The 117,049-nt window shown below is 35.0% G+C and overlaps 3 protein-coding genes across 5 annotated transcripts; 2 read left to right on the top strand and 1 right to left on the bottom strand.

Moving 5' to 3' along the window:
* Nucleotides 1-2,033: 2,033 nt before the first annotated feature.
* On the top strand, nt 2,034-14,369 carry LOC128990035 (proteasome inhibitor PI31 subunit). Of its 2 annotated transcripts, none has more exons than XM_054412250.1 (5): nt 2,034-2,605; nt 5,694-5,843; nt 7,595-7,845; nt 10,679-10,828; nt 14,162-14,369. In XM_054412250.1, exons 1-5 carry the CDS (start codon nt 2,462-2,464, stop codon nt 14,313-14,315), a joined length of 849 nt encoding a protein of 282 aa, XP_054268225.1. In that variant the 5' UTR covers nt 2,034-2,461; the 3' UTR covers nt 14,316-14,369. The 2 variants fall into 2 exon arrangements, with proteins under 2 accessions (XP_054268225.1, XP_054268226.1); XM_054412251.1 differs by having other exon boundaries at nt 2,038-2,605; nt 14,183-14,369.
* A 3,846-nt stretch (nt 14,370-18,215) lies between these two features.
* Nucleotides 18,216-69,923, bottom strand: LOC128990335 (PRL-1 phosphatase). 2 transcript variants are annotated; one of them, XM_054412674.1, is made up of 5 exons: nt 69,773-69,923; nt 33,411-34,036; nt 26,781-26,912; nt 22,044-22,210; nt 18,216-19,275 (listed from the first exon to the last, which is right to left on the bottom strand). In XM_054412674.1, the coding sequence occupies exons 2-5, from the start codon at nt 33,537-33,539 to the stop codon at nt 19,164-19,166; spliced, it is 540 nt and encodes a 179-aa protein (XP_054268649.1). In that variant the 5' UTR covers nt 33,540-34,036; nt 69,773-69,923; the 3' UTR covers nt 18,216-19,163. The 2 variants fall into 2 exon arrangements, with proteins under 2 accessions (XP_054268649.1, XP_054268648.1); XM_054412673.1 differs by lacking the exon at nt 69,773-69,923 and adding an exon at nt 52,205-52,383.
* An 18,821-nt stretch (nt 69,924-88,744) lies between these two features.
* Nucleotides 88,745-93,179, top strand: LOC128988563 (flap endonuclease 1-like). The gene is made up of 2 exons (XM_054409956.1): nt 88,745-89,329; nt 93,126-93,179. Exons 1-2 carry the CDS (start codon nt 88,745-88,747, stop codon nt 93,177-93,179), a joined length of 639 nt encoding a protein of 212 aa, XP_054265931.1.
* Nucleotides 93,180-117,049: the final 23,870 nt, after the last annotated feature.

The raw sequence follows: 117,049 nt of genomic DNA, 5'->3' as shown, positions 1-117,049 counted from the left end.
GGCTTGCAGTGTAGAGTGTGTATTTTGTACTATATCTATAAAATTTTTTTTTTTTTTCATTCATTGCTAAGCCATGAAACATGATTGCTCCGCTCATCTGGCTTCACTGCTATGAAAGCAACCCTAGTTATAACAGGAGTGACGGCAGGGCAAAAACGCCAACATAAAGCCGGATTTACACTATGTAGCAAAACCTGCTATATAACTTTTGCTATAACAATGCTGTATAACTTTTGCTATACAAAATGTTACAGACTATTTTGTGATTCCGGTGCCCGTGTAATATGTAATATGCATTGACTATTGGATACAGAAGTCATTCCATCAGTTGGACTTGGTAAAAAACATCGTGTAATCGGCAGAAATCAGTATAATTTATATCAGAGCAATCTGTCGGTGGCTCACATCAACTAAGACAAATTTGATTAAAAGACCAGGAGACAACTTTAACTTTAACGTGGGGATGGAATGTCTCGAAGAGACATTGTTCGAGGCAGCTATCACGGTGGTCGGAAGTCAGAAGCTGAAGCGATCCATAATTAAAACGTGAAATAAGAGATTAACATGGTGTTCCGCTCCGCTTCTAGGAAAACAACAACATTAAATTACCTAAGACAAGTGAAGTCCGCTCTCCGCTCCCCACCTCCGCGCGCCTAGGAAAACCTGGCTTTAGTCTAAGATCTTCGTGACGTTCCAATCTAGTGAGCTGAAACCCTACTGGACTGAGGCTGTTTTAAGCCTTCGTCCTCTTCAGCCGGACCCATTAGTGGGTCGCCGGAATTTTATCCCCCTGGAATTTTACCCCCTGGGCAAAGCTGACGTCACTATGACGTAGTAACATGGGCGCTCAAAAGTTTGTTCGCGGGCGGAATTTTACCCCCGCGGATTTGGAAGTCTAATGAAAATAGACAGAGCATGATTATTTAGATTAGAAATAAAAACCGGAATTTTACCGCCTGTCCATCTGACTAGCGTTCAGACAACTGAAGATGTACGGGCCGGATTTTTACCCCCGGATTTTTACCCCCGGATTTTTACCCCCCGGAATTTTGGGGCCTTTTTCATAATAAAGTACAAACTAATATTATTAGTAAATCAGCTGATAGCCCAATGCAAATCTAATGGAAATTACAAGTTACAAGTAGTAACTTGTAACTTGTAGTTTATTATGAAATGGGCCCCTGGCCGGATATAGAAATTATTAAGATTGATTAATTTTCGTATTTCTATTTTTATTTCATTGTAAACATTTTATTATTAAGTAGCCTATCTTTATTTATTTATCTTGCAATCTCAACTAAGTAAACAGAATTCGCTGTTTAATTTTGATCATATAAACCAACAGTTGGCTTCAATGATCGAATCCTGATACTCGAATCTCAAAATTAAAATTAAATCCTGTTTGATTAGTTTATGTTACAAATAAATTAAGATACGATACTTAACAATAAAATGTTTGCTATTACATTAAAACTGAATGAAGAGAATTAACCATCCCCACTAATTTATATATATATGGCCAGAGGGTAAAATTCCGGGGGTAAAAATCCGGGGGGTAAAAATCCGGGGGTAAAATCTGGAACGTACATTTTGAGTTGACCTCATGAAGGGGGTAAAAGTCCGGGGGTAAAATTCCGGCCCGTACACTCTAGGGTTTTATTTATAATTTGATGTGTTCTGATTAAATTCACAACCGTGGAAATATCCGTTTAATTCCGCGTTTAATCCATCGAACTGGAATTTTACCCCCCGGTGACGTCGCGTTTGCCCAGGGGGTAAAATTCCAGGGGGATAAAAATCCGCTACCCCGGATCGGTCTATCACTCACTCTAGTCGGTCAGTCAGTACAATGTCTGTCAGTAGTTGCAGTTCTGTTCAGTTCAGTAGAATCCTCCTAGTTCAGTAGTCACTAAGTTAGTCCAGTCATTCACTTCACTTCACTACTACTAGGACTAGGCCCTCGCTCGCTTCCGCTTGTTGTTGTCATTGTCATAATGTCATGTCAAGTCATGGTCATGTCAGTTGAGTTAGTTGTGTAATGATTTGGTTTTGTTGTTATCATTGAATTAAACGTTTCAAGATTTTTTACGATAATGGTTGCTGTTTAGATTGACAATACTGAGCACAATTTAAAAAGTCTTGGGTAGTAATTACTGTGACAGTATAATATATTAATTTTGATCGAGGTACACTTATAGGCCTAATTAAATATATTTTGGACTAGCCTAGTTTCCAAAATTTTTTAATTACCGGGTTTAAAGAATCACAGGCCTATAACTTATAGTTTATCGGCCTTTTTAAAAAATGTTATGAATATAGAACATAAGTTACATAGGCCTACCTGATTACCAAACATACAATAGTTTAGTTCATCTCACTATTACAATAAGGAAGTTAAGTTGAGTAAGGTAAGCAATTAGAACACTGGAACAACCCTAAGACATTTTTTTCATTAAAAAAAATGGCTTCAGAATTTGTTGTTGGTTGGGAACTTATGTTTCACTCTGTATCAGAAGACGTAAAGACTAAAGAAGACATTTTGATTACATTGATACATTGGGTGTTGATAAAATCGAGATTTCGCTGTATTGGACTGGGTGACGATGTAAGTATTTTGTCAGTAAAAAATCGATAGGCCTAACCTGATTCCCGTACTATAGGACAGGCGGACGTACAGTTTCTTAACTGGGCTACATATCCTAATATCGATTGAAACTATCAAATTTAAAATATTGATTAATAATTAATATTTTAAATATTATAAATATAATCTTTAATGAAACCGTCATAACCTACCCTAACTAACCAAACTTGCTGATAATGAAAAAATCGCATGAAGGTACACTAATCGAATCGATAGTTTCAATTGATATTAGCATAGCCCAGTTAAGAAACTGTAACTGGACGAGCTAACCAGCTAGTAATTTTTTTAAATCTTAAAACATCGTTTTGTTCTGTATAGGTTAAACTTGAGAATCCAAATATCTAAGTTAAACCGTTTTTAATTGAAGATAAGTGAATTGGTTTTATACGTAGAGCATACTAAGATAATGAACTTGAAAAGTCACTAAGCGAGGAATAGGCTATAATTATTTTTGGGTTAGGAACAAACTTCCAGCGAGAAAAGTCAATCTCAGTCCTTCCGCATTAAGTATGTTACCATTAAAACACACTTCCAAAATTAAAATTTGTCTCAAGAGACGATCGTTACAAATTATCATTGACAGGCAATTTTTCTCGCTCACCTCACAATACTTTAGGTTCAATTAGTGCACAAACTAGCGCATTAAAAATTCCATTTATCTGCTCTACTCAATTTTTAAGATACCGTACCTAAACCTAATCCTATTTTACACTAGGCCCTAAATACTAAAACAATCTATTCTCTAATTAAGATATTACATTTTTTTAGTAGGTATCATGCTACAAACAGTACAGTGCGTTTTGAGTGATTTAACGTGAACGACAAAGTTGTATCGCTCGCCACTTCATGATGAATAATAAACAACCCGTTGGTTTTATTGAGAATTTTCAGACTAACTTGGGCCTAATAATTATTGAAATAGAACTGTTAATAAACAGTGTTCTCGCTCAAAGTGTGTTCTTATAAAAAAAAAATTTACTCGATTAGCTACTCTTTTAATTCACAAGTTTATAAACCTTATAATTTTTCACTTGTAAAAAATAATATTAAATATTACTAAAACATTTTTTGACCATGTCGGACTCGGTTGTTAATGCAGATTACATATAGCCTACGGTACCTTAAGTTTGATACGAGCAATTGATTTGTTTATGTAGGGAATCATGTTAAATAGCAGTATGTATACATATGGGACCGGCGCGCTGGTCCAACCCATGGAGTCCGCGTGGTGACATCCTGCAGTAGAACCACTTTCTCGTAGACTTGAGTCAGCCCCTAAATGTTGCTCATATTTTGTGTGTGTTTTCATTCTGCGTTTGCCCGGCCCGTGATAAAGTGCTTGTTGTATGGTTTTAGCTGGTGACCAAGCCATGTAGCTTAATCTTTCAATGATCATGTACAATTTTTATAACTATCTCACATGTTTTGATTCAAAAGCTCATACAAAGGAAAATTTAGTATTTTATTTAAGCTTATGAAAGTTTAAATTTACAATTTTACCAAATTTGTTTGCGGGATAGTCATAACAGTTTACTCCCATGAAAAGTTTACTGCGGGTGCCTTTATCTACTGTTTTGGAATAATTATGATAATTTAAATATATTTCTTTAGTTGGCTATTTCCGGTACTTTTGTTGTTTAAAATAAAATGTTTGCGTAATGAAACAAATTAAAATGTAAGTTAACTTGCTAATGTTATCTTGATACCTTGAAGAAAGCAGCCGTTGACCAGTAGACTGGAATGGGCCTTGTCGTTAAAAACTCAAAATGCACACACATGCAAAAAATAAAAACTTTTACTTGGCTTGGCGAAGTGGCTGGTTTTGTTTCCTACTTTCCATGAATTCAAAGAATTCCTCCACAGAGTAAAATGCCTGCTCTATAAAAAGTTTATAGTTATAAAAAGTTTATAGTTGTGCTCATGTACATCACTCCTCACCTCAAGCTCATGTCCTCGCTCTTTGCACCACAACAGGCAAGCTGACATATAAAGACAGGGGACAGTCATCACTCCTAACCGTTTAACAGTGGCCTGTACAGTGTTCCTGCTGACTCCATACTCCTGAGATTGTTCTGATAGTCTCTTTTTGACTAGCGAAAACTTCATCCCTTCTGGCTGCATGTCCCCATAGGAGGATCCCATAAGCAATTATGCTGTGGAAAAAGGCAAAATAGGCATACATCACACAGTCAGGAGTTACGCTGTCTTGTAGTCGCCTTAAAAAAAAAATTACTTTGTTGAGTCTCTTCAAAACTACTTCAACATGGTCCTTCCAATCTAACTCAGGGCCCAAGTGGAAACCCAATAATTTAGCCACACCTTGGTCTTCATTTTTCTTTAAAGAGAAAAACACACGTTGCGTCTTCGCCTCGTTAAGTGCCAACCCGTTAGCCTGAAACCAGACCTTGGCTTCATTGTATGACAACTCAGTATGTTCCCTCGCTGAGCCAAAATCCGCTCCCTTGGACATGATGGTTGTGTCATCAGCATAGATAATGGTTCTGCCCGGGATGCAGCAATCAAGGTCATTGATTATAACTAAAAACAGTAATGGTCCCAGCATAGACCCCTGGGGGACACCTATATATACCCTCTCTAAACCAGACTCCCTGCCATCCGCCACTACCAGCTGCCTTCTGTTCTTAAGGAAGCTTGCCACCAACCTATTAGCCTGATCAGATACCCCCAGACTTTCCATCTTTCTCAACACAAGTTGATGGCTGACACAGTCATATGCTTTCGACAGGTCACAAAAAACCGCTTCCACAACCTCATTATTGTCCATTGCGTCCATTACAAAGGTACGGAACTGGCATACTGCATCCACGGTTGATCTTCCACTTCTGTAATCAAACTGTTGGCTACTTTTTGAAATAAGAAGGCAAAATATGATTTTGTAAGTAGGTAGGACCAAGCCTCTTTAATTTTTATAACTAAACTAACATAGGTTTATATGCAGGACTTAATCTTAAAATTCCAAGGAATAGATCTAGTCATGTATACTAACCATAAGCAAAACCTACTACCTTTTCATATTTGGTTATTCCAGAGCACATTCACTGTCGATGAACCTGGTAGCGAGCTACTTCCTAAAGGATGGAATACCAAAAGTACTTATGCCATAAAATACACCCTGGACAGTCAGCTGTTCATCCTTCGTGGTTTGCTTGTGGATGAAGAGTTTATCCTCAATTTGGTTGTAAGTTAATATGTCCTACTATTTTTTGTTACATTTTACCATAGACTAACCAACACAAGTAGACTTCTCATCCCATTGTAAATTTTGAAGCACGTTTTTCGTGTCTAGTTCATGTACGTGACACAAAGGCGCTAGTGTCGACGAAACTTTGTTTCCATTATTTTAGGGTTAATTTCTTGATTTGTGCTTTACTGTTTGGTTATATAACTAGGGGACAAGTTATTGTTTATGGTTAGATCGTATTATTTGGTTAAACAAGGTTTAAAATGGCTGTAATAACGGGAAACAAATTGTAAACAAAACACGACCTCTACATAAACCGTACAGAACTAACAATAAAATTGTCTTCAGCTGTTCCATAAGGATGAGAAATCTACTAAAGGGAGTATGTTTTATCTATGATTTTACCTAGCATCTTTTTACATATTGTAGGCCTATTTACATTGTAAGTTAATGGTCAACTTTTTGTTAGGGGATGATTTTTGTTTTTGTTGATTTTGTTAGGGGAAAAGTGTTCTTGGCATTTGATTTGATTTGATTTGATTTGGCATTTTTACATAAAACCAGCCAGTTTTGAGTAATTTAAGTTTAAAAATATTAAATGGCCGCCATTTTTGAAATTTTAGGTTGAATCGAGATGATCTTTTTTTCTAACACGGGTCTCTTCAATCTTACATACCAAGTTTGATAAAGATTGGTTGAAAATATTAAAAGATAATAATTATGTAAAAAATACAAAATGGCGGATATCTAGTTAACAAAGCGAATTTTGGAAAAAATTTTATTCTTGATTTTCTTTTCATTTTTACTGAAGGAATCACTAGGCAAAATATGTCCCCACCTTTTTTGAACACCCTGTATAGATTTATATATGTGTCCGTAAACGTGATAACTTGAGTCATTTTTGTCCAAGTTTGATGAAATTTAGGTTTGCAGATACAGGGAAGATAATGAGGTGGGTTTTGTTTATGTTGATTGCTTAGTATGAAATAAACAAAATTGCCAAATTTGATAAAAAATATATTCATAAACAGGCAAACTACAACAGTTAATATTCTCCATAAGAATGACATGGAAATTTTATACAACAACGCTTTGATTTACAAAATTATTTTTTTTTAAGCTTTACAAAATGGACTGGAAAAAATTAAGAATTTTTATGTTTTTACGGTAAAAAATGGGGAAAAACAATTTTTACCCCATAAACCCCTTTTCCATTAGTCCGATTAAGCTGGTTTGCAAACTCGATCAAATCAATGTAGGCATATTATAACTTATAAACATTGACTTCTGCTTATAAATATTGTTCATCTCATTTAATGTTGTTTTGCAAGGGCTGTACACAGTAACTTAGTCTATTTGAAATACTTGCCAAAAACTAATTATTAACTAATAACTACACTACAGTCGGGACCACGTAAGTTTGCAGTTGGTGGCAGCCAATCACAAGACAAGGCTAGTGCGACATTGCCACATCACCTGTTGACAACACTAATTAAAATATACTAAGCAATATTTTCAAATCAGCTGGTATTATTAGATTTGGCAACACCGCACGGTTCTCATTGGTTCATTCAAAACCATATGGTTAATAGGCTCCTCCCTCAACTGCAAACTTACGTGGTCCCGACTTTAAGTTATTCCAGAAACCAACAACCAATTTAATGCATTACATTCACAGACTGTTTAAATATCCATATTATTTTTTGTAGAAACATGTTACCAATAACAATAACAAAATTATTTTTCAGAGAGTTGCTGATAAGAATGTCTCAACACTGACACTACGTCACAACGACGTGGTGAAAGCCACTCAGGGGTCGTTGGAAATGCTCGTTCCTACACATACTGAGCTGTTTAACACAATGAAAAATGAGATGATAGTTCCACTAATTAAGACGTCGAGCAAGGAAGCAACAACACAGACGGCAAATGTACGAGTGTCCAACCAATCTCCTAATTTACTGGGTAGATCACCATCAGCCGATATTGAATCCCAAAGGTGAGATGTCTAATTTGTATAGAGGGATTGTACTTGTGATTTGTTAGTTAGGTTATTTGCTAATTCATGTAATGAATGTATCAAATGACACAGGAGGGTTTTAGCGAATTTCCCTATAGGCCTATTACCGTAGGTGGAACAGGGAGACCTAGACCTGGGACCGATTTACTTTTTAATTTTTCAAAAATCTGCCTATAGCGTATAATGCAAATATAATATACTCGGATATAGATGAACAAAAATACTTAATAGGCCTACCTAAGACCTTAAGAGGCCGCCAACCTCTTAAAACAAAAAATAAATAAATAAATAAAATAAATTCTCAACCTGATTTACTTCTATAATCGTTGTTTAGTTTTATATGTGTTGTATATAATTAAATATATTCATTTAAATGGAGGAGTAATATAGAGATAGGAGTGGTTTTATATCAAGGCCACCAAAATTACCCTCGGAAGTCCGGCAAAAAAACCTTGCACCGGCCCAGACTCTACTACCAATAGTATGAATAAAATCTCTAATTTGTTACTAATTAATAAAAAATAATGAGATACATTTTGCAGTATGTCATACAGTCCGAATATAAAGTGTAGTTGGCCTATATTTTTCAAACCTACAATGACAACGACATGTATTTTTAATTTACAAAGTTTAGTAACGCATTGATTTAATATTGTTTCAATGATGGTGGGGGTTTATCTTTTATAATACTGTAACCAGATGTTTTGCATTAGGCCTAAATAAATTACAAAATTAATAAACTTAGCAGTAAATCTATATTTATAAAAGAGTAAGTTTGTATAATGTATATATATTTGAACGTTATGGACTCTGAAACCGCTCGACAGATTGTAATGAAACTTTCAGGCATTATTCAAGGATGGTTTGTGTGAAGTTTGGTGCAGATCCGTCAAAAGAGCTCCGCCCCAGGGAAAATGTTTATAAAAACCCATTGAATTTGTATCGTTTATTTCCCAAAAAATAATGTCTGGGAAACGAAAGTAGCCAGTTAATATTTTAAGTTAGTGCTTTTAGTGGATTACTAAAAGTTTATCTACATACAGCAGATCTATGGAATAATAATTATTCTCTTAAGCGTTCTCTTCCCGAGGCGAAGCACGGGTATGGTGGCAAGTATAGTATAAGGGATCTTACATCATTAAAAATTGGAACGGGTTATTTATGTACTGATATTGTAAGTTTTATCCTACTTAAATTACATCCCAAGGGTATGACCAAAAAATCTAATAAAATAAATAATAGCCTGATTTAAAAATTTAATCTGAATGAGTATATTTTACAGGCACTGTCTAAAAAATATAATTAATTGTGATTCATGCAAAATAAAAAGGTACAATGTAATAAAAGCAGGCTCAGACGACTGTTACCTACTCATCCTCTACTGAGTTACCAGGGTTGCCAGTCGAGCCATATATATATCTTGTTCTGCTAATGACAAATATAGAGGAATTCAGAGAAGGTGAAACCCTAATGTTATTCTGGAATCTAGACTGATTTCTTAATGAATCAAAGCAAGGTTACTGCTTCATAATTACTAACTGTCCTCCTATGGTTGTTCAATTTAACATGTTTACTGCTCAGGGATTCTTCACTTGTGTTTTATTTTGTACAATTTTCAATAATTCTTGGTAAGTTTCTTATAAATCATTGCAATTAGGTTTTGAGTTGAAGTTTTTCATGAAATTAAGATTCCAAGCTTGGAGTTTTGAATGTTTTGATTATACTACTGAAGTTCATCTTTAGGTCTAGACCAGGGTTGCCACCTTAGGTCAGAAAAAAATCGGGACATTGCCCCCCTCCCTCCCGGATTAACATAGGCTTAAATATGGGCATAAGGAACCAAAATGGGGACTGTCCCAGCAAAATCGGGACGGGTGGCAACCCTGGTCTAGACTAGGCTACTGTAAAACAACTTTAAGTATAACTGTCAAAATTGTTATTCCTCATCCTAATAGGGGTTTCTCACAATCTTACTTAGTATATAAAACACTCACATGTAAGAAATAATATTTAAATTTGTATTTTCATATAATTTATTGTTGTCTCTAATTTTAGTTTGAATTCCTTATCAGTAACTATTGATCACTAACCATTCATTAGGTATTTTTAGCATTGGGAGTAAACTACCCTTTAAAAGGGTGTGGATAATATAATACCTATGACACTGTGGGTATCTTAAATAATTGATTGATTGATTCATTGAGGGGGGATACCAGTGTCTAGGTTGTATATTTCAGAAATCTGGCAAACCTAACTTTAATGTGGTTTTGTAATTTATTTATACTTTGGCAACAAAGTAAATTTTTGATAAAATTCACAGAAATTGTGATAGAATTGTTTTAACCACTATTACTAAAGCTTTGTAGATTAAAACAATAATCTTGTTTGTCTATGAAAAAACCGGTCACAGTCTTATTAACAGAAAATTTTGCTAGTACAGCTGGTGCCAGGTGATCAGACACCATTAAACCAAGGCTGCGATAAACTATGTGATTGGCCAAAAACTGTATACACTGAAATTTGAGTTGTGTTGAGACGGAAGCCTTGTTTCTTACAGGTCCATTTGTGTTTCCTTATACTAATTAGTGTGTAGAATATAGATATTGCCCCCCTCTCCGTAATTTCTTTTCTCAGTTCAACTTATGTAGGCCCAACACAGAAAAGCCTAGTAATGAGAAAAAGGGTTTTACTCAACGTTAATCACACTTGCGTGTAAAAACTGTGAGCGAGATTTTATAAACTAAATAAAAATAATTTCAAATTCAAGTAAAGAGTCAGTTGTTATATGATATTTCAATATATATTGTGTTAGGTCAAGGTATGCAGATCCATTTGGAGTAGGCAGCTCTGATGTCAATCCCTTTGCTCCGCCCGGACATGGGAACATCTTTGATCCGTTCAACAGAGATCCATTGAGGCCTTTCCCTGACCCTGGCCAAGGAATACCAGGAGGATTGCCAAGGTACTTGTGTCTGCTTAATGACATCTCAAAAGGAAATGAAGTATTTATTTTATGGTTTATTAAGTCATACAAATTTTGGATGATTATCTGGAAATTTTAGACTTATTCAGACTTCCTGTAGGTTATTAGTACCTAGCCCTGTAATTCTTTCAGATAATTTTAAGAGATAGAATTAAATTCTGCAGACTTGGGATTCAATTTATTTGAATTTTAGAGTAGATCACCTGCTCATGATTCACACAATTCTACATACATAAATCCCTTTGCTCATCGCACAATGCTCAATTGTTTGAGTATCTGTTTGGGGTATGGTTCTAACTTTCGAATCAGTTGACAGTTTTGGGCTCAGATGCGTTTGTTCGATTACGTGCCGGAAGCGACCTTGCCAGAAGCGACCCTGGTTGTAGTGTGAGTGCCACTAGCGACCCATTGTTTGATAATGGATTTAACAATGTTTTTACAATTTTGTACACATCGGTGTAAATGGCTTATAAACTAATCCTATTCTTGTTATAGTAATATGTACCACCTGGAAGAGCCCAATATTCGTCTAAAGAACTATTTTAGCATCTCTATAGTTTCCAGCTAGTAGCATAGACTCAAGTTATGTGTGGTAACTTAATCAAATAATTTTTCTTGAATTTTTATCATTTTATAAGAGCCAATATAATCAATTAACTTATCTTTTCTTTATTTTTAAATTTATTATCTAAATATGTAAATATAAGATGGTGGATGTGTGTTTGTATACTACTTAATCGCACGGGAACCACTCAAAAGATCTAAATAAATCTTCACTTGGAGGTAGTTTATAAAATAAAATCAAAATAATGTTTATTTCAGTTTAAAATACTATGTTACAATACTTTGTCAGTACAGATTTTATAGCTATGTAATAATATACTGACATAGTCATTAAATATGAAATACCTCTCACATAGGCTACTGCCTGTGCGTGAGAAATTTCCTCTATCGGTAAATAAATATTATAAGTTGAAAAAAACATGACAGCTAGGTAATCATTTGTTTGAAAGAAAAAAATAAATAATAACTACAATCAAAAATAAAGGTATACAAAATACCGGGAAGACAGTTTTATTATTTGGATAGTTAGTGCAACTTGGACTAATAGAATCCAGACAAAATTCAAAAAGCAGAAACCATTCGAATCGTCAAACTTTGGATGTTTGCTACTAGCCCGTTTGGAGATAGTGGCTCCTTAGAATTCAATGAAGTAAAGGTTTAACAATTGTTAACATATTATGTTTGGATTAGGGTTTGAAATAGATACTTTGGACTCTTTCTTCAACGTCCCGTCCGTTGCAAAGCATAACTACAACAGCTTGTTTTCATTTAAATTTTTCTTATTTCATTACGATATTAAATGGCCCTTCCATGTTTATAAATAACTAGGTGAAACCCGTCGAAATCCACGGTTACTTTCAAGGCTTACGTTAATTCATCTAACTGCAATAAATTGGGTGAAATATAGGCCTACATATTATGAGCATTTAGCATTGTTTAAAGAGTAATAAGTGTAAAAACACTTATGATATTAATTGTGTTAGTTGCCAAATTTGGTTGATCATTCAATGATTAAAATATTTCCTATACTGTACGTCATCGGAGTTATTATTAGTATGTTAAATGGTATCTCTTCCTTTGGAAGAACCTTTAAAAAAAAGAACCTTCCGGCAGGAGTATTTTGTTATGGATTTAATGTGATAGCAAATCGCTTTAATGGTTTTATAGTGAAATTCTGTTTGGTTTTTGTTAAGAATATAAGTTGAATCGGCGTTAATTCATTACTCGCCTCCCGCTCCAAATCCTTGGGTCGCTAGCACGGTAGAAAATTGGTGGGTCGCCTCCGGCACGGGTCGCTTCTGGCACGACACCGTTTGTTCCAACAGCTAATTATGCCTGGTTGGTGTTAAGTAGTGTTAACAAGTTCAGGGGTTTTAACAAAAATCTAAATAAAAATGCTTGAAGTGTTGAAAAATACAAAATAAAAAATATCCTATCAAACAATCTTGTCACAATGTTTGTCTAGCAATATTCGGTTCATACATGTTTAATTTATACCTTAAGCAGGAAACCCACTGGTCCGACACGTCACCTTCCGTCAAGTTTCCGACACCTTCCGTCAAAATTACTTGCATGACTTTAAATGGACAGTAACCCACTAGTCAGACACGACACCTTCCGATCCGACACGTCACGACAACATTGCTCTCTGGGGCATTCTTGTCGGATGTCGGATCCGTCATTTCTCCACTCTGCGTGCACCAGGCCTAGATTTAGTCAATGTCTAGCTTTGTGTGTGATCACAATATGTGGAACAGATATGGAACATGTGATCACAAGTGTGTGATGTTTTTGTACAATTATTGGTTATGGAGAAAATTAAAAAAATGGTTATTTTAAAATTCCCATATTATTATTATGGTGAATATTGTAGTTTGCTTTCTGATGGATATATTTTGTTCAAACTTATTTTATTTTTATTTACTTTATTTTATACTAAGTTATTAATATTTTACTAAAAACCACACTTTTTACGCTCCCTGTAGCCAGCAAGCCTGTATACTCATAAAACCTAATGTTAATTAATACATTTAATTGAAAATCAATTCAGGTAAATAGAAATTCGCTTAGTCGGCAGGTTTGCTGCGGCGGGGGTATTATTGTTTATGTTTTGAATTGTACTTTTTGCTAATTTCCCTAATTAATTAAAGTAAAGTAAAGTAAATTTTAAAAGTAATTGTAAAGTAAAGTAATTGTAACCACTAACCGGAATTACCAAGGTGGGTCTAGGAAGGTCCTTGACCATTGTAATCTCTCATACTAACAGAGATTGTCATAAATGTTATGGATCTTTTTATTATATGCTCTTGTCTCCCTAACTACTGCTTGTGAACAGTATGTGATCACATGCTCCATCGCAACTGGCACTGTTGGAGTGGTGGCGTATTTCTCGTCGGAGGCCTACTTTCGGAGCCCGTCGGACAAATGGGTTAATGCCTTAAAATTGCGGAAGGCGTCGGTAGGTGTCGGAGACTTGACGGAGGGTGTCGTGTCGGAGAGCGTCGGACTAGTGGGTTTACTGCTATATTGTTTAGCATGACTGTAGTACAGTACACTATATTTTGGTATAGACTATTTTTAGATTGTACATGGTTTTGGTCCCAAAGTGTCTCATTGAGAGAGAGTGTATTGTATGGTATAAGATGGCCTACTAAATAAAACTAAAGCTTAGTGGAGAACACATTTTGCTGACATGTGATGGTGGTTCATTTGATTTGTTAAAATACTAAATCTTAACACATTTTATAGTTATTTGGTGCCTCTTTGCAGAGGGGCTGTGCCTCCTGGAGCAAGGTTTGATCCGTTTGCACCCCCGGACTTACTGCCTCGTCCCTCCAGACCGAGGTTTCCACCAGACTCCGATCATCTACCACCCCCAGGGTATGACGACATGTTCATGTAATAATCTTTCATGCAAACCTTGTAAACTATTGTATTAAATATTTTTACGAAATTGGCCTGGTAGAAAGATTTATTTACTAATCACACCTAATTTCTACGTGCACCCCTATAGCAGTAAGTTTAGATAATTGCTAGATTAGATTATACTTGGGGCCCCATACAGCGCAATGGACCACAGTAATTTTTTCATTATATCAAAGAAACTAAAAAAAGTAAAGTTGAATTGTACAACTATATGCTCTACTATTAGTTTAGTGTGACCACAACTCCATTATTTATTTATTAAAATTAACGTTTGGTATGACAAAAATTTTCTTTTAAAATCATGGTTTGTTGCAGTTATTCACATTAAATAATTTTCCTTCAATGTAAAACTGTGAGGATAGATAGAGCATCATTGTACGTGGGATTTTTATTTCATCCAAATTTGGTTTAAGGAGGTTTTCCTGGTTGATGGACAATAGCCATTGCATCTAAGTATTTACTTTACTATGCAATATGCATTGGAAAACAACTATGGATTGTAAAAACTGCAATAACAAGATTTTGTTAATAGTACCTGCCAACCAATGCACCTTTGTTTGTAGCTTGAACTCTTCATAGGGTCAAGATCAGTGTAGTGTGCTGCTAAATTCTCTGGAATTTCATTTTTGGCTGTGTAGCTTATAACAAATGGAGGATCTTCGAGACAGCCATCATCAGATCTGAACACTGCAGTCGTTTGCATTTGGTAAATTATAATGCCTTTTGTAACTGTTCCTGTCTGTATTTATAACCCTACAGACTTTGGTTGATCTTCATGTGATTCACTTAACTTCTCCCATTCTTTTGGAAGCTTGGGCATAAGGATTTGCCCAAGTACCTTGTAAGGTCTCTCATCAAAGTCAATAGTATATTACGTTACTAGTCCTGAAAATAAGTGTTTACCGGACGAGTCCGGTACACACATTTTGGACGAGTGACGTACGATAGTTTACGCCATACTACTAAATCTGTACAAATCCTAATATTTCCACCAACTAAGGACTAAAAATCACTAGTCATTGAGAGGTTATGTTTTTGTTTATAACCCCTCATTGCCACCTAAATACTAAATACAGTACAATCAGCTGATTGGTGTCCGGTAAAACTCATTGCAGCACAGTAGTACGCAATGAAACCCCATTTGAATAAGCTAGCGGCAAACAGCTGTTTTCTGGACTAAATACTTGCGTGGGAAGTTCGTCAAAATAATGTAGTGTGGCGTAAAGTTCTTTTCAACATGATGACAGGTCAACAAGTACCACGGGTGGTACATGGTTTAATTATAATAATTATTATCTTATTTTGTTACTGAAACTGTACATGTAGTGTACAGTTGATAGTGTACAGTTGATAAATAAGTAATTATATCTAATTATTCCTATAAACACACTTTGTTGTTTTTTTTGTAGTCCATGGTAATTATTGTACACAAATTTACTTTTGACTGAAATTTCAATTGTGCGCCACCAGTGGCCACGTCGGAGCGAACATGTTAACTACAATATATGTAAGGTTACATTATCTTGATCGTCAAGTGATCCATTTAAGTCCAAAAATAGGATTACGCGCGTTGCGACGTCAAAACGTCATTGTCAAATCGCACAAAAACTTTCTAAACCATATGGTCACGTCACAGCCTTTCCGACACACAAAATACACATTACCGGTACAAAAATACATTTAAAAGTAGGCCTACTAACTAATTCGTGGTAAACGCGACGAATCTGCTCACACGCCGAGACTCGACAATGACACTTTGACTTTGAAACGCGCGTAATCCTATTTTTGGACTTACATGGATCACTTGGCGATCAAGGTAATGTAACCTTATATATATTTTATCGTCAGTGATTCAATCAGAAAAACAAAATACAACATGATGTTAACTACAGCTACAAAAAGCTATTCACGATAACATGTGCCCTTTCAAGGGCTGTAGGACGGTAACTAGATTTTCTGGATTTTTCCCAGCCTTGTAACCAACTCAAATCGATTTTTCGTGGCCCGTACACACCCATTTTTAAGTATAGAATTAAAATCCCACAATCCACTATTCAATCCCTAGTCCCAAGTATTGCGACCAACATATTTCAATTCTCACATTCAGTGCTACCTCCGACTGTTGTTCTAGCTCAGTGATATAAACAACTTAGCACTTCTATGGTAACTAATCCTTAGTTAAGTGGTCCTAAGTTTGTAATCAAATTCAACTTAGTTGAACTGAGAAATCGAAAGATTGTGCTGATTAAATTAATGATTTCTGTTGAATATGACTATTAAACTGATTGTTAGACTAGTTAAGCTGAACAGGTAGGTCGACTTATTGAAGCTATAATATCTCTTATGTCTGGTGAACTACCTTCAGTAACTAAAAATAAGTTATAAAATAGAATTTTAGACTGTCTCAATCTATGACTAGCTAATTCACTATGTTCATTTTTGATAAGGCTGGCATCAGCTGGTCTATTAACTTAAACATGCCATTGGCTTTTGGATACTGAAGTAGACATAGTTGAGTGAGTCACTCGAAGAGTGTGATAATGTCAAAATTGAATTTTCTCCCTGCACTTTTTTGCTACTATAGGTAGGTGGTGTGACATCAAATTAGTGTACTGAGTTGTGTACTTTCAGTTTGGAAAAAAACTTTAGAATCTCTGGGCAGCGGAAGCTGTACCTCTTGCATCTTACATCGGCGCTCCTCTTCACAGTCGTGGAGACCGGAGAGTTGTCAATTTCTTGGAGGGAGTTTGTTGTATTTATGTGTGGGTGTTATATGTGGGTGTGTGTGTGTGTTTTATTTATTTTAGAAGTGTGTTACTTTGTTGTGGTCCTTGTAGAATTCCTTTAAGTTGTAGTACCGGTATGGCCTGTTCAGGAGGTATATTTTAAGGCTAGTGATGAGTTTTTTTTTTGTTTCGTTTATCGATTTTATGTTTTGAGGAAGAGAGTTATAGAGAGTTGTTCCCATGTATGTAGGGGTTTTACTTGTTCTGTGTTAGTTTTGGTTGAGATTTTTCCCTGACCTAATATTGTACCTTATATTGTATTGATGACATTCTTGTCTGGTTTGTGGAGGATCTGATTTGATGGCGATGATTGTGTCAAGGATGTATTGGGAAGTTAGAGTAAGGATATTGGATAAATAGTGGCTTGCAGTGTTCTTCATTTTCGACCCTTGAGATAATTCGGACAGTATTTTTTCTGATGATTTTTTGTAGTCTTAACCTCTGCTCTTTGAACAATCTGTCAAATTAAAGTATTTACAACTACTTCAATTGATATATTTACATTCATCCAAAATGTAAACAAACATTTAGAAGCCCATAGGGCATAGCCCTAGGGAAATATGAAAATAAAATGAATATTAAATCATGATTTAATATTTCATTGTCATCCTTTTGTGAGCTATGTTTTTAGTTACAAGTCTAGCTCATCGGGAAGTTCGTTTAAAATCTATTGCAAAATTTGTACCTAACAAACAAGAAAGCGAGCTAATAAAAACTTTTTTAAATTGCTCTAATCTGAAGAAGTTGGAGATTGCTGTAAATACAAATTTTTAAATGCACATACTGAGTTATAATATCAGGAAATATTATAACTCAATATTCAGGAGGAATATTCGATAATTCACTGATGGTCATTGCTTTGTTGGCTTGGAAAGAATATGCAGTTAAATCTGTTCCAATTGAGTTGATCCACAAATTTGTTCTTATACTACTATTTCAAGATTGTGCAATCCTGAATGCAAATTGTGTCTAGCTTAGTTTGGGATGACAGCACCATTGATAAATTAATTAAGAAATTGAAACTGTTTCATTAAAATAACATGCCATGACGTAAACCAAGGACTGAAGAAAGGAGATTTACTAACAGACAGTGGTGTTTTACCTTTTTTATTGAATTATTTTTTTTTACATTTATAATTCCAGTGTAGTATTTGGTTTTCTAAATTGTTGGATCATTCATGCATACATCACACATTTTACAAGCATCCTCACAGAAGGTTGAATTAAGTTAAATAATGGATTTAAATGGGTTTTTACAATGTGAGAAAAATTGTTGTTGGAAACAATGTGATTACAAAAATAAAATTACTGAATCCCAATTTTACTTATTGGACTTATCTTAGAAAAATTAGCTTTTCAGGCTCCAGTGGTGGGTATGGACAGACCAACACAATATTGCGTCAATACAATCAACACTACAGCCTATCTTAACGAAATCCTCGCAATGTTAACTCAACAGAATACAATTAAAATTTCAAAACGCTCTTAACAATATATAAATCTAGAGTACTATCTCGGACTAAACGATAAATCATAATTAAAGCGAACTACGATTGGCGAGCTAACTCGACAGTACAGAAGGGAATCTTTCCAGTAACGTTTCATGATTCGTGCCACCGTTCATACCATCCACTCGACGGTCTTGGCAGTGTTGAGGAAAATACGTCTGAAAATAGAGTCTGGAAAATAAATAGTAAGGCGATTTACAATGGTGATAGACAGACTGTAACAGTTTAACGTGACAACAACTATTACGTGAAGCGGGGTTACGCTAAGTGTAAACTAACATGACGGTAAACTAAATGCAGCTGACCACTGCCAACGTCTAACAATGGTAATCGTCCACCATAACTGGAAAATATCGCTTTAAATACTATAACACAAAATACTTTTGTACGAATACGCGTGTACAGCTTAATGATGAAACGAATGAAAGACTGAACATACAAACCGAGGTGTCACTAAGATATTAGTTGTTAACACTGTAAACTTGCAGAATATTGTAATTCGAGTTAAACTATAAAACAGAACGCAGGAGTTTACTGCAGACAACAGGAGTTCTTGTGGCCGTTCTTCATCTTGAGCCGAGACTTTGGCCTGTATTTCTCCAGGAATGCCAACTGCTTGGCATTAATTGCTCCTCTACGTTTCCTGCAAACAGATTCAAACTGTTATGATTTTTATTTTATGCAAGGTTATAAATGGTCACATTTAATAATCAATTCACATTTAATTTAAGATTAGCAAGCAGTTTGGTATGTGCCCTTCAAAGTGTTCTCTTGGCACGGTCTGAAGGTGCTATGATTATCAGGGAATCATTTGTCGGGCAATGTATGGAGAAATACAACCATTGCTCTCTTTTGGTGCAATTTTTAAATTTACTTTTTGGTTACTCATGTCAGTAATCAAACATCTAAATATCTGTAATCTGTACAGATGTTTATCCAAATCTTTAGAGCAGTCCTAGATGAAACCTTATATCCGATTTTTAATAGCCTGCCCAATCTAGATACAACAGTCACTGATATTAACCAGATATCAACCATATATCAAAATTAAATCAGATCGTAGAAAAGTAAAAATTAAAGAACAAAAGTTTCTTCTACACATCTTACATCTGTTATAATGTTACTGTTACACTTCTTACAATGTTTAACAAAAACGGTGTCATGCAATCACTTGGCTTATCTAGGCTATAATTAATTCTTTTTGTTACATGAGAATCATGTTTGTTGTGGCAAAAAATGGACAAAGAACTATTGTGCTGTGTATGTCAACAAACTGTTCTTGTTTGACAAAGGTGCCAAAAGTTTTCAGCACAAGTGCAAACTTTTCAAGTTATCTTTAACTGCTCATTTTTGTTGAACAAAAAAATTATAACTACAGTTTACAATAAGCTAACCATTTAGTTTAGCTTCATTAAAAAATCTGTAAATAAGACAGAAATCAGCAATTCTCATCAACACACCGAGACTCAATTCAACTAAATCCTCGGATGTCTAGTTGTATCCATAAGGAGTAGGTCTACTAAGCTTAGGTACTATTCAAGCTGACTTGATATCATTAAGCTTACGATAAAATGTTTACTTAATAAATAAAAGAAGCCTAAGCTATACAATGTAACTTGAGGGCAAACCTCGACAAAGGACTAGTCTACTACATGTACATTGTACAGAACCAGCTCTACCAGTTTGGATATGAATTATATATCATATATGAGCGTGGGCCTTGTACATTCTCCCGGGAAATTCCACCCTTGTTTGTCATAGTTACGGCAAAATCCTGTACGTTCCAAACATGAACACTGGCTGGTGTTGCAATAAGAAAATATAGTTTGTATTTTATATGATTGCTTACGTTTCAAACAGGTACATTACACAGAATTAGCATATGATGATTAGAATCCATTAGGTAAAAAAAAGTATTGAGGTAGAATCTGAGAAATGACATAGTCCCTTATGAGTTTGATCAAATACAGATTTTTTTTACGCTATAAACGCAGATATAAACGCTTCACAGATATTATTTAGTGGCTTAAGGATTTTTCACTAATATTATTTCACTGGTACACATTAAAATGTTTGATTTAAGGCACATATTTGAAATTCTATAGTTTTTTACGGTCATGTTATTATTTATTATGGACATTGAAATACTTGTTTGAGTGGTATACATAAATATATATACTACTAGTGTTAACTAGTTTTCATGTTTTGGTAATCTTAACTGGTTGAACTTCAATTGTATCTTCACTTTCAACTCAAAACATGATTATAGTCTGCAATACAAAATAAAGATAAAAGTATAAACTTGAGATAACTGTGCTGTAAAGATAAATTTAAAGATTGATACTGTAACACCAACAAAGATATACAAGCTCAAACAATATTTATTGAACGTTTTGGTTGTTTTGCAAAACCACGAATACTAAATATGACTTTAATCAAACAATGACATATCAAAGAGCGACAATTGTGGTTGAGAAAGCTAGTAATTAGAATCAACCTCAAATTTGCGGCTAAGTCAAACCACATCAGTTTAGGCTACAGTTGATGACAAAAGCTGTTTAGATTAATTATTTTCAATAGTTAAAATTAGTTTACAATTAAATGCTTTTACATCAATGGGAAGTTGGCACCGGGGGTAGGAATATAAGTTTTATTACTTACAAGAATAAATTTTAAAGGCATAAAAAATTGGAAAAAAGGATATATAGGGGACATTTTTTTAAAATTGGATTTTGTCTGAAGATGGGTGGCGCATTTGCAAAAACACTTTTGATAGCAACTAGTTTGGAAATCACCACATTATATCGTTTAATGGAGTTGGTCCATAGAAGATAGTCATAAATTTAAATCATACACACTACACAGTTTAACTTCGACCACTTGGATTGATGGATCAATTGGGACCGGACCACATCCAGTTAATCAAAAATCTAAAAAATTAGATTTTGAGTGAGGGCCAAAATCTAATCTTTCATATTTTAAACTTAACTTGAAAACGTTTTGAGGTACTGTCAAGTTATTTGGGAATATTTTTAGAATCTGGGACAGTTTACTGAATTGAGAGATCTTGCGACACTGAATCATTCATATTATGAATGTATGGCAATCATTAACCCTCATCATGTTCTTACATTACATGTCAGTAATTTGGTCTAATTGAGTGGTGAGTAGTTGACTCAGCCGGTACCTAGACTCATGGTGGACTAAGTCAGTTATGTCTTGGGTTCACGTTCGCCGCCACTAATATTTATTGGTATAGTTTATTCACGTACTGTACCAACTCACTTCTCGGTTTGATTGATATGTTTTACACACAATCCGGGAGGTTCATGTGGACAGGCAAAACAAAGTGCAAAAGAGGTTGCCAACTTCAAAAAAAAAAAATTAAAGTTCAAAGCATCGTATACTCACTGTCTAATAAGTTCGACAGCATCTTCATACTTCATCCCTAATTCGATGAGGGCCAGTGCTACCAACACTGGTGCTCGTCCGAGACCAGCGACACAGTGAACTGCAACACAGGCCTCCGGGTCTTCTCTGAACCTCTTCTTGAGCAGCTCAAACCACTCGTCCACCACCTGCGACAAACATGGCAGTCAAAACATGACAAGTAGACAAACAAGAAGCTCGTTAATTTTATTCAGTTCTGTAATACTTTGTAAATAGTAAAAGTTGTCTGTAAACTAAGGTCTCCAACGAGCGCCAGTCACAGAAAGCAACCTATAGTTAAAATATTACAACAGCACAGTATTTTTACTTCTCTGACTATCCCAGCCAGTTCCGCCTCCTATCACCACTTAAGTTACAGACAATCATAGTGCTTTTGTAGTTTAAGAGTCCTTGGAGGCTAGTGGCCATCTTGGATAATTTCAAACAGATACTGGAGAGTTAATTATCATTCAAAAATTGTTTTCAAACACCAAAGTGATTATAATGTAAATATCTAGAATGCTCTGAGATTAGAAATGTTCTTTGTTACTTTGAATGTATTTCCAAGGGAGTCCATGGAAGCCAACGGCTATCTTGGATTTGCCCGCCATTACAGCAATGTTAATTTTGTTATTTTCAAACAGCCGCTAAAGAGTTATTTACCACCTCAAAATATTTTTTTTGTAATATCAAAGTGATTGTAATTTAATTATCTAGTATATTGTGAGAATATAAATTTGCTTTGTAGTTGCTCCAAGGACTCTTAAGCTGGGGTGTCATATAGGAAAGTACTTAATCCAAAATGAGTATAAGTAAAATAAGTATTTAATATGAGCAAAGAATTATTTGTAATGAAGTGAGATGCCTTTTTGTTACTGACTAAGACCAGGTGGTTCTTTAGCCAAGATCATTCAATAAAAGCCCAATTGTCAAGAGCAAATATGTCCAGTTTCAACCATCAACGCCTGTACACTCCCAATTAACCGAGGTTGTTGGGGACGAGACTACCTCGGTTACCAAGAATCTCGGATAACACGGAGGTTGCATAGATTTTGAGGTTAGGGTTACGGTACCTTATTATGAAGAATACTTGTAAAATAGATCTTTAAGCAACACATAGCAAATGAAAAAAGATAACATGTAATTTTGATGCAACCTTTTTTCCAAAAAGGCTAACGTATTAATTCACAAATTAAAATGAACTTTATTTATAGTATGTACAAAACATACAATAAATAGTGTCAAGCTTATAATTACTATGTACAAATACTTAACCTAAACAAAAAATACAGAAAATAAAACTATCTACAGCTGTATACATTCATAAAAAGTTCATCTATTGAGTAGATGGGTTTTTCTATCAAAAATTCTTTAAGTTTTTGTCTAAACTTTTTTTTATTCTTAATATCTTTTATTTCATTTGGTATTATCTTTAAAAACTTTACACCAGCATATGAGGGCTTATTTTTATACATTTCTAAGTTGTGTTTCGGTAGAACTATATTTTTTTTGTTTCTAGTGTTGTATTGATGGGTTTCACAATGTGTTTTAAATTTTTCCTGGTTATTTTTTACATGTACGATACATTCCAGTACGTACAAACTAAACACAGTTAATAGTTTTAAATTGACAAAATGTTGCTTTACAGACTCATTATAATCTAGATTTAACACGTTCATTAATGCAATAGTACGAAATTTTTCATTCACATGGACCAGCGACACATATGCGACGTCCGGTTCCCACCCATAGACTGCCGTCGCATATATGCGTCAGGGTTCTAATGTTATTAAAATGCTTATATCTTTGTAACGGTCTATTTGAAGGCACTGAATTCCCTGCAGTGGTCTACAGAGATGTCTGACGCACAACTGCGTCGTTTGGTCTGTTCCTTGCTTTGCTGTAAACGATCCACGCACGGGCGCTTAGTCTATGTGGACGGACAAATGCAAGGTTAAAAGAGGCCGCCAACCTCTTTATTAAAAAAAAAAAAAACCACCTCTGAATGCGTAAAATATGTGTGCAGACTGTCAGTCCGCCGGACTACATGTAGCGGCACTAGCATTTCTCCTGCGCATTGGTACATCCCTCCAATCACTTGGGTGAGTCCATTCCGTACTACTTGTTGTAATTGGAGTTGTCTGATCATTTTTTGTACCGTGTTTGTTTCTTTGGTTGGCTGTTTAGTGAAAATGTTTCATACAGAGAAGTTTGTATGCGAGGTTGGACAAATAACAAAATTGTCTGGGTACATTCCATGGGTATTAAACATAACTTGAAACTGCCATGTTACCAAACGGCTTGATAATATAGGGTGTGACCACCAACACCTCGCATGACATTTCTTCTTACAAACAGCTTGCAGCAACAGCATACCATCTAGACATAGCCTATTGGAACGGCCTGAGTGTCACCAGTCACATTGTGTGAGGACAGACAGCGGCGTTTTATACGCTCGGGTAGTCCGGCCATCACATTTCTCACAGTTTGCCTCACATTCCTGCCCAATACTTGAGGTATACCACCAATACTTCCAGAAAAAAATTCTTATGTGGATACATACATAGGGTCGGTCAGTCAGTGTTATTGAACTATTCAACCACTTGATAGAATTCATGTTCGAATGAACATAATAAACTGGGGAGTACCTACAAACCAGTACTGACTTGGGAAGTATTAAAAGCCACAAACTTGAAATTGGAAATTACTATTTGTAATTAAAACAAATTCTGAAAGGTAAAATAAAAAGTCACGCCTAGTATGAGGATCTGCTGCATTTACTGAATAAGGTGAGCTCGCCATTTGAAGTAATAAGAGTCAGACAAAAGCAGCCCTATAAGTCTGGTACTTGTAGTGATGCAGGTTTGATGACAGCTTGGGATAGTCCTCACACTTCTCAATCAATAAAAGGCGAAAGAAGTTGTGTCAAGGAGTAGTATTAAAGCAATTTGGGAGTTTAAAATTTGAAATAAATATCATATTTGCTATTTAATTTATATGGGCATTGCGATACCTAATGAAACATACATTTTGAGTCAGGTTTTAGTAAATTACTACACTGCCCTGACAGACCATGGTTTGTGGTTTCAGATCAATCAGATTAAAAAGAAGAAAGGGCAAGTAAAGTTTGAACTTCTTTCCTCCAAAACCAGCTAATTTTTTTTCAGCAATATCACTCAATAAAGAAAAGAAAAATAAACCACCCATTCATGGTTCATTGTTTGGTTTATCAAAAGCATACCACACCCGTTTTTAAACTGCCACAAGTGCTTACAGTATAACTTTTTATAAGATTAAGGGGATACGCCACTATCTCCAACTTTTTTTTTATTATTTTATTTTTGTCAACCTAGTTAGTATATTTTGTTTATACTAGACTTAGTTAGAAGATTTAGGTACAAAAATATTGAATTTATAACTTATTTACTAAATTTATATGCGTTTTTAGTTTTTTTCACCAAAATTTTTAAGAATTCGTTATTGAGAATAACTTTTCAACTACTGATCAGAATGACATATTCTATTTATTTCCTGATTCAGGATGAAATAATGAGTAATTCTGTGTATAATCGTTATGGTAACTAAAAAAACCAAATTTTTAGGACACCTTTTATTCAAAATATAAAAAAGCTGAAAAAAATATTTAAAATTTTTGCGTAAACATAAATATTTTTAGTAAATGTAATGCTATAGGGCTTACTATACACACAATCCTTTATTACTATATAAAGAAGGTCTGGTGAAAATTTGAATACTATAAGTATAGTACTAACGGAGTTATTCAAACTTTTATACAATAATAACCTAAAAAACACGGTATTGAGATAATCGCAGGTGATGTAACAGGTGGTTGGCAGGAGAAAAATTCCCATAACTACACTAATTTATTATTTTATATTATATATAAAAATAGCAAAGTACTTATTTTGTTTTACATAAATGTACCCTACTTTATACCTTCATAATACATAATTATGATACACAATTAAAAGTGTACATATCAGGAACAAAAAAAAATAGTTCAAAATTTTGTTAAATTGCTGGTTGCGGCGTTTTATATTTTATTTTTTTTTATACTAGAAGGAGTTGTCAGATTGGCAAACAATTTTAGCTAAATGTTCACATTTAAATGACCTATCTAAAAATGCAACTTTTGGAAAATGTAAAAAAAATTTAAAATATGGCCTACAGATAGTGGCGTATCCCCTTAAGTTAGCAAGCTTCTGATTAAAAGGAAATCACTCTATCCAGTTGGATAGCCAGCTGATTATGCAAATATTAGTCAGGAGATTGAGGTCTAGCAATTTTAACTACAATTTCTTGATAGAGGGTGTCTAGTGAAATAAAATCAGTAGGAGAATGACAACATTTTATAGGAAATTTCACTAGATTGTAGATTTTCTACACTATTAACCATATTGAGATGTTTGAGGGACTTTTTGAAAGTTAAAATGACTCCAGCTGTGTTTGATTGTTGATAATTTATTATTCATCACATTAACAGCTGATAGTCTTAGTTAGTGACAAAGCTATTTGAGCCTTCCACCTGAAGAAACCAACAAACAACAGAATTTTTTTTTTTATCAATTATCAATTATTTAAGATGGGGACGCCAAATGGCAAGTCAATAACACCATCTAGGCATCTACAGTAGATGGAAGAATTCAAGAGCAATCCCTCTTTACAAATTGCTGAGCGCTAGTAGCAATATGAACTTACCTCAGAAGGTGGGGAAGTACCATCATCATAAGCTAAGTCTGTCACGTTGATGCCTACAGTCTTGAGCTCTTCAACTTTGTAGGTCGGCTCACAAACCCTCACTACGTCTCGTACTTTGTGCTTCTTCAGTTCCTGAAACAACCACAATCACCATCAATAAAATAAATGCCATGTGGACTTTTAATTGAAAGTAGGAAGTACAAATTAAAGTTATCAATGTAATGTTCCTTAACATTGTGGTCATTTAGATTATTTGTTTAAAGTTTTAATACTTTTATGTGAAATGACAACCAAAAAAGAAGGTAGGTATTTTAAGCCATGTTTGAATGGAGATGAGTATAGGATGAGTGGTCTTAATTTGCCCACAGATTCAGTTTCGATGTAAACTGTAGCCTATCAGAAATCAGAAACATAATAAGGATACTTTAGAAGTCAAAAGAAAAGGATTTGGTAAAACGCTCAATATGTAAATAAATACAAGCAATCTACTTTGTAAATCACACAAAGTCTAACATGAAGTAAACAATAGCGAATAGACATTCAACAGTTATAAAGTTCCACAAACATAATCTCAAGTAGATCATATCAAACTAATAATTAAATGGATTTTTGGAGTTTAATAGATAAGTAGATAATGAAAAAGCTTATGACTGGAAAACAAGATTTAAAGATTAAATACTACCGCCGTTGACTAAGTAAATTTCCATTTGCCTGAATTTATTTTAAATTAAATCTATTAAATTATCATTTAGGTTAAACGATTACCTAGGTTTGGTAAAATATTAATAGCTTAGTATAAGATAAATAAAGTTTGATCAAAATATATCCATAGACAAGCAAACTAGATTATTTTACAATATTTTCCATAAGAATGGGAATTTTTAAATTAAAATTTTTTTTAATTTTCTCCGTAACCAATAACCGGACAAAACACTTTGATATACTAAATTATTTGTTTTTAAGCTTTTAAAAAGGTCTGGAGAGAAATTGGGAAATTTACGTTTTGAAGAAAAAAGTGAGAAAATTACCCATTTTCACACCCCCCCCCCCTTTTAAACCCCGTTTCCATGGTCCGATCATACTGGTTCGCAAACTCATTCAAGTTTACCACTCTTACACCTTTAACACGTTCGCTACTGCAATAGTACAAAATTTGTTATGTAATGAGAGAAGTACCATTGAATACACACCATTGAATAAACACTTGTAAGGGATTAAGATGAAATCTCTAGTACATTTTTATCAGACACTGATTGCTGAGAGTTGTTGAGGTCTTGCAGAGATTGGATGGGTAGCAGGAGACCGAGACACATTGACACGGTAACCCACAAACCCCGTCAGTGAAAGTGGCCTCAGCCTCAATGTGATCTTTGTTGTAACTACTGACACACTGCGCTCCTCACCAGATCATGACCAGCTTCTCACAGTCAAAACTAATATTAAACTGTCTTTGACCAAAGAGTACGATTTTTAGTTTCGCTGCCAAATCGTTACTTGGGACTGGAGTGGTTGGCAACAGGGAGAGCTCAAACAGATGGGCAGCTCATGTCTTGTGCACTTCACAGACGGGAGAAAAAAATATGGGCGATCAGGGTTGGAGATGCATGGTACCAAATCCACCATTTATTTAAACCTGGGTAGCACAGTAACAGTATTTCAGTCAGAGGTCCTAGTAATTGAATGCTGTGCAAAATCCCTCCTGAACAACCTGAGAAAAGGAAAAAAATACTGTTCCTCTCAGATAGCCAAGCCGCCATCAAGGTGCTGCAGTTGTATGTGACAGAGTCACAACACTAAAGGGATGCGAAGACTCCAGCAAGACAAAATCAAGCAAAGGTTGTTTGGCTTCTAGTGCACTCAGGTTATGGAAGGGAATGAAAAAGCTGATGGCCTAGCCAAGAAAGGTTAGGAAGAACAGTTTTCAGGGCCAGAACCCTAATGTGGTGTCCCCATCAGCTTTGGGGAAACCTAACTCAAGGACAGGGGAAAGGTCCAGAAGGCTTTGCCTGGAGCACCAACCCAGGTTTAAGGACTTAAAAAATACTGATGGACCCCTCAAGGAAAGAATGGCATACTAAGAAAGGGGGATATTATAATGCTAGTAGGACCCAGCCTAGTAAGAAGAGGTAGTACTGTACTACCCCCTAAACCCCCCACACCAAAGCACTGCAATTGATCATAAAGGATGAGTTTTTAAATTTTGAACAATTTTAAAGGACCTTTAAATTACTCAACATATTCTAGACAGTACATATCCACAGGTTTTTGAAACTTTCAGTTTTGCTTTTTACAATTGAATATTTTTAGAAAAAGAAGAAGGTAATTTTGTCTGAGTTTTTACATCCATTACAGGATCAGTGATCAAAGGAGGTTGTTCAGATATTTTATCTGAGTACTAATTGACTATGTTATCTTATCTAATGACCTCTCCACTACTATGACCCTAATGCCTGAGCACACTGTAGCTGTCAAGTTGGTCCCATGCTCAGTAAAGATCTTGATATTTAGTACCTATATACATAGAATAATATTTTAAGACAGAATATGAGGGCACTATATCAAAAACTAATACATGACATATTATTTCCCAGTTTAAAAACTGTTCAAACACTTTTCACAGATACAGTCTTTTAGATTTTACTGACCACTTCAGTCAAATTTAATTTTAAATACCGGTACGCCTGTCGCAGATAAACTTTAGACTAAGCGTATTTCTATTTTCCTGACTAGATATCCACTAAAATATTCCTTAAAAGTGTCAGATTTATTTCTTCTTTAAATAACATTTATTTTAATGAGCACTTAAGTTTTCAGCTACATAGGTAATTAGGTGTTTTTTTTTTTTGAAATAGTATGAAATAAACAAAATTGTGAAATATCATATATCCATAAACTAGCTAACTACAGCAGTTTATTTATTCGCCATAAGAGTTACATAGGAATTTTACACTTTTTTATCCCATAAGCCCCAGTTCCCATGTCTAATCATGCTGGTTCGCAAACTCGTTAAATCAATGTAGGTTTACACATTTGTACGGATCATTTTTTCAAGTTATCGTGCTAACGAACACATATATATAAATTTGAACGGAGGGTGTCTGTTGCCTCTTGGTTGAGGGTCACTCTTACCATGTTTTGTCTTGGGACCTCAAAACAAAAATGTAAATTGGTCTCGGGTCTAGGTCTTACCATAAGACCTATGGTTATAGCTTATTCCCTATGTGGAAAATTTGCTAAAAGAGGATAAGTTAACAAAACATTATCAAAGAGTAAAACGATAGCTTGATGTATATTGATGTTCAATCTGATTGTTTTACAATATTTTATTTGGTTAAAGCAGCTTTAGAAACAGCAAAACATTTGATAGTTTTGCAGCGGTTACTAGAAATTGGTGATTTTATACTAAGCAGTGTACCTGGCGCATGGACTCGTGCGCAATCTAGAAATAAGAGAAGAAGGATTTAATAACTTCTTGATCAGCATTGTACGTGTTATTAAATTTACGGAAAGTAAATAAAGATACGTCTTATAACACTTTTAACATATATTTACGCTTATACTGTTACTCACAAGACGGTAAATATACAAAAGATGGTAAGTGGTGATCGATTTCGATTGGACACTCCAATCATCATCAGACACAATAGGCGAATGGGATTTTGTATATTTAACGTCTTGTGAGTAACAGTATAAGCGTAAATATATGTTTTAAGTGTTATAAGACGTATCTTTATTTACTTTCCGTAAGAAGGATTTGTATTGACCTTTTTTATTTGGCGTTTTCAGGTTTCTTGGTTTTGTTGCTAAATGTGAGGATGGTAAAGGTCGCAGTTTATGTGCCATTTTTGCAGTTTATTTATTGTGAAAGTCAGTAAAATATTAATCGATATAAAAAAATATTAAAGATTAATCGACGATAACCTAAATGATAAACCAAAGCCCCTCGTTCCCACCACCACCCCTGGCTTAAGTCTGGGACTTGTTTGCCAGGCCAATTCCCCGTGAAGATCTTTCTCACGCTTCAGCCACTTTCAATCCTCGTCCAGACACATTATGTGTCCAAAAGCCTAACAGCACGACTCCCTTCCCCATACTGCCCTGAGCGATAGGGATCATTGGGATTCGCTCTAATCTTTCCTCTCTCCTTCATGGGGAAGTTTTCACTAATTTTCTTAGTTTTTGTTTGTTTCTTTTTCAATTTAGAAGCCTGTATGTATCCCTGGTTTTTCGTATTTCCCTAGCACTTTCCTAAACGTCAATTGCTTCCTTGTCCCTAATCAAGTTTTATTTTCTCATCTCTAGACCTTTCCTATCCAAGACTTCTTCCTGTTCTCTCCTATTTGCCTCTTGAAGTGAACAATTCATAAATACGTGACTCACGGTCTTTATTTCTCTGCATATACAGTACATACTTCCTCTCCCATCAGGTGAAATCTCCACAAATTCGCCATTTCCATGTCCTGTGACAAACATGTGTTTTATAATGGCCTATTTCCAGTCTCTTGTTCAGCACACAAATCTTTTACATACAATAACCCCGCTCTCTGTTCATCCTTTTACAATATAAGAACCAAGTTTGTAGATCGGGTAGCTTGAACAATGTTGGAAGTTTGCAGGAAGACAAGCTCATTACAAACTGCTCTTGTCAATAAGTTTCCATTTTACCTTATGTTATTTTCCTACTGACTACTAAGAGTTTGTTGTTCCTACAGAATTTGTTTGTTATGTTGTTATGTTTTATACGGTAACATCGACAATATAGAGAAAGGAATTGAATAATCTGTTAACGACTAGGTCTGTTGTTAGTTCTTACAAGTATAAATGTAGGGGTGGTTGGCGATTAGTTACATGTAGAGAGTGGAACTTCTTGAAAGGAGGCCAAGGTTCAAATCCTCCGATCACAAATAGTTTTTTACTGCGTGTTTAATCCATTTGCTGTGAGCTATTCACCCTATATCTTATTTATTATTTTTCTACATAGATGTTTTGTGTTTTGTGATTGGTTATATATTGCATTTTGTATCATGAATTGACTGTTTCCAGTGTTTATATTTGACTGCTATTCCAACTTAGGTTGGGTTTGTGTATTGTTAGTAGTAAGTTTTAATTAAGTTTTTTTTTTACCTAAAGACAGGGTCAGATTTCAGGTCTTGTAACTTTGTGCACTGTATTTTACCATTGTGATGGGAGATGTCCGCAATAAACCTTTAAACAACCCTGTTTGTTTAATATAGTGACTTGGTTAACCAGAACACAGCTCCTAAAGTTGTAGATCGACCTTTAACAAAACATAGATCTCTCAGACCAAGAGACATCTTTGTTTTTGAGAACTCCCTTGACTCTTGACTAAATGTCACGCAAAAAAATATATGTAAAAACTGGATTGGCCTATACCGTTGGAAATCTGTAATATGCTTGGATTATGTTATATAATTAGGAGCATTTTGTTGAATTTCAGAAAATATGAGATGATTAACTAATAACTAATGAGTGTGGTATCTAATTAACGAGTAATGAAATGAGCTGTACAAACAATTTTTGTTTGGAGTAGAATCTGTTGTTTAACCAGGAGGATGTTGTTAAGCAATATATACCATATGCATAGCTCTAATGACAATGTTAATTTATTTCCCTGATCTGACAGCTCTGTAAACAATTCTATACTTTAACAGACCAAGACAAATAAGATAACCTCTAAGCTGAGTTGCATTCAAAGGTCATTTAAATAGTGAAAGAGGAAATGTGAACCAATGTTATCCAAGGTTATTCACTGATAACAGAATACTGATAGGGGATTTTTGTTTAAAGGAGGTAAATTAAAACAATGTTACTTTTAATAAAAAATCATGCAGTACAAAATATGTTTTGAATAAAAAAAAAACCACATTACTTGATTGATTAAAAAATAATCTCTTTCACAATCTAGGGAAAACAGAAATACACATTTCAACAAAACTTTACCTGTAAGATTTTTTATTTTTATCATAGGCTACTAATTTCATCATAAATATCCAATGAAGTAACCACCCAGCCGTTTCTTACCATGGGCATTAAATAATAATGATCCTGACTAATGAAACCGCTGATAGTCAGTAACAAAGCTACGCAGGTCATCACACACCATTCTACACTCATCCTTCACTCATATTTGGGTTAAAATACGCACCTAGGTGGCGTCTCCATCTCAATGATTGATAACTATAAAAAGTCTGTACTAACCAAAACCATTGAGGAATTTTTTATTCTCTCATACAATAAATATTTAAAATTTTAAAAGTCAGTTTCAAAATAGAACAGAGCCATCGGGTTTGAAAACGGGAAGTTATTTACAAGGGTGGTAAGATTTAGGGTTGCCATTTTATTTATTTCATACTAAGCTTGATTCATACTAAGCTATCAATTTTTCAATAAAAAAACAAACCTCAATATATTCCCTGTACAGTCAGCAAACCCAAGTAGGTAGGCTACTCATTAAAATAAATTTTATTTAAAAAAGAAATAAATCTGACAATTTTAAGGAAATATTTGAGTAGAAATCCAGTCAGGTAAATGGAAATTCGTTTAGTCTGCAGGTTTGCTATGGCAGGGGTATTTGTGTTACATGTAATATTTTTGATTAGTTAGTGTTACCTGGATGTAGTTCTGGATGGTCTGATCCGTTGGCCTGTCCGTGATGAGGAACTTCATGTTCTTGTACTCTATCTCACAGGGAGGAGGTCGGATATCTTTCTGCCTCATGTTTTCGATGACTATACTCATTCCGCACAATAAAAACTCGTATACGCTTTTGTGTGATGTAAGGTTTCACTTGAAAAATATACTTTCAATTCAGATCTACCGTACAAAATCTACGGATACAAAACACAAACTCGGCAAAATAAATACACAGCTCGGATTCACATTCACACTGAGAACGTACATGAACACAGAGAGACGCAGTTCGTCCACGGCTAGAGAGAAAAATTATATCGCCTAGGTAATGTTTACCAAGTCGCACCGAATGCCATCAAGTTGATGAGCCGGAAATAAAACACTCCCTTGTCTCTTCTCACTCTTCACCCCATTCACACGGCCTCCAAGGGCAGAATTTTCTTCCCGGGTCGCTCACCAGATGACGGTCGGTGCTAGAATGTGGCCTCTCGTCCTCGTCTGGGCTCACTCTTCACTCACTAGACTGTTTATTTGTGCTGAGCCTGGCAATACTCGGCACTATCCAGGTGAAACTCCATCAATGGCAGCCAAGGCTCTCCAAGGTACTGCAAACAAACCAAGAATCTGTTAGACAATGGTTTATACAGGGTCAAGTTTGGATCTACTGTATAAGCTTGGACTTTGCTGAAGGTCCAGTAGATCAATGGTCTCCCCAGCCAGGAGAAAGCACCAGACTAAAGAGTAGAAATCCCGTAACAAGTCAGTTAAGCCATGCAGCTCATCAGTTGTCACCTGTCTGTGGCAGAGTTGTATGAAACATGGTGAGGATGGATGGATGAACATGGATGAGATGGTTCGATCCTTAGTCAAATCTCAAATAAGGCATTTGGCTACTTTTCACTTCTACTGCCGAGTGTGTCCTCTAAAAGTTCTTAAATACATTGGATTACACAATTGTGTTCATAAAATGAGGGGAGAGCGAGAGTATAAGAGACTAAGAGTAACAAAAAAGTAATAATTAATAAAAAATCCCTTGATCTTAAATGGTTGTCAAGAATGTGATGCTCTTTTAGATCACAGGTTTCACATCTTTCTTCTCTATAAAGTTCTAGCAAGTAGTAGCCTATGGTATTTTTCCATCCAACCCACGGAAAGGGTCAAATTTATTCTTGGGGTAGACTTACCGTAGGTAATAAATGGATTCTTGAATCAGAAGCCCTCATGATTAAAATTGGAAACTAAAGTGGGTACAGTATTAGTTGTACATCAATTAATAAACCTAAACTAACGTACCGGTAAATCAAAATAAACAGTAAATGTAATAAAGATCTATCTTAACAGAAAGTTAAGAGTTGCTATGCCAATGAAGCTTGCTCTGCATGTGTTATACCATAGACTAACCAACACAAGTAGACTTCTCATCCCATTGTAAATTTTGAAGCTCGTTTTTCATGTCTAGTTCATGTACGCCACACTTGTGTCGACGAAATTTTGTTTCTATTATTTTAGGGTTAATTTCTTTATTTGTGCTTTACTGTTTGGTTAAATAACTAGGAGACAATTTATTGTTTACGATTAGATCGTATTATTTGGTTAAACGAGGTTTTAAATGACTGTATTAACGGGAAACAAATTGTAAACAAAACACAACCTCTACATAAACCGTGCAGAACTAACAATAAAATTGTCTTCAGCTGTTCCATTAGGATGAGAAATCTACTAAGGGAGTATGTTTTATCTATGGTTATACACAGATCAACCAATCCTCCAAGGAATGCAGTCGTAGGAATGCAGCACTCATTGAGTACAGTATAGGCCTTAAAGCCTCTTGACCTACAGCCAAAAGACTCATCATCTTTCTGTACCTATATAACCTTAGTTTATACTTTCGTTATAAATACTACTTCAAACACACTGGAACAAATTTTCCCATTTGGTCTTTCTACAATTGTCAGTTTATACCAGTTTAGATTTTAAAAAGAAGCTGTGATCTATCTGTTTACAGTAAAGTACTTTCGTTAATGCTTAACCGAAGAAGTTACCCAACTCTTAGGGCACTCCAGTTGATGTCTTGTACATAAAGGTTGTATCAAATAATATGTTGGTGTACTGCAAACACTTATTTTAAAAGCACAGCATAAAAAAATTTACTAAAAGTGCCGGCACTAAGTTTTTATACTTTGTTATACATTGTTACAATATAAATATAGAGTTAAGCAGGATGAATAACACAATTCTCATAAAATCAATTATAAACAAAAATAATAATAGATAACAAGTTTTGTTTATTTACAATTTCATCATGTGTTTCACACTTGTTGTGTAACACTGATTAATGAAATTGAGATCAAAGTTTCTGGCAGGAAATTACTGTTATCTGTTATGGTCAAATGGTATCTGCTTTTGGACCAATGAGGGACACCATTGATTATGAACATTAAGATATAACAGATGTAACAGCTTGCTAGCTGCTAAAAAAACACATTGGACCATCCATTTTGCATGTACAGTATTGCTAAATGTCTGGATCTTATTCTTTTGATCTTAACTTGGATCTTAACTTATCAGAATAAAATCAAAACTATTTAAATTTTGCTACCGATGTGTATTTGTTGTATAATTTGTTATGATTAAAAAGTTATGTTTAATTAATTAAGCCATGCGTTGAAATGATTTTGTTAAAAAATTATTTTTTTTCTTTTGGTTTTGATTTAAAATGGAATTGTAATCTCTTTACTGCTGAGTCTGCTATCAGCATGAGAACTACAAATCAGCATTCAACATGGCATGACATAACCAACAGTATTGACAGTTTTCAATGTCAACCTTGTATATCAGATTGTCAGAGTATCTGTCTCAGCCAAGTCTGGCAGACCTTTGTCTCATCTGTCTACTGCTGAGTCTGCTATCAGCTTGAGAACTACAAATCAGCATTCAACATGGCATGACATAACCAACAGTATTGACAGTTTTCAATGTCAACCTTGTATATCAGATTGTCAGAGTATATCTGTCTCAGCCAAGTCTGGCAGACCTTTGTCTCATCTGTCTACTGCTGAGTCTGCTATCAGCTTGAGAACTACAAATCAGCATTCAACATGGCATGACATAACCAACAGTATTGACAGTTTCAATGTCAACCTTGTATCTCAGATTGTCAGAGTATATCTGTCTCAGCCAAGTCTGGCAGACCTTTGTCTCATCTGTCTACTGCTGAGTCTGCTATCAGCATGAGAACTACAAATCAGCATTCAACATGGCATGACATAACCAACAGTATTGACAGTTTCAATGTCAACCTTGTATATCAGATTGTCAGAGTATATCTGTCTCAGCCAAGTCTGGCAGACCTTTGTCTCATCTGTCTACTGCTGAGTCTGCTATCAGCTTGAGAACTACAAATCAGCATTCAACATGGCATGACATAACCAACAGTATTGACAGTTTCAATGTCAACCTTGTATATCAGATTGTCAGAGTATATCTGTCTCAGCCAAGTCTGGCAGACCTTTGTCTCATCTGTCTACTGCTGAGTCTGCTATCAGCATGAGAACTACAAATCAGCATTCAACATGGCATGACATAACCAACAGTATTGACAGTTTCAATGTCAACCTTGTATATCAGATTGTCAGAGTATATCTGTCTCAGCCAAGTCTGGCAGACCTTTGTCTCATCTGTCTACTGCTGAGTCTGCTATCAGCTTGAGAACTACAAATCAGCATTCAACATGGCATGACATAACCAACAGTATTGACAGTTTCAATGTCAACCTTGTATATCAGATTGTCAGAGTATATCTGTCTCAGCCAAGTCTGGCAGACCTTTGTCTCATCTGTCTACTGCTGAGTCTGCTATCAGCATGAGAACTACAAATCAGCATTCAACATGGCATGACATAACCAACAGTATTGACAGTTTCAATGTCAACCTTGTATATCAGATTGTCAGAGTATATCTGTCTCAGCCAAGTCTGGCAGACCTTTGTCTCATCTGTCTACTGCTGAGTCTGCTATCAGCATGAGAACTACAAATCAGCATTCAACATGGCATGACATAACCAACAGTATTGACAGTTTCAATGTCAACCTTGTATATCAGATTGTCAGAGTATATCTGTCTCAGCCAAGTCTGGCAGACCTTTGTCTCATCTGTCTACTGCTGAGTCTGCTATCAGCTTGAGAACTACAAATCAGCATTCAACATGGCATGACATAACCAACAGTATTGACAGTTTCAATGTCAACCTTGTATATCAGATTGTCAGAGTATCTGTCTCAGCCAAGTCTGGCAGACCTTTGTCTCATCTGTCTACTGCTGAGTCTGCTATCAGCTTGAGAACTACAAATCAGCATTCAACATGGCATGACATAACCAACAGTATTGACAGTTTCAATGTCAACCTTGTATATCAGATTGTCAGAGTATATCTGTCTCAGCCAAGTCTGGCAGACCTTTGTCTCATCTGTCTACTGCTGAGTCTGCTATCAGCTTGAGAACTACAAATCAGCATTCAACATGGCATGACATAACCAACAGTATTGACAGTTTCAATGTCAACCTTGTATATCAGATTGTCAGAGTATATCTGTCTCAGCCAAGTCTGGCAGACCTTTGTCTCATCTGTCTACTGCTGAGTCTGCTATCAGCTTGAGAACTACAAATCAGCATTCAACATGGCATGACATAACCAACAGTATTGACAGTTTCAATGTCAACCTTGTATATCAGATTGTCAGAGTATATCTGTCTCAGCCAAGTCTGGCAGACCTTTGTCTCATCTGTCTACTGCTGAGTCTGCTATCAGCATGAGAACTACAAATCAGCATTCAACATGGCATGACATAACCAACAGTATTGACAGTTTCAATGTCAACCTTGTATATCAGATTGTCAGAGTATATCTGTCTCAGCCAAGTCTGGCAGACCTTTGTCTCATCTGTCTACTGCTGAGTCTGCTATCAGCATGAGAACTACAAATCAGCATTCAACATGGCATGACATAACCAACAGTATTGACAGTTTCAATGTCAACCTTGTATATCAGATTGTCAGAGTATATCTGTCTCAGCCAAGTCTGGCAGACCTTTGTCTCATCTGTCTACTGCTGAGTCTGCTATCAGCATGAGAACTACAAATCAGCATTCAACATGGCATGACATAACCAACAGTATTGACAGTTTCAATGTCAACCTTGTATATCAGATTGTTAGAGTATATCTGTCTCAGCCAAGTCTGGCAGACCTTTGTCTCATCTGTCTACTGCTGAGTCTGCTATCAGCTTGAGAACTACAAATCAGCATTCAACATGGCATGACATAACCACAGCTGATCTGGCTAATCAGCATAATCCGATGACTATGGATTAAGCCTACATAAGCGGGACGCATAAAAAGGAAATTTAGTTATTTCCAATATGCAAGACTGTTTTTCTAGACGAAATTTGGCTTTATTCTTTTCCTACAGTTACCTAACAATGTACATGTTCTCTCACTGATTTGAGAAAGCAAAGTGCCCAATTCGCTCATCAACATGCAGACAAGGTCGTATGCGCGCGAATACGTTGGCAGCACTGGCTGTAAATCAGCTGGTCAGCTGTTGTACTGTTGTATTTGTTACTTCACATTAAATGTCATATTAAAAGTTCACTTCTGTGTAAAAATATGCTACGTTTCTTTACCAATTTATTTTTTTGTGTTAACTGTAGGAAAAATATAATGTGCAACTCGAGTGCAAAGTGCAATTGCCTCACTCGAGAAACCATTCCTCACTCTCGAGTAAGTATTTCTCTCGAGTGAGTCAATTGCTCCCTTTGCTCACTAGTTGCACAAATAACTATTTCCTTATTGATAGTCTACGTTTTTTTATTGTATTTATTTATTTTTTATTTATGGATTTCTCACTTTAGGATTTAAAGGATGTATATTTTTGTTTATTTACCATCCAAGCATTTGTTTATGGCACCATGATTAACAACATCAAACTAATTAAGTTGCAATGTCACAACAGTACATAAAAACGCGGCGGTAAGGTATTGTGCAGCTTCTAATGCACGATTGTGACGTTAATGCTTTGAAATGCCGCGGAAAGATACTGGACAGCTCTAAAAACAAAGAAGCTTTAACCCGAGGACCTTGGAAAGGACAGACACCGGGTCACCGACTGACCGTGACAGCAGGGTCACCAAACTGGCGGGAACATTGAGCTCTCAGCTGATCGCGCGCCACTGCCACTGCTAACCAGATATCGTCGCCTCCTACACTGTGTACAATAACAAGTACAATCTACTGCCAATCTGGTTTCTACTTGAATGCAAATTGAATCATCTTGAACTGGAACAGTTCGGATTTCATTAGCGTTCTGGATTTATCCTTGGCAAATTGTTTTTATGTTCTTGGATCCTTGAAAGAAAACGTTGGAAAGAAGTTCTATTTTGATATATTTTTCGATTATATTATTCGGCTTGTTTATGAACATATTTTGATCAAATATGGAAAATACATTAATTTCTTACTAAACTACACACATTTTACACACAACATTTTACAACAAAAAATAATTTTTTACCCTCCCTTTTGCAGCAAACCTTAATACTCGTTAAACTAACTCTATTTAAATGGGGAATAAATGTGATATTTTTAAGGAGGCATTTTAGTGTAAATCCAATCAGGCAAATGGAAATTCACTTAGTCTTCAGGTTTGCTGCGGCGGTAGTATTTCATTTTGAGGTCTCCATAGGCCAAAAACACTATTCGTCCAAATTTTTATTTATATACTGAAATGTATAACTAATTTTTTTTATGTTCAACAAGGCCAATATATAATAATTTGTTTTATCCACAAGCGCTTTCGGAAACTAGGTTTCCATCGTCAGGCTGTGTTTAAACTGGTACAAAAATTAAATATTTACTTTACAGTTTTTTCGTTTTTTCGATGGGCCATATATGTAAAACGAGGTATAAATCACAAACCTTATTAATAATACCCAAAATTACAAAATAAAAATGGGCCATCACATCAACCATTATACTTAATCAAAGCAAATACATCATATTAATCAAAGGTGAGCATCCAACAAACGCTAACTATAATCGCAACCATTCGAAGACAATCACAGCAGATCTAAGTAAAACCATAGACTAAGCATGTTTTATCTAGGCTATGGTAAAACCAAGATAAAACATACTCATGTCGGTTTTATTAGCAGTTGCAGTAAGAAACCTCAGTTGCACATGAGACTTATCAGCTGTTGTAAGAAACCTCAGTTGCACATGAGACTTATCAGCTGTTGTAAGAAACCTCAGTTGCACATGAGACTTATCAGCTGTTGTGCAATATTGCGTCTGCTCGAGTGTATAAATAAAGCCGACCTCATTCGCAATTAACGATAAAGAATGACGTGCAAGTAACTTACAGAGTAAACAATGGGTAAAACAAATATTTGCTAAACAATCGTGAGCGTCAGTCAAAATACAACTGATAAGATTGATAAGCATGATTTACTCTTAACTGCATCTTTAAAACACGTATACGGATATTTATAGACATACAATGTGGATGCGATACTCCCTGGTGTGGATTAACGTCCACACTAGTGAGTACTACGACTATCCGCGGTACTATTCTGATAATTAGACCAATTCGTTAACACCAAGGTAAAAATGTGGTTCGGATTCCACCAAGTAAAATTATAAAAATTGCTCTTGTGAACGCAAATTAACTATGAAATATTAAACTCTACTCTACATCCCCTGATATCCTCCTAACGACAACTCTCGCACTAAAGATCGTCATAATAAACGTAATCGCCAGCAAGGGACCTTTCTTGCTATTCCGCATATGTTATCGAACATTTAGCTGTATCCAAAGACAAAATTAGTTTAAACTCAGCAAGACGGACTGCAAGGATCGTCAAGACAGCTAGGAGTGGCGATGGCGCCGACAAGCAACTTCTATTTATATCAAAAGTGAACTATTACAAGCCTGGCTCAGGCAGTGTCTGACTCTTGCTTACTGCAATTGTACCACCCAGGCAAGCATAGCAAACGCATTTAGGACTTAAATTGATCTTGTTAATTTGCTCCTTCTTCAGAATTGTCCACATTTTTGTTTTCGTCAAAATTTTCGAGTTTGAGTTTTGAGTGGATATATATTCGTTTTGGGCCCCCTGGACCCAAAAAAGTGGTTTTCGAAGTGATGTCTGTGAGAGTGTGTGTGTGTGTCTGCATGTGTACAGAGCTATAGACTACCTGTGTGGTCTGATTTTATTAAAATTTGGTATGTATGTACTATATCGATTTTGATTAACATTTAGTATGTTGTAGCCCTTTAAATTCAGAAAAAATGGTACAGCTCCCATTTCTGTAAACATTACCATTCAAAAGTAATTGTAATTAATGTTATTTTCCCATAAAACCCATAAAATAAGAGAAAATAGTATTTTTTTCAAAGGCCGGGTTTAATTCAAATTACAGTATTATGATATAATCGTTATAATGCTTAACAACATAGTGCAACCCCCAATTACTGTAAAAATTGTGGTTCAAAAGTTATTGTAGCTTATATGTTATTTTCTTCTAAAACGGAAAAAAAATTATTTCAAAAAAGAGTTTGATTTAACTTCATCTGTTATGGTCCTTATAATTCTAAACAAAATAGCTGGTGAAACCCCCCCCCCCCCACCCCATTACTGTAAAAATTACGGTTCAAAAGCTAATGAAATGAAACTTTTGTGATTTTACCCATTAGTTACTCTCATCGCTTATGATAAAGGTTGTTGACAAGCTAATGGGAGAAAGTATGTGTCAGATTGCTGATGCCGTTTACTAAATGTAAAATCCAATTCGGAAATGTAGCCGAGCCGCGCCGCCGGTTCGATTCTGAGATAAGTCAGTGACATTTTGATGGTTCGAAACTGAACCGAGCCGTCCTTGATCTTCCAGGGCGTTTAATAAACAGAACCAACTGCTTCAAGTAAAAAAAAAAACAAGCTTTGGTGTAATTTATCATATTTACACATCCTTCCTCCATCTTTGCGTGTCGACGTTATATAACCTACATCTAACCCAATCTAACATATTAATAATAAGAATCTCCCTCAGTCACTATCAACTGTCAAATGGGTGGAAACCGTGTGGTCCCGCTATCTCCGCGTTCCGCCACCTCCGAACCCAAATCTGTCCCACCACCTCCGAATTCTTGAGTGACCCGCTGAGTTGCCCGGTGGGCGCCTAGCTTTAATCCCGTCACTGCCTGCGTTGTTAGCTGTCATTGCATCCACGGCTGCGAAGCCCCGTGGATGGAAGATTTAATGAAAATTTAACCCGTGGGCTAGGATAGGTTAGGTCAGGTTAGGTTAGGTTAGGTTAAGTTAGGTTAGGTTAGGTTTGGACGGAAAGTCTTAACGCAGGAAGTAACCGAGGATTATAGGGGTCACTCTGAAATTCGGAGGTAGCGGTACACGGAGGTGGCGGGATGAGGAGATAGCGGGAGGTAACCGTGGAAACTAGGGGTTTTTACTGATACTGAGAAGCAATTCAAGATTACCAACAGAGATGTGTATTTGTAAAATAATATTGTGGGTTTCTCAGCTGGCATTGAAATAGTTCCAAAAGTCTTAATTAAGATTTGGCACAATTTCACATGTGGGGAATTCATCTATTTTCATCCCAGGGACTAATATACCCTGTACACTTCATTCCACTTGAAATGCGGCGCATTAAGCATTTACTCGTATAGCTCACTAGCAGAGTACCCGTCCTTCGTACGGGGTTGCATATGAGTATAAAATGTTTATTGCAGTTATGGGAGAGGACACGGTTTAAGAAAATTTGGTTCTTTTAATTAAAATGCAGTATGCTAAGCCATGTTCTACCACTACACCAAAACCATTAAAAATTAAAGTTCTCATTGTGTACGACAGCTTTTTGTTGCTAGTTGGCTCAAATTAGCTGTTGTCATGAATACAAAAAAATAATAGTGCTGCACCCTGTTGGTAAAATATCTTCTTTGAGAAGTGGTTGAATTATCTAGATCTATCGTTTCATTTTCATTAGCACAGTACTTCACAAGGTCAAACACATCAAGTTGTGGTTTTTACATTTAACGTACTCATGGTACCTAACGACAAACAACTAATGACTAAACAACTGTGTGTATATCGTCCTACTTAATTTAAGTTTGACAGATATTCAGGTATGACCCATTGGCTATCTCATCGTGACGTCCCAACAGAATGCTAGTTTACGCTATACACTATTTTATATACAACTATCTGGCCCGACAGACGTCGTCCTGTCCTAATGTGGTTTTATGTCAAATGCTCGTTCATTTTCAAGATGAGCTCGTTCGCATGGCTCAATCACGTCCTGGTTGAAGTTCGTTCGCTACGCTCACTCACTTTTAGGGTGGAGCTCGTTCGCTGCGCTCACTTGCCTTCAGGTTAGCTCGTTCGCTACGCTAACTCGCCACCATAATTTTTGGTTGGAAATTAGCTGTTGTCATAAATTATAAAAATAATAGTGCTGCACCCTGTTGGTAAACCTATTAACTTTTTAATGACAGGATCAAATTGTTTAGTTGAACCAGCTGTTAAGATTCTATAATTACATTTAAATATGTTTACTCATAAGGTTAACATGGCAAACTCCAGAGCCACTGGGGCGGAGCCCTTTTGGCGGATCTGCACCAAACTTCACACAAACCATCCTTGAATAATGCTTAATAATGCCTGAAAGTTTCATTACAATCTATCGAGCGGTTTCGGAGTCCATAAAGGACAAACAAACAAACAAACATACATACATACATTGGATTTTATATATAGGCTAATGATAAAAACAATTTGACTAATACAGAAATAATTGGACACATTTCATTGTTTTAGAATTGTCAGAAGCTATAGAAGTTCCCGGATTTGTTACAGCCCGACTCCCCTGTCTGATTGGCAGGGTGGCTGTGTTCCCTTGCCACCTGGCCTGGCTCACCTGAGTCCAAGGTCACCCTTGTCCTGAAACATGTCTGTTGTGGAGGTAGCGACTAGAGACCAGTGTTTCCAATTGTGCATTTGTCATCTCGAAATAAGGTTATTTTTTTGTTGTTTTGGAAATGTGATAGGGTACTAAATTTGTTATAGCCTACAGAACTAATCCTTTTGATGTTTATTTCTGAGAATCTGTTCAAAAGCAATCCTGTGCTAGTATTTTGTTAAGGCGTTTTTAAAATCTACAAAGCGTAATGTTAAAAGGTCATGAGTCAGTTTTCGGGTGAATGGAATAAATAGGTACTTTTGACGTTTGGAAAGAAGTGTTGACTTCCATGTCACATTTTGATATCAAATATTTAAAAAAATGATAAGACAAATAATGAAACTTCAGGTCGAATTTTACACGAGTCGTGGAAAGGGTCATGGATGACAACGAAGACCTTACAACAACAAAACAACGGATAGGAATAACTGATCGGAGATTAAATATATGCAACAAAGAAGGTTGTGTGTAAACATTCATCGCGTTGACGTATCAATTTACAAATAGACGAATTTCCATCCTATTGTAAAAACTCTGTTGTGAGTGCTGATTCCAGAGAGCGAGCACAGAATATAAACTTTGCGACTAGAATTCTCTTCATTGTTGGGTAAAATGCCACAACGGACAAATGGATTAGGCTACTTATTTCGAGTAACTGGCGTGAATAGTGTTGTCCAGTTAAATAGTTTAAAGCTCGCTCGATAGTCAATCCTGAGAAAAGTGTGTAGCTTTTTGGATGGTTCGAAACTGGACCCAGCTGTCCTGGATCATTCTCCAGGTTAACGGGCAAGCTGCATAAGGTACCACACTCCATTCCACTCATATTTGGGTTAAAATACGCACATAGGTGGAGTCCCCATCTCAAATTATGATCAAGTTCGAGCAACAAGAAATACAAACTAACATAAAAAGCCCTTGGGCATAATCTAATACCTTAAAATTGTTGTCAACTGATCAAGGAAATCTAAAAAAAGGAAAGTATTTCATGTGTTTTTTACCAAGATGAACTAAGCCTGCGTTCACCTCCATTGAGCTTACAGATCAAATCGAGTCAAATGAATATTCCAAATTTAAAATCCTTTAAATGTCTACTGTTATCATAATACTACCGTACCGTAGTGTATTTATGTTTCATCCCCCACCAGCCAATACAAATATTTTCCACACCCATATATTCTTCATACATGTCAACAAAGTACACAATAAGCCGGGGAAAGTTAGCACTGTTCAGCAAAGATAAGGGCATGATTTATATGTAGGATGGTTACATAGATTACGTCTAGTACAAGTTAATATTGGAGTTGGTAGCGTTGGGAAGAATGAAGCTCCCATGGACTCCCCTCCCTCCAAAAAAACTTCCCACGCCACGACTTGTCTGCGTCTTGTCTCTTTTTAGCAAGCTTTTGTTCGACACCCGCACACTTTGTGAACCTCCATTCATTATTTCCCATTCATTATTTGTGACAGTTCTAGTTTAGAGGTACTTCAAAATCTCCGTGATTAAACATAAGTTATTGGTATTAATGTAAATTAATTTAAAAAAATGTTATAAGGTGTTATCAACTCCTCAGGATCAAACCAAAAACTTTCAGATTTGATTGCGAGCAGTATAAACCGCACACATACGCTGACAATTATGTGTGTATAAAGACCACAACACAAACATTCAAACACAAATTACAACAATACCCTAAATTACTATCAAACAAAAACATCGCAAACATTTGACAAACAATTAAATAATTGCAATAATTTTAAAAACCCCGTAAAGGCTTACAAGATTAACACTCAATAGAACTTGATTCCGAGAGTTACCGGAGGATTAAAGTCTAGTCGTATTCAGATCGCAAACATTGGTATTTGAAACGTTTCGATAGTCAATAAACAGAAATCTACGTCGCTTCGTACCAGTTGCACGAACGTCACTGTGACGTCAGTAGCGGTGACCTTACTGTGACTTTGGTCGTATCTGTGACAACCGCGAACCGCCAACAATGATGGCTGACAACACACGAACAGCTGTCTGCCCGTGGCTAGGAGAAACTAGAACAAAATGATTGACGCTTGTGGAACACTGTGTTACAAGAATGTGTCACAGTGTTGCAAAGCGATATAAAGTAGCAAATTATAGTCGATCGTTGTTATTTTACACTAGCCATTCCATTCCTTCCCTTTCCTTTAAAAATTTCGGAACAATTAAATATTATTTCTCACAGCTTTCTTTTGATACAAACTAAGTACAGTTTTCTCGGAAAACCAACATTAAGTTTACCTTCCTTACTTAACCAACAGTAACTTAGACATTCTTCCCTTCGAAATTTATAAAGCAGGATATTGTGGAGTCACGAATGGTACCGCCACTTAGGCTAATATAATCTAGTCTAGCCAAGATGAGTGCCTGAACCCCTGAAGTGTTATACATTCAGTAGTAAATGAGATCATGAACTACGCTGGGTTACCTCTTGATTTGCTTGTTATATTCCAAGTTAATACTTGTGTGAGCAAACAAATTTAACCAACATAACAAGTTAGAGCCGGCCAACCTCTTATCAAAACACTAAATACATAATAATTTACAATACCAATACATGTCAACGTCTAAGCCTTCACAACACGTCTTACGACGAACAGTTAACTTTTAGTATCCAGATCAATGAGAAACCACAATCTATAATTTATCGAACATTCAAAGTCAAACAAGATTCCCCACATAACGATGTCCATAAATTATAAGAATTCCCTAAATCCCCGTAAATTCCCTGAGGTGGCCACGTGCGGATGTATTGATCGTGGACGTCGCGGCGCTTCTCTCGCACGCACACGCACAGACGCCGCCCCCACTCTACCCCCCCCCCCTGTAGACGCCTTCACCAGCTCTCCCACGCACAGACCTCCTCTAATTATAGGACCATACTTGACAACACCTATGCTGAATAATGTGCGGCCTTTTACGAGTGTAAAACAATATACTCATTTTGGTACTAAACATAAATTACTAAAAGGTTGTTAAGTACAATTACGGTTCGGTGGATTTATGAGGATTAAGTAACACTTTAAGGTTTTTAACTACGTTAATAGTTTTCCTTACGACCGTTTTATAAAGTAGCCATTTCAGTTCAGTTTTTAGAATTGAAAAGTTTCACATAACAGCATTGATTATTTTAATAACATCATAGTTTTACTCATAACAACACGGGTAACGGACCAATGAGGTTTAACGATTGAGAGAGAAGAAGTAAAGCTGTAATGATTCGAAAATCAACTAATCAGCTGTTCAGGCCAATTTAAATTCTGAGTGGTACAATTCAGGGTACAATTTGTGTTTGGTGCAATGTTTCGTAGCATCATTGGCAGTGGCAATGAGATGTTATATACGAAAACATAACTTCTCTTAGTTATGAGAAGTTATGAGTAGCGATTTTAAGTAATTAAAACATTGTCGTAGGTAAAGTAGTGTACGCAATCGATGCGTAAACTACTATTGTGACAATGTAGACTTTTCACTGGTTCAATTTGTTGAGGAATACAAACTGTAACTACTTTAGCTGGAAAACTTAAAACACCACTAGTCCCGATACCCTACTAGTAGAATAAAACATTAATAGGCCTAATCCAACAATTAATTTAGTGAATTTGATTGTTTTTGCACATAAATCACCTTAAATAAATAAAAAATTAAAACGTATTTCTAAATTCGTTGCAGAAAACGTTTCTATTATACATCTATTTTCCACAAAAGTACAACCACCGTCCATCAAACAAAATACCTTAACCAAACCACAGACAATAGGTCTATAGTCTGTGACCAAACTAACGAACATTTCATAGAGTACAAAATGAAAGAACAACGTATAAAATGCATTTTTAATCAAACGCGCGCCGCCGAAAACGTTTCGGTTCCTTACGTAAGGGATGAGGGATGTTTATGGAGGGGTTGGACCCGAGGTCATTGACCGCGGAGGGATTTACTCCCTATGTAACCCCGACAGAAACCCAGCAAACATCATAAACGGCATAGAGGAAAGTCAACTTTATTGTATTTCTCTTCATCCTGAATGTTACGAGAGAGTAACTAGAAAAGAGGTATTCGGCGATGGGAAATTCCAATTTGATGACGTTTGTTAGTTAGCTGAGAAAATTGTTAAAGCACAAACAAGAGTGGTCATTTTTGTTTAATGCTAATAGGTGGATTACATGTATAGGCCTATTTCAAAATTCCTCTACGTTAAAAAATGCCAGAATACTGACAATCTGTCTGCACAGCTGATACGGACAAATGGTCATATCGATCAAGTGGCTTGACTGCCATAAATATCCAAGCCGCACAACTGACAATACGAGCAAATGGATTGCCACGGGCTACTATGACTGTCTTCAATCATAGACAGTATTCATAAATTACGCCGAAAAATATTATACTACATACTTCATTCACACAGCCACGTACTGTACTTCGCATTTCAAGCTGAATAAAAGGATTAAGTGTAGAATGGGAAGAGGCTATCTGTCTAGCATTGCTTATTGTCTATACGACCAGCTGTTTTGGTTACACCCATTGGTAGGACTGTGGTCCATTTTTTTATACTCAGGATAAAACTATGATCTTCTAATTATTATTCCAACACAATATCCACCCAACTAACCAACTCTTCTGTAAATCAATCAACTACAAGTTATACGTAAACCCCCATCCCTTTACTCACACTATTCGAATATCCCCTAATCTTGAACAGATCCTTGAGTATAGACGGATCAATAACTGTGGCGTGGGTCCATAGAGTAATAACTTTCAGCAATATAAACTGAGAACAAAGAGAGTCTGATAAGAAAACCGATACAAATGATAAGATAAGCTTTGTTGCGTAACTGGTGACGTGGATGGAGGCCATGTTACCTTGGGTTGAACCATTGGTAGGTTAGGTTGTATATGTTAAACAGTCAGTTAGCACGTTGCAAGGTAATATGCAAGTTTTATGTTAATTGCGCAAAGGCTAAGTACGTGACTTACATTGGATACTAAAGTTTCAAAGATAAAATAAATGTGAACTATTTAATTAATAAATTTTCATCCTGATTAACCAAGAAAGTTCGATCAACCCTTAATGTTACTGAGATGGGAGTATATTTTTGACCGTATTATAATTCTAACCACGAATGCCGTGGGCCTACTTGAACAGAACAGGTATAGCCATGTATCATAAACATAAACAAATGCCGTTTTTGGCCCGAATCCTAATATCATTTAACATGGTTTAGACAGTTCCATTTAAGCAATACTTTCGGGCCAATAACATAATTTGTTTATGTTTCTATGATCCATACCGGGCATGTTCTATATTCGGTATTCTAGCGCTTTACTTTCGAATAAACTACATGATAAAATACGTTTTACATAGCATTAATGGTAGAGATTCCATATATAAAGGCTACATTGACCCCTTTCAAAATAGTTGGTTTCAGTAGGCTACAAAGAAATATGTGGTAACGGCACTCTATAAATGTTCGATAACTAGATTTATTCGATATTCATCCGCAACAGAAAGATCATAAACACAATAATTATGTCAGCAGTCAGCCTATCCCACCGCCTAGCTGGTATAAAAATAGCCGTCAATCTAGAACAGCTGATTGTAATATGATTTTAGCTCCTGATGAACTTACTGACTGTACACTCAACTCGGTGAATCATCAAGTTACGACGTTAATGTTTCATCAACTCCCTTATTCCATTGTGAAAGGAAAACACATTTTTTTAGCCCTGAACAAACCTAAGCAACTATGTTGCACGTCATCGTAAATTAAACCACTACTTTTTCTAAAAAAAATTGACTAATTTCATTAATTTTTGACTGGTCAAATCTCAACTAAGTAAAACTGTTATAAATCGACTTGACTGGCATTAGATATTGTGTGTTTAACTTCGAAATCACTTATTTATTTACCTCTGCTTGAAATAAACGACAGGTAAGTTAGACCAAACCGCATTTATAATTCAAATTCTCAATACTGTATTTACGTACGGAAAACGACGTTGGTTAATTTCTCAAATGCTATAGGCTACAGAAAAGAAAACTTACTTTTTACACTGTAACCTAAACAGGATGTAAAGTAATCCAAACCGAATAAAAATAAGTGCTTATTAGCTTACAACGTTGGGTTTGTTGCCAAGCCACTGTTGCTACCCGGCATTTCCGTCGTAGACGCTTGTCGTCCACGGCCTTCAAAATATGGTCAATCTCTTAACTCTTCGCGATTGTGTAAAGATACGACAAAGACAACGGAACCTTACTCACTTATCTTATCCAAATCGTTATGAAAACAAAGGAACTACCTTAAAGCAGTGATTTAGTGTAGCAAAAGGCATGTTGCCACAAATGTAGGTATCTACAACTAACTAAGCGATTTAAAAATAAATACGGTACACAAATAAAAGGAAAAGGGCCTACCTAGTTCCCCTTTTGTATAAGCTATATAGGTCATAGGTGCCCTTTCTAATCATTGAGTGTAAGGTGTAAAACAATTAATTGCAACCAAAGCTACCAGTCATGGGGGTAATTATCTTAAAGTTTATATACCTACAAAAACGTAAAATTTAACTTAGCATTGAGTTAAGTTTAAGCGTCGCTCGAGGGCGATGCCGGGGCAAGATGTCACGAAACTAGGTCAGACGACAAGGCGTTTGATCTAATTCTGTCAGAATGTGAAACCCAAATGATGGCTACGAATCTAACTTATTTTAATTTTTTATAACTACTAAACTAAATCTAAAAATTGCTAGATTAGCCAATTGTAGGCCTACATCCAATACAAAAATCTAACTGCAATGCAGACCAATCTAATTAATATACAGTTTTTCCTTTGCTTTGCACAAATAAAATAAGGGTTGATTTGAATCCCTTACATTTGTTAAAGTTAACTTATTTGAAGCTCACATTTAATGGACAATCTGGGAGAAATAATACAAACTGCCACTTTGGAACAAACATAACTTAAATCTCTCAAAGCTAAAAGTTACAATGATACTGCAATGATAGGCATCAGTAAAGAATAAAACTCGAGCAGCCCAAATTTCGACATAGTTTGGTTCTGTTCCTGTCACATTTAAATTTAAATGCAAACAGGTGTTTGTAGTAGGGCGGAAACAGCTGATCAATATACTGTTCGACTAGCCTGCTAGCCCAGTTGTGCTTGAACCCGGAACTCCTATTTTGATAGCAACTTACTGAACAAGGCTGTCCGCACCCTAACCTAAAAAGTAGGATTTTTAATTGAAGCTGGTGCTGAACCTGTACATTTGCATGAATATAATTACTTAGTTAAACACAAAATGCTATGTTTATACAGTGTTACTAAACATATCTCAGTGGTTAAGGAGATAGCCAGGTCTATCGACGTGTCATATCACTGAAGGTTTTAGTTTAGTACAGTAATTTGTATAGGCCTACAGACTCAAAACCCACAAAGACCTCGGAGTTTACTCTAGCCATTTCTAGCTGACTAACCCCCCTGCATATAACTTGCAACCTGGCCTAATTCTGATTACTGTGTGACTAAAATTGCAAATTGAAGTCGTCAACATACACGAACTGAGCCTAGGCCTACTCGATTTACTTCACCCAAAGAGAACTACAATAATATTCATCCACCCCTACTTAGGAGTAACCCTATCGTATCGTAAGGGCAAGCTCAAATCGCGAAATTGGCAATCTATCTCCCACTCCCTTACTAAGTTTTAGTTTTGATTACCTGGTAACCGGTGGCTGTCAGTTCAAGCCTTTTAACCGATGATCGAATCACCATGGAAATCCAGTGGATGTCGTTGGAGTTGGGGACACAAGAACACATAACACGCGAACGTCACTGTATGAACGGCACGACTCGACTGAACGGAACGAACGAGAACAACCCGACAATGAACGAATACTCGCTCCGGCGCTCACTCTAGCGGGAGGAGTGGGAACGCCCACCCCTCCCCACACTACGTCACTGTTGCCAACAGAGCAACAACACTCAAGACACAAACATAACCTCACCCTCACCCACAAGAAACGTTAAAAGGATTTTTTTGTTATTTATCCTTTCTTATCTGAAAATATATATTTTCTTACAGAAAGTAATCAAAATCATTTATCAATATGCGAACATCATACGCTCACTTTATCCTCACCTACCACCTAGAAACTGAACACCACACCACCCATTTATTTGGTTACCATTAAAGACGAATACGAAAAATGCGTATAGGGCGAAGCCCGAAGTGAAATCGCCATTCGCCATTCGTTTCTCAGCTAGATCATAAGCTTGTTTATCGCTAATAACACCTAAATCGTAAAAGTCGATTAAGTAGGACGGGTGAAAAAGGCTTGTTACAGATAAACCCCTTTATATTATGTTAATAATTAAGGAATTTCTCTGTAACATCATTTTTTGCTCACCCTACTTAACAGATTTTACGATTTAGGTGTAATTTTTAAGCTTATGATCTAGCAGAGCTACGAATGGGAAAAGGCAATCCCACTTATTAAAAAACACTACTAACTGCCGTCTTCAAATTTTCTTTTAAATATAAGTGATGCTGACAATCTTTCTTTGAAGCGTTTTTTAATGATAATTGTATTCCACAACTGATCCTTTAGACGGATGCTTATAATCCCAGTTAGATAATAAACAATTAGATAATAATACTATAATATTATAAATGTGAAAGTTTGTGTGTTTGTTTGTTTATTTGTTTGTTTGTTTGTTTGAAGTTCAATCACGTTCTACTAATCGGATTGGCCTGAAATTTGGTACGTTGATAGCTCACATTCCCGATTAACATATAGACATATTCTTATCTCAAAAATCCTTTCGGGCTCCGCCCAGTGGCTCTGGAGTTTCCAATGTTAACCTTATGAGAATTCATATTTAAAAGGGATTGAAGGATTTTGTCAGCTGTTTCAATTACACAATTTGTTCTATGATATTCAATATTATTAAAAGTTATAAGGTTCGCCGACAGGGTGTAGCACTATTATTTGATTTTTAATTCAACATAGCTAATTTGAACCAAACCGCAACAAAAGGCTGTGATGCACAATAAGAACTGTTACAGTAGGATTGTTTAAAATTAAGTTTATGTTTTTAATATATAAATAATGTTTTGATATTGTGCGGATATTCGAAAATTTACTTTTTTATTGTTTAGGTGTAGTGGTAGAACATTATTGCTATGGTATATGTGTTATACTATAGCTTCCGTAAATTAAAAGAATCAAATTTTATCAAACCGTGTCCTCTTCCAATGCAAACACAAAGCATGAGTATAACTGCAATAAGCATTTTATACTTATACGCAAACCCCGTACGAAGGACGGGTATTCTGCTAGTAAACAATATAGGAAACAGTTTATGATTCAATTGCTTAGTATAGGCTACTTATAGTGATAGTAATCTGATTAAAGTACAGTAGGTAAATGATTGTCTCTAAAAAAAACATCTACAATCAGCCAACTTAATTTATTGCCAATTTGTAGTTTTATTCACTTAATAACTATTGTTTCAAACAAAGATATCATTTTTGAAAAGTAATTTATTCGTTTACGGTTTACACAGTGGTGGTCTCAGGGGGGGGGGGTTGGAGAGATACACCCCCCCCCCCCCCCGAAATATTTTATATTTTAATACCTAACATAAATACTATTACCTTGAGCATATTTAGAGCTATAATACGTATAAAAATACGTTTTTAGGTTTTAAATTCCACATTTTTTCCGGGAGGGAACCCCCGGACCCCCTTTTTTCTGGGAGATATTCCATACCCCGACCCCCGGTCGTCATTCCCTCCGAAATTAAATCCTGGGACCGCTACTGCGTTTATACAATTAATTTTATTCGTTTGGCCTCGGAAACCAGTTATGATCATTGTAAAACGTACGGACGACCCATTGTATAACCCATTCCCCTATTTAATTTTAAGACTATTGACTAGGCCTATACTATTTCCTCTTATGTCTTGCAACACAAAGTTGAGCCAAGTTTTCCGACATGCCATTCATTGATAAGACCAGTTAACTAGTTTACGACGCCACGTGTATTTACTACAGCAACTACCTTGGTATTAGTAGTACGTTTTCTGTGATTACGGCGGGAGGAAGGGAATTCTGCCTTCTTGGTGTAGGACACATCATGGACTCATTTGAAACAATGCATTGGAGATTTTCAAATATATGCGGTATAATATTTTATTTTGCTTTAAATTGATCAAAATCAGAATTCAAGGAAAATTTCTTCAATGACACGATGCTGTATTATAATAATTTACATAATTTAACCAAGATAACTAAAATTCACAATATTTAATCCCCAAACCAAAACATATAATTAAAAATACCATTGTAATACAGGGTGAGGCAATGAGAACTCTACAATTTGTTTTACCTGTCACGTGTTAATTGTTGCAACAATGAATGATCAGCTGTGCTTAAAACATCAATTAAACTATGCCATTTTAGTAAATATTATGCCTGAGGCTATTAACACTGAGATTTTGATGTGGAAACCTATTTATAAAATAGTGGTTCTTGAGCAAAAACCCAGAGATGGTTTGGACCGTATTCCATCCTTGGTCAACATGGCGCTGTTCCAGATTGGAAAACAATGTTGAACTGGGTAAAATTATTTAGGATAATCGCTTAAACAAAAAAAATAATCGGTGGGTGCCGCAAAACTCTTTGTACACCAGCAAATGTTAAAAGAATATGAGTCCAAGTAACTCAAAGTCCGAAGAGATTTGCCAGGAAGCTTTTGTTGTTGAAAGCTTTACGTTGGCTAATTTTTTGGGAGGGGGGGGGGGTTGTTCTAATAAGCTACTTGACGTTCTAGGTTTTTCAAAGTCACCCCACAGATCTGCTTGAAACGGAGCTAAGAATGGTCCAAAAACTAAAGTGATTCCAGAAGAAGTGCTGGAAGAGTATTTGATGGAGTTTCAAGTGGATAAAAAGGAATGTTAAGTAGGACAATGAGTCACTTGTAGGATTTTGTTCTCAAGAAATGGAAAAATGACTTTGTTAAGTTAAAATGGCAAAAGATAAGCTGATGTGTTTTGGTGTGCTATTTATATCCATAGGGTAAATATTATTGAGTTTGTACTGTTTATAAATTGGGGTGCTTTCATTGCCCCACCCTGTATTATATATCTAGTTGGTAAAACGAGTGTTAAATATAACCTTGACTTATATTTCCACTTTTGGAAGCATAAAAAGGCGATTGGCTATAAAAAATGTTGATAGATGAAAGATTTTTATTGGACAATTCATGATCACGCCCAACAAATGAACCCTCCTAATTACAATAATCACTTGGGTTGTGCATTGTCCTGAGTAAGTTGTGACTGGATCATTCTATAGTAGCAATATATCTTTGTTTATAATCAAGCTTATTACTGCAGAGTCAATATCTTGAGCAGGGTCCCTGTTGTGTATGACTAAATATTCAGGACACAGAGTAAATAAAGTTACGACAGGGTTCGATCCTCTATGTTAATACATTGGAAACACACCTCGATGTATAAGTTACATAACCTAATGAAAAATGTATGCTTCTGTCTGGCTCTGGCATATGTAGAGTACGTTTCGACGTTTACATATATCTTATCACCAATTTCAAACCATGCCAACCAAATAAAGTAATGTATCTATGAAATATCACTTGTACTCTGCCAATATAACCTAATAGTAGAGAGCACAGGAACACACTTTGAAATTAACCCAATGAGAGAAAACAATTTTAGTGGTATTGGTCATGAACAGATTTAAGATTTGGTGAAAAGAGTGAGGAGCTTACTTCAAGTATATACACGTTTCTGTCAGTGCAATAGTAATTTTTATTTAAATCCCCTCATGAAAAACTTGGGAAATTCAAAATGGCCTTCGTACCTTTTACTACCACAATCAACTTACCAGCTGTAAATAACTTCTGCTATCACATGGTTTACAATGTAAACCGATCAGCTGATTAGCGAATGCACGATAAACAGCTGGTCTTGTACTTGAGGCACTGCCACCGCGATAACGACTGACCATGGTGCTCATGTAGGTTCGAGATATTTAATTGATCTTGATTAGGCAACGAGGTGAGTTCAATTTTTAATAGAGGCAGAGGTCACTTGAAGTACATACGCACAATACAGGTTTGCAGTTCACATTTGGGTTTGAAATTGTAGTAAGGTCAAAAGAAACTACCTAAATGATGAAGTAAATAGATTTATTTTAAATTTAATTTAAGGAAGTGTTGAAAATAGCTCTGCAATAGTACAATGCATGTCAGATTAATAATTTATTTGTTAAAAATTACGATAAAATCTATGTAATAAAACTATTCCAGAGTCAATTATAAAGGGTTAGAAAATAGAGAAATTCCATGGGAGTTTTTTATATAGCAAAATGACTGAAATATTCTCACAGACCTTTGCTTCAGTTGCATTTCAGATTCTTGTGTGAGTTATTGAGCATCTGAATTTTTTACTGTGTTTTGAGATTTGTGCATGTAAATTGCACATTGCTATGGGCAAATAGGAATTGGTCATAAAACTAAAGAACATTACCGGGAAATACGTGCCATTACCACATTAAAATTACAGTCATAACTACATTTAATTTGCTAAACACTACGTTCTTATCGTTTCCATGTGCTATATCAACATAATATTATGGTGTATACTGTGTCCTTAACTTTGTGTATGTATAACTTTTTGTTGGGGGTTAAACTTTAAGTGTGCACTCTTGCCCAGGGTTGCCACCTTTGGTTAGGGAAAAATCGGGACATGGCCTCCCTCCCCCCGGATTATCATAGGCTTAAATACGGGCAGAAGGAACTGAAATCGGGACTGTCCCGGCAGAATCGGGACGGGTGGCAACCCTGCTCTTGCCCCAAGCTCCTTATGTGCTTGGAAAAAGTACTTTCATACATATAATTTGATGAGAAAGGTTTGAATTTTGTAACGGATTTAGTGAAAAAGGTAATAAGCCGTTTCCAGAATTTTTGTCACCCTGTATATAATACATGAAGGCGATTTCTACGAAACACTACTCATCCGCTAATTGAGCGGAGCGAAGCGAAGCGAGCGAAGCTCTTATACTACACTCCTGCTTTTGTTTTACAAATACTCCTCCTGAACGACTGAAGCGATCTGCACCAAATTTAGCACAATCATAGTATTCAACCATGGGAAGGTATAAATCTGAAATGGTACAAATCGGACCACAGGGGTTTTCTCTACGTTAATTTAAATTTTTGGAAATTTAACATGGGCCTTATGGGTTAATTGGTTGCCATGACATTATTTGCGAGATAACAATAAAAAGGTAAACAAGAGTCACAACATGTGTTAGTCAAGGAATCATCTAAATAGCACATTAGAAATACCGTACAGAGAAAAAGGGAATATCAATCATATTAATATCATTGAGCATAATTTCCTACAAAATGAATAAGCAATAATATTATGGTCGCCGGAATAAAGCCGATGCACCATTGATTTGTATTTGAGTTTGGATACTGCAAGTAAAATATTCGTTTAGGAGAACCCAAGGTATCATTGACTTGGATACTGCAAGTAGATTTCTCATTTATGTGAATCAAATGAAGCATTGCTTTGGACATTCCATTTAAGTGAACCAGGCGTACCATTGACTTTGGATACTGCAAATAGGCATTTTATTTCAGCGAACCAAATATATCATTGATATTGAATACTGCAAGTAGACATTAAAGATAACCAGATGAAACATTGACTTTGGTTCCTGCAAGTATACAATTCATTTACGTGAACCAGACTTATAATTGACTTTGAATAGGTACTTCCAATAGACATTCCATTTTTGTGAAGCAGATACAACATTGACATTAGATACTGCAAGTTTTTAATCTCATTTACGAGAAACAGATGTAGTATTGACTTTAGAAAAGTATTGGATTAATACGCTAGCTCCGCTCAATATTGCAAGCAGACAACTGCATTGTATACCTAGTAGTGAGAGGATTTTTACAAAAGATGTGTCAAAATTAAATATTTTTGTGTAGACGTCCCCTTGCACCAATTCCTGAAATAAAAGTCCTCGGGCTTTACCCCACAGGCCATCAAAATCCCAATGTATTTCTTATGAAGAAGACATTTTGTTTACTTAAACAGACGAACATTATGTATTAGTTGCATACTAAACCAGCTGTTCATAGTAAACAGATGATACACACAAGAGCGTTCGTTTTCAGAATTAGTCCCTTTTCAGTTTCGACAACTGGAGTGGAGTGATTGATTACATTATGAGTTGACTCTTAAGTCATCGTAAATTATGACTGTTATTCGTTTTGAAATAACTCCCGTAATACTTTGAAATTTTTCGAGCAACAGGTGCACTAATCTGTCGATGACTCACGTCAACTACATTCATTTTTATGTAAAAACTGGCAAGAACATAGGAATGGAATATCTAAAAGGTTTAACAGCTTTAAAAATAATTTTTTTATGAGAGGCCTTTTGCGCTAATTATAACTTTTTTTGTTATTTATTTACGCCATTTTATATCTTACTCAACAGAATTATGTCACTTCTAAACAGATTGTAAATATTTGATTTTGAACCAAAATCATATACAACCATAAAAATATTATTTCAACACAAATTACTCTAGAGTCTAGAATGCTTTTTCGGACCACTATCCCTTTTTCCATCCAAATATTTAAAACCCCAATCAACAAACTATCAGTTTAAGTTGTTAACAAAGTTGTTTATCTACCAACTTGTTTAACAGATAAGTGATGTTGACAACGCAGTCCTCAGTATCACAAAAACAGCACAAAAAATCTCTAAAGGAACCTACAAAACAATAAACAAAGATAACTCTGATTTCTAAGTGTACACGATAATAGTACTGTGTACTGAATGCTAAACCAACAATAAAGCTCAAAACTGGGTCCAAAGATCGGTTTAAAAAAGGCAGTGAGTGACAAAAATAAACATAACAACGTCAACTACAAATCTTTGGCTTGAGTTGCCACCAATTTAACTATTTGCCATATTGAACAACATTTTGTTCTTGTTTTCGAGAAATTCAAGTATTATACTGGATTAGATTGGTTATATAAATACAACGGGTGAAAGAATTTGAACAAAATATTTTTTCAAAATCTTATCTCTAGAACTGGAAACAACCCAATACATAGGTCAAGTCTGATCTCCAGCGATTTAGTGTATTCAAGAAAACCACAGTTTTAGAAGTCCAGGCTTCCACCAGGCCAATTTTAAGAACGAAGTGTTCTGTTCATATATATATATGACGCCATATTTTTTTCATATTCATCGTTGGCTTATGGAACACGTATGAACATGAGTAATTAGACCTTCTCAATTGTTTGTCCTTTTACCTACGAAAGTTTTTTAAAGTCTCTGTTTCAGTACAGTTCTTAGAATTGAAAAGTATCTCATAACAGCATTGTTTAATTTCATAACAGCATAGTTTTTCTCATAACAACACGGGTAACGGACCAATGAGGTTCAAGGATTGAGAGAGGAGAAGCAACATTGTAATGACTCGAAATTCAACTAATCAGCTGTTCTGGCCAATTTAATTGTTGATTGGTGCAATTAGTATTGCATACAATGTTGCGTTGCATAACTGTCAGTGGCAATTAGAGGTTATAAACAAAAACATAACCTCTCTTAGAAATTATGAGTAGTGATTTTTTGTAATTAAAACACCGTCGTAGGTAAAGTAGTATACGCAACTCGCGTAAATAGTGTTAACGACACTCGTAGAAGTTTTTAGGGCACTCGCCAAGGCTCGTACCTTAAATTTTCTACTCGTGTCGTTAACACTATCTTTACGCAATCGTTGCGTAAACTACTTTTAGTACGTACATTGCAAGTAGGCTTCTCATCCCTAATCTAAAGCCTTTTTTTGATGTGCGTGCCATGTCTGTTCATGTTTTAAGTGCTCTTAGCTATAGAGTACTTGAACACTCTATTAAAACCAATCGGCTACGAATCGCAAAGGACTTTCTATACGACCATTGTCAAAGCATTGTTCGATATTATTCTAATTACGTTCGACAAATGTTATTCAACGCCCTTTGTCAAGCCATTACACAATCGACTCTTCTGGCTTCATTGGTGTTTACTTTACATTGCGACTAGCAGTGAATTGACTTGGCTAACCCTTCATTGACTTTGGACATCGAAAATGAGACTTTTCATCCTATTGCAAAATGTACAGTATGCTTCGACGAGTGTTTCATCTTTGAGATCACTGATTCTAACAGAATGTTTCGCTTTCATTTTAGGGTAAAATCTATTGCGTGTCATTCACTATTTGGTTATATCAGAGAACAAACAAGGTTATCGAACACACATAATTCTACTTGGTTAACATAGTTTCAATCGTGGTAACTTAAACACAAAATAAATAGTGGCGTGTTAAAAGTCAAAACACACTATAAATATACCTGGTGAAAATATACCTATATATTATTTTTAACTGATCCTTAAGTAATCTATCAGGAATTATTTTTTATTACTATTGTATCTATAAGTATAATAAAAGAGGATGTTTGTATATATATATATTTGGCAGTGATAAACTCAGACACCGCTGAACCGACCGACACGAAACTAGGTACATACGTGTAGAATTTCATGGAATAGGTTTATACACCATCAATTTCGTGATCCGTCCAATCGGCTCCACCCCAGTGGCTCTGGAGTTTCCCATGTTAACCTTATGAGAAATGGAATTAATGAATCTTAACAGCTGTTTCAATTAAACAAGTTGGTTCTGTTCTATGATGTTCAATAGCATTAAATTTACAAGGATAACCAACAGGGTGCAGCACTATTATTTCTTTTACATTTATGACAACAGCTAATTTGCAACCAAAAGGTGAGTGAGCATAGCGAACGAGCTCCAACCTAAAGGTGAGTGAGCGTAGCGAACGAACTTCAACCAGGACGTGATTGAGCCATGCGAACGAGATCATCTTGAAAATTAAGAAGTTAATCAAAGGCAAGACAACGTCTGCCGGGTTCAGCTAGTATTATATAGTGTCTATTAGTAATAAAACCTATAGCTATTAATCTAGACATTGGCGTACATTCTATGTTACCATACTGTTTTTCTAGAGAACTGTTAGAGGTTGGTATATTATTTTACGAAAAAAGATGACAATAAATTCAATTCTTACACTGTGAATCAGCACGGTTGCTGTTTATATATTTTGTTTATTTATAAGTAAGACAACAAATTCTATAGAAAGATTATGGAATAAAAAATGTAGGAGAAAGTTTTAGGAAACAAATCAATGTTTGACATACTGCCACTTATATAGTAACTAGTAAAGGTATTAGTATTAGCATTGACTATACCGTAAAACAGTAACTAAAGGGATTTACGTTGAAGAAGGGATAGTTAGTTTTATCAGTCTTCTATTGGTAGCCCTGACAGCAAGGATGTTCCGGTGACGCACGCAACTGCTATGACGTCATCTTCGGTAATGTTTCACTTGCCTTATGACCTGACCTACCTGACTACGTAAATAATGTGTATAAATGCTGGATTGTTGAAACCCTATAGATTGAAACCGTGACTAGTAATGTTATGACTGTTTCTCTTAGATTGCTTGTATACAGTATACATATTATCAATGTGGCCAGCATTTGTAATAATGATGATTGTGCTATGTTTGAAAAACGATAACGATTTATTTTGTGGTGTAAATCGGTTTTAGCGAATTTCCCTACAGGGCCTAATGGCCGCCTCATATTCCAGCTCCCAAAATGTCATACAAATTATTTTTCTCTCTCAATGAAGGGGGAGCCACTTAACGCTCAACATGGGACATTGACATACCCAACCCACGTAGCAAATAATCAGTCAATTTTTTGTGACAATGACACACTCATTATGTGTATTTTAAGTAAAATACGAATCTTCAAGTAAAGTGATTATAGAAAGCTGTGAGATGCCTCGAGTTGTTACTTTCAGGATAGTTTATTAAAAGCACGATGGTCAAGGGCTACTTGATATAGTTCCGAACTATAGAAAAGCTTCAGATTTGTTTCAATATCAAACCAGTAATATCCTGATTAAAAGGCAAACTCAGCTACCCAGATATCATAGAAGAAAATTCAAACTAGTCTGAAAAAGAAAAACACAATTCACATTTTAAGAGGTCAAAGTTGAAGCCAGATTAATAACTTACCTCAGTTATTGCAGATTTCAGGATGTTAGATTGCTTTTAGTTTCCCGTTCAAGTTTCTCTCTCAGAAAATGAAGTAAAATGTGAGTATTTACTCTGAGGTAAAAAGTTATATAGTGAATTGGACATAATACAATTATATTTGGGTTGCAATGGAGAAGAACTGTTTTACTAACGTACGAGAGCTCGTCCCGTGGTCAAAAACTTACAAAATCACAGACAATATAATACTCTAATGTTCATTCTGTTTATTATGTCTAAGGTTTATTCCATTGTCTGTGCCAAAAGTATGTATTGTCCAAACTTATCTAATTTAACCCCACGCTGTAAATAAAACATGCGATTAGAATTTCTTCCGTCTAACCTTTTGGTACAACGCGCGTGTAAATCAGCCCAGTAATATGATCAGGCTAGTTGTCATAAATTTTCCAAAAGCTTTTTAATATATAAGATTCACTAAAGGAATCTTTTCAGGCACATGGGAAACATTTCATTTAACACTACCTGCATGTAAATCTGTCCAATAGATCTCCAGATCTCACTCTTATTAGAATTACAATTTTACCCCATGTTAAATTGTCAATAGATTTTATAATTTCTGTTTTTATAACAATTTAGTCAAGTAATATCTGCAATCGAAGCAAAATGGAAAAACATAGAGACAATTACATTTGGTACCAAACGCGTGCAATTCGGTCCAGTAGTATGGTCAGGCTAGCTGTCGTAAGCTTTAAAATGTTGTCCCATGTTAAATCTCCATAAGAAAAGTCTCCATAAGTATTTTTATATAATAACTTCCTAGAGGTCGCCCCGTGGTTGAAAACCCAACCAAAACTATTTAATGTACAGACTTCTCTATTTTCCCAACACACTAAATAAAACATGTGATTGGAATATCTTCCATTTGTTTTGATTTTCTGTTTATATTTTGTTGTTATTTCTTCATCACCATGGCAACCCATAAGACCCATGTTATTTTTTAAAGATTTCAAATTCATTTTCCGTGCTTATTTGTGAGCCTAATTAAATTTATAAAGGGATTTTGCACATCTACACGTAACTAACTATCTTTGATTGGGTACCAACCACGTGTAATGGTCCAGTGGTATGGTCAGGCTAGCTGTCATAGTTTTGCAAAAGTTTTTTAGTATATAAGATTCAGTTGAGTCAAATTGTATTCTGCTAAGTCAAGATTTATTTTCTCTGACCTCTTTAGTAGGTGAATGCCACTATTGTATAAATTACAGTTGGAGTATTTTTTCCTTTGTTAAAGTAATTGTTTTGTTGAGCCAAATCGTCTTATTTTGCCAAGACAAAATTGATTTTCGCTTGCCAAACTATTCGCATGTTATTTAGAACTCCTATGAATATGACGTTCTTACCTCATAATACCTCATAAGTTCATAGTTTTCCACTACCATCCTACCCACGTACAAATATTTGTTGCATTTAGTGGAAAATAATCGTTAATGTAGAGTAAGTCATTGTCTCAATAATCATCCGATCGCTTTTATAGATGGGCCCCTGACCAGCGGCGGCGGCGCACAGTACTGTATCATCAAATAGCTAAAACACAGACAGTATACGCCCACAGATCTGTAGTCTATGTGGACGGGCAAATGCAAGGTTAAAAGAGGTCACCAACCTCTTAAAAAAATGAAAAAAAGTATAATACTGTAATACCGGAGTCTGTGTCTAAACGCTGTGATTATTTAGAAACATTGATGGTTTAGAAATACCTGAATGTTTAGAGCGAGTACCGTGGAGGGTAGTGGCTGTGGACGTATTTTTGATCTGAGTGTGGGGTCTTTGTAGTATTTGCCTTTTTGTTGTTTTTTAGATTTAACTGAAAGCATAAACAGAATATATAAAGGCATATTATTTTTTAAATATTTTTCATTTATTTCTTGTGTATCTTTCTCTTTTTTAAAACAAAATTACAATTTTCTCCCCTAATTATATTTTGTGATACAATATATTTCAGATTTTTAATATAAATCTGCTATGCACAGTAGTTAGAGCTTTCTATGGGTAAATTATTTGTTCCTGAAGAAGGCTAATGCCGAAATATAGAACTTTTTAAAAAGTGTGTGATAAGTTTATTTTGGATATAGGTCTATTTATTAATTTACAAAATTCCTTTGGTTCGAGTGCCGGTTCGAATGGTATATTATGCTTTAACTTTATATTATTTGATAACACATTATTAGGGGCATTAACAAACATTATAGGAGAAAACACACAAAATAATAGAGAAATTAATGTTAATGATGAATGAATGACATGTAATATTACAAATCACTGTTTTACTGTGAGGATGATGGACTCCATCCTCAACCTAGGTATAATATTACAACAGGAATAAATAACAGTAGCAATAGGAGAAAGGTCGAATGACATTATGTCGTACAATGTTGGCAAGGGCATAAAATGTCCTGACTAAGGATACGAGGCTCCGCCAGTCACGAGGGCTCGAGGACATGTCAAGGTCATTGCTGATATCAATTCACCTTGATATAATGATAAGCTGACAACTTGGTTCAACATATTTGGGTTTACCCTCAAATCATATCAGTACAGCATCATAAGCTAAATATTCTTTGTTATCCACGTCTAGTAGATTATTTTAGATGAAAAATTCACGTATTGAGGGGGAGGGTTGTTCGAAATAGGGTGTATTAGGTTCATTATTTGTTGGCCAAGGTCTACTAGAAGAATAAACGTAACAGCAGATAGAAAATGATTTACTTTTAATTTCAACGTGACCAATGGTGATTTTTTAGAATGTGAAATAGAAATGTATTTGGGTTATACCATTGACTATAAGAATATTGTCATTAGTTGGTGACCATCTCAACAGATTGCACCACGTTTTTTTGGCTTCAAAATTTTACATTACATTGGAAGTATATTCGGTGTATAGTCAATGGTTATACAAAACTGGGCCCAACTAGAAACAGCTGATATTTGCTCGCAAGGAATTGGTCATCTAATTACATTCTAAAGTCACCTTGCATTCGTGTTCAGCTTAATAAACGTGCCCAAGAGTGCTTCGCTGTCTAAAGAACCGATTGATGAATCTGAAACTGGTCTAGATTTGTGTGAAATAGGAATGTAGAGGAAACGGTTTAAATAGACCAAAGATGCATACAGAATAGTTACAAATGTAACTGTTGTTTAATCTAATTTGTATTGTTCAATCAATATTAAGCCAATTGACAATTAATTATAAACACGCTTGCTTTATTTTAGTACCAAGGTCCTGGAGCCGATGAAGGTTAAAAGTTCCCCGAACAGCTGACTAATGATATTTACATCTAAACATCAGCTGTGAGCTGATCATTATGTTCCACATCAATCAACAACTGCGATGCGCAAAACAACTTGTTGTACTATAACTTTACCACTTTACATTTGCGATTTTCATACTACCTTTATACTACATTTCATCACTAGGACCTACAGTGATGTTTTCAGACACAAGTTTCCGTATTGGCACGTGCAATGAACCATATTTTTGCCATGCAGCACCGTTCTCTAATCAAATTAACTGATAAAATGGAATTTCCACAAGGCCCGAAGAAGAATTTCGTCACTTTTCATAGTTTTGTTCGAAGCTATAATTTTGAGTATTTTGTTTAAAAGCATCATGCTATCTTGGATGACAGAAAATCTGCTGCGCAAAACTTTGAATATCATAAATAAAAACTAGAAGTACAGGCTAATAAATAAAGATTTTGAATCTGGGTTGATTACTGACTTTTGTTATTACAGTAACACTTATCTTGCGTTATTGTGAATTAATACAAATATTGATACTTACACATGCAAAAAAAGAATTTCTATCATAAGACCACCAACATAGCTTACTTCCCATGAAATGGAAATTAAAAAAGTTAAAATATGAATTCAAGGTAATTTCACAAAAAGTGATAATAGTACGTTATCTTGTAACGGTATAGAGAACAGAACTTACTTAACAATACAATCAAAGACAAGTTTATTAAGAAGATGAAACACCCTAATCAGCAGGTTTGTTTTCGTAGGATAATCAGAAAATAAAACTAACTGTTGATTTTCTTTGTGTGTTTTGAAAGAAGAGAGATGGAAAGGATGATTGCTAGTCCGGAAAAACCTCCGGTTACTTCATTACATCTCTGATTGAGGTATCTTTTTGTTTCGGAATTTTTTCTTGAAACTGAAGCTGTCAAGCGGAAAATATTCTAGATTTATTTCCTAACACATTTGTTGATAGGTTTTAAATCACAATCAAATAATTTTAATGAGTGAATTCGTTTCCAAGAATTTCTCAAAGAGATTTTTTTTGTTACAGAATAATCTACTATTTTTGAAACTTATTCAGGGTGTAACTAGTAAATGAATAAGCTTCATTAATTGTTGAACCCAATGATAAATTTTTTTAGCATTTTATCCTACATAACATCATACATTTTGAGATAAAAATTAATAGATAGTTTAGGCTAAATTGTACCGGGGAGTTATTACAGTAATAGTTTTAGGCATGTTTTGTTTTACTTCGTTACGAGTACTAATTTGAAATACAAAAATAACTCTATGTGAATATGTAAAGCAAATAAAATTAAATTATGTATTCAACAAAGATTTACCTTAGATATTAAAAGACAACCTATGAAGTTTTGAGATAATTTTAAAGACTGTTGTTAAGCTAACTTGTTTCTTATTGTTGCGCCTATCACCCATATTGTCAATACAAACAGTTTTTCTTTCTTTTTATTTCCTACTAGCTAATAATGATATATGATTATAAACGGATCAAGGAATACTTTTAACCAAACATGCCCCTTTTCACAAATCTATTTTTTTTTGAGTTTTGTTTATCTTGGTTCTGGTACGTTCAATGAAGGGTCGAATACACCACGAATTACGACGCAACTTTCAACTTTCTCCCATTTACTTCAACAATATATGATCTGTTTTCCAGCACATCTTACAAACAAACAGCTTTTATAATTCAATTAAAACTACTGGCATAGAACCAAGCAGGAGTAAATACAGTACTCCAATCATCATTTCAAAGGCAAGACACTTACAGTACTTGAAATCTTAGTTGCATAATTTGTCAAAAAAGTAGTTCAGTTTGTGTCCAAGATTTTAACAGCAAAATATATAATGAAATATTTTCAGCAAAATAACACATGAATTAAGTAGTATCCAAACTTCCTTTATGGACACCATTTAGTATAACTACCGTCGTCATCAAAATCTAGCCACTTTCAACATTTAATTTTTGTCCAAAACCTCTTTATAACATTTGGTCAAAAACAATAGTGTATATATTTTGTCCACCAAAGCTTTCTTGTTCAAATTTCGTGGAATATCGTATATTTACACCTCTCTTTCATTGGAATTTTTTAACCCAAACACACTACTCTATATCAACTAACAAAAGTCATCAAGCCATGCCCTTGGTAAATCCTTTGTAAATTAATACTTTAATACTTTTCAATGAAATGGCGACCATACAAAGTAGGTATTTTAAGCCAAACATGAATGGAGATGAGTGTAGGATGAGTGGCGCGATCTTGTAGTCTTGTTAGTGACTAAGGCCGACATATTCCTTAGACACAGCTGTTAATAGCCCATACAGCTGATGGCAACTAAGGGACCTACAGTTTATAGTGGAATCCGAACCACATTTTTACCTTAGTATTAACGAATTGGTCTAATTATCAGGATAGTACTGCGGATAGTCGTTGTACTCACTAGTGCGGACGTTAATCCACACCAGGGAGTATCGCATCCACAGTGCATGCCTATAAATATCCACAATTCGTGACCTCCTTAGTAGTTGGATTACAGGACGTCGCCACCGTCCCAGTCTTTGTAAAATTTTGCTAGCTGAGTAATTGTAGTACTTTAATACTTTTACTTTACTACTTTTCATTAAAATGGTGACCATACAAAGTAGGTATTTAAGCCAAGTATGAATGGAGATGAGTGTAGGATGAGTAGTTGGCTATAAGGACATTTATCATTCCAAGGCTATTTATCATGTTAATCAGGAATGTTCTTGACTCGATCTTGAGTAAAGTCAGTAGCTTTTTGATGATTTAAAATTAGACCAGACTGGCCTTAATCTTAGGACTGATTAAACAAAGATCTTCGTTGTGTTCAAGGGATGTCAGGGGTAAATATCCTCACCATGTTAAGTTTACAGTCCTTTGAGGTACCTACATTTTCTCAATAACTAGAAGAGGTAATTGGATAAAACTGTTTGAGTTTTTTCTCTATAAACAAATCTTTCATGACTTAAAAATGTTTCACATATTTTTTTTATTTTTCACAAAATACCTTAAATTTCAAGAATGTACGAGTATTTACAGCTAGTAAATATGTTAAAGATGTACCCATGATCATTTTCTATGGACTGAAGCCGTATTTATAAGAAAACAAAGGCAAAACAGAACTAAAATATATGATATATGCTACATAGGGCTATAGTTTGAGATATGTTAATTTTGTGGGAAAACCTAGTTTTCATTCAAAATTTCTGTCTACGTTGAACCACACGCTGATGAGTGACACACGCTGATGATTGACACACGCTGATGATTGACACACGCTGATGATTGACACACGCTGATGATTGACACACGCTGATGATTGACACACGCTGATGATTGACACACGCTGATGATTGACACACGCTGATGAGTGACACACGTAGGTATTTTCTAACGTGAAATAAATCAATCACAAAGAAGACCGTAACTATAGTAAACATTAAACGAAACTAGGATCTTAAAACGTCAGAAATTCATTATGTTTTCTTCTAAATGTTCGTAGAAAAAACAAATACGAAAATAATTGCTTTTTTTTCAAAATTGACCTCTGCCTAAAAAGGAATAAAGGGATTATAACATACCCAACCTTTGAGCTATGATATTTCAGTCAACAATACGTCTTAAGACAACAAACCAAAATGCGCTCCAGAATAGCCGAGAGTAAATATTAAACCAAGACTTGGCAGGGGACTTGGCTCTATTAATAAACTTGTCCTAAACCTACTATTGTTGCGCATCAAGTAACCTACTCACTACTCACCTATCTCAGTCGCTGTGGTACTCACTAAATCACTATATCACTGTCCTTGTCTCACTCACTGTTCACACACTGATAATCACTATAAATCACTGGCGAAGAACGTCTGGAATTTCCGGAGGTTGTTTTTGCCGGAAGAATTATGATGTGCTCTCTGAAACATCAAGCGAGATTGGGTTAGTTAAGTTTTAGGAAGTTGTTTTGGCTGTGGAACAAGTCAAAACATGTTTTACCTTAGATTCCATACCAACCAATTACTATTAGGACATATCTGGCGTATTAATTACTCCAATATGAAACAGGATGAGTGTAGAAAGGAGCGAGACTATTATCAATTACTAAGCCCAAACTGTTTCTTTAGACAGGATCATTTATTAACAGCAAGCTCTTGTGTTTAGTATTAAACCATTACACCATTCCCCCAACTATTAAACCATTAAACCATTTACCTACGACCGTTTTTTAAAGTAGCCGTTTCAGTACAGTTCCTTAGAATTGAAAAGTATCTCATAACAGCATTGTTTACTTTCATAACAGCATAGTTTTACTCATAACAACACGGGTAACGGACCAATGAGGTTCAAGGATTGAGAGAGGAGAAGCAAAATTTGTAATGATTCGAAATTCAACTAATCAGCTGTTCAGGCCAATTTAATTGTTGAGTGGTACAATTAGTATTTGAGGTATTTGATACAATGTTTCGTTGCATCACTGTCAGTGGTAATTAGAGGTTATAAACAAAAACATAACCTTTCTTAGAAGTTGTGAGTAGCTTTGTTTAGACCATCGTAGGTAAAGTAGTGTACGGAACTCGCGTAAATAGTGTTAACGACACTCGTAGAAGTTTTTAAGGCACTCGCCAAGGTTCGTACCTTAAATTTTCTACTCGTGTCGTTATCACTATCTTTGCACAATCGTTTCGTAAACTACTATAAGCACTTGGAATTTTCTAAGAGTTTGTGTTGTTGGATTGCATTATTTAATAACACATTTAAATAATTCTCCATTAACGTTGGACTTCGGTTCGAGCGTTCACATAACACACGAGCTTGATGTAGTTTCAAAGTATTTGCGTATTCCAATAATGAACTGAACCAATATCGAGAAAATATTACAAGCACTTAAAAGTGGTATGAGGAATTTGAAACCTAAACTATTTTTTTAATAGTGTAATTTAATAGATTTAAATTTTTAGGATATCTTTTAACAATGCTTAAATAATAAATAATCTACTATTGTCAAAACTGATAATACATGATTTACACAATGTAAACAGCTGGTTTATCATGCAAATAAAAAAAATATTTGTAACTTTAATTTAAATACTGAACAGTGGCTATGAACCATAGATTAAAACCCCTTTCTTACAGATTGTTAGTCCATACGCGTCCTAGTGAATTAGATTTCAAGGTACATTTTCTTTAGGCCTACTTAGAATGCTTTGAAATTTAACATTTATATCTCGTTATTTCACTGTCATTGTAAAGTAAAACTAGTGTTACAAAATAAAATGCATTTGTATAAAGTTTTTTGGACTCTGATTTGACAAAAACATAAAGAGTACACATTCAAATTGGTTATAAATAAGAGCATAAAATTATTTGGTTGGCATCAGCACATTCAGAAATAATTGTGATGATACATAAAATAAAACAAAACAGGGTATAAGTTTAACAATGGGATGAGAAGATGATTCGCAATATCTTAAGTCATTGTATGAATCTACCAACATTAAATGTAAATATGAGTTTCATACCTTGATTATTGTAGAACAAAACAAATAATAAGAAATTTAAATCCAGTACATTGAACTTATCAAATAGTTTTTACATTTATTTACGACAAAGATTCATCCCTTTCTATTATAAATATACTAATAATACATTTTTAAAACTTTCACCATCATTATTACATACACACTGAGAAAATAGACACGAATTAGATATTTTTTTACATTTCTTACTTGAATATGGAAGAGGTATTAATGTTATACTGAGTGAGAATCCTTGTTAAATAAACAAGTAATATGTTTACTTAATGGGGCCTTATTATAATCCCAATGTCCAAGGACAGAATAAGTAAGTTCATACAAGTTACCAGTTGTGTGAATCTGCGAGAGGTACTTTCTACACGTGTTTTATACGTTCTCTGCAATCAATGCGCACTTTTTAACTGCTTCAGAAACTGTTTCGACACATCAATCGCTCTATGAATCATGTGATTGTTTGTTTATGGATGCCAAGCTGGTGTTTAGGCTGCAGTGTTGTGTAAAGGTCAACTTGCCATGTTGATAATGATATTATCTAACTCGAACTTAATGGCGTAGCTTGGATTTGTTTTGGTCGTTTGTTTTGGATTGTTTCACTGATTTGAGTTGTAAACGATTTTGTGATTTTTCAACGAATTGAATGTACTGTATTACCTTGTGCATTTGTCGTAGTTATATGAGACCGATTCGTTTGAACACGTTGTAATGTGTATTTAGTGCCAAAATACACAAAAATATGTAGTAAAAAAAATTTTTACTTTTGCAAAATCAAAATGACACATACATTTGAAATAAACACTTAACACAAAAATACTGTTCCGATAATGCAACAAAATGAATACTTGGTAAAAAACCTTTCTACATGCATGGACTGCAACTAATCGGACTAAAACAGTTTAAAACAATAGATCCACATAACAAGCTCAAGAAGCAAAAACCAGCAAACTGAGTTGACAAATGTGACAATTAGACAACAATCGCCAAACAAAAAACAATGCAGTACCTTAGTTATCAAACCGTGGTCATAGAGTTTCAAACTATAACTGAGACACTGGCCCGGCGCCACATGACAAGGTGACCGAGCCAGCTGGCGAACACGACAAATCAGCTGATTTTGACAGCTCAAAACCACACGTTTCGGGAATGACTAACAGATGACGTTGTGCATTTTCTGTTTTGGTGTGTTTTCCCAAAACGAGATTGCGAAGGTCAAGGGGTGCGTCTCGGCGCGCCGCGGCGTCGTGTGGGTGGATTGTTGTTGCCAACACTTCATTCTGACTGCGCAGTAATGTCACAACAACTTAGATTGAGAAAGTATTTCGTAATGTTTGGGTTGGATTCATCGTACCTCGTGCTCGTTCGAGAATCAAACTAATTGCTGAGATTTCGTCGCCCAGTGGCTATGGGTGGTGCCGGCATTTTTTTTATGATTCACATTTTAAATGTATCGGAATTTAAAAAAATACATAATGTTAATATTTTGGACTATTGAGCTATAATTTTGTCCCAAGAGGTTGTGAAGGGAGCCTTGGCCTGTTACAATGTTCTACAATACGTAATTAAGGGAGATTATATGGACTATTTACAAGCAAATATAATCGAAAACATGTATTAAAAGATACATAGAAATGTGTGATTTTCACTTAATTGTATGCAAACATTTCCGGGGGGGGGACCATCGAACCCCCTTTTTGATTGGGGGTTTCCATACCCCCAGACCCCCCGGAAAGTCAGGCGCCACTGTCGCCCAGTGGAAATTCCTTAAAATATGCTCTGATTTGAGGTGGCGATTGTCGAACGTTCCAAGAAATGCATCTAGCAGATGCGAGGTTAATATAACGTAGATCTACGACTGTCTAGTTTTTTGTGGCATTCCTTTCCCTTACCTTGAACCCGACGTCTGGTCACGGGGTGGGGACGGGGAGGTAGAGGTCGATGTATTGAGGATTCCTGTCCTTTGTTCATCAAATTAAATTCTATCTGATCGGAAAAATATAAGGCAGGTTCTTGCCTAATACATCTGTAAAACAAAGTTTAAGGTTTCAGAAAACATCCAAAATGGGAATGGAAATGGTCCATCGAATAATTTTATTTAGGAATAAAGATAGCATAAAGATTATTTTATAGGCAAACTAAAAAAAATTCTATTAGAATATCCACATTTATTCATTACATGAAGTAAATTTGCACTAAAATATTAAATAAATTTGCTTTATTGCCAGGGCTCTGTTATGCCTTTTAACTGTAAAACCTTAAAGTATTTTTATACTAAATGTATTTCTGATGACTAATCCAGTTCTAAATGCTATTGTCTTAAGTTTCCTTTTATAATCCAGATACACAATTTGGAAACAAAAGAGCTATCATATAAACGTTCAATTTTGCTAAGGGAATAATTTGTTGAACCCGTCAAGGAGATTTGAAACAAGCATATAAGAAATTCTTTTGTAAAGTAGCAGCACTATGAAATTTGCTGTATGAAGTTTCAGGGGATGGTTAAACAATCATCATGACTGAATTTCAAAGTTCCAGCTCAGAATCGTCCTAATTCTGTAGCTCTAGTTTTTGAGACAAATCAGTATACTGTGCAATTGGCGTAACACTTTGGTAGGGCGAGTATAGTATGGACAAATTGAATATGTATAAGGAATTATTCAATAGTATAACGAAGTTCCAAGAATTACCAATCATTATAAAATAGTTTTATAATTCCCTTCATATAAATATTTACCTTAACAGCAATGTTGTCACTGTTGGTTATAGCTCGAGACTCCCCTCCTGGTACTGTATGTCGGGAATCACCAATAACGTATAACTATGTCCTTGCTTCGTGTCTCTGTGATCATATTTAATGGATATAATCGGTGGAAAACCTAAGCAAATATATTTTCTCGTTTGTCATCGCCCAGTTTTAAAATTAAGGCTATTCTACATTCAAAGAGTAAAACAAGGATTTTAATGCAATTCTCTAAGTCCAATAGCAAGGAAGGTAACAAAGAAGGCTTGTTCTGTTTTTATTTAATTTGACCTATTTAAATTGGCGAACTCGTTAAAAGCAAAGACCCAGAAGTAGGACAAAGTTTAGCGCCCGGGGAGACCAACTATCCTCGCCTTTATCCTAGAAAACGTCGATTACTTCAATATGAGTTCAACTTGCTAGTATAATACCTTTAAAATCTGTGGGTATATAATAACCCGACAATTTATGAATGATTTTTTGCTATTCTTCTTAGTAAAATAATACGGTTTCCATGTAATTGGTTGCCGCAAATACAAATTTCATGCACTGGTTTTATTATTGAGTTTTGAAACTAAAAATTGTTTTCAATACAAAATAATGTACATTGAAATTTAAAGTGAATTAAATTTGAGTAATAAACAAACTAAGCATCTATATATATAAAAGGCAAAGCCCTCACTTACTGACTCACTCACTCATCACTAATTCTCTTACTTCCCATTTACCTAGGAGGCTGAAATTTGGTACACTGATTCTTTAGGCATTAAATAGGAAAACTAAGCTGTTTTTATTCTGATCGGACTCTCGGGCTCCGCCCCAGTGGCTCTGGAGTTTCCCATGTTAACCTTATGAGTACTCATATTTAAATGGAATTAATGAATCTTAACAGCTGTTTCAATTAAACAAGTTGGTTCGGTTCTATAATGTTCAATAGCATTAAAGTTACAAGGATTACCAACAGGATGCAGCACTATTATTTCTTTTACATTTATGACAACAGCTAATTTGCAACCAAAAGGTGAGTGAGCGTAGCGAACGAACTTCAACCTGGAGGCGAGTTAGCGTAGCGAACGAGCTAACCTGAAGGCAAGTGAGCGCAGCGAACGAGCTCCAACCTAAAAGTGAGTGAGCGTAGCGAACGAACTTCAACCAGGACGTGATTGAGCCATGCGAACGAGCTCACTTATAAAGTTAAACGGGGCAAAGCCCGCGGGTACAGCTAGTTTGTGTACAAAGGAAATACCTAGGATTGCTTTTATAACAGTGAAAGCCAGTTGAGCGGAGCGATCACGTTTCATGGTTTTTAACAAAGCATGAAATGCCTATAGATATAATACAAAATACAACTATTGCATCAATTAATTTAGCTTATTAGTTTCGCTCAGAACTATCAACATCTATAACAAGTTGCATTAGTAAATATGTGGACATTACATACATATCCTTTGTATCAGTATTTTTCCTGCGTTTGCTTGCCAATGTCATCTGGTGAACCCACAGTTCTGGTTGAACCCGACCTTGAACCTAAACCAATCGAAATTTTCCCAATCTTGGCCAGAATTTGCAGTTAAGGCAGAAATAATCCTGCATCGATCCATACGATGCCACTTTAGAGTATTTTAATATTTATACTATATGTAAATTCAATGTATTTGAAAACTGATATGTCCTTTATTAGAAGATAAATTTCACTTGTAGACTTATTAAACCCTCATAGCTAAAATCGTACGTATTCAAATTACAGCAGGCCTAGTTAAAATGAAATAAAATTTCCTTCTTTGTTTAACCAAACCTAAATATTTATTTCAGATATAATTTTCATTCTACTTATTCTAAGGGTGGTTTCTTATTTAGGTTAGTACGGTATTTTAAAATGTTTGTTTCTGTTATCCGAACATAAATAAAAATATTTGTTTAACAATCTTAAGTATTCATTATAAGATAGTTGTCAAAGCAATCGGAAACAACGCAGTGACTAAGACTCAACAACGGAAAATAATGACAGACATTTAATTACAAAACTAATTGAAACTATTCCAAGAACCCGAAGCAGTTTAACATCAAGACAGAGTATGATTTTGTGAGCTGTCCCTTAACATTTATTCTCACTAAATACCAATTCTTATTGTTAGATTTTTTTATATTTGATTTGTTTTATTTCATTTTGCAGAGTATAATTCTTAGATTCAAGAGGTAACTCAATTTAAGAGGTAATTCAAGAGGTCCATGATGCTTTCGAGATGTTGCTGCAGCGTGGGTCCGTGAGTTTCTGCGGTTATATAGATTTTTACGCCACACTACATTATTTTGACGAACTTCCCACGCAAGGATTTAGTCCAGAAAACAGCTGTTTGCCGCCAGCTTATTCAAATGGGGTTTCATTGCGTACTACTGTACTGCAATGAGTTTTACCGGACACCAATCAGCTGATTATACACTGTATTTAGATGGCAGTGAGTGGTTATAAACAAAAACATAACCTCTCTTAGAGGTTATGACTAGTGATTTTTAGACCTTTAGTTGGTGGAAATATATAAGGATTTGTACGGATTTAGTAGTATGGCGTAAACTATCGTACGTTAACTCGTCCAAAATGTGTGTACCGGACTCGTATGGTAATCCCGTACTCGACTTCGTCTCGCACGGGAACGACTACACTCGTCCGGTAAACACTTATTTTCAGGACTAGTAACGTAATATACTATTTCCTTTCAATTTTATATTGTACTAGCTGTAACCCGCGGGCTTTGCCCCGTTTAACTTCTAAATTTTCAAGATGATCTCGTTCGCATGGCTCAATCACATCCTGGTTGAAGTTCGTTCGCTACGCTCACTTGCCTTCAGGTTAGCTCGTTCACTACGCTAACTCGCCTCCAGGTTGAAGTTCGTTCGCTACGCTCACTCACCTTTTGGTTGCAAATTAGCTGTTGTCATAAATGTAAAAGAAATAATAGTGCTGCACCCTGTTGGTAATCCTTGTAACTTTAATGCTATTGAACATCATAGAACAGAACCAACTTGTTTAATTGAAACAGCTGTTAAGATTCATTAATTCCATTTCTCATAAGGTTAACATGGGAAACTCCAGAGCCACTGGGGCGGAGCCGATTGGACGGATCACGAAATTGATGGTGTATAAACCTATTCCATGAAATTCTACACGTATGTACCAAGTTTCGTGGCCATCGGTCCAGCGGTGTCTGAGTTTATCACTGCCAAACAAACAAACAAATATATATACAAACATCCTCTTTTTTACTTATAGATAAGGGTATACATTTTAAGTTGCTAAGTTGTATTCAATGAATTGACGTAGCTAATGCAAATAGTATTTGATAATTTGGTAAATAAATTACTTATTGACTAAAATTAAGATAATATAGGTGCGGCTAAAAGAACCTGAATCTCAACGTCCCACCTTCAAATCCTGGGAATAATCTTTAACTATTATTTATTAGAATATAATATATTTCTGTTGCTCTAGGGAGTTGATGGGCGCTGGATCGGCAATTCAGCTACAGCATTGGAATAACAATGGATTTGCTCAACGTGTGTCATAAGTGGTAATTTATGTTATGAAGCTGTACGTACAAGTAACACTATTTACAACCAATAAATGTCAAATGCTCACACGACATGTCTTAATAAGCGGAACAGTCTCGGTAGTGTTAATTAGAGGTTAGTATCTACAGTACATACCAAATATGTACCATCAAAATCGAACCACAGGTTGTTGTATGTAGCATCCATGTAGGATCTGTACACATCCACACATACAGACACAAACACACGCACAGACATCACTTTAAAACCCGCTTTTTTGTGTTCAGAGAGACCCAAAGCAAATATATCCACAAAAATCTCGAACTCGAAAATTTTTATGAAAACAATACTTACTGCATGTGCACTGTGCAGTATAGAGGGAGAAACTAAAAGGGATAGATATCACTCGTTGTTATGACTTAAAACTTAAATCTTTTAGTTTTGTGACTATCGTTTATTGTTTTAAGCTTTTGTCTCAAATTTTTGCGTTTTAAAAAATATGTGGTCTTTTAAAAAAATCCATATTTCTATTTTTCAATTTTCCAATAATGTTTTTTACTATTGAACTTAGATTTAAAAGTTAGGGCCGGTTGCTGAGCTCCGGATCTATAAGTTCTGGACTTATTGAGTCCAGGACTCAAATAAGCTCTCGGATCTAAATCGTCTTGCTGAGTGGCGGATCTATCTCTGAAACTCCAGGATCTATAAGTCCTGGACCTATTTGAGTCCAGAACTTAAAGCAATAAAAATTGAGGGAATCGTAGAGTATTTGGCGTTGTGATGTTGGCAGTGGGTGATAGCCGGCCGTGCCGTGCCGTCTGCTCCCCACCTCGTAAACTAGAGATTAGTAAAATTTTAATGTTAACTGTTATTATAATCATTACTATCCTACATTACCATTCTTGTTTGGTTTAGGTGTATTTAAAAATATGTGTATGATAAGGTCGTGTTGCAAACTTCTGAGCTAAAAGTCAAAACAACTTGTTTGTTGTTTTTGAATTGCTTTTATATTCAACATTTTTAAATGGTTCTTTTTTTAAATTTATTTTTAATATTATGGGATAAATTAAAATTTTTAAACGACAATCCTTATCAAGTAGCACATAATTTTAAGGAGTTTTAATAAAGGAAATTAATTAATGCCACAAATTTGAATTTGACACGACAAATAAAAAAAAAGTTATGGTAAGAAATGTTAGACGTTAATTTAACTTGAACTTTAGATTCCTTCACGTTTATTTTTTCATGACTATATTTTTAAATAACCTTCAGTTCACGTGAGGGTGATCTCACGTTCATCACCCCACCCCAAATACGGGTTGCCGGTGGTGTTTTTATTTTTTAATACCAGCCCCTATTTGGCATTTCAAATTCAAATATATATTTAAAGTCAAGTTAAAATGTGCATTACATTACCCTGGTCACGTGTACTGAAGAGTATTTGAAAATTTAAAGTCATGAAAAAGATAATAAAAGTGATGGAATTAATTAACATCTAACACATTTCTTGCCACAACTTTTAAAAAAATTTTCGTATCAAAGTCGAATTTGCAGCATTAATTTCCTTTTTTAAAGTGCTTTTCTTTTCTTAAAGTTAAAACAGTGTGCTACTTGATACGGGTTGCATTTAAGAAAACTTAAGTTACCCCTAGCAACCCCTATTTGGGGGTGGGGGGTGAATTTCAAAATACCACCAAAAGATACTTTTCATTGCCCTAGTAACGTGTATCGAAGCTCGTTTGAATATATGCAGCCGTTCAAAAATTAACCAGGGGAGTATTATAGGATATATTATAGCATATTACCTTTGGTACCTTATGGATAACTCTACAAGCAGTAGACTCTGACACAATGGAGAAGATCTCCAGTTTCCCTGTAAAAAGTCACGTCAGGAAAAAAAATTCGGAATGCTGTGTGGAGCTTTTTTATTATAAACCCTTATTCCTGGAGACAGTAAACGTAATATATTTTGAAAGATGAAATCATCCTGAAACTCTTCTTCAGATAACACGAGCAATGGGTTAAGTGCACGACCAAGATGTCTTGTCTTGGTCTACGTTGTAGTGCTTTAAAAATGGCAAAAATCCAAATTATTTTATGATAATGATGCGCACAAACCGACTTCAAAACCAAAACTGGGGCGTTTATACTCTGTTAAGTCTAGGATCTAGTTTTAAATCCTGCCCCTGGCGAGGATCTAAAATCGTAGTGTTTTATGTTCTGGACTTAACGGATTTTGCTAGATCCTTGTCTCAGCAAGAGACGAGAATCTAAATTAAGTTCTGGACTTATAGGTCTTTGACTCAGCAAGTCAATTTTTAAACTCCAGAGTCTAACCAGCCAAATAAACTCCGGAGTCTAATAAGTTCTGGACTTCGCTAACGCCCTATCTCAGCAAGCCATTTCGTAGACTCCAGAGTCTAAAGCCGGTTTAAGTCTAGAACTTAGCTAAATCCCGAGCTCAGCAACCGGCCCTTTGTCAGTAACATAATTATTCTGCACCATATATTGTTACCAATAAGTTCAATGTACCTAGCTAATGCAGTACGTAACCACCATGAAACTTTGCGAGAGGAAAAAAATCATTAATGAATAATTCTATTTTAAAACGTTTTTATTAGCTCGCTTTCTTGTCCGGTACAAATTTTGCAATCAATTTTATACTAACTTCCCGATGAGCTAGAGACTTGAAACTTGAAACATAGCTCACAAATGGATAACAATGCAATATTATATAATATAATTTTCATATTTTCCTTGGGCTACGCCCCATGGGCTTGTTTTCATTAACTCGCTTTCTAGCAAATTTTAATATTTCCCGTTGAGCTAGAGACTTGAAATTTGATACATAGCTCACAAATGGAAGACAATGCAATATTATTTCATTTAATTTTCATATTTCCCTTGGGCTACGCCCCATGGGCTTGTTTTTATTAGCTCGCTTTCCTAAAAATTTTGATATCAATTTCAAACGAAGTTCCCGATGAGCTAGAGACTTGAAATTTGAAACATAGCTCACAAATGGATGACAATGCAATATTGTGTCATTTAGTTTTCATATTTCCATTGGGCTACGCCCCATGGGCTTCCAAATTTTCCATGTTTACATTTTTAAAGAATGTAAATTAATATATCAGTTAATTTAGTCAGCTGTAAATACTTAAATTTGACAGTTCAAAGAGGTATAGAGGTACAGGTTTTCCAAGAGATTCTTTATACAAACATTTCAAAATACGTAAAAACGGTACGAACGTGGGGTGCATGCAATTGATAGTAATACATTATTTTAATAGGTGAAGGTAATTGTAAGTTATATATTGCATGCACCCCACGTTTTTCGTTTTAAATCTTACAAGTATTTATACTCTCCACACATTTATAAATTATTTTCTACTTTTTAGTGTGTTTAAAAACGTTTTGTGTTAAAAAAGCTTTTTATTTATAAATTATTAGTTGTACCTTCTCAAAATTTGGCGAACTTCCAAATGAGGATCGAAACTACAAACAATGTTGGGTCTTAACCGTCTTAACTGGTGTCGGGTGGTGTAACTGGGATCTTTATGTGTCTGGTGAATAACCAAATTGCCTCAGTCACCTAGATTTTGTAGCAGTGGCAGTATTTTGTAGTAATCTACCATGGCTGTGCTCCGAATGATTCTTTAATATATCCATACTCATTACGTATTATTAATCATGCAATACCACCCAGTTTGGTTGTTCTCTAGTGGTCGCAGCCAGTGTAGTGGAGCGTCCAAGTCCAAGTCCAAGTCTATATGACTGTGGCGACTAGCGCCACGTCTGGTGAAGTGCCTGCTCGCTAGGAGCATATACTTCTGGTCTGCTGTGGGTCCAAGCCCTGGTAGCTCAGCTACCTGTAAATTTTAACGTCGTTCTTGGGGGTTACTCGTCGATCTGGGGGCGGAGCTGTGGAACATCCTCAGCAACCAGGTCTCTGATGTGTTCCCACGGAGAAACATCCGCCGTCTCTTCAAGTCTCGCTCGGAGGCCGTCGACGTAGTCTCGGAGAGTCGGTACTGCCGCAGAGTCCCTGATGACGGAGTTCCAGGGTGAATCTGTCGCCTGCCGAAGAGCCTTGCTCTGGACGACGAGCAGCCTCCGTCTAGCGGTTCTGCAGGTGAGGTGGTACCATGCAGGGGCTGCGTACGTGAGGACAGGCCGAAGCAGGGCCGTGTAGAGACGAACTCTTGCAGCCGTTGACAACTTCCTTGACCGGAGCAGCGGGCGGATGGCGCCAAGACGCTTCCTGGCGAGGTCGCAGACCCTCTCGACGTGGGGAGTCAGGGTGAGTCGCTGATCCAGCAGGATGCCGAGGTACTTCACCCGGCGCTTCCATGGGATGTCGAGTCGGCCCCGTCTAGGTGGAGGTGTTGACCATCGTCCTGCCTCCTCGACCTCGTGAAGTATTTGTTTTGCCTGTCAACAGGAGGTCCCTGGTTAAATCTTTCGAACGCCAATGTATCTTTAGCAACACGATAATGGCGTGAAGCGAAGTTCGGAACCACTATGAATCTGTTGGTCAATATAGTTTTGGTTGAATTTGCAAACCGCGATAAATACAGATAAATACAGTAGTCTATTTTATTTGGATATTATCCTACTGATTGATCTGAAATCTATTTTGATGTGATGTTTTTGTGACATGTGTCAAGTCCAATCATGTTTCAGTTCCCATATCTAATACATGACTCACTCATTTTGGTTCAATTTACAAACAGTGCTCTCAATCTAATTAGTCTAAGTATTGTTTAGTTTTACTTAATTCAGTATTTTTACGAGTAAACTATTTTTACCAGTATTTTTTCCATTACATAAAAACTAGCTGGGCGAGGTGTAAAGGATTAAGGTATAAGGAAGGTAGACTTAAAGCCATTTTCATGATCAAAACAGTTAATAACATGTGACATTGATATGAACGTCACAATATAACTTATAGATTTACGATTCCACTGAAATTGCCACTATTTTTACACGATACCCGGAAAGTTTTGGATGTAATATAAAACAACAAAATAGAATATGTATCCTTCGTACAGCCCTTCATGAGTTTGTGGTGTTTGCCATAACGGTTGTCTATAAATAGCTTTGCAGTGAGTGACATGCATTTCGGTACGATATTTTGGTATTTTATAGGTAAACTAGCTGTACCCGCGGGCTTTGCCCCGTTTAACTTCACAAGTGAGCTCGTTCGCATGGCTCAATCACGTCCTGGTTGAAGTTCGTTCGCTACGCTCACTCACCTTTCGGTTGGAGCTCGTTCGCTCCGCTCACTTGCCTTCAGGTTAGCTCGTTCGCTACGCTAACTCGCTTCCAGGTTGAAGTTCGTTCGCTACGCTCACTCACCTTTTGGTTGCAAATTGGCTGTAGTCATAAATTTAAAAAAATAATAGTGCTGCACCCTGTTGGTAATCCTTGTAACTTTAATGCTATTGAACATCATAAAACAGAACCAACTTGTTTAATTGAAACAGCTGTTAAGAAATTCCTTTTAAATATGTAAAATCATTAGGTTAACATGGGAAACTCCAGAGCCACTGGGGCGGAGCCCGAAAGCCCGATCAGAATAAAAACTACTTAGTTTCCCTATTTAATGCCCAAAGAATCGGTGTACCGAATTTCAGCCTCCTAGGTAAATGGGAAGTGGGAGAATTAGTGATGAGTGAGTGAGTGAGTGAGTGAGTGAGTCAGTCAGTCAGTGAGGGCTTTGCCTTTTATATATTTAGATTGTAAATTTGGAATTTGCCCAAATAATGCTATTGAAGCGTTAATTAAATTTGCGCAATCGGAAAAACTACCATTATCACAACTGTTTGCGCATTTGGCTTAATCCAGCTTGAGCTGAAAACACATATTCGATAATAAACTTGTAAAATCTAACTTTCCCCGGTCAGGGTTATGTTATTCAAAGATTACTATGAATTTGGGTAATTTCAAGCGCATTCTCAAAAATACCTATCTTTAAACGAGTTAAAAACAAATGTTACTAAGTCCAACGATTCTTCTTCATTTTTGTCACACATACTTTAGGCAATATAGTAAAATAAATAAATTATTATAAATAAAAGCGATAAATAAAACGAAGAAGGAAAGCTGTATTATTTATGTTTGACTTAGCTAATGCAATGTATTGTCAACTTAGCTGAATAAAATGATTTGATTTGATTTGAATAAAACAGCTAAGTAGCCTAATACTCTTAACACCTTAGGTAAATGTTTTTTTTACCTATTTTACCTGTTTTTTTTGCTATTTTTAAATACTGTATTACATATTTTAGGAATGTAAAAAATGTATTTATGTTAAATATATTGTGTGTATTATGTTTGGTATTTTAGGCATGTTAGTGTATAATGTAAATAGTAGTTATTTTTTCATATATTTGTTCAAAATATTTCAGAAAGAAACTGTGATTTGACGATACCAAAAATACCGATTACTCACCAGGGTGGTGAAATGTTGCGAGATCGATCGTGAAATGACGTCACATATGACGTCAGATGCGCAACAGCTTAACCTTTGACAATTCCAGCGTTCCAGCGAGCGTCTACAATCTGAAACTGTGGAATTCAACTAAATAACTGATTGACGAACTAGTTCAACAATTATTTTTAACATCACGTAACTTATTGTAATGTTACAAAATTATTGTAAAGTAGAGATCGTCCAGTGGTTGAAAACTTGACCAAAAATATGTAATGTACAGACTTCTCTATTTCCACGCAAAGCTGTAAATAAAACATGTGATTTGAGTTTCTTCAATTTGTTTGATTTTCTGTTCATATTTCGTTGTTATTTCGTCACCAGTGTGGCAACTCATAAGACCCATGTTAATTTTTTTTTATTTTAAATTCATGCCTTTTGCTTATTTATGAGCCTATTTTAATTTCTAAAGGGATTCTGCATATCCACAGGAAAATATCTTTCTAACAGTATGCGAAGATTTTCCCTGCGATGCACACGAGCTGAGAAAAAAGGTTTAAAAGAAACATGCTTGCCTATTAATATATAGAATATATTAGCGTATTCAATCAAATTATCAGAGAATATAGCGAGTTTATCACATATCAATATGCAAATTTGCAATGGGTCCCCTCGTTATTAAATATACAATCTTTTTTGTAGGAATGGTTTATATAATCCTTAGTTAATATAAATCCATGAATACAGATAATTGCTTTCAACATGTACCCACCATTGATAGGAAACAAACCAGAATTTTACATCTTAGTTTTATAGGTAAATTCAACGGACATAAGCCATCTCTTCTTTATGATATACTCGCCTATCCATTGAAAGGATTCTATTTATCCATTGATTAGTTAATATAAAAGGTAATAGCAATGATACATACAAATACGGTATTCAAGACTATTTTAATCATATTATGTACAAAATACAAGATTATTTACAACAAAACTTATTGGACTAGAAGTAAACAAGGTAAAAGTAAACAATAAAAAGTTACACTTTGATTTTAAGGAATCTAATCTCTTTAATGTGGGCAAGTGATCAGTCAACCGGATGATTCTATTAGAAATTAAAAAGAGCAGGAGATGTACGGTCCGGAATTGTACCCCCCTGGAATTGTACCCCCCTGCCAATAGCTAATTATTTATGTACGGGGTGGAATTGTACCCCTTCCCCTGTAAGTAACATTTTCAAACGTCTTTCAATCAACTTAATTGGTATTATTAAAATGAAATAGTAGTGAATGCATTCTTAAGTGACATATGTTGGATTTTTAATCCTGTACAGAAAATAGTGTTTGTACTAAGGAAATATAATTGCGAAGAGATTGTCCAAACATTTGGCTTCACCACTTTATTTCGTTTCGGACCGTATGGATATTTTATTATTTTTTTTTAACCATGAACAGCCTGATTACACTATTGCTTAGTTTGTTTTTATAATACTGTTATCTAAAACCTGTTCAAGAAGTGAGCTAACTTAACTTTTACTCACCTTCAAACTTCGCAAATACACAAGACAAAGCCCGAAGTTAATTTCGGAACGTCGTGAGTAGGCCTTTTTAATGCTACACAATCTAATAGATTAAAATATAACGTTACGAGTCCGGAGAATGGTGTTTTGCCTTCGTCTCTCGCGAATGTAGTATTTTGTTGGAAATATTTGTTGGAAATATTTGTTGGAAATATTATTTTGTTGGATATATATTTAATTGTAGGAGCTAGGTCTTTGTTTTGTTTAAATTGTTAATATTTTGACCCTAGTATTGACGACAAAATGTTAAAGTGATGGAACCCTCTACTCCATAAATTCCTATACCTATTTCTAGGCGATTATTCATGCACATATTTATAATCAAAATATACCTTACTACTGCCAAAACCATTGATTTATCTTTTATAGCCTCCGGTTTACCGATTAATATTAAATATGGAATCGATTTTTAAAATGGTAATCCTTAATTGTTGCAATTTTTAATCATTACAGTAAAGCAGTTATTTACATGATTTTTGCAATATAATTTCAGATAGAGAAAGCTTCAATGTCACTCGATTTAATATGATTTAACATAAGCAAACTAAGACAAATAGGTCAAATGGAAAATATTGTCAATACATCATTTGTAAAAGTCCTAGTGGTCAAATTAATATAGTATATTTCGTACCTAGGGCCGAAAATGAGGTTTTGCCGGCTCGAGATAGTTTTTAAGTTCGAGACGAAGTCGAGAACATAAATCGATCGAGAGCTACAAAACCATTTCGGTCCGTGGTACGAACGCTATTTTTCACCACACTATACCCTATTAATAATGCACACTGATAGTCAACACAACTACAACTTTAAGGTTATGTGAAGAAATAATTTGAGGAATCAGCAAAAATAAAAATAAATAGTTGCTAGGCAACGGTGACAATAACACAATTATATTGCAATGCTATGAATTTTGATTGTGTATTTAAAATGCATTCATGTTTTAAGTAAGCGGACAGCTGATTTTGCGGCCCCGGCCTATAAAAACCTGATCGGTCCCCAAATTACGATGACAGCTGGCATGGCCAGCAATCCGTAACTTTCAGCCACCAATTAACGTATGTAATACAGCCAAAAACATCATAGTGTGGTGAACAAGGTTTTACGTTTCCAAGTCTATTATAAGGTTGGAGTTTAACGCATTTTATATTATAGCCTATTTATTTTCGATGCCACACACTTATCACAGTCAAATGGGGGGTACAATTCCAGGGGGTAAAATTCTGGACCGTACATCTAATTCTGCTGTCACCAGGGGGTAAAATTCCGGACCGTACATCTAATTCTGCTGTCACCAGGGGGTACAATTCCAGGGGGGGTGCAATTCCGGTTCTAGAAGACGGACTAGACTGACGGGGGGTACAATTCCAGGGGATTCAATTCTACCCCGTATATTGACAAAATAAACGTGAGTTCTAGGGGGGTTCTAGGGAATTTTAGGGGGGTGCAATTCCGGCCCGTACAGTTTTTTAGATGCAAGTGGATTTAATCGAACCACTCGTGCATAACAATATCAAAGTTTTATGAGGGGGTACAATTCCGTCACCCCGGGTTAGTAACGATTAAATTGCGATATATTACAACAGTGGCGCGATCCTTCGTGGACCATTTCAACTTCGTTGATCAGTGTCATAGAAAGAACATCAATCGTGGCTGAGGTATATGTTGATAGGCAAGCATGTTTCATTAAAACATTCTTCTTCAGCTCGTGTGCATCGTAGGGAAAATCTGCATACTGTTAGAAAGATATTTTCCTGTAGGTGTGCAGATTTCCTTAATAAATTAAATTCCTCAAAAAGTGACGAAATGTCTTATTGTTTAACCGCCTACACACTAGCACGTCAGACTGGCGTGCTTTGGCACGGCACGCCAAAAATCAAACTCGTTTTGATTTCCACCGTGCCATGCCAATGCACGCCGTGCTTGCACGGTGTTCACCACACACTGGCACGTTTCGTCTGTTTTTGGCACGACGTGCATTGCACGTGTAGTGTGTGGGCCGCTTAAGGTTCAGCAAGAAAACACAAATAAAATTCAAGAGTTCGCCAACAAATTAAATCATAAATTTGTGATCAATCAATACCATCTACTGTAACCATTTCGTGTGATTATGACGCATGTTAAAATTGACTGTAGATCTTTACCATTTCTTATTCAGTTTATCAAGACGGAAATGTTTATGATCGTAAATCACAATCTAGAGATAAGCACAACATTGTTAAAATTCTGAAAAACCCCATCGATGAGAGATTACTGTTAAAAATACTATTTACGACACAGATATCGATATAATCTGTATTTCTAGTTGAGTAGTGATTGTTTATCCCTACAACAGTATATAACTGTTTCCTCAAATCTATGAGCATATTTTAAATATGTGGAAGAATATCAGTTTGTTGAGAAGAAAGTGGAATGAATTTCGTAATTATATATTTAGTCAAGCAGTAAGTGACACTGAGAAAAGTAAACAAAATATGGACTATGTGTACGTGTTACTGATATGTGAGTGAAGTTGGCAATGCAAGAGGTGAGATCGGACTTTTTCAAGAGTTATAGTCTCCATAGTGTTAGGGGTTTTCATAATAAGTGTTAACATTTGTATAGTATTCATTTAATTCAATTTGTTGTAAAAAAAACTGATACAAATTCAATAAGAACGATAGTTTTTTTACTCGTCCAAATATTAGAGTTAATATCACAATGGGAGTGACAGGATTAAGCTATTTACTATTTGATGCATCACCGCAGGCGGTTATTAAAGAAAATACTATGGAATCATATCATGGAAAATATATAGCATTCGACGCCTTTCAGTATCTTTACCAGTCATTAGCTCCAAAAAGAACGAGAAAGCAAATGTCAACAGGAGAAGAAAAAAGGAGCCCACTTGTGTTAACATTTTTCTCGTGCATGAGGCTGTTGGAGAACGGTATCAAGCCATTGTATGTGTTTGATGGTCACGCCCCAAAACTAAAGAAACCAGTCCTGGAAGAGAGGCGAGAGAAAAGAGAAGAGGCAAAAAAAGAATTCGACAAAGCTGAGAAAAAAGGCGATACGCTTAAAATGGAGATATTACGACCACAAACCGCTCAAGTGACGAAGACAGTAAAGAAAAATTGCAAAGAGCTGCTTAAATTACTTGGGATACCCTATTTCAATGCCCCAGGAGAGGCCGAAGCGCAATGTGCTGCATTTGTAGAAAGCGGGATTGTGTACGCCACAGCAACTATGGACTTGGATGCTTTGACTTTTGGAACTAAAGTGGTTTTGCGGAACTTTCCGTTTACTAAACAAGTTACAAATAAAAATCCCGTCACCGAAATTCATCTAGAGAAAGTATTGGGGACTCTAGGGCTTACCTTGGATGAATTTATTGAATTGTCAATTATCATGGGGTGTGATTACTGTAAGGGCATCGAAGGGCTGGGAAGCCATAAGGCAATTGAGCTTATAAAAAGGTACAAAACGATTGAAAACATTTTGGGCAACACGGATGTAAGTAAATTTAAAGTGCCTGAAAATTGGTTATACAAGGAGGCAAGAAACGCATTTTTAAACCCAGATGTAACTAAGTGTGAAAACCTTAAACCGTTCACTTGGAACGAGCCGGACATTACAGGCACGATTGACTATTTATCTGGTGAAAGGGGTTACGATGACAAACTAGTGCGTAAATGTCTTAATAGATTAGCATGGATGAATCGTAGTAAGAAATAGCTAACTTAAGTATTTATTTAGCTTGTTTATTGTTTTCGTACGCAAACAAATAGATTTTAAGCATAGTTGTGTTTTTGGTTAAAGCCCTTTTTCAGCCACTTCCCTATTAACTATACACTACTGTTCGTTTTAATTACTCCAACGATATATAATGTTGTTTTTATGAGACGGAGCTTGAATGTTCTTCTTAATGCCCGTTGCACTAAAGTCACTGACCTTAACTCACTTAATAACAATACACACTTAGCTTTTTCCTGATCTGAAAACATGTTGGTCGAAAAAACCTTAACTTATTGAATAAGAAGTGATTTGAATAGCACAACAATCAAAACAGCTGTCTTAAATATGTGAACAAAACTGTTTGAGCTACATTACTGTAAAACCGCACCTGTATTGACGTGAATGAAACGTACCATTAACTTTGGATACTGCAAATAGCCATTTATGTAAATCAAATGACCCATTGACTTACGATACTGCAGGTAAACAATTCGTTTACGTGAACCCGACGTATCATTGACTTTGAATACTGCAAATAGGCATCTTATAAATGTGAACCAAATGAACCATTGAATTTGAATAGGCCTACTGCATGTAGAATTCTCATTAATGTGAAACAGGTGTACAATTGATTTAGGATACTGGAAGTAGAAATTATATTACGTTAGCCAAATGTAACATTAAGTTTGGATACTGCAAGTAAACAATTGTTTTACATGAACCAGGCGTACCATTGACTTTAGAACCAGTAATTACACATTCCATTTAAGTGAACCAGGTGTACTATTGACTTTAGATACTTAAAATATGCATTCTATTTATGCTAACCAAATATATAATTGACATTGGATACTGAAAGTAGACATTAAATTATGAGATCCAGATGAAACATATACTTTGGTTCCTGCAAATAGATAATTCATTTACGCGAATCAGATGTATACTTGACTTTGAATACTGCAAATAGACATTCCATTTATGTTAACCAAATATACCATTGAAATTTACCATTCCAATATTTAAGAAAAGTATTGGAATAATATGCTTGCTCCGCTCAATATTGCAAGCAGTCAACTGCATTGTACACCTAGTAAAAAATTGGCGACAGCTGGTCCATATAGAGTCTTCTGCAGTATCCAATCAAAAGTCAATGATAGTGCTGTAGTAAGAAAAACACCATTGTTCTATTACTAGGAATTTGGGGGGAAATGTGACGAAGTCCTAAGAGTGGATTTTGCTATCACAAAAGGCACATGCACAGAGTAGGTGGTTTAATTTTACAGTTCAAAGGAAATTAACGTATAACTACAACATTATTAAACATTTTAAGAAGCTGATGCCAGTTTTATTTTAATCTGCTTCCCACTCGTATTTATATCTCATCACAAGCATAGTTAATTACAGTACTAGTATTAACTTCTAATTTTTATTGATATTTTTGACAGGTTTATTCTTTGTATTTCAATAAATGATTTGAATAGTACAGCATATTAGTTTGTTTTGCTTAATACATTAAACGATTATCACTCACGTATAAATAATTTATAATAATTTATTAATTAAGTAATTTATTTATACGTTCTATATTTTATAGAATAATTATTTTGTGTGTCATATTATCAGGTTTTTGTCCTTTCTCATGTTTCTATTCATTAATTAAATCCGTCTTGTGAGTAACAGTATAAGCGTAAATATATGTTTTAAGTGTTATAAGACGTTTACTTTCCATTAATTAAATCGTAAAAACTGCAACATAATATAATAATCGAGGAAATTTAAATACGGTTGTACAACAAATAATTGGTACCAGTAAAATGGACCAATAGGAAATGTTGACTATAATAGGCTTAATAGGTTGACCGCTCGTTGGGAGAATTGGCGGGGGTTGTTATTGTAATGACAAGAAACTACGTCACTGAAGTGACGTTTGGTTGTGCATCTATAGGCGGTGACACACTATCGATCTTTTCCCCGATCAAGACCCCGAACCGAGCAGGGAGAAGGGAGAAGGGAGAAGGGAGATAAATATCAGCAAAATTTTACTCCGAACATTTCCCCGAACATGACCAAGACCAGACGAATTCTACCGAGCGCGGCAAAAGGAAGTTTGGAGAGAGATAGAGAGTGTGTGCGAGTGAGAGCGCGGAGGCAGTGCCGTGGAAGAGGGAGGGGGGTTATATATCTATTGATTTCTATTGGTTTTATTCATTGAAATAACGTTACAGAATGATCATTTTAATTGCCTTTAATAATATTAATGTTTATATTATTTTTGAAAGAATTTAAGTCAACATCAATTACTTAATTCAACCTTAATATTATTGATATAATTGATTTAACGGTTTCTACACTTTCAACCTTGACCAAACAAACCACAAACATTACATCTTAAATGATTATAATATATAACGGCAACATATTACCCAACATTTATTTATTTTACCAATTAAAGAGTTTTGCCATATTAAATCAGAACTATCAATGCTAGCGCAGGCGGCCGCTCGGTGCGGCGCTCGCGGCGATGTACGGGGCAAAAATGTACCGTGACACACTATCGTACATCGGACCGTACATCGGACCGATCTTTTCTTTGATCTTTCGCCAAAAAACCGCCTCCAGAGCGCTCGTCTCCCTGCTCGGCCTGATGTCTTGTTCGGCGTCTTGATCGGTGTACGGACCCGTGACACACTATGGAACATCCTCCCTTCGACCTCCCTTCTCCCTTCTCCCTGCTCGGTTCGGGGTCTTGTTCGGGGAAAAGATCGATAGTGTGTCACCGTCTTATACCTTACATTGGTTTACACAAACCCTGATATATTCCTTCCAAAACATAAATTTTATTTTAGTAATATGACCTATGGCGTTTCTGCTTTAACCGAAGATAGCACCTGCGTGTGCTCCCGCTATCTCCGCGTTCCGCCATCTCCGAACCCAAATCTGTCCCGCCATCTCCGAATTCTTGAGTGACCCTTATAATCCCGTCACTGCCTGCGTTGTTGGCTGTCATTGCATCCACGGCTGCGAAGCCCCGTGGATGGAAGATTTAATGAAAATTTAACCCGTGGGTTAGGTTAGGCTAGGTCAGGTTAGGCTAGGTTAGGTTAGATTAGGTTAGGTTGAATAGGTTAGGTTAGGTTAAGTTAAGTTAGGTTAGGTTAGGTTTGGACGGAAAGTCTTAACGCAGGAAGTAACCGAGGATTATAGGGGTCACTCTGAAATTCGGAGGTAGCGGTACACGGAGGTGGCGGGACGCGGAGATAGCGGGAGGTAACCAGCACCTGAACTAGTAGAGAGTGGCAAAATTATAACTTTCTACCAAATGAAATGTAAACTATACCACCAATCCTTCTACATTATTACTTAAAAAAAGAGCTGTCGAAACTCTGAAAAATCTAATAAAACCCAAGTACAATGTTAAGAAACATTGTAAATGTATCTGTTTAATCCACGTTAGTGCTTTTCTTACGCAGTGGAGCTATCTTACCTGGCGAAGCTCATAAAGGGTAAGGACGAAACTTTCAAGAAGCTTGAATGTGGTTAACTTCAGGGGTTAACATTGCCTCTTTTTTTGTAGTATACAGCTGATCTTCCTCAATCACATTCCAGGAAGTTCATAGAGACAGAATGAGTTCCCTACCCTAAACTCCTTTATAATGCATGTTGGGTGTAGGTTAGCAATAATTTCAGTATCATCATGTCCATAAAGATGTTAAATTTCTAACTTCAAATATTATATCAAACGAAATAACCATCTTAACCTGATACCCACCTCCCCCCCACTTTACGTTATAATTCGTAATTTATATATAATTCGGGTGCAGCTAACGGATTTGGTCATAATCACTTATTTTTACACAATTTCCAAACCACACAGCTGTTTCAGAGATGACGTCATCACCCCCTCCCCCACCGATACATGGTCACCACCGAGGTAAAGGGGCGGTTTGGGGTCAATCAATGAACATTGGGGTAAACATCTCATGGCCCAGATATAGCCTTGTCTTGATTGGGGCTATTTTAGCCCCCAGCCATTGTATTGCTGAACTGTGTCGATACATAAAATTAACTTTTCCACACAATAATTTAGTATTGTCATTTCTGGATCTTGTCTAGGAAATAGATTTTGATTGAATCGGAAATATTTTAGTGATTTCAGTTAAAATGAGTCAATGCAATTTGATAAGAGGTTTATAATAATCGCTACATTTACGCATAATTATTTTTCATAAACTTTTTCTATGTCACATTCCTTGAGAGTTTTAGATTGCAAACTTAAAATAGGAACTCGTACGGGTTACATTCATAGGAACGCATAAAATTTCGATTCATGCGATTGCTTACAATCGAGGTTAACAACTGAGTTAACAACAGCTGACTTTTACTCCTTAGGGAGTGAAAGAGATACTTTAGACCCACAAAGAATGTATTAAAAACGGCCTTTTTTGCTGAAGTATAATGGAAAAAACCAGTAATACATTAGGTTCTTGGCAAGAATCTTGAATAACCAATTACTAAAATTAATAAGGTAAGAATAGGATACGTATCTCTGATTATCCCGTGTAATAACTAACTTGTTTAGACCTACGGTGAATCTATGCGGCTCAGTAATCATGTTGATGTTTGTTTGTCATCAGTAATCAAAAACAAAATTACAATCAAATATTATGTAAACGGTTAAGGCCATTTACCAAATAAAAATATGGCATATGGCACATCAAAATGAAGCTTAGAGTATGTAGATTTGCCGAAAAGTATTGATATGGATGAATTTCCTAAGGGCTCTGCCCCACAGGCTGATTTCCGAAGGGCTACGCCTGGCATGCTTCTAAAGTTTAGATGATTTAATTTAATTTAGTTGATGAAACAGCTGGTCAGTACAATGAAGTGGTGTTTATTTATTTACTCGAAAAAGATGTTTGTGGCCCTTCATGTAGATTGAGGAGGGTTATGTTTGGTTTTAACGAAAGGTTGTATACGATTTGTTAAGTATTGCTCAAAGTTTCATTTTTTAATTTACTGTATATAGTAAGCTAAGTATAAAGAGGCTTGACTAAAATTGAAGAATTATGATAAAATGTCATTCATGAAGCATCAATATGAAGCAATTGATGCTATTGCTACACTAAGGTATGTTGTCATATTCTTTTGGATCCATTAACATTAAAAGTAGGGGTTTGAAAGTAAGTAGGTTTACACTTTTAAATCAGTTTATATTTTCATACTAAATCATAGAGTTGTATTTTAAAACACACATCAGCACCACTTTGATAGCTCTCTGGGTCACATTTTCTTCCCGTTGCAAAGCACGAGTATAGCAGCTTGTGACATGTTTAAAGGTCTGCAGATGCTAGTTGTAAGCAACTGTCAACTCTGTACGTGTTTATGCAACCTGAGAAACCTCCAACAAAAACACATAACAAACTGCAGCCGTCACTCCTAAACTAAACATACATTGAGTATCGTATATACGTAAGCGTTTTCTATTCTGGAGACTACCTTGTCCATCATCAGAGTATGTTTGTTATCAGCGAAACCAAATGTAGTTTTGTAATCCGCGCCATTGTGTAAACTCACCACACAATATTCATTTTAGGCTAGGCCTATTCTATAAATGTTTAAAGTTAATAAGTTAACAAAGATATACGAATTACAAAAGGTGTTTTATTGAAACGAATGAACAAACATGCAATGACATTTAAGAAGGCTTAACGTTATAATGAAAGGACTGACAATGGTGTGTGGGGGTTGAAATTAAAATGAAATTAAAAATAAGTTTGAAATAAAGGTTCAAATAATTTAGATGTGCTACATCTCAGGGTAGGGGGTCGTGCTGGCTTGATTGCTAAGAATTAATAATTTTAATAGTGTCCAAATAGGCCTAATTAAGGTGTTAAACTTACAAAATCCCAACAATGAAAAAATCTAATGTTGATGTTGTCCAAAAGGTAAGTCCAATTAGCACTAAATTTAAAAGTTTAAAAGAAAAGTTTATACTTAATTTTGAAAATAACAATGATGGAGTTGAGACTTTAGTCCTCTTGAGGTTTACTGTGATATAACGTGATATAAACTGATACTCTTGATAAACTCTTGATGATATTAATTAATTTAATTAAGATAAAAATCTGGAATCCTTCTTTTAACTAACAGTTTCATCTTCTACAATGGCTTCCTTCTCTTTCAATCTCAATGTTCACATAATTCATTGTTGAACACATGGATCACTGTTTCACTGCTTCTTGATTTTTGATTCCTTAAGGACTAATTTTGAAATGATATTATAAGAAATTTTGATGTATTGCAGTTCTCTTACATATTTAATAAATAATTAAGTTGTGGGCTTTGTAAAAAAATATATAGGCTATGGAATGAATATTATTAATGATTAATTGAACATATTCAATTTATAAATTATAAATTATTATATTAATTATTATTAATTATACAAATTATAAATTATTGATAAATTATATAAATTAGGAAAATGAGGAGTGATTATTAACAAAGGTGTATGTATAATTCTTTTAAACAAAAAGTGTTCCAATGGCTAGCTGTTAATCCTTTTTACGAACTCAAAGAGTTTTTAGACCTTCCTTAGTAGTGGTGAACCCAGAAAGAGAAGCCACTTTAGGCACGTTTTCCCCATAAGAATAACATGGTGAGCTTTTTTTGACCACTTTTTTAAAAATCCAGCTCTCGGCCTATACAAGCCTATATAAATGTTCAATACCATTGTACAACACTATTACTATTTCAAATCCATATCCATTCGCATGTATATTCACAAAATCATCAACTTGACAGTGCGAGGTTTGCACGCGAACTCGGGCGCGCTCCCGGCTCATGGCGCGCTCCCTTGGACATCCTTAGTGGAAATCCATGAATTCTGGCTACTTGGGAACCCAAGCCATTTGACATATAATAAATCACCATTTCTCCTAATAACCTTTTCTATCAAATACATGTCTTTATATTTGGTCTTTAACAATTCCTCTGTATAGAAGCCTCCCCTGATTATATTACCATTTTCATCTTTCAAGATATAAGTCACAGGCTTTGTATTCTTAACTTCTGCTATTGTAAATAGCTCACCTGTCCAATTCGGGGTATATCCTTTACTAAAAACATGTTTATACTTGGAAATTCTCACACTATCACCTACCTTATATCTTGGCTTTTTAACTTGCACTACTTTAGAAGTCAACCTCTCATGCACATATTTACTATTCTTAATACTCACTTGGTTAGGCTTCATTCCTATAGATCTATGCACCTTATTATTATATTTTCGAATTAACTTTGGAAGTAAATCCAACCATTTATAACTTCCCTGAGCACTAAATTCCCTATATAACCAATTCTTTAAAGTTCTCTGAAACCTCTCCACAATTGCAGCCTTAGTTGTAGAAAACGTGTGATAGTGATTAATATTTAATTTTTTCATTAGTTTGCTAAAATATTGATTAAAAAATTCTTTTCCATTGTCAGATTGAATGTTTTTAACCCCCTTTGGTAGAATGGTTTTAATGGCTTCTGTAACCACCAAACCTGTCTTATTCTTTAGTGGAGCAGCATAAGCTTTTTTAGAAAATGTATCTATTAAAGTTAAAATATATTTATTGCCAGAATTCTCTCTAGCATAGTTTTGCATATCAATTAAATCTATTTGTACAGTTTCGTTTATACCTAATACTTTAAAAGACCTTCTAATGAAATTCTTTCTTGCAGGCTTATGAAGTTCGTATGCAATTTCATTCATTTTTTATAACATCACTCTTTCCTTGTACTGTAAATATATTACCATTAGCCCCAATCAATAGATTATCTTCCATTCTTTTAAATACATAGTTTTCTGGTATATATGGTCTATTATCTATATACTTAAATCCGCTCAAAGATGTAGGGTCGGCAACTAATAAATCAGGATTGTATTCCATCAAATTAAATTTTCTTCCTGCATATACAAATTTTGATCCATCATAATACATAGCTTGTGACATTAAACAAATATCATCTAAATATTCCCCCATTGGTAGATTTCTTATATATTGTTTTTTGGCATCCCAACATTTTTCTTTATTATCAAAAGTTATAGTCTGTTCTTTTGTAACACAGTCAGTGTCATCAATGGCAGGTTTAACACATACTAACCTTTTATTATTAAAATCCCAATAGCCTACTTCCATTTTTGGAACTTGTGAAACATTCACAGCATCCTTACTATCTGTACCTTCCATCAAATCGCTAAGTTTCTGTTTCTTAGCATTCCAAACACCATTCTCTGATTCTAAAAATTCATAATTATTATCATCTTGTACAAATTTACCATCTTCTTTTCGTATTAAAGTCTGTTGTAAAGTGGGCACATCATTTAAACTTTCACCCTTTTCCACATTAGTAATTTTCCGTTTCTTAGCATTCCAAACACCATTTTCTGATTCTAAAAATTCATAATTATTATTGTCTTGTACAAATTTACCATCTTCTTTTCGTATTAAAGTCTGTTGTAAAGTGGGCACATCATCTAAACTTTCACCCTTTTCCACATTAGTAATTTTCTGTTTTTTAGCATTCCACTTTTTATTCTTAGATTCTAAAAACTCATATTTAGTTTTACCTTGTAAAAAGACATCACCTTTTCTAGTTAATGTCTGACCCAAAGTTGATACATCATCTACAAACTCTCCATCTTTAACATTACCAATTTTACGGTTTAAACAATTCCAACTATCGTCTTGTAAATTCAAAGTAGGTTCACTACTAGCCCTGGGTTCTGCAGGCTTATTATATGGATTATATAAACGATAAAATTTATCTATAAACATATTTTTATTTAATAAATAATACCACTTTCTCTCAATTCCTCAATAATGGAATCTATTTCATTATCCACTCCTGAGTTACCGGCTTGGCGACTTAGCCAAAGAAGTCTTAACCTATCTACAAGCTCATTAGGATCATCCCAATAAATATAGTCTATTTTATTACCAGTCACTTGTCTCAAACCTTCACCAACAGATTTAAATAGAGGTTTAATTATATTAAGATATTTAGTATGTCTATTACTTGAAATTGGTGCACCATCTTTGTAACTCTTTAAATGTCCATTTGTAGCTTCCAAAATTTCTTTATAATTTTGCAAATCAGCCGGAGTATAATCCTCAGGTTCTTTTAAAGTTAACAACTGCCACAAGCCTTTTGTCCCCTTGTAAGTTTTATTTGCAACTGTAACATCATCATTGGCAATATCAACTTCCTTATTTCCAATAAAAAATTTATTTGCTTCTCGTCTAATACCATATGTAGTGTCTGTCATACTACTTTTACTGAGGTAATTTCCTAAATAGTCTGATGCTAAAAGACCAAAATCTAATTTCTGTGGAGTGGATTGCTGTATTGGTTGTAATCTTGGTATCATTGATATTCTAGATGGAGTCATTGGGAGTATCTCCATTTGAGGCTTCTCTGTTTTACCAATAGATGTGATTTTCTTTAATTCTTGTAATGGCTCTATTAAAGGTTGGAATGTTTGGAACCTCTCTTCAGCCTCTAGAAACTTGCCACGTTTTAAAGCTCTATATTTCTCTCGTATTTGATTTGCAGAGTCAACCAATTCTTGTTGAATGTTTTTCATCTTTTATTTACATTTTATTTATCTCATTTGACAAAGGATTGTACTCAAACACTTTATCATGTATTATCAAACAATATGCAGATGTATTTGCTGGTACATTTTCTGCAGTTTCAATCTCTAATTTAATATCAACAATTCCTTCCTTCACTGTTTCGTTCTGTCTAGAACAGTCTATTACAATTAGTGGATATTTCTTCATAAACTCAACCCTACTAATCATAGGATCTGGGATAGTATTATAGTAAGTCTCTCTAAACCTCATAATCATCTCATAAGCTTTAGAGACATCTCCATTTTCAAAGTCGAGATTTAAATCACTATAAGGATAATATTCAGAGTTTAGAAATACTTTGAGATTTTTTAATTTACAGTGATCAAATTCGTCAGTTCTTTTTCGTGCACTATTATCCCTAGCTGTTTGGAAACCAAATATAATATACCTAGGCTTCTCTAAACTTGATGATGTCTTTACTGACCATGTATGTCTTGTAGTATTGGGATATGATGGAAGTTCATGCAGCTCTAAACTTCTAAATGCAATTTGCAAATTTTTATTTTGCAATAACATCTTTTGTAATTGTAACTTCTCCCCATCTGATGGTATTACATGTGGCATAACCCATTGAATTGAGTTAAGTGTAATTTTGGGAATCATATCAGCAGTGCCACTGGCTGGAGCACTAGTGGTTGTTAATATACAATTCAAATCATTTTTGGATCTTTTCAATACCAATTCTTGTTTGACATTTACTAATACCTTATTAAAATCCTCAAACACACCCATTAATAACTCTAATGGTAAACATGTACTAAACTTGCCACCTTTATGGAACTCTTTTAAATTCGTGTCAGAATCAAATGCTACATTTGTCAATTTAGTTGTTTTATTGTAAGAGCTCAATATTTTCATAAGACTAGAAATTCCTGGGTTTCTTACAATGTCTATTTCTTTACCTGCAACTTCGTATCTAATTTCATCAAATAAGAATGCAAATGCATTATTTATAAAATGACCTTTATCATGATTTTCAATTTCTCCTTTAATATACAGATAACTCCTACATGGGAGAGTTAGCAAATCTTGATTATTAATACATATTCGAATTTCATCAGAATTATTTATTGCTAAAGTGTTGTGGGGAACATAGGAGTGATTTGTAATTTTAACCACACTATCGTCGAATTGGGATTTCCCTGTAACGTCTAGAAAATCTTCCATTTTTATTAATAGAAAATTTTAACTTTAGTCCTATTGATTTTAGGAACCTAGCATTTTGTACACTTATAGATAAATTCTTATAAATTCTCATATCTTTTTTATATGACAAGTAATTGTAGTTTCTTCTCCGTTAAAGTCAATTGCCTTGTCGTGTTGATCGGCAAATGTAATACTGACAACATCTAAACTTCTCTTATTTACAGGAAAATATATAATATTTCTTGGAACTTCAATAATTTTGTAGCCAGGAGGAGCTTCTGGATAAAAGCTATGTATGGTGTGTGATTTGTTGCCATTTAAATAGGACCCGTTTGCAATATTACATTTTACTCTAATCACATTTACATTATTAATGTTTATTTTATTTGTAGATTCAAACTGAACACCAGGAGTAGAAACACCTTTAAATCCTAATAAAATAGACCCTAAACATGGTTTTGTAAAATCAAACACGTGGCTAGAAAGTAATGTCGCTTTCATAGTTTTATTATTAGCTGTAAGGAAAAAGTCTGGGATTTGCTTTTGAATTTCCTTTGCAAGCTCAACCACCTCATATGTTCCTTCAGAAATTTCTATTGTAACTGGAGCATTGTGGTCATAATAGAAAACATCATCACCTTCTCTAATGGTTAATTTGTTGCCTTTAAGTTGGTTTAATTTTGGAATAAGCCCTTTAAATAAAAGTTTGGATTTAGTATTAATTAATGCTTCTCCATTTTTATCTACTATAACTTTAAGTTTTCCATTTAATAACTGGTTTAAATCATCAACTGAGATCTCTCCTTTTGGTAATGTCATTTTCAATACTTTGTAATATGTTAAAGTATTTAGTGGTTTTTTAACATTAAATATGGAATTATAACTTTGAAAATCTACTAATCCAATTAAATAATCATCATTTAATTCTATGGGAGGAAAGAACACTGACTTTAGCTCTGGCTCTGTACCCGAAAATGTTATAGTAAATGAATCCATTTTTATAAAGAAATATTTTTTATGAATGATAAACATAAAATTCCACAAATAGAACTATTTAAATCTTGTATTTGATCGGTTGTATAGTAGATTTTATATCCCTCAAAATATTTAATTACTTCTTTTGGAGGTTGGATTCCAAATGGGTCAAAATAAATTACAATATCTTTATTTTTACGATATGCTGTCCAATGTGTGCCAGATGAGCTATCTAAATTAACTATTCCGCACTCTTTTACTCTTGGTGTTAGATTTTTTAGCTCGCTTTTTAGGTACACTCCCCTGAAGTGAGGCACGTCTTTTGCGGCCTCTAACAGCTGGTAGTTGTCCATCTTTTTTATTAAATTTTAATCCCATTCCCATTTTTGCTTTTGCCTTCATCAAATTTGTCACGGCATACGCAGCAGCTTTTTCAGCGAGATTTGCATCATTGGCCGTAACTCTAGTCCAAGCTAAGTCTGCTAATCTCATGTCTGCTTTGTTCCGAGCAGCGGTATCGGGATTATTCATGTAGAATATGTCATGCTCTTTACAATAAGAGTCTAGTTTATTTTTTGGAGGTACATTTTTAGCTAAATTCTCACGTACATTCGTTCCAGGTCCACAGTACCGATATGATGGTATGTGAAGTGGGAATGGAAGGTTATTTATAAGAGTATTCAATAACCCTCGACCCCTGTAAGGCTTTAGGAATAAACCTTTGCCCTTTTTACATGTTTTCTTATTGACATTTTTTACCATTTTTATTATATAAAAAATGTCTTTTATTCAACAAAAACACAAATTTAAAATAGTACATACTAAGGAAAATATACCAAAGAAGTTGGGTCTATTTCCTACCAATATTCGATGTGTTATTTGTGGTCCGAGTGGAAGTGGGAAGACGGTTGTAATTTATAACTTAATTGTAAGAAAGGAAGGATTAAAATTTACAAACTTATATTTAATATCTAAATCTTTAGAACAAGAAAAATATAAAAAAATAATTGACATATTTAGTTTGTGTGATGAAGTGAAATTACACACGTTTACTGACTGTGAAATCACACCAAATGATGTAAAATCACAGTCAGTTGTTGTATTTGATGACATAAATAGTCCAAATATTACACAATTTTTCTCAATGGGTCGACATAAAAATATTAACTGTTTTTACTTGTGTCAATCTTACAGCAAAGTACACAAACATTTACGTGATAATGTAAATTTCCTAATATTATTCAAACAAGATGATTTAAATTTAAAACATGTATATCACAATCATGTTGGTAATGACTTTTCATTTGACCAATTTAAAAATCTCTGTCACCAATGTTGGGATAAAACTAAATATGGCTTTTTCGTAATAGACAAAGAAAGGTCAAAGAATAATGGCAAATATAGATTTATGTTTGACCAATTCTATCAAGAGGATGGTAAGGGTAAATAAATGAAAGACTGGAGTTTTTTTAACATTTGTATTTATTTTGCAACATTAAATATATCTACATACATTTGAACATAACTATGTTTGATCAATTTTATAATGACCAAGCGCAAGAGTATTGATGCCATCTTCCAGAATAAACCTCTTGTCATCGTCAAAGGATAGTACTTTCTTGTTCATGGTCAAGGTTTGAAGATGATGATTTGTAGATTTAATTCTTGTCACATTCTCATAGTAATCTTGCCCAGTTGCAAGACAGTTCAAATAATGTTGATGTCTAAGGAGATGTTTAACTGTAGCACCATCAGCTCCTTTAGCTTTCTTCACCTCTAAAGCTTGCTTGTCTTCTTCATATAACCATTTTAGAGGAATATAAGAATATAACTTTGGTCTTAAACCACAATATTCATACATAATATGACCATCTAATTCGTCTTTAAACTTGCCAGTGACTTTTTTATTTTTATCAGAGTATAAGAAATGGTCTTTACTATATCCAGAGGTATCAAAATAGTGCAAATCACATTCTATTTCCTTGTAAAAGTCCTCTGTAACTATAGAATACATTAAAGAATCTGTATCTGTCATAAGAAATCTTTTATTCTTAAATTTTGACATATAATTATAGTGGAAATCATACATTATTACTTTACTGATATCCAAAATTGTCATTCCTAAATATATAGGTTTATTAAACTTTACAACTAATTTATTTAAATGTATAGCATGTAAATTGTTATCGAACTTTTTGCTACAGTCAAACCTTGGATTAGTGACATATTTTGTTAATAGTGACTCATCCTTGAGATATATGTCACGAAACTTTCGTTGATTCATAATTGTTCGACCAAAGAGACTATTATTTAACAATTTGTAAAAGTCTTTTTCGAAATCATTTTTAGCCCATTTTCGTTTTTCAATATTAAAATTAATATAGGGCGCAAGCCATTTAGACTGTCTAAATTTTAAAATTCTGTGGTATTTTGTAACAATCAAACCCAATTCCTCATATTTTTGTAATGCTTTGTAATGTAAAATATATTTAGTTTTGTCATTTAAATTAGGTATTAATTTGCCATTCATTTTCTCTGGTGCTAATGGATAGTCATTATGTAAATCATGTAAGCTTTTATCATATTTTAAATCAACTTCTAAAATGTATCCAAACTCATCATTTTGATTATATTTGTAGTCTATCTCATTTGTCCAACGAAATCCATCCACGGGCAGTGGCTCACACATTGCTGTAGAGTATAGCGAGTTACAGTCTAAATATATTAAATACACACTCTCTTGATTGGGGTCATAGTGTTCACCCATATATCTATTATTGGCTTTAGCGTAACGTGTGGAAATCATACTGACTCCTCCTCTAATCGCACTTTCTATGAACAAATGCATGTCAATATCTTGAAATAGTTGTAATTTTATACCAGTCATTCTAAGACAGGCCTCCCATGTTAATCCAGGAAGTGAATACATATGTACGGGGTCCAGTTTGTAATCCTTTAAACACAGGTCTCTAAATGTCTCAAACACATCAGCCAGTAGCAATACATCTGTTTTAAGATATAAATCATGATATTCTTGTAAATTATTTATATTAAAATGGGTCCAGACATTTTTAGCATGTTCGTATTCGTTGATAGAGATATGTTCTTTAGTTAGAGTGCTATAGAATGATTCAATTGGGGGTAGAGACTCTGCAAACTTATCTGGTCCCGTCATATATTCATAGGGAAATACGCCTTTACGTTGTAGTAGTGGATTGTCTATGAATCTAAATGTATTTAAATTGGAAGCTAATTTGTATAATGGAAGGGACAGAAAGTTATAGGAATCCAAAAATACTAAATCATCAACTGAGAACGAAATGTACTTTTCCATATCCTTGGCTATGCAATTTAATTTACGATTAAACTTTCCCAAGTGTTGCATTATTAAATGACCATCATAATTTTTTAAGTTATGGAAGAATACTGGGATTTTCTTTGTTACTTTATAGTTTAAATTACAATCATTGTGGGCATATATAGACTCGTCCCCGGTGACGTCACCACCTGAGGATTCCCCAGTCTCGTGACCGCTTCACTTGGCCCTTGTGACAGTGCCCGTAAAACTGTCTAAAAACGCTTATATCTCGAAAACGGCTTGAGATACGGCAAAACGGTTGAAATTCTGGCAAACGTAGTGGGTGTCAACTTTTGATTATAAACAATATTACAACATAAAAAAATCAAAAAGTAAGAAAAAAATTTAACATTATTTTATATGGGTACAAATAAAATTTACCATGAAAAATCGTCTAAGTCCGTAAAACTGTCTAAAAACGCTTATATCTCGAAAACGGCTTGAGATACGGCAAAACGGTTGAAATTCTGGCAAACGTAGTGGGTGTCAACTTTTGATTATAAACAATATTACAACATAAAAAAATCAAAAAGTAAGAAAAAAATTTAACATTATTTTATATGGGTAGGAATAAAATTTACCATGAAAAATCGTCTAAGTCCATAAAAACTATCTAAAAACGCTTATATCTCGAAAACGGCTTGAGATACGGCAAAACGGTTGAAATTCTGGCAAACGTAGTGGGTGTCAACTTTTGATCATAAACAATATTACAACATAAAAAAATCAAAAAGTAAGAAAAAAATTTAACATTATTTTATATGGGTGGGAATAAAATTTACCATGAAAAATCGTCTAAGTCCGTAAAACTATCTAAAAACGCTTATATCTCGAAAACGGCTTGAGATACGGCAAAACGGTTGAAATTCTGGCAAACGTAGTGGGTGTCAACTTTTGATTATAAACAATATTACAACATAAAAAAATCAAAAAGTAAGAAACAAATTTAACATTATTTTATATGGGTAGCATGCATTTTATATGTGGGAGCGCGCCCGAGTTCGCGTGCAAACCTCGCACTGTCAAGTTGATGATTTTGTGAATATACATGCGAATGGATATGGATTTGAAATAGTAATAGTGTTGTACAATGGTATTGAACATTTATATAGGCTTGTATAGGCCGAGAGCTGGATTTTTAAAAAAGTGGTCAAAAAAAGCTCACCATGTTATTCTTATGGGGAAAACGTGCCTAAAGTGGCTTCTCTTTCTGGGTTCACCACTACTTTCCTTCTTCAAAGTTGTGTTTTTAGTTTGTCTTTGTGTTAACTATTATGCCTTCACCTAATGCCTACAACCAACTTTCAAATGGTTGTTTTTACTTCTAAATAGTGATAAACTCTGTGATATTAGTTTAAGACCAATTAAATAACTTAAAATGCAATTTTCTTTTTTCGTAGACTTCAAAGTACACTTTGTAACTTACTTCTTAATTTGACAACTGCTCTGCATGAAAAATGTTTGACTCTTCCAATACATTTGTAATATGTCTACTGGAAATAAACATGTCTTATGTCTTATGTCTTATGAACAAAAGTTAACATTTTAAGAAACTTAATACTAAATAATGAATGAAATGAAATGAAATATTACAATTGCTTTATTTCGCCAGGTAAATCTCGTAATGGACATTGGTTCACTATATGACTCCTCACTCAATTTTAGCCTTTATATCTCTGTATGTATAGCATTTGCAACTATCTACATAATGTTGACATATTTTTTGTTATTTCATATGCATGTAAAATATTATTTCACAAATGATTTGAAATTGATTTGTTATTTAAATCAGGTTTCAGACATAATTTGGATTATGTATATTATTAAAAGAATTTGTTGGATTTTTGTGTGCCCCTAAATATTTTACCTACGACCGTTTTTTTAAAGTAGCCATTTCAGTTTAGTTCTTAGAATTTAAAAGTTTCACTTAACAGCTGTTTACTTTCATATCAGCACAGTTTCATTTCATATCAGCATAGTTTTTCTCATAACAACACGGGTAACGAACCAATGAGGTTCAAGGATTGACAAAAAAGAAGTAACGAAGAAAAGAAGTAAAGAAGTTGTAATGCTTCGATTGTCAACTAATCAGCTGATCAGCTGATCAGTTGACAATTTTAATTGTTGATCTTACTTGTTCCTGTTGATATTCACGTATTCTTAACCTAAGTTGTTGGAAGTTAAAGGAAGGTAGATTAATCTGATTTAAAAATGTCAATTAGTGAAAGTGAAGTTGACGAGATGGCAATGAGAGCACAAATTGTTTGTGCTAATCTTTTGCCACCGTAATCGAAACAAAGGTATGAAATTACATACCAGCAATTCATTAAATGTACGAAACAAAATAAGGTTAAATTTATAAATTAATGAAAATGTGGTTCTGATTTATTTTGAAAACATCTTAACCACTTTTTCACCCAACTCGTTGTGGACCACATATCTGATGCTGAGATCTAACTGTAAATTAACTGTTTCACTATATTACTCAGTTGTCCTAAAAAACCTGGTTATTTATGGTAAGAATGCTGCTAGCAGAACCTATTCCCATAAAAAGAACGGTATTATTTAACGAAGTTTTACAAACACGTAATTACATGAAATCAGCTGATTAAGTCGTTGCATCCCTTTCAGTGGCAATGACAATAAACGGAAACATAACCTCTCTAAGAAGTTATGAGTAGTGATTGTTAGTAATTAAAAACCATATTGTTAGTAATTAAAAAACGGTCGTAGGTAAAGTAGTGTACGCAACTCGCGTTAATAGTCTTAACGACACTCGTAGAAGTTTTTAAGGCACTCGCCAAGGCTCGTGCCTTAAATTTTCTACTCGTGTCGTAGAGACCAACTTAACGCAATCGTTGCGTAAACTACTATTATTAAATAGTTTCCTTGAAAAGCTTTGAAAATATTGTTTAACCTAAATTACTTTGTCGAGATAAAACGATCCACAATTTAAACCAATCAAATCTAATAGTAGAGCAAGTTCCTTTGCGTCAAACTAATAAATAGACAAAATGGGTGGTTAAAGTTTATCTTTAAACGAAATATTAGTAAATGTAATTTTATATTTAGTCAATCATACAATAATTTGAAATGTGTGTAATTTGGACTGGTAGTACACATAATCTGCCCCAATAATCTGATTACCTACTGTAGGGCCGATTGTGTGTCGTCTAGCCGCGCGTGTCTGCTGGTGCAACAAAGGTGCATTGTATGCAGTTGCACTGATGCACGTGTCGGGACCACAGGTGCAGTCTCTCTCCCCCCCCCCTAGACTCGGGTAGGGGGGCACGTGTCCATTACGTGGAGAGCTGAAATCAATATGATTGACATGTAAAAAAATAACCCGATTACTGTGTTGGTGTATTAGTGCAATACTAGTTTCCCTGTTGCTTGAATTCGAGCAATTTCCAAGTATTACAGGCGTTATTTTAAAACGAATAACAGTCATAATTTCTGATTACATTAAAAGATTTGACTCAAAGATTATGGACATACTTAAGATGTGCATAACAGATCGATATAATCAACATTTCTTGTAAATATCTTATCATTTTTCAAAATCTGATCTTGTTTTTTAGTGTTTTCTACAAATTTACTCATAGCCGCATTAGGTTGTCCATAATAACGATTATAAATTCTAAAAAAAAATATTATTTTTTCTATTTCTTCTCCTTGGTGGTGTTGACTTTCCTATGTTTCCATGGTTTGCAAATCGGCTCTTTTAATGATTAGAAATGCAGCACAGTGTTAATTCGGTTTTCTTTTTAGTGCATCAATTTATCCATTCTCTCTCTCTCGCTTTTTTCCATTGTAATATTTACGCCAACCCAAATTAAAATAGTAAATATTTCATTTCAACCAAGTTAGTAAAATGTTTGTAGCAAACTGTTAAATTAATTAATTAGCAAACCTATTGACTGTTTACAATTAACATGTGTTCTGATTCCCACTTTTATTTTCTGACAACAGCTGGAGTTTCATATACAAAACTTTAAAGGGCCCCAGGGCCTCGCTCTTTAATAGTTATTCCCCTAAAAAGATAGTTTCCTGCACAACTTCACGTTACGCTCTTTCCAATGACACCAAAAACGTCAATCCGTTCAGTAGTTTCGGAGGAGTAATTGTCACAAAAATCCTGCTTGCGTATTAAATAAGTATGGATACATTTCATCCTGTTGTAAAAATCTGAAGTATGTTTTGATTTGTGTCTCAGTTGCGGCTCAGGTGACTACTAAATATCTCTCTTATATTAGGATAGGTTTTATAATTATCACTATGATTTGTAATGCCACAAGCCGCGAAAGCCTACGAATCTTGATCTGCCAATAAAATAATTTTTGCACCAATTTCTTCGTAGATAGTATGTGAAGAAAAAAGTGAAAATAGTGAAATAAAACCTAAAAAACAAATCGCCATACAAGAGAACTAAAAACACTCTACTCTAATTAACCAAAGGATTTGGAATAGAAATGAATAAATGAAGTTTATTTCCCACAAATCTACAATATCACAACATAAGACGTAAAGAAATAAGACTGGCTACTTAATCCAGTTGTGTAACCAGTAGTGGTAAATAACTATAGTATTTTGGTCCTAGATATTGAATAGAGTGACGAAAAATAGCTTTATTTACTTTGGGTAGTCTCAGTGTATTATTATTGTATCAGGCAATGCTCTTGTTGTTTATGTAAGAGTAATATTTGGCATTACGTTAACTCTATTTCCACTACGAACAAAAAACAGTCTAAGAACTTTGAAAACAAAAAGGTGCTGTATGGACAAAGTCTTCAACTGTTGGTAGAGTGGAAACGAACTTCTTTCAGGTTCTTTTAGGTTCTTTAAAATTATACGCATAAAAAGGCTTTGTGTTGTTCTTAATCATACGGTTTTGTAAGTTCCTCCCCAACTGAGTCATTAGAATGTATTCTACTGACACAAATTTCTTAAAATTAAAATACCATAATTTATAAATATTTTTAATTAACATCAAAACAAAAGCAAAGACATTTCCGTTAAAAGATAGATTTAAAAAGAGGTCGTTGATGAACGCTAAAAATGAGAACCCTAAAATCGTTGGCCTCATTAACTCCGCGCGGTGGTCAGAAATCCGTTAAAACCAACTGTCCAACTCCTAATTAAGATATTTTGCACTCAATATATTTCACGAGGGGTAGTTGTTTTTATTTGAAATCGACATCGGCTGCGAATTTAGGTAGCAGCTTCAACGTTGGATCAAACGGGGTGGTGGACTGATATAATACGAGACTGCCACATGAACATGGATTTTTAAAGCTTTGATTCCTCTAGAACGCAACTCAAGAGTCCCAGGAAGACTATCTGTCTGGAGCACGTGTTGAGGCTAGACGAGATATTATCAGTCCCTCGTGTTATGATAAGAGCCAGACATGAAAGGTCATGTCGGAGTCGGCCACTCATTGTCTGGACGATGGACACAGTTTCCATTCATACTTAGACCACCTACCTAGCCTTAGCCTACACTGTGCGATCTTCAATGTCGTTCTCGTACTTTGATGGTTCTGATTTATTTTGCGATCTTTAATCTACAGTATATAAGTGGTTGTAGTTTGTTTAATTGTGTTTTAAAAGTTCATTTATTTATATAGGTATATACAGGGAGCGGCAAAAATATCTGACGGTTTTCTTTGCCGCCCTGTCGAGCGGCACTACTAATTAGATAATTAGTAAATCCAATAAAATAAAGCCCTACCTTGTTCACTTCTCGCTTAGCTCGATCATAAGAAGGCTAACCTATTTTGTATGAAAAATGTTAGCTTTAGCACTCATTTTGTTATATGTTTAGAATGAAATTGCTCGTAGTTGGATGCAGCAAACATGTCCAGGAGGAACTGATGTCAATTACTGATCGGCGTTGAATACACAAACTTATTAACCAAGCCAAGAAAGGGTAATTTAGGCCTACTGTAATTTTTACCATATTATGTTTTGTTCTTTTGTTACAAAATCTTAGTAACAAAAAACTAAGTGAAAATCTTTTTGACGACTATCTCTGGTAGACAGTTTTTAATGTCAACCCTGTATATCAGATTGTCAGAGTATATCTGTCTCAGCCAAGTCTGGCAGACCTTTGTCTCATCTGTCTACTGCTGAGTCTGCTATCAGCTTGAGAACTACAAATCAGCATTCAACATGGCATGACATAACCAACAGTATTGACAGTTTCAATGTCAACCTTGTATATCAGATTGTCAGAGTATATCTGTCTCAGCCAAGTCTGGCAGACCTTTGTCTCATCTGTCTACTGCTGAGTCTGCTATCAGCTTGAGAACTACAAATCAGCATTCATCATGACATAACCACAGCTGATCTGGCTAATCAGCATAATCCGACGACTATGGATTACATAAGCGGACCTCTTATGAAGGAAATTTAGTCATAGAGTTTTTTTTTATTCTTCACATGTTTTGGATCTGTTCATTGTACTTGTGGCACCATGATTACTCATTGTATGGTCTTAACTGCCTGGAGTGTTTCAATACAGAGAATGTTTTTGCTTTAAGGACATATTCCTTATTTTAATATAAAAATATGACCTACACCTTGAGGTACCCCTCCCCTCGAAACGTTTACATCGTGCCATAGATTAAACATAGTATGTTTAATCTATGATCGTGCTTTATAACTTAGCTAACCCGTTCTCTATCAACTTGACCTGTGTATTATTATTTCTCTATCTACATAGTGGCAATAGACTTATAAAAATGTATTTAACGTTTGAGAGTGTTGCCTGAAATCTTTCTACTATTATAAAAGAGAGGTGGTGTCTTGAGTCTGTGTGTCTGTGTGTTTTGTTGTATGAAATAAACTCAAAAACTACTGAACCGATTGGGCTCAAATTGGAAAAAAATTAAGCTACCGCTCCGAGAATACATATAGAACCATTCCCCCTTTGATACTGAGCTAGGGCTCTACACCGCGGGTTTCCCAAATTCCGAGGAGGAAGATTTAAAAGCAAATATTGATTGGTCTCCATGGTTACAAAGTACAATCTCACAAAGTTTATATGTAAACAAGCAGACTGTCAAATGAATTAATTTTGATTTCTCGTTAGATCTGTCGATGGACAGAGACTGACTAACGTTTTATTATTAGTCGTTATGGTATTTGCTGAATGTTAAAAAAAACTGAACAGATTTTAAATAAAAAATTAGGATCAAAAAAATTCCATACGGCTGGTTCACTGCACAGATATTAGAACAGAAAGGGTATGGATCATAAAAATAAAAAAAGTATACCGGCATCATTCGACTGAATGTAAACATTAATTAACATTAAAAGAAACTGCCAAACCATATGTCAATGTCGTTAGTATAGGATTCTTTCAGTTACCTACTACACGTAGTTTGTTTATGACCTATACTGACTGAGGCTGTTCTGATATTTTTGAAATAATATTTTACAGGGAATAAGTCATTGTAAAACAAATTATTCATGGATATAGAAAATAATATTCAAATTCTATAATCATTGCCGTATCAAACTAGGCTCTTATCCTGAGTTTTATAAAAAATATTTTTTTGTGTAAACAGTTATAAAATACCCCTGCATCAGCAATCCTGCAGACTAAACGGATTTATATTTCCCTGATTATGATTGCACTAAAATATGTTAGAAAATTTCTCTATTGTTGGTTTGGAACTATTGGGATAGCTTTTCGTTTACAGTACAAACCATTCAACATGTTATTTGATTATACCTTAAAATCTATCATTGATTTTGTATCCTAGGTAGCCTAAATAAGTGTTCACAGTCTGAGTTAACGTAAACGTACTATTATCAAGTTAAGTAATACGGTTCAATTTCGTTTCTAAATTAAATGGTAGGTGTTAAACAATTTTTAGGCCATTTTCAAAGAACCAACATTGTCTCTTTTGCATACTGACCCGTTGCAAGACACGGGTATAGCTGCTAGTCAAACATAAAATTTGACCATTTTCAGAAAGTCCTAACCCTGATAATGGATTATTGAATTACTTTTATAACATGAATTCTTACAATTACTCTGATATTTTGAAAATTCTATCGTTTATTGGCTATTGTTCCACGTTTATTGGCTATTGTTCCACGTTTATTGGCTACTGTTCCACTTTTATTGGCTATTGTTCCACGTTTATCGGTTCATTTATACATTCTCCTTCTTGAAAATGCTGGGGACAATTAATTTCATTTTAATTTTGCCGTCCTGTAAAAACCCCGTATTAGAAACAACCAACCCCGTAAGATAAATAAGTAGAGCTTCAAGCACTGAAAATAAACTACACTAGTAAATCAGTGATGGAGAACTTTACTTGCACAATTTAAAACATCTTAAAATCATTTCCAAACAATCACAGAATTGAGGAACACTATGAAAAGCAAATAAAAGTACACAACTAAAACACACCCTCTACGTCTTTTCAGCAAATTATAGAGTTCTAACTTGATTTATACAATAAACACTCCTGGTACATTGCCTTCTGTATTTGGCGTATCTCAAATTATTGTATTACGACATTGCATGACAAACTTGATTAAATATTATTGTCTTGAGGTTCCACGAATAACCTACTATGCCAACAGACCTTTGCATGCCTAGCACGCTGACATGCAATAGCTATATTGTACATTCCATACTTAATTTGATACAAGCAAATTGCAGTTTAGAGACACAAGTCATGTCTGATGGTCGTCTTTAAACTGTAGACTGCTTGGTTATAAATATATCTTCATAAAACTTGACAAGAATGGCTTTATTTGTTTGCAGATTTTGAAACTTAACAAAAAAAAATCATTAGCCCATCGTATCACCAGAAACCCCCGCCGGAGCAAACCTGTCGACAAATTGAATTTTCATTTGCCTGAATTGATTTTACATTAAATATATTTAAATAACATTATGTTTAACGAGTACCTACTAGTAGGTTTGCTGCTGCAGGGAGGATTATATATTTTTTTTTAAAAATATTAACAGCTTAGAATAAAATAAATAAATTTGCCAAGTTTGATCCAAATGTATCCATAAACAAGCAAACTACAACATTTTACAATATTTTCCATAAAAATAACATGGGAATTCAAATTAACAGTTTTTTTTATTCATTCGAAGCCAATAACCGTACAAAAACTGTCTAATATACTAAATTTTTTTTCTTTAAGCTCGTTATAATGGTCCAGAGAGAAATTGGGAATTTCTTTTGTTTTTAAGGGGCAAAAATGAGATAAACAAGTTTTTACCCCATAAAACCCCCCGTAAAACCCCGTTCCCATGGTCAATTTTTGGCGAAATTGAACATTCTGATAATTGATCATTCTGATTCGCGAAGTCATTTAAGTTTATCCCACCTTACCTTCAAACCAAATGTTATCAAAATCGGACAAAAAGTACTCAAGTTATTGCGTTCAATTGAGTAAATTAAAATACCAAAGTACCCTGAAAACATATATAACATTTTGAACGGTTGGCGCTTTTGGCCTCTGGGGACATCAAAATGAAAAAGAAAATCGGGTCGGGCCTAGGTCTTACCGTGCCATCAGTCAAGAGGAAATCTTATACTTATGAGAAGAGTAGTGAAGAGGCCTGGTCTAACAGTAAGTAATCCAGGTACACAATCACTTGGGGAGATGAATTTTTTTGCCAGTTATGCTAAGCAACTTATTTTGGAAGTAAAAAAAACCATGAAGAATATACACATCGTGTTGTCACAGTGGTAAAGTAAACATATCTAAAGTCAGATGAAACAAATACATGTAAGAAATATTTACTGATGGTAACAGCTCTAAGTCGAGAAACATTTGTAGAAAACACTAAACAATAAGGCCGGGTCCAAAAAATGCTAAAATATTTTTACAAGAATAGCGTGAGTATTTTAATTAGTTACATAAGCATATAGTCGGGTCTTTTAAACTCATCGAAAATTATGACTTTTATTACTGTAGTTTTAAAATAACTTCCGTATAATACAGTTTCTAGACAATTGCTCGATCTCGAGCAACAGGTACACTAGTTCTTTAATTATTAGCCCACCTATTCAATAAAATCTCATCAAATAACTAGAAATTCGCTTAGTCCACATGATTAAATAATGGTTTATGTTACCGGTCGTAGACGGCAGAAAGGTCACTGACAGACATTTAACATTAACCATTTAATTCAACAAGTGATCATGGGCCACTAAGCAAGCTTTACTTTAGCAATCCATTACTGCAAATGGGGGGGTGTTTTCATTTTATACTGTTCAATTTATTGAAACAGTATATTTCATCAGTAAGTTTAGGTCAGTAGCTCTTTTTACAGGAGCTCAAATTTAACTCATTGGTTGGAAAATTAACAAGAAAGCCTTTTTGGCCCGTGGGGTGGTCTTTATTTTCCGTCAAACTGTCCCATTTTGAGGTTAACCAACTAATTCACAAATATATTGTACATTGAATACCTTTGTAAGTTAACTCCCAAAATAGCTTCTCCCTTTGATATTATTAAATAACAGTAAACCATTTAAAAATTTTAAGAATAGTAGTTTACGCAACAATTGCGTTAAGTTAGTCTTTACGACACGAGTAGAAAATTTTAGGCACGAGCCTAAGCCCTAAGGCTTAAAACCTTAAAAACTTCTATGAGTGTCGTAACGACTATTAACGCGAGTTGCGTACACTACTTTACCTACAACCGTTTTTTTAATTACTAAAAATCTGGTTTTTTATTACTATCAATCACTACTCATAACTTCCTAGAGAGGTTATGTTTTCGTTTATTGTCATTGTCACTGAAAGTGGTGCAACGACTTATTGTATAATCAGCTGATTTCATGTAATTACGTGTTTGTAAAACTTTGTTAAATAATACGTTACTTTCTCAGGCAATAGGTTCTGCTAGCAGCATTCTTACCACAAATACTGTATCAGGTATAATTAGGGAAATATTGCATATATTTTTGGACAACTGAATAACATAGTGAAACAGTTAATTTACTGTTAGATCTCAGCATCGAATATGTGGTCCACAACGAGTTGGGTGAAAAAGTGGTTAAGAGGTTTTCAAAATAAACCAGAAGAACATTTTCATTTATCAATTTAACCTTATTTTGTTTCGTCCATTTAATGAATTGCTGGTATGTAATTGCATATGGTACCTTTGTTTTGATTTTGGTGGCAAAAGATTAGCACAAACAGTTTGTGCTCTCATTTCTATCTCGTCAACATCACTTTCACTAACTGATATTTTAAAATCAACCTTCATTTAACTTCCACCAACTGAGGTTAAGAATACGCGAGTATCAACAGGAACAAGCCGGATCAACAATTATAATTGTCAAACTGATCAGCTGATCAGCTGATTAGTTGACGTTCGAAGTATTACAATTGTACTTCTTTTCCCTCAATCCTTGAACCTCATTGGTCTGTTACCAGTGTTACCCGTGTTGATATGAGAAAAACTATGCTGATATGAAATGAAACTAATTCAATGGAATATTTGGTTCTCATAAATAAATGGCTATTTAGAAAATCTAAGGTGACCAACTATAGTAGAATGTTTTCTGTGCTATAAGGCCCATGTTAAAATTTCTAAAAAATTAAAGTCACGTAGAGAAAAGCACTTTGGTCATATTCGAACCATTTCAGATTTATGCCTTCCCATGGTTACTATGACTAAATTTCATGCGGATCGCTTCAACCGTTTAGGAGAAGTATTTATAAAACACTAGCAGGAGAAGAGCTTCGCTCAATAACTACTTTATACGTAAGCACAAGCAGTCTGGGTGCACGGTTTCGTCTTCTTCTTCCTTCTTCTTCGTGACGTTTTTAATACAGAGAGCTGAAACCCTACTGGACTGAGGCTGTTTTAGGACTTAGTCCTCTTCAGCCAGGGAGTCGTCCCGTCCTGTACATTTCACCCATCCCCTTCACCCAGCGATCACAAAAGACCAAGTTGGTCTTTTGTGATCGCTGCCTTCACCACAGGCCCCAGCGCGGCCGCGCGCCCGCCCAGACTAAAATGCCACTACTGTTTATGTACTTGCAACATATGCATTGAAATTAGCTGTATTTTATGATTAATTGCCTTGTTTAATCACTGTATTGTGCATTAATAAGACCTAGTACTATATAAAAGGTTTTGCAACCTAAACAAGAAAACAAAATGTTACAAGAGTTGAGTTTCAGCTCCTCTGTCCCAGGAAGGGTTATGATCAAGTTACCGAGTGTCACCTTCGCTTGACCTTGGATGACAGTCGCATTAGTGGTCAGTGGTCAGTGGCTGCGTCCTTCGGGATTGAAATCATATCAGAATTCGTAAATATGTACCTGGATAATATCATT

This window comes from Macrosteles quadrilineatus, unplaced genomic scaffold, assembly GCF_028750875.1.
Source record: "Macrosteles quadrilineatus isolate MER2022 unplaced genomic scaffold, UCM_ALF_1.0 Scaffold_3__2_contigs__length_128488019, whole genome shotgun sequence".
Lineage (NCBI taxonomy): Eukaryota > Metazoa > Arthropoda > Insecta > Hemiptera > Cicadellidae > Macrosteles > Macrosteles quadrilineatus.
This window is presented reverse-complemented; position numbering and strand designations above follow the sequence as displayed.

What these genes read in the sequence shown, in the direction of transcription:
- LOC128988563 (XM_054409956.1), top strand. Translation starts at nt 88,745, where the DNA reads ATGAGGCTGTTGGAGAACGGTATCAAGCCATTGTATGTGTTTGATGGT. An exon ending in ACATTTTGGGCAACACGGAT is followed by an intron (nt 89,330 to 93,125) that starts GTAAGTAAATTT and finishes CTTTTTTTGTAG; the next exon opens with TATACAGCTGATCTTCCTCA.
- LOC128990035 (XM_054412250.1), top strand. Translation starts at nt 2,462, where the DNA reads ATGGCTTCAGAATTTGTTGTTGGTTGGGAACTTATGTTTCACTCTGTA. An exon ending in AGTTTATCCTCAATTTGGTT is followed by an intron (nt 5,844 to 7,594) that starts GTAAGTTAATAT and finishes ATTATTTTTCAG; the next exon opens with AGAGTTGCTGATAAGAATGT. An exon ending in ATACCAGGAGGATTGCCAAG is followed by an intron (nt 10,829 to 14,161) that starts GTACTTGTGTCT and finishes CACATTTTATAG; the next exon opens with TTATTTGGTGCCTCTTTGCA.
- LOC128990335 (XM_054412674.1), bottom strand. Translation starts at nt 33,539, where the DNA reads ATGAGTATAGTCATCGAAAACATGAGGCAGAAAGATATCCGACCTCCT. An exon ending in GTACTTCCCCACCTTCTGAG is followed by an intron (nt 22,211 to 26,780) that starts GTAAGTTCATAT and finishes TGTTTGTCGCAG; the next exon opens with GTGGTGGACGAGTGGTTTGA. An exon ending in GCTGTCGAACTTATTAGACA is followed by an intron (nt 19,276 to 22,043) that starts GTGAGTATACGA and finishes ATCTGTTTGCAG; the next exon opens with GAAACGTAGAGGAGCAATTA.